General features: G+C 35.9%; 4 protein-coding genes and 3 pseudogenes across 4 annotated transcripts; all 7 read right to left on the bottom strand.

Annotated features, from left to right (window-relative positions):
- Positions 1-19,146: 19,146 nt before the first annotated feature.
- Positions 19,147-20,761, bottom strand: LOC130848595 (olfactory receptor 140-like). The gene is made up of 2 exons (XM_057727040.1): positions 20,689-20,761; positions 19,147-20,066 (listed from the first exon to the last, which is right to left on the bottom strand). Exons 1-2 carry the CDS (start codon positions 20,759-20,761, stop codon positions 19,147-19,149), a joined length of 993 nt encoding a protein of 330 aa, XP_057583023.1.
- A 23,347-nt stretch (positions 20,762-44,108) lies between these two features.
- Positions 44,109-45,020, bottom strand: LOC130848594 (olfactory receptor 4A47-like; annotated as a pseudogene).
- Positions 45,021-53,513: 8,493 nt separating this feature from the next.
- On the bottom strand, positions 53,514-73,337 carry LOC130848593 (olfactory receptor 140-like; annotated as a pseudogene).
- Positions 73,338-79,319: 5,982 nt separating this feature from the next.
- On the bottom strand, positions 79,320-80,237 carry LOC130849882 (olfactory receptor 4A15-like). The gene has a single exon (XM_057729116.1). It carries the CDS (start codon positions 80,235-80,237, stop codon positions 79,320-79,322), a length of 918 nt encoding a protein of 305 aa, XP_057585099.1.
- Positions 80,238-88,243: 8,006 nt separating this feature from the next.
- Positions 88,244-89,164, bottom strand: LOC130850308 (olfactory receptor 140-like). The gene has a single exon (XM_057729748.1). It carries the CDS (start codon positions 89,156-89,158, stop codon positions 88,244-88,246), a length of 915 nt encoding a protein of 304 aa, XP_057585731.1. The 5' UTR covers positions 89,159-89,164.
- Positions 89,165-100,625: 11,461 nt separating this feature from the next.
- On the bottom strand, positions 100,626-101,441 carry LOC130848592 (olfactory receptor 4C3-like). The gene has a single exon (XM_057727038.1). The coding sequence runs from the start codon at positions 101,439-101,441 to the stop codon at positions 100,626-100,628; it is 816 nt and encodes a 271-aa protein (XP_057583021.1).
- A 22,261-nt stretch (positions 101,442-123,702) lies between these two features.
- LOC130850314 (olfactory receptor 4A47-like) lies at positions 123,703-124,610 on the bottom strand (annotated as a pseudogene).
- Between the last annotated feature and the right edge of the window lie 19,569 nt (positions 124,611-144,179).

Raw genomic sequence — 144,179 nt, 5'->3', positions numbered from 1 at the left:
CAAATGGGACCTAATGAAACTTGAAAGCTTTTGCACAGCCAAAGAAACCATATACAAGACAAGAAGACAACCCTCAGAATGCTAGAAAATACTTGCCCATGAAGCAACTGACAAAGGATTAATCTGCAAAATATACAAGCAGCTCATGCAGCGTACTACCAAAAAAGCAAATAACCCAATCCACAAATGGGCAGAAGACCTAAATAGGCATTTCTCCAAAGAAGACATACAGATGGCCAACAAACACATGAAAAGGTGCTCACCATCACTAATCATTAGAGAAATGCAAGTCAAAGCCACAATGGGGTATAACCTCACACCATTCGGAATGGCCCCCATCAAAAAATCTAGAAACAATAAATGTTGGAGAGGGTATGGAGACCAGAGAACTCTCCTGCCCTGTTGGTGGGAATGTAAGTTGGTACAGACACTATGGAAAACATTTTGGAGGTTCCTTAAAAAACTAAAAATGGAACTACCATATGATCCAGTTATCCCACTCCTGGGCATATACCCAGAGACAACCATAATCCAAAATGAAACAAGTAGCATAATGTTCATTGCAGCACTATTTACAATAGCCAGGACATGGAAACAACCTAAATACCCATCAGCAGATGAATGGATAAAGAAGATGTGGCATATATATACAATGGAATATTACTTAGCCATAAAGAGGAATGAAATGGAGCTATATGTAATGAGTTGGATAGACCTAGAGTCTGTCATACAGAGTGAAGTAATTCAGAAAGAGAAAAGCAAATACTGTATTCTAACTCATGTATACGGAATCTAAAAAAAAAAAAAAGTGGTACTGATGAACCCAGTGACAGGGCAAGAATAAGGATGCAGATGCAGAGAATGGACTGGAGGAGACGGGGTTGAAGGGGCAGGGGCGAAGGGGAATCTGGTATGAAGTGAGAGAGTAGCATATATATATATATATATATATATATATATATATATATATACTACCAACTGTAAGGTAGATAGCTAGTGGGAAGTTGCTGTATCACAAACGGAGATCAACTCAATGATGGGTGATGCCTCAGAGGGCCAGAACAGGGAGGGTGGGAGAGAGTTGCAGCAGGGAGGGGATATGGGGATATATGTATAGATACAGCTGATTCAATTTGGTGTACCTCAATAGCTGGTACAAAAGTGTAAAGAAATTATATTCCAATAAAAACTTAAAAATTATAAACATATTTGCTGAAATGTTGTGATTGTTTGGAGCTGATATTATATTATTGTCATCATATATATCATATTCTTTTGAAAATACGAAAACATAACAGAATGGTCAATCAGGAAATGACCTTAGACTTCCCATATGCTTAGTTAATGGAGGGAGTTTTAAATAGCATCACTTTCTCTCTAGTAACAGAAAAAAAATCTAGGAGAAAATAAACCTCCTTTGTATTTAGAAACCTAATTCCAGATGTAATAGCAAAATTCATTCCCACAGCTAAAAAAAATATAGGTCTGTATAGTTGCTCTTTCCTCAAAAAGGATAAATAACTTCAAGAGATAGACATTAGATTCTAAAGTATCTTGACTCCAGTGTGAGTGATTCTTATTCTGCTTCTCTAAAGGAGGAAAAACTTAGCAAGAATTTTGGTAGTATAATCATCCATATCAAATAGTAAACTATTAATCTGAGATTGTGCTCACTTCCAAAAGCTTCCAAAAAGAACATTTGGCAACATGCAAAACCAGATAATTCTAACTCCTAAAGTGTTTATATTTATTTTCCCCACATTTTACCCTTGTTATGAATTTGCAAATATCGAAAAAGCCAAGCTTCTTTTATGCTTATATTCAATAACATCCATTAAGCACCCACTAAGTAACCAGCAGTGTTTTACCAACAGTATGAATAAATAAACATAATTGCTGCTTTTACAGAGCCTACAAGCTTGCAGAAAAAACAGAGAAAATGAAAGTCAAGAAATCATTTTTTTAAAGTCCAGTTTGTGACATTGACAATAAGGTTATAAACAGATGAAGATTTGGAGAATAACTGAGGGGAATGTCTAGAGAAAGTCATCAGAGAAAACATATCTAGGGAGGTGAGAGTTCATCTGAAAGAGGAAAACATAAGATGGAGCCAGCCAAGCAAAATCTCTGGGAAAGAGAATTCCAACAGTGAACAGAGGAAGGGTAACAAAAGCCCTAAACTGGGAAATGCTTGAATCATTCAAAAGACATGCTAAAAAAGGAGATAAAGAGGTAGAGAGAAACAGAGAGTGACAGAGAGTATGACCAGAGCCTTATGAGAAAAGGGATGGAGCACAAAATGTACTGTACACATCTCATGTGCAAAAAAATGTATGGCACCTTGAGTTGGAAGCCACAGGCAGAGAGAGCCTCATGGCATCCTTCAGAGCAACAAGACATCAGGAAGCAGAGGAAGACCACATAGGAGGCTAAATACAATTGTTTCTCCTGTCAGATGATACAATAAAAGGACTGCTCTTACAGCAAAATTCTCTTTGCTAAGGACTCTTAAGCAGAGGATGTCTGTCACTTTGTGGGAAAATAGTAAAGACTATTGCTTTAAACGAAGATGTAAAGTACACATTCTCCAAGACTCCTTTAAATACCCAAAGACCCACTCTTAGAATTATCCCTTTTAATAAACAATGCAGAGCTTCTAGGACACTCTTTGCAAATCTACAATACAGATTAACTCCAACCTCTCCCATTTCCAGACCAAGAACTTCAGGAAAAAAAAAAAAAAACTGAAAAACTAATAGCCCTAATGAAGTAGAAGGGACACATTCTTGCAAATCAGGATAACTGTGTTTTAGTCCAGGATGTCCCTTTTACTCCTAGAATGTGTTGCTATACTGTTCACCATTCTGGGCCTCTCAGTTTCCTTCCTTGCAGAATGAGGCAGTTGTGGTTGATGGGTAGAAAAATAAGGGAACAAAGCAGTCTTCATGGGACTCTGTTCCTTTCAAACACAGCAACTCAGTTGCTATTTGCACTAGATATATACACTTCCAAGTAAGATTTCCTTTGAGCCATTTGTTTTAAACTCTTTATTGGAATATATTTGCTTTACACACTTGTACTCATCTCTGAGGTACACCAAAGTGAATCGGGTGCATCTACACATATATCCCCATATCCCCTCCCTCCCGTGACTCCCCTCCACCCTCCATGTCCTGGCCCTCCAAGGCATCTCCCATGAAGTTGATATCCTTTTGTTATAGAGCAACTTCCCACTAGCTATCTATTGTATAGCTGGTAGTGTAAATATGTCTATGCTACTCTCTCACCTCAACCCAACCTCCCCTTTTCCCCTCACCCCAGCCCCGTGTCCTCAATCCATTCTCTACTTTTCTATCTCCACTCTTGCCTGTCACTGGTTTCATCAGTACCATTTCCTCAGATTCCATATATATGTGTTAGAATACAGTATTTGCTTTTCTCTTTCTGGCTTACTTCACTCTGTGTGACAGACTCTAGGTCTATCGACCTCATGACACATAGTTCAATTTCATTCCTTTTTATGGCAGAGTAATATTCCATTATATATATGTGCCACATCTTCTTTATCCATTCATCTGCTGATGGGTACTTAGGTTGTTTCCATGTCCTGGCTATTGTAAATAGTGCTGCAATGAACATTATGCTACTTGTTTCATTTTGGATTATGGTTGTCTCTGGGTATATGCCCAGGAGTGGGATTACTGGGTCATAAGATAGTTCTATTTGTAGTTTTTTAAGGAACCTCCAAACTGTTTTCCATAGTGGCTGTAACAGTTTACAATACCACCAACAGTGCAGGAGAGTCCCCTTTTCTCCACACCCTCTCCAACATTTATTGTCTCTAGATTGTCTGGTGATGGCCATTCTGAACAGTGTGAGGTGATACCTCATTGTGGCTTTGACTTGCATTTCTCTAATGATTAGTGATGGTGAGCACCTTTTCATGTGTTTGTTGGCCATCTGTATGTCTTCTTTGGAGAAATGTCTATTTAGGTCTTCTGTACATTTTTGGATTGGGTTATTTGCTTTTCTGGTAGTATGCTGCATGAGCTGCTTGTATATTTTGCAGATTAATCCTTTGTCCATTGCTTCCTTGGAAAGTGTTTCCTCCCATTCAGAGGGTTGTCTTCTTGTCTTGTTTATGGATTCTTTCGCTGTGCAAAAGGTTTTAAGTTTCATTAGATCCCATTTGCTTTTTCTTGATTTTATTTCCATTATTCTAGGAGGTGGGTCCAAAAGGATCCTGCTTTGATGCATGTCATAGAGTGTTCTGCCTATGTTTTCCTCCAGGAGTTTTATAGCGTTTGGCCTTACATGTAGGTCTTTAATCCATTTTGAGTTTATTTTTGTGTATGGTGTTAGGAAGTGTTCTAATTTCATTCTTTTAGATGTAGCTGTCCAATTTTCCCAGCACCACTTTTGAAGAGGCTGTCTTTTTCCCATTGTATATTCTTGCCTCCTTTGTCAAAGATAAGGTGCCCATATGTGCTTGGGTTTGTCTCTGAATTCTCTATTCTGTTTCATTGATCTTCCTTTCTATATGTGTGCCAGTACCATACTGTCTTGATCACTGTGACCTTATAGTATAGTTTGAAATCAGGACGCCTAATTCCACCAAGTCCATCTTCCCTTCTCAAGATTGCTTTTGCTATTCGGGGTCTTTTGTGTTTCCATACAAATCATAAGATTTCTTGTTCTAGTTCTGTGAAAATAGCCATTGGTAATTTGATAGGGACTGCATTTAATCTGTAAGTAGCTTTGGGTAAGATGGTCATTTTCACAATATTGATTCTTCCAATCCAAGAACATGGTATGTCCCTCCATCTGTTTGTATCTTTTTTGATTTTTTGCATCCGTGTCTTATAGGTTTCTGCATACAGGCCTTTTGCCTCCTTAGCCACATTTATTCCTATGTATTTTATTCTTTTTGTTGCAATGGGAAACGGAAAAGTTTCCTTAAGTTCTCTTTCTGTTTTTTCATTGTTAGTGTATAGGAATGCAAGAGATTTCTGCACATTAATTTTGTATGCTGCTACTTTACTAAATTCATCGATTAGTGCTAGCAGTTTTCTGGTAGAGTTTTTAGGGTTTTCTATGTATAATATGTCATCTACGACGAGTGACAATTTTACTTCGTCTTTTCCAATTTGGATTCCTTTTATTTAATTTTCTTTCATGATTGCTGTGGCTAACACTTCCAAAACTATTTTGAATAATAATGGTGATAGTGGACACCCCTGTCTTGTTCCTGTTCTTAGAGGGAATGCTTTCAGTTTTTCACCATTCAGAACGATGTTGGCTCTTGGTTTGTAACATATGACTTCTATTATGTTGAGGAAATTTCCTTCTATGCCCATTTTCTGGAGAGTTTTTATCATAAATGGATGTTGAATTTTGTCAAAAGCCTTTTCTGCATGTATTGAGATTATCATATGGTTTTTATCTTTCAATTTGTTGATATGGTGTATTACATTGATTGATATTCATATATTGAAGAATCCTTGCATTCCAGGGATAAACCCCACTTGATCATGGTGTATGATCTTTTGAATGTGCTTTTGGATTCTGTTAGCTAGTATTTTGTTGAGGATTTTTGCATCTCTATTCATCAGGGATATTGGCCTGTAATCTTCTTTTTTTGTGACATCTTTGCCTGGTTTTGGTATCAGGGTGATGGTAGCCTCATAGAATGAGTTTGGGAGTGTTCCCCCTTCTGCTATATTTTGGAAGACTTTGAGAAGGATAGGTGTTAGCTCTTCTCGAAATGTTTGATATAATTCACCTGTGAATCCATCTGGCCCTGGACTTTTGTTTGTTGGGAGATTTTTAATCACAGTTTCAATTTCTGAACTTGTGATTGGTCTGTTCAAATGTTTTATGTCTTCCTAGTTCAGTTTTGGAAGATTGTACTTTTCTAAGAATTTATCCATTTCTTCCAGGTTATCCAATTAAATGGAATACAGTTGCTTGTAGTAGTCTCTCATGATCTTTTGTATTTCTGCGGTGTCCATTGTTACTTCCCCTTTGTCATTTCTAATTCTGTTGATTTGCATCTTCTCCCTTTTTTCCTGATAAGTTTGGCTAATGGTTTATCAATTTTGTTTATCTTCTCAAAGAATCAGCTTTTAGTTTTATTTATTTTTGTTATTGTTCCCTTCCTTTCTTTTTTTATTTATTTCTGCTCTGATCTTTACGATTTTTTTCCTTCTGCTCACTTTGGATTTTTGTTTGTTTGTTTGTTTGTTTGTTCTTCTTTCACTAATTGTTTTAGGTGTAAGGTTAGGTTGTTTATTCAATATTTTTCTTGTTTCTTGAGGTAGGACTGTATTAGTATAAACTTTCCGCTTAGGACTGCTTTTGCTGCATCCCATAGGTGTTGGGTTGTTGTGTTTTCATTGTCATTTTTTTCTAGGTATTTTCTGATTTCCTCTTTGATTTCTTTCATGATTTCTTGATTGTTTAATAGCATATTGTTTAGTACCCATGTGGTTGTATTTTTTATTGATTTTTTTCCTGTAATTTCTACCTAGTCTCATGGCATTGTGGTCAGAGAAAATGCTTGATGATATGATTTAATTTTTTTTAAATTTACCAAGGCTTGATTTGTGACCCAAGATGTGATATATCCTGGAAAATGTTCCGTGTGCACTTGAGAAGAAAGTGTATTCTGTAGTTTTTGGATGGAACGTCCTATAAATATCAATTTAGTTGAGATGGTCTAATATGTTATTTAAAGCTTGTGTGTCCTTATTTATTTTCTGTTTGGATGATCTGTCCATTGAAGTAAGTGGGGTGTTCCAGTCTCCCACTATTATTGTGTTACTGTCAATGTCCCCTTTTAGGTCTATTAGCATTTGCCATATGTATTGAGGTGCTCCTATGTTGGGTGCATAGATATTTACAATTGTTATATCTTCTTCTTGGATTGATCCCTTGATCATTATGCAGTGTCCTTCCTTGTCTCTTGTAATAGTCTTTATTTTAAGGTCTAATTTGTTTGATATGAGTATTGCTACTGCAGCTTTCTTTTGGATTCCATTTGCACGGAATATCTTTTTCCATCCCTTTACTTTCAGTCTATATGTATCCCTTGGTCTGAAGTGGGTTTCTTGTATACAGCATATATAAGGGTCTTGTTTTTGTATCCATTCAGCCAGTCTGTGTCTTTTGGTTGGAGCATTTAATCCATTTACATTTAAGGTGATTATTGACATGCATGTTCCTATTACCATTTTCTTAATTGTGTTGGGTTTGTATTTGTAGGTCTTTTCCTTCTCTTGTGTTTCCAGATTAGAAAATTTCCTTTAGCACTTGTTGTAAGGCTGGTTTGGTGGTGCTGAATTCTCTTAACTTTTGCTTGTCTGGAAAGCTTTTGATTTCTCCCTCAAATCTGAATGAGATTCTTGCTGGGTAGAATATTCTTGGCTGTAGGTTTTTCTCTTTCAGGACTTTCAGTATATCCTGCCATTCCCTTCTGGCCTTCAGAGTTTCTGTAGAAGATCAGCTGTTATCCTTATGGGTTTTCCCTTATATGTTACTTGTTGCTTTTCTCTTGCTGCTTTTAATATTATTCTTTGTGTTTAATTTCTGTTAGTTTGATTAATATATGCCTCTGTGTATTTCTCCTTGGATTCTGTATGGGAGTCTCTGTGCTTCTTGGACTTGATTAATTATTTATTTTCCCATGTTGGGGAAGTTTTCCACTATAACCTCTTCAAATATTTTCTCTGACACTTTCTTTTTTTCTTCTTCTTCTGGGATGCCTATAATTCGAATGTTGGTACACTTAATGTTATCATTGAGGTCTCTGAGACTGTCTTCCATTCTTTTTATTCTTTTTTCTCTTTCCTGCTCTGTGACAGTTATTTCCCCCATTCTATCTTCTAATTCACTTATTCATTCTTCTTCCTCAGTTATTCTGCTGTTTAAACCATCTAGAATATTTTTAATTTTGGTTATTTCATTATTTATTACTGTTTGTTTGCTCTTTAGTTTTTCTGATTCCTTTTTAACTGTTTCTTTTAAATTTTGGATCATCTTTACTATCATAACTCTGAATTCTTTTTCAGGCAATTTTCCTGTTTCCTCTTCATTTATTTGGTCTTGTGTATTTTTACCTTGTTCCTTCATCTGTGGCATTTTTTTTTTTTTTTTGTCATCTCATTTTCCCCCCGCTTTAGATGGGCGGGATTGTGTTCCTGCTGGGTCTTGGTGTTAAGTTGGGAACCTCTGGGAGACCTCATGGTAAAGGATATTTCCTGGGAACTGGGTTTCCCTGTTAGTCCAATGTTTTGGCCTCAGAGCTCCCACTTCATGAACACAGGCCTGATACTGGGTTTGTGTATCAAGATCCCACAAGCCAGTTGCTGCAGGGTTCCTGTGGTCTGCTTGGGCCTCAGGTCCCCTGCTGGCCTCTGGTAACCTTTCTATTTGTGGAGAGACATGATCTCTGTGTCTTCCTATGCCACCACCTTGACTCTGCCCTCCAGAGTGGATACTTTGGGCATGATCTGATGCATGGTCACCAAGAGGAAGAAGATGGAATTGCTGCAGTAGGTCCCAGACCCAGCACTGACGTGCTTCTGCATGTCCTCCATGACAGGGAAGAGCTTGTCTGTCAGCACGCTGACATCATGGAAGACCACCTGGGAAAGCTCTTCCTTTGGAAGAGTCCCTCCCTCCTCCTTTGAGCCATTTTGTAACTTAATTATTTTAAAACAAAAGTTTCTAGAATAGATCATTTTGCCTCTTCTGTCTTAAAGTCTATGGATTCATCACAAATCTCTATTGACTGCTATTTCATATCTCAGCTTCCTAGTTTGAACTTTAAGACCCTCCCCCATGGTAGTCAATCTCATATTTTTCTATGATTCCCTCCCATTGCATTCAAACCCATTTCTTATGCCAGAACACACCTCAATCTGTTTTGTTCAGTGGGAAAAGACAATGGAGTTAAGAATAAGCAACTTTGCTCTCCACTGCAGTCAGTCCACTTACTGACTATATGATCTTCAAATCTTGCAAAAATAAAACAATGCAACAGCAGTTAAAGTCAGTATGTGTCAAGTAGTTATTATAGGAGGATACTGTGCTAAGATCTTCAAGGTTTTATTTTCTAATTCCCACAGAAAATCGATATGTGATAGCATTATCCTGATTAATGCAATGGGTAAGGCTTAGAGAACTCATATAACTTGCTCAAAGCCTTCTGTTACCTATGTGATTAAGTTTATAGCTCAGGCACTGACTACTATCCTCTCAATCCCTCCAAGAATTTTACACCCTGCCTCACAACACTTTTGTGAAAATCAAAGGAAGGAACAGGCATGAGAATGTTTGGACAGCACTATCCAAATATTCACCATAATTATTTTCCATTCCTATAAGCTCTTGACTTCCTGTTTCCTGTGCCTATGTCATCTGTTAAACAAATGCATTACCACTCTTTTTTAAGCCTCACTTCATTCCCCAAATCCTCTTCACCTGTTATGCTGGATATTTATTGCATGTACCTGTATAGGTTACATATCAGCAATAATTCAATTATCTTCTAAACAATTTTTTTATATTTCATATTGGTTTTATCTCCTTCAGGTGATACTTAAGCATAGATAATTTATTATTTTTCCACCAAGTTTCTAATGCAGTGCTGTGTTCACATGAGTCATTTAATTAAATTTAATTACATACATAAAATTGAATTAATCCAAAGAAATCTGCATTGAACCATGGGGCACAGGGAAAGTGGTGAAAGCCCCTGCCTCCAGAAATGACAGAATGCCCTTCTCAGAGCCTGGTTGTTATTTCTTTGATAGCCAGGCTCTAAGAATCCCATTTATCATCTTCCATCTTTTCCATTTTTATTCCAAGACATGCATTAGCCAAAACAAAGAGCTGCACCATAATGTGGACTTCCAGTTCAGTGTTGACTTATTTCCTTCAGATCCTCTTTACGATGTTGTTTATTTCTTTCCAATGTTCCTGGGAAATACTATTCCTCAAAAGACTGTTCACATAAAGAAGTAAAGAATTATATTTCTTCAGTTGCCTAATTACTACCTAGACAGTGCATATTTCTTGTTTAATAGCATGTCTCATAGTGCAAGGGATACAAGGCAGAGCCTTCTCCATGAAGAGGGAGACACAATGAGTGCTCCTGAGAAAATGCATGTACAAAATAACTTTGAGAAGGGAAAATATCAGTGTGATTTATAGACTTCAAAAAAGAAGAAATGAGCTAGTCCTTGACAAGGGAATTTTGGCAATTCTAGATTTACAAAGTTATAATTTAGAAAGTGAACAATAAGAGTAACAGCATGGACAAGGCAAGCAAAATAAAAGGGAGAATATGGTGGACATACTCAAAATTTATGGACTTGGACATCAGAAAAATCTAGGTTTCATTATGAGCCTTCTAGGGACGTAGTTAACTAAATATCACTTGATTTTTTCAGAGTTGCTCTACTAAATATATTAAGTTCCTAGTATTAAGTTTAAAATTTAATATTCAACCTTATGAATATTAAAATGTGATTTAAAATATTAACTTAAATTTTAGTTTCAATGTTTATTAAATATTACAATGTCCTGGCATATTTTGTGTGTCTTCTATATGTTAGTCACATACAACCCTATTAATCCCAGGTATGAGGTGCCCTGAGTAGATGTACCTAGCCAGACTGGAGTTCAATTGGAAATAAGTAGTAAGACCGATAATCTTGAAGAAACCTATGTACACTCTTGATTATTCACACTACCCTTAGTTCTTTCTTCTGAGTGCCTATAACATGTCAGACAACCTCTCTGTGCTTTCTGTGTAGTCCCAGAAAGTAACGTTACCTACAACAAAGTGTTGTGATAATGATTTTGTAAATGTAAAGGGCCTAGATAAGCATCCCTATTTCTTTTCCAAGCATGAAGAGAACACTACTGACTACAAACTATTTAAAACAGTTCCCTGCCTTTGGCTCATGCGCTTACATGTGCATCTGTTAAATGCTCCACAGGCTGGCAGGATATCAGCTTAATGACTCCCGAACAATTGGCAGGATGTAGGTGTTTGAATTGACTTTAAATGAAAAATCTTTCAAAACTATTTTCTAAAATAGTCTGTGGTTCTAACCACAAGTAGAATAGCTTAAATAAAAATATTTGTTTCTTATATAGTATAAAAGTAAAACATGGCCCATGGAAAATAAACATTTTATACAGATAGATAGTTTATATTACTATATCTGTATAAACTATAAAGTTTATAGACAAAGGACCTGTCCCAACCATAAGCACTCAAGTGACCCACTATTAACAGGTCAGTTCACAATCTCCAGATGTGCATTTGCGTGTAGGCGTATGTAAAATCATCTATGTGTTTTACTCTATATAAAGGTAAATTAAATATAATAATATACTTGAAATTCTAATTGCAGTTTATGTGGGCACTATTTATCATTATTTATGGATTTTCCTTCATTTTATGCTACGTACTATTCCATTTTATGTTTACAACACAGTTCCTTTAACCAGTCCATTTTTGCTTGAAATTTATTTTATTTCTTCTATTCTGCCTTACACACAGTGCAAAAATGAACACCATGTACAGACATCTTCATTTATTCTGTTGCAGAAATCTATGTCATCACCAAGACAAAACAGTATGCATATGTTTGCATTTGACATGTTCTGTATCATTGCTTTCAAAGTTCTGAAACATATTATATTCCCATGAATAGTGTATTAAAGAGTAGTTTTCCCAAAGTCTTACCAACACTAAATATTGTCATTATTGAGTATACTAACCAAATACTAAGCTAAAAAATCATTTCATTTTAATTTGTTTTCATTCAATCATTCATTTCTAGAATTTTATTGATGACATAAATCATAAATGCATTTTTGGTCTTCAGATAAAGTTTAATTAAACTGAATGTAATGTCCATATGGATACATAATCTATACACTTATCCAAATTAAACTAATAATCATAATAAATCATTTAGTACATGCTATTTGCCATGTGCCAGACATTTTGCTAATACTTTATACGTGTTCTCATTTAATCCTCACAATTAGCAATGATGAGACACAATTTATGGCTGAGACAAAACAAAATAACTAATTTGCTTAACACTATACAGTTAGTAAGTGATAAAGCCTGGCTTTGAATCCAGGAAGCCAGCTTCACAGTTGATATGTGTTTCTTGTGTCTGAATTTCTCATAGAGTTAAATGATTTATTCAACAAAATACTGAATAACAGGAAGGTGATAACAAAGTGTTGATATTTAGGGAGAGCCTCTGGGTCATCATTTTTTTAAGAGTAACAGTGCCCTGTGTTCCTCAGAAGAACTGTGCCTTGAGCACAGGCATCATCAACTGGCTATATCGCTAATGAAAGCCTTTATTTTTAATTTTTTTACTTTTTTATTTAATTAATTTATTTGCTGCATTTGGTTTTCTTTGCTGCATGCAGGCTTTCTGTAGTTGCAGAGAGTAGGGGTTACTCTTCTATGCAAAGAGCAGGGCCTACTCTTCACTGTGGTGCTCAGGCTTCTCATTGCAGTGGCTTCTCATGTTGCAGAGCACGGGCCATAGGCACGTGGGTTTCAGTAGTTGCAGTGCATGGGCTCAGTAGTTGTGATACATGGGCTTAGTTGTCCTGTGGCATGTAGGATCTTCCTGGACCGGGAATCAAACCCATGTTCCAGCATTGGCAGACAGATTCTTAACTACTGTGCCACCAGGGAAGCCTAAAAGCCTGAAAGACTTCAAAAGGATTATTTTTGATTGTAAGTCTTCACAACTAACTTGCTTTCCTTGAAAGATGAGTGGAGATAGAATTATCTGCAGTAGTACTTTCTCTGGATGGAAATTACTACACCATTGTAGATATAAAAATCAGTGCTTCCTTGGAATGTTTTCAGAGGGAGGGGACTTAATCCCTGAACAACCTCCCTTGGTTTCACCACCCCATCCCTGAGCACACCATCAGCACCAACACCAAAACCAACCCTGTGGGCAGAGCGGCTCACAAAGAAATGTGTGTGATTACATGTATATAAGTGTGTGGGTGTGTGTTATCTAACTTATTGGTTTCATTAAATAATTAGAACCATTAAGTGATCAAAGCAGAAAGGGAAACACCACAAAAAGTCTTTCTGAAAGGTAATAATAACATTATCAATAGAAAATGCTAGAAAAATAATGCTAAAGCAAATTAGTACAATAGAAAAACAGAAAAAAATACATATACTACATATATAAGCACACACACAGAAAATTGCATGAAAGAAGGGAAACATAAAATCTGTCTAAAACTTTCCTATACATACTAGATACTCCTGTTCCTCTTTCATCTAAGATTCACTGCTGAAACATAAACACATTCCTTTATTCATTCATCTCATGATCTGGGTAGCTACCAAAAGGTAGACACTTATGTTCTGAAAATTTGCCAAAAGAGATTAAAGCAAATCAAGCTAAAAATTATTGATAAGTCAAAACTCTTCATCCTGAGGCTACAATTTGTTTAAACAGACAAAACAGGTGAACTACTGACAGATTTTAAATAAAATATGCTTGTCCCTGTATATAAGTGATTGGTTTATTTCAATGATTAAAAAAGAGTAGTTTAATAAGAGCATATGTCACACTTAAATAAGTTGTTAAAATCACTTCAACAACTCAGTCTCATGTTATCTTTGTAACCTCTAAAATCTAGTTAGAAGGCAGAGACTGTGCAAATAAATTTCTGGGATCACATCGGAGCAGTCAAAATTCTTGCCCCATTTAGGATGTACTCATGCAAACTTATCTCTGTAAAAGATCTAGGAATCATGACACACTAGAGTTTCATCTTAGCAAATCCAAGCATGGAAGCAAGTAAATCAGGGCCTGCACTTGAAGCAAATCATCCAATCCCTTAACATGGAGTTTTTTTTTTTTTTTATAAGACTAGTTTTTCTAATGATTTTGAAGAAAAATTTTAAAGAGCTTGTCTAAGTGTCCAAAGATTTATATAGGAAAACCCCCTTGTGGATGGCAGAGGAATTCAAATTTCATCTGCATTGGAAATGTTTCCAAAATGACAGCCAGGTAAGCTGTTTAGAAAATCATGGAACTGTGCCTGTCACTTTGAGTTTGATTTGTAAGCAGTTTCCAGTCCACACCTTAGAAGAAACATCATGACTAAAATGTTCTCTTTTGGGCAATAGACCTGGGCTAAAGAGGGCAGAGTGCCATTTTCAAATAGCACAGGATTTCAAGAAGTGTAAACTTGCATCATTTTAACTGCATCCTTTGAGGCTGTGTCTCTACTGACTGAGGCACTAATCAACATACCAGTGAATTCCCATCCACCCTTGCAATAATTTGCTTTTCCCAGAAGCATAGCTTTAGTGGAGCCAGACCAAGCTGATGCTCCACAAACACAAACACAGATCATGGTATTACCACACAGTTATTTGTTCTCTAACTAAGCTCTCATCTTCAGTAGAAGAATGGCCACACAACAATTCATCTGCCTGATGATATAGATGAGGAGAAGTCAATAGGACTTGTTCTTGGCCACCTAGCTAGTACCAAGACTGAATTCTTCGATCACCTAATCTGGTGCACTGTACATCTTTCAAAGCTGTTTGTGTCATGTCTAGCTGCAGGACAGGTGCCTTTAGCATGGATTTGAAAATGTTCCACAGGTAGAAAAAATAAGAACTAAATTCTTTCTCAATGCATAATAATTAGTATTATCAAGTGGCATGCTTTTAGTTCAGAAATATTTAGGATTATAGCCTTCATTCTTTTCCTAACTTCAATTCTACACAGTATCAATTTACAACACATTTCACAACAGATTACAACTGGTTCATTAATGTAGCTGAATGCATGCTCTGGGAACTCTTCTGAGAAGGAAGAGATTCTCAATTGTACTGAATGTGATCCTCACAGGTGATGGGGCAGCATCTGTGCTTGGATTACCTCTGCTAACACTCTAGTTATTCCATGGTCTTAGGTAATTATTTAGACATAAATTAGGACAGTATTCCTGAATCTTTTTTCACTATTCCCCCCAAAATGTACTTTCTTAGACATTCTGTTTCCTTATTCACCTCGTCCTCGAAAATAGTAATACCACAAATATACCACCTATCCATGTTCTTTGTGTATATCTGTCCATTATAATATAAAAACAGTAAAAACTGTTCAACCTCCAAGGAACTATTTTTACTGTGTTGTGAGAGATATTCCCCCATGTCACATGCACATTTTAAATTACTTACTTATTTTTAAAAAGGAAGGAGCATAATACACTTATTTATACTTGGACCAAACTGAAATTCTAGCTGTGCTTCAAACAGCTGCACAAATCTCTGTCCAATTCTACTCTCCTGCATTACCCTCTTATAAAATGATTTTTATCTTACCCATTACTAACAAAATTATATTTTTAATTTAATTATTTACTTGCATATTATCCACCTACTCCCCACTGGAATGTAAGTTCAACACAAATAAAACCCTTGCTTCTATTATTCAATGTTGTATACCCAGCTCCCACAACTCTCTGGCCCACTGTAAGCACTTACTGAACAGTATTTTTTGGATTAATTAAATAAGTCTAAATTACCTAAACTGAATTGGCCATGGAGTCATATTTTCAGGTAATACATGTTAACACTATAGGATAACAATGGGAAAAGCCCAATGGAAATAGCACCTATTTAGTTCTTCATGGTGCTATCTAATGTCCAAACAGAGTATCAATTTCCTCAGTGATCAAGTTGCCTTTTTTTCTTATAAACATCTCTTTCTCCCAAGTGTTCTTTCCCTTGAAATTCAACCATTTGAATTTCCTTTCTTGAGCCTATTACATATTGCTTTTCCAGATGACCATAAAGGGTCATATATCTGCAAAGAAGAGATCATCAGACAGCTTTTCCTTGACACAAGAGGAATCAAGAGAGTACGAGTTTCCTGGGAAATGAAGGTCAACAGTGAAAGAAAGTGAAGAAAGTACCTCCCGCCCCAGGAAAAAAATAAGGGAGTAATGTCTCAGTGACAGTCTTCACAATGTGGCCAATGATAAGATATGTATTTAGATATTTTCACTTCATGATCAATCCCAATGAGTATTGTTAACTGAGAAGAGTATAGGAAGCAACATCTAAAAGACTTGATATTGTTCTTTAACCTCATTGAATCTCAGTTTCCTCTTGTATGATATAAAATGGAGTGAAAACCTCTCTAATGATACTTGGTGGTCATGAATAGAGGTAAAGTATGTAAGGAACCTAACAAAATGTATGCCTCACAGTTGGTCTCCAACAGTAGTGAACTCAATCCCCTCACTTAATACCTAATATTTTTATGGAGTTAAAAGTCCAGACTAAACCAAAATATCCTTACACAACAGATACAAATATTATTTATGTCAGTTATTTTTAGGAAGAACATATTTACTTCCCCATATTTTTTTTTTTTATGTATTAGAAATAAGCATGTGGCAGTTGGTCCTCAGGAAGGATTCTTGATGATGAGCACAAAGGGACATCAAAACAAATTTTAAACTTACAAACCAGCAAGATATTATCTACTGAGAACACCAGACAGCCTTGCACTTCTTCCTTCAGTTCTCACACCTTCCATGTTTGCTGTTGACAGTTTATAATCTGTACCTCATTAATCTTCTGACCCCTCCCCTGAGCCCCTGGTATAGTCCCTAAGACACAATCATTGGCCTTGTTTCCCTCTTCAAATCTTCTGTGTGGTCTTACAGTAGAAATGACATTTACTCAATACTTTTCTTACCTTTACCACTGGATTATTCTCATCTCCCAACAGTCATCAGACAAAATGAAACACATCATTTAGTGTAGATTCTTTTGAAATGTTTCATTCTCATCATCAATTACAAACTTGATCATTTTAATAAAGTGCTGATTATATCATCTTTAGACATTGTTGGAAAACTTCTGTTTCTTATGAATTTGAGATAGCCATGCACAAATTAGTAAACATGGTCCATCCAGTACGATGCTCTGGCATTATAATGTGTAGTCAAATTATAGAAGAAATAGCTCCAATTGATCATTGGATTTAAGAAAGTGACATTTCTGAGAAGTAACAGACATTGGTGTGTTGTACTCAGAGAGGCTTAGATTTATGAGTTATGTCATAATGTGGAATGATCTGATATTCTTCAGGTGCATAGAGAAGCATTGCAGGTATCCCCCACTTTGCAAAACTTCACCTTAGCTATTTTGTTTTTATGAAGGCCAACATTAATACTTGTTTTTTGTTAATGGGAAAAATCTGAAAGGGATTTTTACATTTACAAAAAGAATCTTTTACTATAATACCAACTTGTAGTGCTACATTTGAAACAAGGCTACAACAATTTAACATCATTTTCTAGAAGGACAAAGTGGATAATTAAGACTGCAGATAATTTTTTATATATAGACCAAAACTTAACATGGACAAATGTGTTTCATTTGAAAGAAAGTAAGAATGAGTTTTAAAGACTTGGACTAGAAGTTTATAGCTGAAACTTTTGACAGGAACCTGTATTCCAGTGTAATCCTGATACGCTAATGGGGGAAGTACATGTGATGTGAGTCAAGTAAATTAGTAAACCTCTCTTTGTGTCAATTCCCATCTCTGTAAATGAGGAAAGTTATAATGGAACCACCAGTTTAGTATGTGGATAATTCAGCTGAATTGAATATATCTGATAGATAATAAAGTGTTCATGTAATTGAAATACTTGTGACAGACCTACAGAGCAATAGTTTTGGAGCCTAACCATATGTCTTCATGTTGAAAGTTGATAAAAGATATTTACTATTCTTGTTTTGAATTGTCCCTCAAGTTGTGGTATGGTAAAAGAAAACATTTCTGTCATATTCAAGAAAAACTCTGAGCCATAAGGATATTTTAGCAAATATGAGCAAATTAAGAGTAATTTCAAAATTTCAGGCCTAATTTATACAGCAAGAAAGGAAGTAGATTGTGAATTATTTGTTCCTCCTTTTGTGAATGTTTCTCTGTTTGCTTTTGGTAAATTCAAAGCTCAAAACTGAAATTCAAAAGTGATTCTTGCACTCCCCATCTGTCCCTTCCCCATGTATCTATCTAAGAATTTTTATCCCTGACTACTTTTCCACAGGCTAAGCAAAAATAAAAGAAGTTCTGAAATCAAAATCCTATGGACCTCTCCAAAGGGAGTCCAACTCGAGGATGGAAGATGCCTTAGAGGACTGGGACGGGGAGGGTGGGGGGGACTCGGGGGGGGGGAGTCAAGGAAGGGAGGGAATACGGGGATATGTGTATAAAAACAGATGATTGAACTTGATGTACCCCCCAAAATAATAAATTAATTAATTAAAAAAAAAACTAAAAAAAAAAAAAAAATCCTAAGGAAAGGGCTTCCTAGGTGGCGCAGTGGTTGAGAATCCACCTGATAATGCAGGGGACAAGGGTTTGATCCCTGCTCCAGGAAGATCCCAAATGCCATGGAGCAACTAAGCCCGTGCACCACAACTACTGAGCCTGCATTTTAGAGCCCGTGAGTCACAACTATTGAGCCCACATGCTGCAACTACTGAAGCCTACACTCCTAGAGCCCATGCTCCACAACAAGAGAAGTCACGGCAATGAGGAGCCCATGCACTACAACAAAGAGTAGCCCCCACTCACCGCAACTAAAAAGAAAGCCAGCACACAGCAAAAAAAAAAAAAAAAAAAAAAAAAAAGACCCAACACAGCCAATAAAATAAATTAATTAATTAATTTAAAAAAGGATCCTATGGAAATGTCAGTTTCATCCAAGTAACATATATGAAGAATCTAGTAAAATATCAGTAAGACTGGAGAAAAACCTGTCCTACAATCATCAAACTTGGGGCTTGCAGTTGTTCTTTCCATTGTCTCTTCTGAATCTTTGAGCATGAACATTGAAGTTTTGGTGAAGTACAAGTTATTAAAATGCCTAATAAATCCCCAGCAATTATTAAATCCTCAATAAATGTTAGATTCTAGGCCTTTTTTTTCTCAATGATTTGCAAATTTTCTTATTTTTTATTCACAATTTACAAGAGGTATAAGTCTCCCTCTATACATAAATCATCCTTTTCTCGACATTGTGCACAGCCTAAGCTACATGCCTCTTTAACAAACTCCTCAAGGCATTTTTCACCTCTGTATTTCTCACTGTGTAAATGATAGGATTTAACATGGGTGTGAGGATTATAAAGAAAACACTCACCCACTTGTCCCCAGGATAAGTGGTCACAGGACGTGTGTAGCTGAATATACAAGGGATAAAATAGAGTACGACTACTGTAAAGTGGGAGCCACATGTAGAGAGGGCTTTGCATCGTCCTTCAGAGCCATGGGATTTCAGAGAGCTCAGAATGACTATGTAGGAGATGAGTAGCATGAAAAAAATGAACAAGCACATGGCCCCACTGTTAGCTGCCACCACCATTCCAAGTCTGTTGGTGTGGCTGCAAGCAATTTCCAACAGTGAGAAGAAATCACACATGAAATGGTCAATGACATTGGGACCACAGAAGGTCAAGTCCACCGTGAAAAGAATCTGCAAAGTGGCATGCAAGATCCCCCCAATCCAGGCCACCATCACCAGGAGCTGGCAGAGCCCCTGTCGCATGATGGTCTTGTAGTGCAGAGGCTTGCAGATGGCCACATAGCGGTCATAGGCCATGACAATGAGGACAATGATCTCTGATCCTCCCAGAAAGTGTACCAAAAAGAGCTGAGTCAGGCAGCCATGCCAGAAGATGGTTATCCTGTGGTACAACAGGTCAATGATCATTTTGGGGGTGGTGACAGATGAGTAAAAGGCATCTATGAAGGCCAAGTAAGTGAGAAAAAAGTACATGGGAGCTGAAAGTGTGGGGCTGAGGGAGATGGTAATGCCAATGAGCAGATTGGCCAGCACAGTAAATAGGAAAATGAACAAAAAAACAACAAAGAGTAGTTTCTGCAAGTGTGGGTTCTGTGTGAGTCCCAAGAGAACAAATTCAGTGACATTGTGAGACATAAGGAGATCTAGTCAGCAAGTAACAACTTCCTGGGACCTGAATTACCTACAAAGGAAGAAAGAATGGTACCTGTTAACCTTGAAAGGACTGTAGTCTGAATGTCTTAGAACAAAATTTGAGCAGTCACTGTAACTGTGGAGCATGTCCTTAGCACTCTTGCCCCAGTGCTTGTTTCAAGTCTTTCTTATTTCTTTCATGTTGGCTTTTTATCTCATCAGACACCTACACCCGGGCACCTGTCAAAAATCTATAGGGCAACATGTGATGGGTATTTTACTGAGAAAACACAATGCTATGTACATGAGGTTTGAATTCTCTTTCTGTTTCCTACTCCATTTGAATTCACTGCATTATCTCAGTGCCCCATGCCTTTGAGCCTTCCTCTTCATCTGCAAGGTTACCAATTGTAATTCTCAGATGTATCTTATCAACTGAGAGGTCCTGCACAAAGGTGAATTTTTCCTTCTTCCATGAGAATTTACATTTGAACTTTTAACTCTTACAGTGTAAAGAAAAACATGGTCAATAATTATCTATCATAGGCAGGAAGTTTAGGGAAATATATAAGTCCTTTCTGGTACCTACCAGAACACAGAAGATATTCAGGTGTTTTCCCTCACTGCACCTACCATAGTGCCTGGCATAATGTCTGCAGGGCCTGAAACCTATTAGCTGATGAGTAACTGCTTGGTGCATTATCATTGTCTATGGGTAAGAATCGTTTTGCTTTCCCAGACTATAAACTTACCAGGAATTCAAGTGCTCTTGTGCTCTGTTTATCATTACTCTCTATGAGAAACATAAATTAACGTTTGAAAGGAAGCTGCACTCCAGATTAATACTTTCTGGCACACATCATTGGATAAGTGTGAAAATAATAATTGCCTCTAGGGAAGACTATGTTACTGGGTCATATTAAAATCAAGATAATTATAGTGTTTTTAAGTGATATATTTTCTTCTTCAAAATTCTGTTCCACATACAATAAACATAGTCATCTTCAATAACTTTACAGCTTCAGTAGGCTTAGATTAAAAAAAAAAAAAAAAACTTCATGCATAGTTATTCCATACAAGAGGATCTAAGGTTAATCAAAGGAAATCCTATTTTCAAACTTCTAAGAGAAAAAAAAATAATATAGAGAACAGAAATAATTAGTTTAATAGATAAGTTACAGAGATAGGTAATGTAAATATATGACATGTAAATATATAAACACTAACAGAAACACATATAAAATCTGTTACTTACTATAAGTATTATTGCAAGTTCACTCATTCAATAAATATTTAACACTTACCTGTATGTGAATGTATGTTTCTTCACACAAAGTCATGAGGAGTGTCCCTGTGAAATGCCCTTAAATGCCTGAAATTTTATTACCAAATAGTAGCAGCTCACCCATCCATGATAGGAATGACCTTCCTGTCCTTTATGTTTCTGCTAGATGCATTCTCATGCCTTTTTCTCCCATCTTTACAAAGGATCCATCTTCCATCATTCCTGATTACAGGACACTGCATTACTAGCAGAGTGAGAAATTTGAGGGACATAAATTTCCCAAAGAAGAGAAGAGAAAACATAAACATAATAAAATGTATTCTGAAAAAATGTGTATTATCCTTTCAAAGATAAATGGATAAAGAGCTTTATTTTTTAATTATCCAAAATGAAAAAAAATATATTTGTGTGTAAACAAAATGCAGCAGCTCTATTGCATTTCCTTATTCTGAGGTGGGATGCCCCAACATATCAGAAAAGAGACTACTGTACATAAAGTAAGAATTAGGCATAATAAAGTGTTTTAGAAGTAGCTATGAAAGAATATAAATTGCTTTCTCATTTTTCTTTAGCTCCATAAAACATTTTCTGGGAAGAAATCCTAATGGAAAACATTATTAATGGAGAAAAATCATTATTTACAAATATGTTGAACACAATTTTCAAGAGCTGTGGAAAATTTAAAAGCTATATGGATTGATTAATATTGTAGAAGTGGACAATTTAAATATGGTGCATCTCTTTGATTAATGGGTAATTTTTAACACGTGTTTTAAAAAATTGTGCAACATCATGAAGAAATTCTTGTATCATTAATTGGGGAAAATTTTGGATGCAAGTTTGAATTGTATAATTATTGTAATTATAACTAGTTTATTATCTAATTACTTTAAATATATATCACTAAGAAAATATATTTTTATTTGTAATTTGGTAGTATTGTAGTTGAGTCTACCTTTCTTGATGTTTTACATGCTAAAGAAGTGGGTTAAATATCAGGTGAGGATGAGGAGTGATTACATGATTACATGATTACAAAGATCCATTTAAACCTGAGAGTCTATGATTATATGATTTCCCAGAAAAAAATCTCACCTATGAACTTGTCTGACAGAGGTCCATAGCCAGACCCCAGATAGCCATTAGTTCACCACAAAAGAAGTTGTAAGATTAAAAAAGTCAACTAGCTCAGTTACAGTGTCTTAGTTTATAAATGATACCTTTCCACAAGACATTTCTATTGAACCTTAAAAGTACAGCTACATGCCCTATTTGTAGGTAAATTCTGTGAAGTTTCCTGGCTGTGGCTAATTAGACCCCAAGTGTATTTCATCATCCTTAGCAGATCTTGCCAACAACTCAATTATTTCACATAACTTAACTGAACTTCAGAGGATAACTTTTATAGCACTCATCTTTAATTTCAAACTCCTCCTTAGGTCTACATGAAGACTAAACACTATGACAAGAGAACAAAATAAGTTGACCATTTATGAATTTAGGTATTTGATGACAAATGAGCTTAATATGGAGCCTGAATATTGACCATTTTATAAATTAATCATTTAGGTGGGTAACTATTTTTTTCATTATAAAATTTTGTATTTCTAATCAATCTACCACTTGTAAAAATCATGATTTTAATTACTGTTTTCAGATGTACATTAAGTGATAATATGAACCCTTTTATAATCCTTTTATTAAATAAATTGGCACTGCAAAACAGGTAAAGTTTACAGTACTTTTCCAAAATAGCTGTATGGTGCATCAATTCTGGAATTAGATTAATGTGAAAATTATGAAAAAAAATCTAACATCAGTTACATTCAGAGATACTAGAATGCATTTATTTGTCATTTAAATTTAATTTCATAGTATCCCTATGGAATAGCAAAAAATAAGCATCAGTATTCATAATTAATAACAAGGAAATATGACAAAGAATAAGAATGCTATTTGCCATGGATAAATAAGAAACCAGGCCACTAAATTACTGTTTTTCAACCTAAGTGTTATGACAAGTTTAGGCTACCACTTAATGTAAGGCCTATTACAATTATTTGTTAAAATAAATAAATATCGATATTTGAAATGATATTGAAAATAAATTTAATTCATTTCAGTTCTGAAACATTCTTCTATAGAACCACATGCACTAACCATGTTCAAATATGCTTCCATTAATGAGAAGAAAAATAAATTGTAGATAACTCTCAATTGGCTCCAGAGAATGTGTCACTGTGAGCAGCATGCGTTTTGAAGGGAAAGAGTTTAAGAAAACTGAAATCACATGACTAAACCAAATTTTATGACACACTCCAATATTATAGTGCAGTAATAATATGTATGATGGCAGATGCAAAAACAGTCTGAATGAGGATCTGAAACTAAAGAAATATAAAGAATATGGATTTTGCTGAAGTGTCACCAGGAAAATGTCTTGAACTTGTCTTTCAACTCTGGAATGAAAGGGAGAGTCAGATCAGAGAATTAGCATGTACTGACAAAGTCACCATTTCCAGCCTCATAAAGATTGAAATCCATTCACAATGGCTCGAGTGGTCATCCAGTCTCTCACTTAAATAGCTACAATTCTGGGCAGAGAAATTGCTTTAGAACCCCCAACACCTGTCTAATCCAGCTCACAAAGCACTGGAGTAGCACCAAAATGGAAATAGAGTAGAGTTAAGTCTAAATCAGTGAGGGTTGTCCATGGAAATAATTTTTCAAAGAGGTGTTCCTGGAGCTATACCAGGAAAATCTGTCTTCGGAATTTAAATTCAAGGGCAGAGTGATTTAAAACTCTGGAGAGACAGCCACACATATTCTTAAACCTGTAGAGTACACCAGAATGAAAGCAGTAGGAATTATGTATGGGTCTTATTAAAGTTGATCAGAAACTAGTTGAGATTTAGTTTCACTTTCGATAGTTTCAGGTAGTAATTTCACACACAAAAAAAACAAGATACCGGCCAAATTATTCTAAAGGGCAACTTCATGCATTTCAATAGGTAGATAAACATGTTTTCAAAGTAACAAGGCACTCAAAAGCAGAGCTCCTATTATATATTAGGCCACTCCAAAGGCACATTCATCCCAGAAGGACATCTCCTAAGTTGTTTACTAGGAATGAAACAGTTTGGGAAGGTGGATTGTAGTATAATAATTCTTCCAATTTTACTTCTAAATGAAGTAGAAGCATGTATTACAATATTTATGGCAATACACTTATTGGCTTGGGCAGAATCCCAGAATTTGGGAACACCTTCCATGTACCTAAGTACTTATAGAAATAGGGAAAACTGTTTAAGGTTATAGAAGATGATGGCATAGTCTGAAATAATACTCATGTCTCCTGATCCTGAAGCTAGTGTTCTTACTCTCCATCATGTTTTTGTAATAATATGCTTGCTAAATATTGTTACATTATAGTGTCCATGGATTTTTTTCATAAAAATATATGGTACCCTAGAAGTGGGAGGTCGGACCTTTCTGTCAGCAGAGGAAGCTATAAACATATCTATGACATACATACATATTGGTATTTTGGTAGCAGAATTCATTTATGGAAATATCCATAATTAACTCACAGCAAAGCCCTGTAAGATAGGTAATTTGTTCAGCTGAGAAATAATGGCTTTGGTCAACTGTAGAGTAATGATTCCAGATTTGATTTTATATATCACTTTTAAATGATCTCCTAAAGCAGTTTTCACTTAACCAAAGTGACAAAAGATTTCAAAAGCAAATAAAGATCACTCAAAGGCAAGAATGTCCACACAATGTGTTATCAGAATAAGCATCCTAGGTAAACTTGTTCTCTTTACAGAGAGGAAGCAAATCTAGTCCTGCACCAATCTACTTTTAATAACAAAATCCCTTTACCAAATTAAATTTAACCTAATTTTTTTTTAAGCTCTTTATTGGAATATAATTGCTTTACACTCTTGTACCAGCTTTTGAGGTACACCAAAGTGAATTAGATGTATTCATACATATATCCCCATATCCCCTCCCTCCCGTGACTCCCTTCCACCCTCCCTGTCGTAGCCCTCTAAAGCATCACCCATCATCGAGTTGATCTCCCATTGTTATACAGTAACTTCCCACTAGCTATCTATTTAACATTTAGTAGTGTATATATGTCTATGCTACCCTCTCACTTCATCCCAGCTTCCCCTATGCTCCCCACCCCAGCCCTGTGCCCTCAAGTCCATTCTCTACATTTGCATCTCTACTCTTGCCCTGTCACTGTGTCCATCAGTACCATTTCTTCAGATACCATATATATGAGTTAGCATATGGTATTTGTTTTTCTCTTTCTGGCTAACTTTGCTTTGTAAGACAGTCCCTAGGTCTATTCACCTCATTACATATAGTTCAATTTCATTCCTTTTTAGGGCTGAGTGATATTCCATTGTGTATAGATGCCACTTCTTCTTTATCCATTCATTTGTTGATGGGCATTAAGGTTGCTTCCATATCCTGGCTATTGTAAACAGCATTGCAATGATCATTATAGTACATGTTTCTTTTTGGATTATGGTTTTCTCTAGGTATAGGCCCAGTAGTGGGATTGCTGGGTCATATGGTAGTTCCATTTTTATTTTTTTAAGGAACCTCCAAACTGTTTTCCATAGAGGCTGTACCAATTTACATTCCCACCAACAGTGCAGGAGAGTTCCCTTTTCTCCACACCCTCTCCAACATTTGTTGTTTCTAGATTTTTGGATGATGGCCATTCTGACCAGTGTGAGATGATACCTCATTGTGGCTTTGACTTGCATTTCTCTCGTGATTAGTGATGTTGAGCACCTTTTCATATATTTGTTGGCCATCTGTATGTCTTCTTTAGAGAAATGTCCATTTAGGTCTTCCACCCATTTGTCGATTAGGGTATTTTCATTTTTGGTATTAAACTGCATGAGCTGCTTGTATATTTTGGAGACTAATTCTTTGTGCGTTGCTTTGTTGACAAGTATATTCTCCCATTCTGAGGGTTGTCTTCTTGTCTCGTTTATGGTTTCTTTGCTGTGCAAAAGCTTTTAAGTTTCATGAGGTCCCATTTGTTTATTTTTGATTTTATTTCCATGATTCTAGGAGGTGGGTCAAAAAGGATTTTGCTTTGATACATGCCATAGAGTGTTCTGCCTATGTTTTCCTCTAGGAATTTTATAGTGCCTGGCCTAACATTTAGGTCTTTAATCCATTTTGAGTTTATTTTTGAGTATGGTATTAGGAAGTGTTCTAATTTCATTATTTTACATGTTGCTATCCAATTTTCTCAGCACAACTTATTGAAGAGGCTGTACTTTTTCCATTGTATATTCTTGCCTTCTTTGTCAAAGATAAGGTGCCCACATGTGCTTGGGTTTACCACTGAGTTCTCTATTCTCTTCCATTGATTTTCCTTTGTATTTTTGTGCCAGTACAATACTGTCTTGATCACTGTGGCTTTGTAGTATAATCTGAAGTCAGGAAAGCTAATTCCACCAACTCCATCTTTCCGTCTCAAAATTGCTTTGGCTATTCAGGGTCTTTTGTGTTTCCATACAAATTGTTAGATTTCTTGTTCTAGTTCTGTGAAAAATGTCATTGGTAATTTGATAGAGATTGCATTGAATCTGTAAGTTACTTTGGGTGATAGTCATTTTCACAATATTCATTCTTCCAATCCAAGAACATGATGTCCCTCCATGTGTTTTTGCCGCCTTTGATTTCTTTCATCAGTGTCTTAAAGTTTTCTGCATACAGATCTCTGCCTCCTCAGGCAGGTTTATTCCTGGGTATTTTATTCTTTTTGTTGCAATGGTAAGTGGGAGAATTTCCTTATTTTTCTCTTTCTGCTCTGTCATTTTTAGTGTATAGGAAAGCAGGAGATTTCTGTGCATTAATTTTATATCCTGCTACTTTACTAAATTCATCTATTGCTAACAGTTTTCTGGTAGAATGTTTAGCATTTTCTATGTATAATATCATGTCATCTACAAAGAATGACAATTTTACTTCCTTTCCAATTTGGATTCCTTTTATTTCATTTTCTTCTCTGATTGCTATGGCTAAAAATTCCAAAACTATGTTGAGTAATAATGGTGAGAGTGGACACCCTTGTCTTGTTTTTTAGAGGGAATGCTTTCAGCTTTTCACCATTTAGAATTATGTTAGCTGTTGAATTGTCATATATGGCTTTTATTATGTTGAGGTAATTTCCTGCTATGCCCACTTTCTGGAGTTTTTATCATAAATGGATGTTGAATTTTGTGAAAATGTTTCTGCCTCTATTGAGATTATCCTATTGTTTTTATCCTTCAATTTGTTAATATGGTGTATCACATTAATTGATATTCATATATTGAAGAATCCTTGCATTCCAGGGACAAACCCCACTTGGTCATGGTGTATGATTTTTTCAATGTGCTGTTGGATTCCATTAGCTAGTATTTTGTTGAGGATTTTTGTGTCTATATTCATCAGTGATATTGGCCTGTAACATTCTTTTTTTTGTGTGACATTGTTGGCTGATTTCCACTGTATCAGAGTGATGGTAGCCTCACAGAATGTGTTTGGTAGTGTTCCTCCTTCTGTGATATTTTGAAAGAGTTTGAGGAGAACAGGTGTTAGCTCTTCTCTAAATGTTTGATAGAATTTGCCTGTGAATTCATGTGGCCCTAGCCTTTTGTTTGTTGAGAGACTTTTAATCACAGTCTTAATTTCCATACTTGTGATTGGTCTGTTCATATTTTTTATTTCTTCCTGGTTCAGTCTTGGAAGATTGTACTTTTCTAAGAATTTATCCATTTCTTCCAGGTTATCCAATTTTTTGGCATTTAATTGCTTGTGGTACTCTCTCATGATCTTTTGTATTTCTGTGATTTCTGATGTTACTTCTTCTTTTCATTCCTAATTCTGTTGATTTGCGTCTTTTCCCTTTTCTTCTTGATGTGTCTGGCTAATGGTTTATCAATATTGTTTATCTTCTCAAAGAACCAGCTTTTAGTTTTATTGATCTTTGCTATTGTTCCCTTCCTTTCTTTTTCATTTATTTTTGATCTGATCTTTCTGATTTCTTTCCTTCTGCTCACTTTGGGGATTTTTCGTTCTTTCTCTATTTGTTTTAGGTATAACATTATGTTGTTTATTCGATAATTTTCTTGTTTCTTAAGGTAGTACTGTATTGCTACAAACTTCCCTCTTAGGAATGCTTTTGCTGCATCCCATAGGTTTTGGGATATTGTATTTCATTATCATTTATTTCTAGGTATTTTCTGATTTCCTCTTTGATTTCTTTAGTGATTTCTTGGTTGTTTAATAGTGTATTGTTTAGCATCCATGTGTTTGTATTTTTACAGTTTTTTTTTTTTCCTGTAATTAATATCTAGTCTCATGGTGTTGTGGTCTGAGAAGATGCTTGATATGATTTCAATTTTTTTTTGAATTTACTGAGGTTTGATTTGTGACCCAAGATGTGATCTATCCTGGAGAATGTTCCAGGTGCACTTGAGAAGAAAGTGTAATCTGTTGTTTTTGAATGGAATGTCTTATAAATATCAATTAAGTCAAGATGGTCTAATGAGTCACTTAAAGCTTGAGTATCCTTATTTATTTTCTGTTTGGATGATCTGTCCATTGATGTAAATGGGGTGTTAAAGTCTCCTATTATTATTTTGTTACTGTCAATTTCCCCTTTTATGATTTTTTAGCATTTGCCTTATATTTTGAGGTGCTCCTATGTTGGGTGCATAGAAATTTACAATTGTTATATGCTCTTCTTGGATTGATCTCTTGGACATTATGTAATGTCCTTCCTTGTCTCTTTTAATAGTCTTTACTTTAAAGTCTAAATTGTCCGACATGACTATTGCTACTCCAGCTTTCTTTTGACTTCCATTTGCATGGAATATCTTTTTCAATCCCCTTACTTTCAGTCTATATGTGTCCCTTGGTCTGAAGTGGGTTTCTTGTAAGCAGCATATGTAAGGGTCTTGCTTTTGCATCTATTCAAGCAGTCTGTGTCTTCTGGTTGGGGCATTCAATCCATTTATGTTTAAGGTGATTATTGATATGTGTCTTCCTATAACCATTTTCTTAATTGTCTTGGGTTTGTTTTTGGAGGTCTTTTCCTTCCCTTGTGTTTCCTGCTTAGAAAAGTTCCTTGAGCTAATGTTGTAAGGCTGGTTTGGTGGTGCTGAATTCTCTTAACTTTTGCTTGTCTGGAAAGCTTTTGATTTCTCCCTCAAATCTGAATGAGATTCTTGCTGGGTAGAGTATTCTTGGCTGTAGGTTTCTCTCTTTCAGGACTTTCCGTGTATCCTGCCATTCCCTCCTGGTCTGCAGAATTTCTGCAGGAAGACAAGCTGTTATCCTTATGGGTTTTCCCTTATGTGTTATTTGTTGCTTTTCTCTTGCTGCTTTTAATATTTTTTCTTTGTGTTTAATTTTCATTAGTTTGATTAATTTGTACTCATATTTTTCCTTGGGTTTATTCTGTATGGGACTCTCTGTGCTTCTTGGACTTGGTTCATTATTTCCTTTCCCATGTTGGGGAAGTTTTCCACTATAACCTCTTCAAATATTTTCTCAGACTCGTTTTTTTTTTTTTTTTTTCTTCTCCTTCTGGGATGCCTATAATTCGACTGTTGGTATGCTTAATGTTGTCAGCAAGGTCTCTGATACTGTCTTCCATTCTTTTTATTCTTTTTTTTTTCTTTTTCCTGCTCTGCGGCAGTTATTGCCCCCATTCTATCTTCCAACTCACTTTTACATTCTGCCTCAGTTATTCTGCTGCTTATAGCATCTAGAGAATTTTTAATTTAGGTTATTTTATCTATTACTCTTTGTTTGCTCTTTTCTTTTTCTGAGTCCCTATTAACTGTTTCTTGTATTTTCTGTATTTTGTTATTGAGATTTTGTGTCATCTTTCCTATCATTACTCTGAATTCTTTTTCAGGCAATTTTCCTATTTCCTCTTCACTACTTTGGTCTTGTATTTTTACCTTGTTCCTTCATCTGTGACATATTTTTTTTGTCTTCTCATTTTTCCCCCACTTTAGATGGGCGGGATTGTGCTCCTGTCACACTGGGTGTTTGGCCTGAGGTTTCAAGCACTGGAGTTTGTAGGCTGTTGCATATAGCTGGGTCTTGATGTTGAGGTGAGAATCTCAGGGAGACCTCACTCTGATGAATATTCCCTGGGAACTTGGTTTCCTTGTTAGTCCAAGGTTTTGGACTCAGAGCTCCCACCTCACTAGCTCAGGCCTGACCCTGGGCTTGTGAATCAAGATCCCACAAGCTGTGTGAAGCAGGATAATGAAAAAAAGATTAAAAAAAAGAAAAAAAAGTAGGAGAACAGCACAACAATAGCAAGATAAAAAATACAATAATAGGAAACTAACAAATGAGTTAGAAAAAAATTTTACAAAATGGAGCAACAATTGGAAGGTAAAACAACTGCAATAGCCTAAGTAAGGATGTGGGAAGAAAAAAACATAAATAAAAAAAAAAAAAGAAAAAAGCCAGAAAAGGCCTTGGCTGTGGGGGTGTGTCTTAGACAAGGGCAGGGGTGGGGAAGTGTGGGGGAGGTTAGGCAATAGGCAGGGCCTACACTTAGAAAAGGCCCAGAGGGTGGTGGGGAATGGGGTTTATGCCCAATGAGGTATAGGGGCCGAGGAATGCCTCTGGTCCTGAGGGCAAAGGATCAGGTCAATTTACCCAGCGGGCTCCCTGGGCCCGAGTTGGTGGGAGAAATGCTAGGCACCTCCCCTAGTCCACCAATCTCAGAGGGTCCCTCCCTCTTGTGTTCTCTTCTTCCTCACCCCATCTCTCCTATTCCCCTAGGACCCTCACAGCTTCAGGGGGCACTGGAAGGCATTAGACCAGACTCTCATACCCACCAGTCTTCCCAGGGACACCTGGGCTAGAATAACACCTGTGGCACTTCCCCAGATCTCCCAGTCTCATAGGGTCCCTGTCTGCCTCTCTTCCTCTCCCCCAGCCCTCACTCTCCTAGGTCCCAAGCAGTTGAAGGGAGCCCTGGAGTGTGAAAGACTAGTTCTGTGAGACTAGCAGGTTTCCCAGAGCTAGTGGGTAGGGGAAATACCTTCTCCACCTCCCTTGTTCCTCCAATCCCAGAAGGCCCCCTCCCCTGCCTGTCTCTCCTCTTCTCCACTGCTTTTCTTCTACACCCCTAGGACAAGTGAGACCTAGAGGGGCCCCTGGAAGACTGAAGACCAGATGTTGGGGTGCAACAGGCCTCCCAGTGCCAAGTGAGTAGGGAGATTTCCTGCAGTGTCTCCCCTGATCCTCTGGTCCTGCAAGGTCCCCCCCACCGCTGTCTGCCTCTCTTCCTCTTCTCCTCTCCTCTCCTCCCTCCTTCCCATGACTGTATGACCCACTCAGCTGGAGAGACAGAGGGACAAGACTCAGGAGCCTAGCAGGCCCACTGGGCCCAAGTGGGCAGGGGAAAGGTCCTCTGCACTTCCCCTGGTCCTCTGCTCCTCAAACATCCCATCACCAGTTTGCCTCTCTTCTTCTTCCCCTGCCAAGCTCCAACGTCCCTGGGATCAATGTGTCTGGGAGGGGACCCTGGAGAGTTGGAGACTGGACCGGGAGCCCAGCAGGCTTCCAGGGCCAGTGTGCAGAGGAAAAGCCTTCCACTCCTCCCCTGATCCTCTGATCCCAGAGGGTCCCTCCCTGCTTCTGCCTCTCTTCTTTTCCCCCTACCGCTTCCCTCCTGTACTTCTAGGACCAACTGCCAGGAGGAGCCTTGGAAGATGGAGGACTCGCCCAGAAGAAATACCCAGCAGCACCTCCTCTATTCTTCTGACCTGGAGTGATCCCTTCCTGCCCCCATTGTCTGCCTCTCTCCCTCCCCCCTTACCCCTCACGCCTCCAGGACCCTCATGCTGGAGGGGGGCCAGGAGAGTGAAGGACCAGGCCCAAGAGCCCAGTCAGCCTCCCTGGCCAAGAGGGCAGGCAAAACACCCTCTTGCCTCCCCATCCCCCAATCTCAAAGCCCCCACCCCCATCTGGCTACCTCTCTACCTTTTTGCCCCTCGTCCCCCCTTCCCACACCCCTAGGACCCAGACTGCCTGGAAAGGGCCTTGGAGGGTGGAGAACCCCACTGGGGAGCCCAGCAGGCCCCCAAGCTGGGGACCTCAGCAGGTCTGCTGGGCAGGAGAAAGCCAGTTGTGGTTTCCCCATCTCCCCAGCCCTCAATGGTCCCTACAGGCAGGAACCTCCCCCCTCATCCAGCCATCACCCAGGGCCTCCAGTCCCATCTGGCTTCCCCTTCCCCACTCCCTGACTTCCCCCAGGCCCTACACAGTTGCTCTGGGCTTCCTGCAGTCTGCTTGGGCCTCAGGTCCCCTGCCAGCCTCCAGCAACTGATCTATTTGTGGGGAGACAGAATCTCTGCCTCTTCCCATGTCACAATCTTGACTCCACACCTCTCTAATCTAATCTTTATCCAACCATACACAGGACTCCTTTTACAGGGCTCACTTTCTAAAAATCTTCCATAAGTTTTTGTATCTGCATTAGTTTGTCCCATATATTTTCTTATCCAGAAATAACCATCTTCAGTATAAAACTACTTTTTCTTTTTTTTTTCTTTTTACAAAAATGCATATAGATAGGTAGATAGAGAGATAGGTAGGTAGATAGATAGATATAATGTTTTTTTAATCCACTCAACCATCAGTGGGTACTTTGGTTGTTTTTATTTCTTGGCTTTGTGAACATCACTGCAATGAACATGGAAGGGCAAATATCTCTTCAGATTCCTAGGGTCATATTCTTGAATATTTACATGAACTTAGGATTACTGAATTGCATGGTAGTTTTATTTTTAATATCTTGAGAAACCTCCATAATGTTCTTCTTACTGGCTGAAAAAATTATGTTCCCACCAGCTGTGTAGTAGGTTTCCATTTCCACTACATCCTCAGCAAAATTTGCTGTCTGATGGCTAATTCATATAGCCATTCTACCAAGAGTGAGGTGCTAATTCATTTGGTGTTTGATTGCATTTCTCTGATGATTAGCAATATTCAGTACCTTCCAATGTTCCATTTTGCAATTTCTATGTCTTTTTTGGAAAAATATTCAGGTCCTTTGCCCATTTAAAAAATTGTTTTTGTATGTGTGTGTGTGTGTTTTTTTTTCCTGTTTAGTTGTAAAAGTTCCATAAATATTTTATTTATTAACTCATTATGAAATATATAATTTGCAAATATTTTCTCCCATTCCATAGGTTGCCTCTTCATTTTGTTGATTATTACCTTTGATGTGTAAAAGCAGTCTGAATTTAGAACTTGAAATCATAGATTTCAAACTGATGGCATGATGGCATGAGAGTTAACTGACCTGATAGCTTTGGTCTCCCCATCTAGGAGCCCTGAACTGCCATTTTACAAGCCTGACAACCTCACTGAACAGACATTGCCTACATATCCCTGTATCTACATGGAGAAGAAACAGACCCAGGAGAGCCTGGTCTTCTATCCATCCCTTCCAAGGCACCATTCATATGAGTGGAACCATCTTGGACCCTCATTAAATGTCCAGTGATTAGCTGATTACCAGAGAGTGACCTCAGTCCATACCACATGGAAGAGAAGAACTGTTCAGTCAAGTCCTGCCTAAATGTATGTACGGTCATATACGGACCTGGATATGACAAGATTTGACCTCTGTGTGGATGACACAGGCCTTTTTGTGATGAAACAAAGACCTGTGTATGGCAAAATACAGTCTTGGGTGTAGACAGGTAGAAGCCTGTGTGTGATCACATGAAATACATATACAAATGCATTAATATTGGTAGTCAAATACTTATCCACATACTGTCATTATACAGACCAATATGTGTTCACTTATAGACACATATGTGCAATTGCATACAGCCCTACATATCATTAAATATATACATACATGTGGTCACAAAGATTCATATGAGGTTGGATAGAAATCTGAGTGTGTGGTAGGATACATACTTGGGTGATGTTGGATATAGGCCTAAGAAAGTTTGCATACAGGCCATCAGGCTTTGAGGATTGTGCTGTAATTCATGCCAGCAAGAGACATTAAGCCATTTCTGATCAGCTCATTGAAACTGTGAATCAAATGTGAATAAAAGAGTCCTTTTTTTAAAGAAGGAAAACATGAGGCAAGATTTATGTACTCTATGGAGATGATTACAAATTTTTATTGAGACATCAATCAATCAATCCTTCACAACATGTTTTATTCAAGATGGGAAAACAAGATATTAAAACATGTAGCTTTCCTCAAAATAAATATGTAGGGTCATGACGTTCTAAATATATTTTTATGGAAAATTTTCAAACTTTGCAAAATGACACTAACGTTAGGAGGACAAAGAGGAGAAGAATGGTCCCCAGAATTGAATTTTCTAGATGATGTAAAACCTGATACAGTAAATAGAAACATTTCAACTTATTACTGAAATAAACAATTATATTGGCCAATGTTTTACCTGCTTGGGCTTGTATATTTCTTCATCACAAGCAAAAATAATTATAGGTGAGTTAAAAAAAAGCAAAATATTTTGAAATGTTATGTTTTAACAACATAAAGTTAAAATTTATAAAATTGTTAAAAGGGTATGTAGAGGAGAAAAAGATGGTGGTGAAGTAGAGAGACGTGGAGTGCATCCCTCTCCACAGATGCATTGGGAATGCACGGAAGGATGCAGTCATTCCCACAGAGAACCAGCTGAACACCAGCAGACGGCCTCGGACACCAGAAAGGGCTGCGAGAAGCCCAACATAGCCGGTAGGGAGGCATCTACGAGGGCTCAAAGAGGGTGAAGCGGCGGAGCTGTGGCAGATGGGAGGGAGTGAGAAACATACGGAGGGTCCGCAGCGCAGCTCAGCGTTCCCGGACTGAGACATCGATCCGCGGCTGAACGGAGGGTCCAGGAGCGGGAGCGTGGGAACCGGAGAGCTGGTTCAGGGTGAGAAACATTGTTGCCGGTAGGGTGACGGACCAAGAGGACAGGAGGGAGGAGGTCCGCGGAGAGGAGTGCCCGTCCCTGAGAGCTGCCCGTCCATGATGGCGGCTGGAGGCTGCAGGCTCCCGGGCGGGGGGGTGGAGCCGCGCGCGTAGCCTCTCCCTCTCTTTTGGTGCCTCTGCAACAGGCAGTGGAGAGAAGCCCTGCGGGCCACCTAAGGCGCTCAGGGATAACAACCACCCTCAGGATCTCGGGCGGGGCTAGATTAAAACTCCTTGCAACCCCAGCAGCAGGGAGGCTGCGGAGAGAAAAAAAAAAAAAAAAAAAACAGCATCAAAAAGAAAAAAACCCAAGAGAGGCCCAACTCTAAGACTTTCTGTTTACGCCTGAGCCACCAGCGCCCTCTGCAACAGGCATCTCCAAGCCTGACTGAAACAACAGTGCGCCACTGCTCACTCACTCCCAGGGGAAGGAGCCACTATTGTACCCTCTCCCTCCCCACACACCGAGGCTTACAGACAAACAATAAAGGAACCTCTGCTGGTCACAGAATAAGGCAAAAAAAAAAAAAAAAAAAAAAAAAACAAGGCAAGGAGAAGGACACTTACAGCTGAGACGCTAAGGAAACAGAAATAGTAGTATCAATACCTATTGAACTGGTCCATTCTGGGATCAGTTCTGGACTTTTTTTCTTTTTTTCTTTCTCTCTCTCTCTCTTTTCTTTTTTTTTTCTTTTTTGATTTATTAAATACGATCTTAGCCCTAAAGGATCTACAAGTTTTATAACATAATTTTTTAAGGATATTTTTTATTCTTTTTTTTTTTTTTTGCCTTTTTATAGACTTCTATATCTAGCTAAGTTTTAGGTAGTACGGAAAAAATATCTCTCATACTTTCCTTTCATCCCTATCTTTTATACATTTCTATTCCTTTCTTTTTATTTGCATATTTCCAACCACATTACGCTCTTCTGTTCCCCTTTCTTCCAGCCATTCTAAGTGTATTTTATCTTAACATACTTATAAGCAAAACTATCGGTCTGCTCAGACTCCTTGCTCTATTCTCCAGATGATGCACTGCCTTGGTATTAATATTAGGCTTTTGTCTTTATCTTAGTTCTTAGTACAGTTGTCTAATTACATTCTGAGAATCTCCATTCTCTCTGTTGGTACTCCAGCTCATTTCTATATTTGATCCTAGCTTACAAAATCTCCCTGGATTGATGTTTGTATGTGTAGGGTGTTATTTGTTGTTTGTTTGCTTTTGCTTTTGTCTCTGATTTGTTCTGTTTCAGTTGTCAATTTCTGCTGGGTTTCTCTTTGAATATCTGATAGCACACTGGGGTTCTGTCAGGTCTTTCTAGAGCCTTATGTCCTAACGGATTCAATAATTGTGTGTCTTATACATGTATGTGTTTTCTAGACTTAATATTCGTCTAATCCAATACTTGGACATTAGTCTGAGGCTTGGACAGTCTTCTATAAACACCTCTATCACCTGGACAAGCAACCCCAAAAGCTTGGACAACCATGAGGAAACAAAGAAACCCCATGCAGGCAAAGGAGCAGGAAAAAAACCCACAAGACCAAATAAATGAGGAGGAAATAGGAAAAATGCCTGAAAAAGAATTTAGAGTAATGATAGTAAAAATGATACAAAATCTCGATAACAAAATAGAGAAAGTACAAGAAACAGTTCATAAGAACTCAGAAAAACAAACAGCAATGGATAACAAAATCACTGAAATTAAAAATACTCTAGATGCTATAACCAGCAGAATGACTGAGGCAGAAGAACGGATAAGTGAGTTGGAAGATAGAATGGGAGAAATAAACGCCACAGAGCAGGAAAAAGAAAAAAAAAATAAAAAGACTAGAAGACAGCCTCAGAGACCTCAGTGATAACCTTAAACGTACCAACATTCGAATTATAGGCATCCCAGAAGAAGAAGAAAACAAGAAAGGGTCTGAGAAAATATTTGAAGAGGTTCTAGTGGAAAACTTCCCCAACATGGGAAAGGAAATAATTAACCAAGTCCAAGAAGCACAGAGAGTCCCATACAGAATAAACCCAAGGAGAAATACACCAAGGCACATAGTAATCAAACTAACGACAATTAAACACAAAGAAAAAATATGAAAAGCAGCAAGAGAAAAGCAACAAACAACATATAAGGGAAAACCAATCAGGATAACAGCTGACCTTTCTACAGAAACTCTGCAGGCCAGAAGGGAATGGCAGGATATACTGAAAGTCCTGAAAGAGAGAAACCTACAGCCAAGAATACTCTACCCAGCAAGAATCTCATTCAGATTTGAGGGAGAAATCAAAAGCTTTCCAGACAAGCAAAGGTTAAGAGAATTCAGCACCACCAAATCAGCCTTACAACAAGTGCTAAAGGAACTTCTCTAAGTAGGAAACACAAGAAAAGGAAAACACCTACGAATACAAACCCAAAACAATTAAGAAAAGGGGAATTGGAACACACATGTCAATAATCATTTGAAATGTAAATGGATTCAATACTCCAACCAAAAGACACAGACTGGCTGAATGCATACAAAAACAAGACCCTTCTATATGCTGCCTACAAGAAACCCACTTCAGACCAAGGGATACATATAGACTGAAAGGAAAGGGATGGAAAAAGATATTCCATGCAAATGGAAGTCAAAAGAAAGCTGGAGTAGCAATACTCATATCAGACAAATTAGCCTTGAAAGTAAAGACTATTAAAAGAGACAAGGAAGGGCACTACATAATGATCAAGGGATCCATCCAAGAAGAACATATCACAATGGTAAATATCTATGCCCCCAATATAGGAGCACCTCAATACATAAGGCAAATGCTAACAGCTATAAAAGGGGACATCGACAGGAACACAATAATAGTGGGAGACTTGAACACCCCACTTACATCAATGGACAGATCATCCAAACAGAAAATAAATAAAGACACACAAGCTTTAAATGACACATTAGACCATCTCGACTTCATTGATATTTATAGGACATTCCATCCAAAAACGACAGACTACACTTTCTTCTCAAGTGCACACGGAACATTTTCCAGGATAGATCACATCTTGGGTCACAAATCAAACCTCAGCAAATTCAAGAAAATTGAAATCATATCAAGCATCTTCTCAGACCACAACACCATGAGACTAGATATCAATTACAGGAAAAAAACTGCAAAAAATACAAACACATGGAGGCTAAACAATTCACTCTTAAACAACCAAGGAATCACTAAAGAAATCAAAGAGGAAATCAAAAAATATCTAGAAACAAATGACAACGAAAACACAACAACCCAAAACCTATGGGAAGCAGCAAAAGCATTTCTAAGAGGGAAGTTTATAGCAATACAGTCCTACCTTAAGAAACAAGAAAATTATCGAATAAACAACCTAACCTTACACCTCAAACAACTAGAGAAAGAAGAACAAAGAAACCCCAAAGTGAGCAGAAGGAAAGAAATCATAAAGATCAGAGCAGAAATAAATGAAAAAGAAAGGAAAGAAACCATAAGAAAAATAAGTGAAACTGAAAGCTGGTTCTTTTAGAAGATTAACAAAATTGATAAACCATTAGCCAGACTCATCAAGAAAACAAGGGAGAAGATGCAAATCAACAGAATTAGAAATGAAAAAGGAGAAGTCACAACGGACACCTCAGAAATACAAAACATCATGAGAGACTACTACAAGCAACTATATGCCAATCAATTGGATAACCTGGAAGAAATGGATACATTCTTAGAAAAATACAATCTTCCAAGACTGAACCAGGAAGAAATAGAAACCATGAACAGACCAATCACAAGTACGGAAATTGAGGCAGTGATTAAAAATCTCCCAACACACAAAAGCCCAGGGCCAGATGGGTTCACAGGCGAATTCTACCAAACATTTCGAGAAGAGTTAACACCTATCCTTCTCAAACTCTTCCAAAATATTGCAGAAGGCGGAGCACTCCCAAACTCATTCTACGAGGCTACCATCACCCTGATACCAAAACCAGGCAAAGATGTCACAAAAAAAGAAAACTACAGACCAATATCACTGATGAATATAGATGCAAAAATCCTCAACAAAACACTAGCTAACAGACTCCAAGAGCACATGAAAAAAATCATACACCACGATCAAGTGGGGTTTATCCCTGGGATGCAAGGATTCTTCAATATACGCAAATCAATCAATGTGATACATCATATCAACAAATTGAAGGATAAAAACCATATGATCATTTCAATAGATGCAGAAAAAGCTTTTGACAAAGTTCAACATCCATTTATGATAAAAGCTCTCCAGAAAATGGGCATAGAAGGAAATTACCTCAACATAATAAAAGCCATATATGAGAAACCAAAAGCCAACATTGTTCTCAATGGAGAGAAACTGGAAGAATTCCCTCTAAGAACAGGAACAAGACAAGGGTGTCCACTCTCACCACTGTTATTCAACATAGTTATGGAAGTGTTAGCCACAGCAATCAGAGAAGAAAAAGAAATTAAAGGAATCCAAATTGGAAAAGAAGAAGTAAAATTGTCACTCTTTGCAGATGACATGATATTATATATAGAAAACCCTAAAGACTCTACCAGAAAACTGCTAGCACTAATGGATGAGTTTAGTAAAGTAGCAGGATACAAAATTAATGCACAGAAATCTCTTGCATTGCTATACACTAACAACGGAAGAGCAGAAAGAGAAATTAAGGAAACTCTCCCATTCACCATTGCAACCAAAAGAATAAAATACCTAGGAATAAACCTGCCTAAGGAGGCAAAAGATCTGTATGCAGAAAACTTTAAGACATTGATGAAAGAAATCAAAGACGACACAAACAGATGGAGGGACATACCATGTTCCTGGATTGGAAGAATCAACATCGTGAAAATGACTGTACTACCCAAAGCAATTTACAGATTCAATGCAATCCCTATCAAGTTTCCAATGGCATTTTTCACAGAACTAGAGCAAGAAATCTTATGATTTGTATGGAAATGCAAAAGACCCCGAATAGCCAAAGCAATCTTGAGAAGGAAAAATGGAGTTGGTGGAATCAGGCTTCCTGACTTCAAACTATACTACAAGGGCATAGTGATCAAGACAGTATGGTACTGGCACAAAAATAGAAAGGAAGATCAATGGAATAGAATAGAGAACTCAGAAGTAAGCCCAAACACATATGGGCACCTTATCTTTGACAAAGGAGGCACGAGTATACAATGGAAAAAAGACAGCCTCTTCAATAAGTGGTGCTGGGAAAATTGGACAGCAACATGTAAAAGAATGAAATTAGAACACTTCCTAACACCACACACAAAAATAAACTCCAAATGGATTAAAGACCTACATGTAAGGCCAGACACTATCAAACTCCTAGAGGAAAACATAGGCAGAACGCTCTTTGACATACATCAAAGCAACATCCTTTTTGACCCACCTCCTAGAATCATGGAAATAAAATCAAGAATAAACGAATGGGACCTCATGAAACTTAAAAGCTTTTGCACAGCAAAAGAAACCGTAAACAAGACTAAAAGGCAACCCTCAGAATGGGAAAAAATAATTGCCTATGAAACAACGGACAAAGGATTAACCTCCAGAATATACAAGCAGCTCATGCAGCTTCATACCAAAAAAGCAAATAACCCAATCCACAAATGGGCAGAAGACCTAAATAGACATTTCTCCAAAGAAGACACACAGATGGCCAACAAACACATGAAAAGATGCTCAACATCACTCATCATCAGAGAAATGCAAGTCGAAGCCACAATGAGGTATCACCTCACACCCATCAGAATGGCCGTCATCACAAAGTCTGGAAACAACAAATGCTGGAGAGGGTGTGGAGAAAAGGGAACTCTCCTGCACTGTTGGTGGGACTGTAAGTTGGTACAGCCACTATGGAAAACAATTTGGAGGTTCCTTAAAAAACTACAAATAGAACTACCATATGATCCAGTAATCCCACTCCTGGGCATATACCCAAAGAAAACCATAATCCCAAAAGAAACTTGTACCATAATGTTTATTGCAGCACTCTTTACAATAGCCAGGACATGGAAGCAACCTAAATACCCATCAACAAATGAATGGATACAGAAGATGTGGCATATATATACAATGGAATATTACACAGCTATAAAAAGAGATGAGATGGAGCTATATGTCATGAGGTGGATAGAACTACAATCTGTCATACAGAGTGAAGTAATTCAGAAAGAGAAGGACAAATATTGTATGCTAACTCACATATACGGAATCTAAAAATGGTACTGATGAACTCAGTGACAAGAACAAGGAAGCAGATACAGAGAATGGACTGGAGAACTCGAGGTATGGGAGGGGGCGGGGGGTGAAGGGGAAACTGAGAAGAAGCGAGAGAGTAGCACAGACATATATATACTACCAACTGTAAAATAGTCAGTGGGAAGTTGTTGTATAACAAAGGGAGTCCAACTCGAGGATGGAAGATGCCTTAGAGGACTGGGGCAGGCAGGGTGGGGGGGACTCGAGGGGGGGGGCGTCAAGGAAGGGAGGGAATATGGGGATATGTGTATAAAAACAGTTGATTGAACCTGGTGTACCCACCAAAAAAAAAAAAAAAAGGGTATGTAGTTTTCCAAGAGTGATGTGATAGTACAAGTCAAAAAGTAAGAAAATATTAAAATAATATCTTTTATAAAACACTCATAACATAAATAACGTAAAGTAAATATTTGTAGCAAATGTCAAAGAGGAGTAAATATTTGTAACAAATGTATATATATATATATATATATATTTATCTTTTTAATGTGAAAGAGTTAATGAAAATTCATTAGTAAAAATCCTCGCTCCTATAGATCAAGAATTCGAGTAACTGACAAAGTCTATAGAGTGAAATTTACATTCTATACATTGCACAAGAAACAGAGAGCACAAAGACAATTAACTTTCCCTGGCTTCAGGTAGCTTACAGATCAATAAACATAGACTATTAACATAGACTTTTATCTCATCACTTGAAATAACTACACAAATTGTAAAATTAAGTTTCCCTTTCTTGGTCCATTTGGGTTGCTATTACAGAATACCATAAAGTGGATGGTTTAAACAATAAACATTTATTTTTCACAGGTTTGGAGTCTCAGAAGTCCAAGATTAAGGTGCTGACATATTCCATGACTGGTAATTTTCCCTCCTTAGTTGATAGACAGCTGTCTTTTTCCTGTCTCCTCACGTGGCTGAAGGATTAAGTGAGCTCTTGGGGTCTCCTTATAAGGATATTAATCCTATTCATGAGGACTCCACCTTTAGGACCTAATCATTTCCCAAAGAGCCCACCTCTAAATACCACTACATTAAAACGGATTTAACTGATGATTTTGGAGAGGGACACAAATTTTAGGTCTATAGCAATATCCAAAAGTTGAGGAATAAATTGCATAAGATATGATAAATTCAAATGCATGGTCTTATTTGGTGAATAGTATTGAGAAGGCTTTGAGATAATATAAGAAACCTCCATGTAACAGGGATAAAAATCAGGATATGAGGTTTGATTTACTAGTGAAAAGCACCAATCACCTGATAGTCTTAGCCCCTTATGAACCCAGACTAAGTAAGGGAGGCAGAATAATGTTTCTTTGACAACATGCTTCCAATCATTTTGAGGCAGGTGATATTTTGTTTGAAACCTGATTTAGAGAATGAGAGGATTTTACAAAAGATGTCTCTGTTAAAGAAAACAATATACTCTGGCCTCTTTATTTCCTAGTAACCCTGTATTTCATTAACAAGGGAAATAGAATAGCATATATTGTTACCATTTTTCTTAAAAATTATATCACCAAAAATATCTAGTATTAAGTTCTGTAGTTCAGGTCCGAGTTTAATGGATTATGGATTATGCTAAAGATACACATGAAAGACAAAGCCTGAGTCTCTAGTAAAGGGGTATGAAACACTATAAGGAAGAGGAGGACATTGAAAAAAGGCAGGAATATTAGCAGGTATTCTAAACTATTCAAAACATTAATGGATCATCTTTATGAAAATGTAACTCCAAAAAAACCTGGTCCACTAGAGGAAATAATATGATAATGCAATTGAAAACATAACTAAGTTTTGGTCATTTTTCTGCATTTACACCATGTTCATTCAGATTATTTTTATAAATTTAGTCTCCTTATGATTAATATTTGGAATTGTGAAACATCATTCTACTTTGACATTGACATGCTAAGCAATATTAACAACACAATATACGTAAAGTATATTGCAAATACAAAAGTATGATACAGAGTTCAATCAAAATGGGCTATCTCTGTGTGGAGAGGAGTGAACAAATTTTTATGGCATATTACTTATTTTTCTGAAATCTGTAGAGTCCTATTAATTAATAAAAATATTATATTATTTGAGAAGGATACAGGAGAATATCTTCCACTAGCTAAAATAAACATGATATTAACTATAGCTTAATTCAAACATAGAAAATAAATGTATTACCTCAATAGAGACATTTGACATCCCAAAACTATATGTATTTTCATAAGAAAATGTGAAAACCTTAAAAATGCATTTCAAACAAAATATATACTTGGAACTAGGAAATTATGAAAATATTAAAAGCGTATTTTATTCATTAGATTTATTCACATAATAAATATTTTCATTATGCCCATGTTATTAATCCTGAGTAGGAATTTAATACACTTAGATTTCATATAGGGCTTTCCTGAAAAGAGCAATTCTTCCTTGAAAATGGGACATACATTTCCCTGCTGCCTCATTTTTTTTTTTTTCTGCTCCAGAGCTTTTTCATGGCAGTTTGCATTTCAACATCTCACACAGTACAGTTTAGAGTGTTCCACATAGGGGTGATGATGGTGTAAAACACAATCAAGGATTTATCAGTGTGTAAAGTAGAAGGAGATCTCACATACAGAAAAATGCAGGGCACAAAGAAGAGGACCACCACAGTGATGTGGGAGCCACAGGTGGATAAGGCTTTGCGCCTCCCTTCCTGGCTAATGTTCTTCAGGGAGTGCACAATCACCCCATAGGAGATGAGTAAGACCATAAAGATGACCACACAGTTTGCCCCATCATTGGCCAACACTGCAATAATGTGGGTGTCAGTGCAGGCAAGTTTTAACAAGGGGTACATGTCACAGATGAAGTGGTCAATGACATTGGGACCACAGAAGGGAAGGTTGTAAACAAAGAGACGATAAAGGACACCATGTAAAACCTACCACCCCAGGCCAAAAGCAGCAACAGAGCACACACTAGCAGATTCATGACTGTCAAATAATGCAAGGGTTTGCAGATGACCACGTAGCGGTCATAGGCCATAACCACCAGGAGTAAAATCTCAGCACCACCAAATAAATGCCATATAAAAAGGTGGGTCATGAATGCTTGGAATGAAATCATTTTCTTCTCACACAGTAAGCCAAAATCATGTTTGGGGTGATTGTAGTAGAATAGACAGCAGCCATTAATGTCAAGTAGCCAAGAAAGAAGTACATGGGGTCATCCAGGGTTGAGCTGAACACCACAGTCAGGACAATGAGTAGGTGCCCACCATCATCACAATGTAGGTGAGCAAGAACATGACAAATAATATTTTCTGATCCTGGATGCTCTGAGTGAGCCCCATGAGGACAAACTCAGTTACATTGTTCCTTTGTTCCATAGGTCCTTGTAGATGTCTTATTTCAGAGTTCAGGTCAAAATTACCTGTAAATATAATTATTATTAGAGACTCCCTGAAATCTTATGATAGTTTGTTTATTCTTTTAATCAGTAGGTGTTATGGTTTATTATGTTCCAGTTATTTCAGAGTCCATAATACATGGCTGATTAAAACATCATTCCTAACCTGAAACATGTTACAGAATAATGGAGAGGCAAGTAACTAAGAGAAATATGTGGGAAAATGACACATAATTAAGTAAATGAGGTGCTACAATTACCTTTCCATCTGGAAGCTAACAGAATTGTACATATAGTTAATATCTTATACAAAATTTAATACTGATTAAAGTTTTGATAAAAAACTAAAGAAAGACATCTTTATTTTACTTTTTTTTTTTTTTTAAGGCGATGACTATCTCCATTCTAGGGGTAGAAGAAGCTTCTTAACCAATTGTTGAAATTCCAAATAGATATATTTAACAATTTCATTTTTTTTAAACTTTATTTATTGGCTGCATTGGGTCTTCACTGCTGCACATGGGCTTTCTCTCATTGTGGAGAGTGGGGGTTACTCTTCATTGTGGTGCACAGGCTCCTCACTGTGGTGGCTTCTTTTGTTGTGGAGCATGGGCTCTAGGGTGTAGGCTTCAGTAGTTGTGGCACACAGGATCAATAGTTGTGGCTCACAGGCTCTAGAGCACAGGATCAATAATTGTGACACACGGGCTTATCTGCTCCATAGCATGTGGAATCTTCCCAGAACAGGGCTCGAACCTGTGTCCCCTGCATTGGCAGGAGTATTCTTAAACATTGCACCACCTAGAAAGTCCCAACAATTTCATTTTTTTTAAGGATTCAGGAAAAGAAACCACAACATCAATTAAGAAAAATAGTTTGGAGAAAAATTACACTTAGAGAATATACACAGAGTTAATATCTAATATAGACGAGTATCTCTAAGAAATGAACAAATAAGATATACATAAAATGTAAAATGAATAAAATATATAAACAAAGGAAGAATACATCTAAATGGTCAACAAATAAATGATAGGATGTTGTAGTGTACCCATGAACAGAAAAGTAGGAATTTTCCCAACAGCCTTACTTACCAGCACTACATGTTGTCATTTTTGAGTATATGTTAACAAAACAATACAGTGAAAAAAATCTCATTTTGTTTTGCATTAATTCAATCATTCATTCATATAATTTTATTGTTGACATAAATGGTAAATTTATTATTGGTCTCCATATAAAGTTAAATTAAATGCAAGGTAATGTCTATATAGAGATATGTAATTTATGTTCATACACAAAACAAACTAAGAATAATAATAAGTAATACAGTACATGCTATGTACCATGTACTGGACATTTTGCTAATACTTTATAGATGTTTTATCATTTAATCCTCACAATTAGATATGATGAGACACATTTTATAGCTGAGATAAAACAAAATACAATTTTCTTAACTCTATATAGTTAGTAAGTGATAAAGCCTGAATTTGAATCCAATAAGCCAACTTTACAGCGGATATGTGTTTCTAATATCTGAATTTCTCATGGAGCTAAATGCTTTATTCAGTAAAATCCTGGATAACAGGAAGGTGATAGCATTTAAGGAGAGTAGTCTCTGATCATTTTTAAGGAGCAACAGTGTCCTGTGTTTCTCAGAAAACCTGTGTCTCGAACACAGGCATCATCATCAGACTATATCTCTAATGAAGGGCTTTAAAAGTGTTATTTCTGGAGATAAATCTTCCCAACTCACTGTGTTTTCCTTGAAAGATGAGTGGAGATAGAATTACATGAGTAGCACTTTCTCTAGATGAAAATTACTATAACATTGTAGATGGAAAAATCAGTGGTTCCTTGAATTGCTTCCAGAAGGAGGGGACTTAATCCCTGAACAACATTCCTTGGTCTCAGCACCCAATCCCTGAGCACACCATCAACATCACCCTCAGCACCAACACCAACACCAGCCCTGTGAGCAGAGCTGCTCGCAAATAAATGAGTGTGATTATATATATATGTGTGTGTGTGGGTGTGTGTAATCCAATTTATTGGTTTCTTTTAATAATTAGAACTATTAACTGATCAAAACAGAAAGAAGTACACTGTATCCAGTCTTTCTCAAAGGTGATTACTAAAAAAATAAAGATAAATGTAATTAGTACAAGAAGAAAGGAGAAAAACACATATAATAGATACAGAAAATGGCGTGAAAGAAGGAAAACGTAAAATCTCTCTAAAACTATCCTATACATACCAGATACTCCTGTTCCTCATTTTTCTAAGACATGTCTCCAAAACATAAACATACTCTTTTATTCACTCATCTTATGATCTGGATAGAGACCAAAAGGCATATAAGTAAGTTTGATAATTTGCCAAAAAGAAATTAAAGTAAATTAAATTAAAAATTATTGATAACGCAATACTCTTCATCCTGAGGCTAAAATTTGTGTTTACAGACAAAACAGGTGAACTACTGACACATTTTAAATATAATATAATTGTCCTTGTATATAAGTGATTCAATTATTTCAATGACTTCAAGATAGTAGTTCAAAACAATAAGACCATGTATAACACTCAAATAAGTTAAGATCACCTCAAAAACTCAGTGTTATGTTCTTTCTGTTACCTCTAAAATGCAGTTACCTGACGGTTCCTGTATCTGAAGGCAGAGATTGTGCAAGTAAATTTTCTAGGATCATGTCAGGGTAACCAAACGTATGGCCCATCCAGCATGTATTGACAGGAACTTTTCTCTACAAAAGAGCTAGGAATGATGACACATTGGAGTTTCAATTTTGCAAATCCAAGAATTAGTCAAGTAAATCAGGACCACACTGGGAGCAAATCATCCACTTAATGGTGAGTTGTTTTGAAATTGAACACTTTCAAAAGATTTTGAAGGAAGATTTAAAACAGGTTGTCTAAGTATTCAAGGATTTATACAGGAAAACACGCTTGTGGATGGCAGAGGATTTCAAATTTCAACTACACAGGAAAGGTTGGCAAAAAGACAGCCACCTAAGCTGTTTACAGAATCATGGAACTGTGCCTGTAACTTAGCTGTTTTTGAGTTTAATTTGTAAGCAATTTCCAGCCCACACCTTAGAAGACACATCATTATTGAGATGTTCTCCTTTGGGTAATAGACCTGGGTGAAAAGAGGACAAAGTGCCATTTTCAAGTAGCACATGATTTCAAAATATGCAGACTTGCATCATTTCAACTGAATCCAATTCTTTGAGACTGTGTCTCTACCAACTAAGGCACTAACAAGCATACCAGTGAATTCCCATCCACCCCTGTAAACATGCACTTTTCCCAGGGGCAGAGATTCACTGCAGCCAGGCCAAGCTGATGTCCACAAACACAAACACCTATCATGGTATTAACCATCCATTTATTTGTTCAACAAGTAAGCTCTCCTCTTGAATAGAATGGCCACAGAATGATTTATGTGTGTTATAATACAGATGAAGAAATGTCAGTATGATTTGTTCTAGGCCACCTAGCTAGTACCATGACAGAATTCTTCTGTCACCTAATCTGGGGCTCTCTACATCCTTTAAGACTATTATTACAATTGTGTCACATCTAGCTGCAAGACAGTTGCCATTATAAAGGATTTGAAAATGTTCCTTAGCTGGAAAAATATAAGAACTAAATTCTTCCTCAATGCATAATAATTAGTATTATCAAGTGGTATGTTTCCAACTGAGAAATATTTAGGGTTATAATCTTTATTTGTTTCCTAACTTCAGCTCTGGAAATATCAATTTACAACACATTTCACAAGAGATTACAACTGGTTCATTAATGTATTTGACTGCATGCTCAGGGAAGTCTCCTGAGAAGAAAGAGCTTCTCAGTTGTACTGAATGTGATCCTCACAGGTGATGGGGCAGAATCTGTGCTTGGATGATCTTTACTAATATTCTAGTCACTCCATGCTTTTACCTAACCATTTACACATGAATTAGGGCAGTATTTCTCAATCTCTTTTCTTTCCCCACTATTGCCTACTAAATGTGTGTTTGTTTTGTTTTGGTTTGGTTTGGTTTGATTTGGTTTGGTTTTAATTTGTTTTTTTTTTATTATATTTTTACATTCTGTTTCCTTTAATTATCCACCCCTGGAAAATAATGATACTACAAATACATGTACACATTTATATGGATTATGTATATCTGTGTTTTATATATAAAAACACTATGATATGTTTATCTCCCAAGAAACAATTTTTACATTATTGGGAGACATATTGCCCCCATTTCAAATGCACGTTTTTAAATAACCTACTTATTTTTAAAAAGGGAGGGGTAAAATGTAGTTATTTAAATTTGTATCAAAATGAAATTCCAGCGCTGCTTCAAGCAACTACACAAATCTCTATAAAATTCTTCTCTCCAGCATCACCCTGTTATAAAATGTCTTTCATCTTACTCATTACTAACAAAATTATATTTTTAGTTTAGTTGTTTACTTGTTCATTAGCCATCTGTTCTCCACTGGAATTTAAGCTCTGAAAAAAAATATAGTCTGTATCTGTATTACTCAACATTGTATACCCAGATCCCATAACTCTCTGGCCCACTGTATAAACTGAACTGTATTTTTGATACATTAAATAAGTCAAAATTTCTTGAATTGACCATCAATTCATTTTTTTCCAGTAATAAGTGTTAACACTATGTGATAACAATGGAAAAATCCCTATGGAAAGAGCACCTATTTAGCTCTTAATGGAGCTACTTCATGTTGAAACAGGGTATCAGTCTCCTCAATGATTGAGTTGCTCTGTTTTCCTCTAAACATCTTTTTCACCCATGTGTCACTTTCTTTGAAATTCAACCATCTGAATTTTGTTTCTTGAGCCCATTACAGCCCACTTTTCATGATGCCCATGAAATGTAATATATCTGCAGGAAAAAAAAGATCGTCATGAATTTTACTTGACACAGAGGAGTCAAGAGAGTGCAAGTAACCTGGGGAATGGGAATTAACACAGTGTAAAGGGCAGTAAATGCCTCCACCAGAAAAATAAGGGAATAATGCCTCATGACAATTTCCACAATATGGCCAATGATCAGATCTGTGTTTTGATATTTTCACATTGTCATAGCAGAGAGTATTGTCAAGTGAGAGGGGTAGAGGAAGCTAAATAAAAGACTTGGTATTGTTGCTTAACTCGACTGAGTCTCATTTTCTTATTGTATAAAATGGAATATAAATCTCTCTAATGATACTTGTTCCTACATTAATGGTTTAAATTATGTAAAGAACCTATCAAAATGTATGCCTCATAGTTGTCCTCAACATTGGTGAGCTCATTCCCCTCATTTAATGCCTAATATTTTCATTGAATTAGAAGTCCAGATTAAACCAAAATATTCCTACAGAACAAATACAAACACTATTTATGTATTTATGTCATTAATTTTTAGGGTAAACATATTTAATTCCCCATAGTGTTTTTGTTTTTGTTTGTTTTTGTTTTTATGTAACAGAACTAATCAGTTGGCAGTTGGTCCTCAGGAGGGATTCTTGATGATGAGTGCAAAGGAACGTTTAAACAAGCTTTAAACTTACTCACAAGCCAGCAAGACTCTATCCACTGAGAACACCAGACAACCTCGCACTTCCTCCTTCAGTTCTTACACCTTGCATGCTTGCAGTTGACAATTTGTACTTTGTGCCTCATTAATCTCACACCTCCACTGAGCTCCTTGTTTAGCCCCTAAGGCACAATCATTGGCCTTAGTTTCCCTCTTCAAATCCTCCCTTTGTTCTTAGAGTAGAAACAACATTTACTCAAGACTTATCCCATCCTTCCCCGTGGATTATTCTCATCTCCCTCTAACAGTCACAAAACATCATTTAATCTAGATTCTGTTGAAATATTTTCTTCTCACCTGCAATTGCAAAACTGATCATTTTAATAAAGTGCTGATTATATCCTCTTCCATACCTAGATTTTGTAGGAAAAAGTTCTGTTTCTCATGAATTTGAGACAGCCATGCACAACTTATTAAACACAGTCATCCCTGGAACCATGTTTTGGCATGATTGTATGGTCAAATTATGGAAGAAATAGCTCCAGGAAATTGCTGAGCTTGAGAAACGACATTTGTGAGAAACAACATAAGTTGGAGAGTTATACTCCCAGAAGCTTTGATTTATAAGATTTATGTAGTAATGCAGGATGCCAGGTAATCTCCACGTGCATAGAGGACCATTGAAGGTATCCCCTAGTTTCCGAAAGTTCACCTTAGCTATATTGTTTTTATGAAGACTGACAACAGTGCTTGTTTTCACTAGCAGAAATAAATCTAATGGGAATTTTTGCTTTTACAAACAAAAAGAAAATCTCTTATACTTGTACTACCCATTTGTAGTGCTGAGATATATTGCTATATGTGATAGAAGGTTACAAAAACATTAACACCATCTTCTTCAAGGACAAAGTGAATCATTAAGACAGCAGATAATTTCCTTATCTATAAACCTAAGATAGACAATTTTCTTATCTACATACAGCAGAAAATTGTGTTTCATTTGAAAGAAAGACTGAGTTTTTTTTTTTTTTAAGCTCTTTTTTGGAATGTAATTGCTTTACACTCTTGTACCAGTTTTTGAGGTACACCAAAGTCAATCAGCTGTAGTTATACACATATCCCCATATCCCCTCCCTCCCATAACTCCTCTCCATCCTCCCCAACCCAGCCCTCTAAGGAATTACCCATCATTGAGTTGATCCCCCTTTGTTATACAGCAACTTCCCACTAGCTATCTATGTTACAGTTGGTAGTGTAAATATGTCTATGCTACTCTCTCACTTCGTCCCAGCTTCCACTTCAACCCCTGCCCCCCCAACCTCATGTCTTCCAGTCCTTCTCTGCATCTGCATCCTTATTCTCATCTTGTAGCTGGGTTCATCAGTATCATTTTTTTTTCAGATTCTGTATATATGAGTTAGCATACAGTATTTGTTTTTCTCATTCTGGCTTACTTCAGTCTGTATGACAGACACTAGGTCTATCCACCTCATTACATATAGCTCCATTTCATTCCTTTCTATAGCTGAGTAATATTCCATTGTATATATATATATATATATATATATATATATATATATATATATGCCACATATTCTTTATCCATTCATTTTTTGATGGGCATTTAGGTTTCTTCCATGTCCTGGCTATTGTAAATAGTGTTGCAATAAACATTACCAAAAGACACAGTAATTCCCACAGAGAACCAGCTGAACACCAGCAAACAACCTCAGACACCAGAAAGGACTACAAAGATCCCAATGTAACCCATAGGACAAGGGAAAAAAAAAGAAAAGAAGGAGAAAGAGAAGTAGAGGAAATGAAAGGGACCCACACCCTAGGGTTGGGGGATCTGAAACAGAGGGGAGATTGCCAAAGACTGAGTTTTAAACAGTTGGGTTGCAAGTTTGTAGTTGAAACTTTTGAAAGGAAGCTGCATTCCAATTTTCTGGACAAAATTGGTGGGGTAACCATGTGTAATGTGAGGTAAGTAAATTAGCAAAACTCACTTGGTTTCAATTTTATTTTGTTAAAAATGGGGATAAATGATAATGGAACCACCAGGTTATTATGTGGATAGATTAACTGAAGTGAATATGCATGATAGATAATAAAGTGTTCATGTAATATAAATATATATAACAGACCTAAATAGCAACAGCTTTGGAACTTAACCATATGATTTTTGGTTGAAATTTGACAAAAGTGTTAAACTTTCTTGCTTCAAATGGCTCCTCAAATCATGATATGGAAAAAGAAAACATTACATTCAAGAAAGACTGTGAGCCATAAGGATATGAAAACAAATACAATTAAATTAAGAGTAATTTGAAAATTTTTGGATTAATTTTTGTGCCACAAATAGAATTAAACATAGATTGTGAATTATTCTTTCCTCCTTTTGTGGTGATTCTCTATTTGATTTTGGTAAATTCATATTGCAGAACAAGAAATTCAGCAAGGATTCTTTTACTTCCCATCTGTCCCTTGCTCATGTATCTATCTAAGAATTTACATCTCTTAATGGCTATACCACAGCCTGAGGGAAAAATACAAAAAGTTCTGACATCAAAATCCTATGGAAAAGCAAATTGCTTCCATGTAACATATATGAAGAAGTTTGTAAAATAGCAGTAAGACTCTGGAGAAAAACATACTCTATAGTCATCAAAGTAGGGGTTTATAAATGTTGTTTCTATGAACATGAACACTGAAACCATGGTAAAGTACGTTATCAAAATAACTACTAAATGCCTAGTCATTATTAAATATTCAACAAATGTTAGTTTCTAGGTCTTTTTTAAATCTCTCGGTGATCCACAAAATTTCTTAATTTTCTTTCACAAATTTCAACAGGCATAATCCTCCTTATGTATATAAATCATCCCTTTCTTGGCACCATGAACACCCTAACTTACTCTCCTGTTCATCAAAGCCCTCATAGCATTTTTCACCTCTGTGTTTCTCACTGTGTAAATGACAGGATTTAACATGGGAGTGAGGATTGCAAAGAACACTGTCACCAACTTGTCTGCAGGATAAGTGGTCACAGGACGTGTGTAGCTGAATATACAAGGGACAAAATAGAGCACCACTACTGTAAAATGGGCGCCACATGTAGAGAGGGCTTTGTGTCATCCTTCAGAGCCATGGGATTTCAGGGAGCTCAGGATGACTATGTAGGAGATGAGTAGCATGAAAAAAATGAGCAAGCACATGGCCCCACTGTTGGCTGCCACCACCATACCAATCTCATAGGTATCACTGCAGGCAAGTTCCAACAGTGAGAAGAAATCACACATGAAATGGTCAATGACATTGGGACCACAGAAGGTCAAGTTGACCATGAAAAGAATCTGCACAGTGGCATGCAGTATTCCCCTGATCCAGGCCACCACCACCAGGAGCTGGCAGAGCCCCCGTCGCATGATGGTCGTGTAGTGCAGAGGCTTGCAAATGGCCACATACGGGTCATAGGCCATGACAATGAGAAGGATGACCTCTGATCCTCCCAGGAAGTGTACCAAAAAGAGCTGAGTCAGGCAGCCATGCCAGGAGATGGTTCTCCTCTGGTACAGCAGGTCAATTGTAATTTTGGGGGTGGTGACAGAGGTGAAGGAGGCATCTATGAAGGCCAAATAAGTGAGAAAGAAGTACATGGGAGCAGAAAGTGTGGGGCTGAGGGAGATGGTAATGACAATGAGCAGATTGGCCAGCACAGTGTATAGGAAAATTAACAGAAATATAACAAAGAGTAGTTTCTGCAAGTGTGAATTCTGTGTTAGTCCCAAGAGAACAAATTCAGTCACATTGTTGGGAGGCCTGAGGAGATCTAGTCAGCAAGTAACAGCTTCCTGGGGCCTGAATTTCCTACAGAGGAATAAAGAATGACACCTGTTCATCATGAAGGGATTGTGGTCTGAATTTCATAGAACAAAAATAGAGCAGTCACTGTAATGGTGGAGTATGTCTTTGGCATTCTTGCCCTAGTATTTTTTCACTTCTTTCTTACTTCTTCCATGGTGGCTTTTTAATCTTTAAAGACATCTAGTACTTGCCACCTGTAAAGTATCTATATGGCAATATTTGATGTGTATTTTACTGAGAAAACTGTGCTATAACATGAGATCTAAATTCCCTTTCTTATTCCTACTGCATTTGACTCTGCTAGGTCATCTAAATGTCACATGCTTCCAAGCCAACGTCTGTGTTTGTCAGGTTACAAATGTAATTCTCAGATGTATTGTAAGCTGAGAGTGCCCTCACAATGGTAACAGTTATTCTCTCTACCATGAGAATTTACATTTGAACCCTTAGCTCTAACTGTGGTAAGGAAAACAAAGTTAATAAATATCTGTCTAAGCAGTCAGTTTAGGAAAATGTAGGTACTCGGTGACACATGCTCTCTGGTACCTACCAGAATACATAAGCCATTCAGGTTTGTTTCCTCATTGCACTTACCACACTGCCTGATGTAATGTCAGCAGTACCTGAAGCCTATTAGGTGATGAGTAAATGCTTGCTGAATTGCCAGTCTCCACAGGTAAGATTAAGACTGCTTCCTCAGACCATAGACTTAGCAGAAATTCAAGTGCTCTCATCCTCCAGCTCTGTTTATCATTACAATTTATGAGAAACATAAATAAACATTTGAAAGCAAGCTTCATTGCAGGTTAATTCTTTCTGGCACACATTATGTGGTAAGTATGAAACTAATAATTACCTTTAGGAAAGAGTATGTTACTAGGTCATACTAAAGTCAATAAAATTATAGTGTCTTTAAGTGATCTTTTTTTATTTTACAAAATTATGCCTCACATACAATTTTACATAGCCATCTTCAATAAATTTACAGCTTCAGCTGACTTGGTTAAAACAAACAAACAAACAAACAACAAACAAACAAAAAACCCTGTTGCATAGTTATTCAGTACAGTAGGATCTGTTAAACAAAGGAAATCCTTATTTTCAGTGTTCTAAAAAAAGAAATAATATAGAGAACAGAAAGAAATAGTTTAATAGATAAGCCACAGAGATAGGTAGTGTACTATACAGATAAACATATAAATACCAACTAACAGAAACACATATAAAACCTATTAATAGAAGTATCTACTACAAGTTCACTCATTTAACATATATTTACTTGACACTTACTATGTATATGAATGTGTGTGTGTGTTCACATAAAGTCATTAAAAGTGTCCCTGTTAAATGCCTTTAATGCCTAAAATTTTATTACCAAAGAGCAGCAGCTCATCTATCCATGATAGCAATGACCTTCCCACTCCTTTATGTTTCTGCTACATGTATTCTCATGCCTTCTTCTCCCATATCCCCATAACATCGATCATCCATCATTGCTGGTTCCTGGATACTGCATTACTAATAGAATGAGAAATATGAGGGACATAAATTTCCCAAAGAAAAGAAAAGACCTAATATAATAAAATGTATTCCACAAAAATATATTTTGCTTTCAAAGATAAGTAGATAAAGATCTTTATTTTTTAATGATCCAATATGAAAGTTTTATACTTAGGTGGAAACACAATGCAGCTGCTCCATTGCATTCCCTTATTCTGAGGTGGGACCGCCCAACAGATCAGAAAAGGGTGTAGTGTACAGGAAGTAAAAATTAGACAAAATTAACAAAAATAATTTAGGAATAACTATGAAGAAATAAAAACCACTGTTTCCCTTTTCTTTAGTTCCGCAAAAATCTTTCTAGGAATAAACCTTATAGGCAAATATATTTAAAGGAGAAAAATCATTATTTACATGTGTGTTCAACATAATTATTAAGAGCTGTGGAAAACTTAGAAACTACATGCATTGTTCAACATTAAAGAAATGGATAGGACTTCCCTGGTGGTGCAGTGGTTAAGAATCCACCTGCCAATGCAGGGTACATGGGTTCAATCCCTGCTCCAGGGACAACCCACATGCCATAGAGCAACTAAGCCCATGCACCGCAACTATTGAGCCTGTGCTTTAGAGCCTGTGAGCCACAACTTTTGAGCCCATCTGCTGCAACTGCTGAAGCCCATGCTCCTAGAGCCCATGTTCTGTGACAAGAGAAGCCACTGCAATGAGGAGCCCATGTACCACAATGAAGAGTAGCCCCCACTCTCTACAACTAGGCAAAGCCCATGTGCAGTAACAAAGACCCAACACAGCCAATAAATAAACAAGTAAATAAATTTATTTAAAAAAGATGAATAATAAAAATATAGTGCATCTCTTTGATTAATGTGTAATTTTAACACAGGTGTTTTAAAAAATTGTGCAACATTATAGGAAAATTCATAGGTTGAATCATTATTTGGGGAAATTTTTGGATTCAAATTTGAAATATGTAATTATCGTCATTTAATTATACGTAATTATGTTATTATTCTAATTTCCTTATAGATATCAATAAAAAACAAAATATTTTTTCTAAATTGGTAGTATTGTAGTTGAGTCTACCTTTCTTGATGTTTTATATGCTAAAGAAGTGCTTTAATCTCAGATTGGTGAGGAGAAGGGGTGATTATATGATTTGCAAGATCCGTTTGAACCTGAGAGTCTCTGATTAGTGATTTGCTGGGAAAAAAAAATCACCTATGAACATATATGACATAGGTCCATGGCCAGAGCCCCAGGCAGCTGTTAGTCCACAAAGAAAGAAGCAAAGTTTTACCATTAAGGATGTCAACTAACTCAGCTACAATAAGTGTCTTTGTTGATTTATAAATGGTACCTTTGCATAAGGCTTTTTTGTTTTTTATTTTTAACAGATAATTGCTTTAATGCCTGCTATTGATGTTAGTTCCTTATTTGATTATGGTAGAGTATATTTTTATCCTGAATCATTAAATGAAAGATCATTTAAAAGTATATCCTTTGCTTTTTTAAGAGACACCATCTTGTTCCAAAAATTAAAAGAAAAATATCCCTTCTAAGTCTTTTCAACAAATGGTGCTGGAACAACTGGATCTCAACATGAATGAATCCAGACACAGACATTACACCCTTCACAAAAACCAGCTCAAAAGTGGTCACAGACTTAAATGCAAAATACAAAGTTATAAAACTCCTGGAAGGGAAAATCTAGATGACCTTGGGTATGGAGATAACCTTTTAGATATAATACCAAAGGCACAATCCATGAAAGAAATAATTTATAAACTGCACCTCATTAAAATTTAAAGTTCTGCTCTGAGAAAGAAACTGTCAAGAGCATGAGAAGACAAGTCACAGAGTGGGTAAAAAAAAGTCTGCAAAGGTATATCTGACAAAGGACTGTTATCCAAAATACACAAAGAACTCTAAAACCCAACAATAAGAAATCAAAAAAAGTTAATTGAAAAATTGGCAAAAGACTGAGCAGACCACTCACCAAAGAAGACACACAGATGGTAAATAAAGATATGAAAATATGCTCAACATCTTATGTCAACAGGAAACTGCAATCTTAAAGAAGATACCACTACACACCTAAGAAAACAGCTCAAATCCATTAACACTGAGAACACCAAATGCTGACAAAGATGTGGAAAAACAGAAACTCTTCAGTCAGTGCTAGTGGGAAAGCAGAACACCACAGCCACTCTGGAAGACAGCCTGGCAGCTCCCCACAAAACTACACACACGTTATGATCCAGCAGTTGCACCCCTTGACATCCACTCAAATGAGTCAAACACTTATGTTCACACATAAGGCCTTTCTCTTGAACCTTAAAGTGCTACCACATATCCTGTTTGTAGGCAAATACTGTGAAGTCTTAGCTGTGGCTAATTGGACCCCAGGAGTATTTCACCATCCTTAGCAAATCTTGCCAACAACCAATTATATCATATAACTTAACTGAACTTCAGAGGATAATTTTTATAGCACTCATCTTTAAGTTTGATCTCCTCCTTAGATCTATATGAAGATAAAACACTATGACAAGAGAAAAAATAAGTTAACTATTTATGAATTTTTGTATTTGATAACAAATGGGCTTAATATGGAGCCTGAATATTGACAATTATATAAATTAATCATTTAGGTGGATAACTACCTGATTTAATTTTTTTTCATCATAATATTTTGTATTTTAATGGATCTATGATTCATGCAAATCATAACTTTTAAATATGGTTTTCAGATGTATATTAAGTGATAATATGAACCCTGTCATAATATTGTCACTTCACATCAGATAAAGTTCACAGTACTTTTTCAAAGTGGGTGCATCTATGGTCAGTTCTGGAATTAGATTATCATAATGATGAAAATAATCCTATCCTCAATTATGTTCAGAGGTGGTGCATGCTTTTATTTTAGTCATTCAAATTTAATGTCAATATCCATATCACATAGAAAAAATAGCATCAAAAGCCACAATTAAGAACAATGGAAATATAAGACAATGGATTATAAAGCCAATTTCCAAGTAAAATAAATAGCAAGGCCACTAAATCCTGGGCCAGGATATATTCCTTACTAATTTACTGTAAATCACTGTTTTACAATCTAAGTCTCATGACACATATACCCTGCCAAATGTGAGGCCTGCAACAATTATCTATTAAAGAAAATAAATTTGATGCTTGAAATTATATTGTAAATCAATGTAATTCAATTCAATTCAGATATATTCCTGTTTAGAACTACATTTACTCACCATGTTCAAATATGCTTGCATTAATAAGAAGAAAAATAACATGTATGTAACTCTGGCTCCAAAGAATGTGGTCACTGTGAGCAGCCTGTGACAAGAAGGAAAAGAGTTTAAGAAAACTGAAACCATGTGAGTAAACCAATCTCAATAGACACTTCAATTGTTATAGTGCAGTAACAACTTTTGCGATGGAAGATGCCAAAGACAGTCTGAATGAGGACTTGAAACCATCTAAAGAACTATAAGGAATATGGATTTTGCTGAAGTGTCATGGTAAAAATCTCTTGAACTCTCCTTTCAACTCCAGAATGAAAGCCAGAGTCAGATCAGAGAATTAGCATGTACTGACAAAGTCATCATTCCCAACCTCACAAAAGATTGAAATTCATTCACAATGGCCCATTGAATTGTCATCTATCCTCTACTTAAATAGTTAACAGTGCTGAGTAGAGAGATTGCTTTAGAAACTCTACACCTGCCTATTCTGGCTCCCCAAGTCCAAGAGTAGCATGGAGTGGAAATAGAGTAGAGTTAGGTCTAAATCTGTGAAGGCTGTTTGTGAAAATTATTTTTCAAATAGGAGTTGCTGGAGCTATACCTGCAAAGACTGCTTCCAGAATACAACAAGGACAGAGTGGTTTAAAACTCTGGAGAGACAGCCACATAGATTCTTCAACTTGAAAGGTAAACCACAATAAAAACAGAAAAAATAATATATGGATCTTATCATAGTTGATCGAGAACTACCTGAGATATGGTTTGATCTTTGAAAGTTTCAGGGACTAATTAAAAAAAAAAAAAAAACAAAAAAAACAGGTACCTGTCAAATTGTTCTTGTGGGCAGCTTCATGCATTTCTAAAGGTAGAGAAAAACGTTCTCAAAGTAACAAAGAACTCAAGGAAGAGCTCATGTTGTATTAGTCCAATGCAAAGGCATTTTCACCCCAGGAGGACATTTCCTAAGAGTTTACCAAGAATGGAAAAGTTTGGGAAGGTGGCTGTGGACTCATAAGTTTTCCAATTTTACTTCTATATGATGTAGAAGCAAATAAAACAATATATATAGCAATAAACATACTGGCTTGTGCAAAATCACAGAACTTGGAAAATTCTTCCAATTTACCTAAGTCAACTACTTATAGAAATAGGGAAAGCTGTATAAGGTTACAGAAGATATGGCATAGTGCTGTATAAAATTCATGTCTTATGATCCTGAAGCTAGATTTCTTACTCTCCATCATGTTTTTGTAACAATAATATATTTGCTAAGTATTGTTACATCAAACAGTCCATTGATTTCTTCAATAAAACATGTGCTAACCTTGAAATTGGAGACTGGGCATTTCTGTCAAAAAAGAAAATGAGAAACACATCTATGGCATATACACACATTTGTATTTTGGTGGTAGACTTAATTTATGAAAAGATCCATAATAAATTCACAAGAAATCCTTACAAGTTAGGGAAGTTGTTTAGCTGAAAAACACTTTCTTTGGTCAATCATGAAGTAATGATTATAGTTTTGCTTTTATATATCCCTTATAAATGATCTAAAGAATTTTTCAAAGAGGATTCTAGATTGAAGAAACTAGGTGTTAAGTCAACTTTCTAATATTGATATTGCTTTAAAGGTATATTTTTCTATGTGCTTTTGTAGAATACCTGTATTTAGTTGCTATAAATAATTGTTGATCTAATAAATTGTCACTTCCTATGGCATGTAATCAAAAATATTTCATATACCAAAATATAATTAAATGCCAGCTGAAGGAATTCTGTATAATATAAAGAACATTAGTTGTGGAGTAAAAGTATTTCAGCCCAAAGTTTACTTAGATTATCTATGATCTAATTATTTCACCTCTTTTTTTTTTTTTTTTTAAGCTACTATTTTTTTTTATTATTTTTTGGGGGGTACACCAAGTTCAATCATCTGTTTTTATACACATATCCCTGTATTCCCTCCCTTCCTTGACTCCCCCCCCTCGAGTCCCCCCCACCCTCCCCGCCCCAGTCCTCTAACTCATCGTCCTTCCTCGAGTTGGACTCCCTTTGTTATACAACAACTTCCCACTGACTATCTATTTTACAGTTGGTAGTATATATATGTCTGTGCTACTCTCTCACTTTGTCTCAGTTTCCCCTTCACCCCACGCCCCCCCCCAATACCTCGAGATCTCCAGTCCATTCTCTGTATCTGCGTCCTTGTTCCTGTCACTGAGTTCATCAGTACCATTTTTAGATTCCGTATATGTGAGTTAGCATACAATATTTGTCCTTCTCTTTCTGGCTTACTTCACTCTGTATGACAGATTGTAGTTCTATCCACCTCATTACATATAGCTCCATCTCATCCCTTTTTATAGCTGAGTAATATTCCATTGCATATATATGCCACATCTTCTGTATCCATTCATTTGTTGATGGGCATTTCGGTTGCTTCCATGTCCTGGCTATTCTAAAAAGTGCTGCAATAAACATTATGGTACAAGTTTCTTTTGGGATTATGCTTTTCTTTGGGTATATGCCCAGGAGTGGGATTACTGGATCATATGGAAGTTCTATTTGTAGTTTTATTAAGGAACCTCCAAATTGTTTTCCATAGTGGCTGTACCAACTTACAGTCACACCAACAGTGCAGGGGAGTTCCCTTTTCTCCACACCCTCTCCAACATTTGTTGTTTCCAGATTTTGTGATGATGGCCATTCTGATGGGTGTGAGGTGATACCTCATTGTGGCTTTGACTTGCATTTCTCTGATGATGAGTGATGTTGAGCATCTTTTCATGTGTTTGTTGGCCATCTGTATGTCTTCTTTGGAGAAATGTCTATTTAGGTCTTCTGCCCATTTGTGGATTGGGTTATTTGCTTTTTTGGTATCAAGCTTCATGAGTTGCTTGTATATTTTGGAGGTTAATCCTTTGTCCATTGTTTCATAGGCAATTATTTTTTCCCATTCTGAGGGTTGCCTTTTAGTCTTGTTTATGGTTTCTTTCACTGTGCAGAAGCTTTTAAGTTTCATGAGGTCCCATTTGTTTATTCTTGATTTTATTTCCATGATTCTAGGAGGTGGGTCCAAAAGGATCTTGCTTTGATGGATGTCATAGAGTGTTCTGCCTATGTTTTTCTCTAGGAGTTTGATAGTGTCTGGCCTTACATGTAGGTCTTTAATCCATTTGGAGTTTATTTTTGTATATGGTGTTAGGAAGTGTTCTAATTTCATTATTTGATTATCATACTTTTTTTCTCTAAAATAAGAACACTCAATTTTAATTTTATAATGTTCTTGTGATTATTTGAGAACACTTCAAAACTTTCTCATAGGTTTCAATATAGTACAAACAATTTTGTAATAACTGACAACTTTTTACCAACAGGAAAAGAAATCCAATATAATTTTAAATATTAGGTGTATCATGTATGTGCCAAGAGAGTGTTGTTAAGGATCTTCTTTCTATTTTATATTCTGCACCATCCTAGATACCAGTAGGCCATACAGCTTTCTGAGTACCAAACCGCTTCTATATATAGGCACCTTATACAATTCTGTAATCAGAAAGAAAAAAAATTTCAATTACTACAAAACAGGTGAGGTTCTGGTAAAATGCTGCCTTTTGTTCTGATATCATTTGAAATGGTTGAAAGAGTATCAAATCTGAACTTTGAAGAAAGCAGATTTGAATATTACTCTGTCTCTGATACTGGGTGGATTATTTATTTTTAATTTTGTTAACTATTTTTTTTATTATTTTTTGAACTTCATTATTCTTCATCTGTGACATTGGAATAATCATAATAATACCTACTTTGCAGAGGTGCTCTTACTGTCAGGTGAGAGGCATGGGAAGGGCTTTATAGTAAAAAATATAAAAATATAAAGATGATAATAGAAATAAAATCTTCATATTGAGTCATTTCTTAACTGAAGTGGCATTTCTGTTCAATAAGATTATAATGACATTATTGACTTCTGCATTATTTACTGTGTAGATAACAGGGTTCCACCTGAGAGTAACAAGAGTATGGAATACTGCAATGGCTTTGTCTTTAGGAAAAGTAGCTGTGGATTGCAGATATATAAAAATATAGGGCGCAAAGAACAAGGTAAGAACCGTGATGTGTGAGTATTTCTGAACCAAACTTTGGTCTGCTTGTCTGCGTTCAGTAGGACCAATCTACCTGACACCAGGTTGTGGTGAAGGAAAATGTAGCATTTATGGCAGGGCACCAAGCAAAGTGTGCAGGACAGCTAGTGCTGAACAAATCAGAACTCCCTGAAGAGTTTCAGAAAAAATTTGTAAAGTTCAGGTGAGGGATGGGTTTCCCATGGTATGTGATTAGCTTGCTCAAGATACTGTGATTGCGATTGTGAAGGGCAGCATATTCGATACAAGGCCTGCAATGATCATATGTATTGGGAACGGACCGAAGGACACAATAATTCCCACAGAGAACCAGCTGAACACCAGCAGACAGCGTCTGACACCAGAAAGGACTGCAAGGAGCCCAACATAACCAGTAGGGAGGCATCTATGATGGCTCAAAGAGAGTGAAGCAGCGGAGCTGTGGCAGAAAGGAGGGAGTGAGAAACATACGGAGGGTCCGCAGAGCAGCTTAGCTTTCCCGGACCGAGATGTCAATCCACAGCTGAACAGAGGGTCCGGGAGCAGTGGCATGGGAACTGGAGAGCTGGTTCAGGGTGAGAAACATTGTTGTCAGTAAGGTGCAGACCGAGAGGACAGGAGGGAAGAGGTCCACAGTGAGGAGTGCCTGCCCCTGAGAGCTGCCCAGCCATAATGGAGGCTGGAGGCTTCAGGCTCACAGGCGGGGGGATGAGCCATGCACATAGCCTCTCTCTCTCTTTCGGTGCCTCTACAACAGGCAGTGGAGAGACGCCCTGTGGGCCACCTAAGGTGCTCAGGGATGACAAGCACCCTCAGGCCCTCAGGCGGGGCTAGATTAAAACCCCTTGGAACGCTGGTAGCAGGCTGCCAAGAAAAACAACAACACCAAAAACAAAAACAAAAACCCAAGAGAGGCTCAACTCTGAGACTTTCTATTTAAGCCTGAGCCATGGGCATCCCTCTGCAACAGGCACCTCCAAGCCCAACTAAAACAACAGTGAGCCACTGCTCACTCACTCCCAGGAGAAGGAGCCACTATTGTACCCTCTCCCTCCCCACACACCAATGCTTACAGAGGAACAATAAAGGAACCTCTGCTGGTCACAGAATAATGCAAAAAAACCCAAGGCAAGGAGAAGGACACTTACAGCTGAGACACTAAGGAAACAGAAATATTAGTATCAATTCCTATTGAACTGGTCCATTCTGGGATCAGTTCTGGATTTTTTTTTCTTTTTCTCTCTCTCTTTTTTTTTTTTTTTCTTTATTAAATATGATCTTAGCCCTAAGGGATCTACAAGTTTTATAACATAATTTTAATGATATTTTTATTTTATTTTATTTTATTATTATTATTATTTTTTTTTTTACCTTTTTATATACTTCTATATCTAGCTAAGTTTTTGGTAGTACGGACAATATACCTCTCATTCTTTCCTTTCATCCCTATCTTTTATACATTTCTATTCCTTTCTTTTTATTTGCATATTTCCAACTACATTACGCTCTTCTGTTCCCCTTCCTTCCAGCCATTTTAAGTTTATTTTATCTTAACACACTTATAAGCAACACTATCGGTCTGCTCAGACTCCTTGCTCTACTCTCCAGATGATGCACTGCCTTGGTATTTAATATTAGGTTTTTGTCTTTATCTTAGTTTTTAGTACAGCTGTTTAATTACATTCTGAGAATCTCCATTCTCTCTGGTGGTACTCTGGCTCTTCTCTATATTTGATCCTAGCTTACAAAATCTCCCTGGATTAATGTTTGTATGTGTAAGGTGTTATTTGCTAGTTTGTTTTTTTTTTTGCTTTTGTCTCTAATTGGTACTGTTTCAGTTGTCAATTTCTGTTGGGTTTTTCTTTGAATATCTGATAGCACACTGGGGTTCTGTCAGGTCTTTCTAGAGCCTTATGTCCTAGTGGATTCAGTAATTGTGTGTCTTATACATGCATGTGTTTCCTAGACTTAATATTTGCTTAATCCAATATCAGGACATTAGTCAGGGTATTGAAAAGTCTTCTATAAACACCTCTATCGCCAAGACAAGCAACACCAGAAGTTTGGACAACCATGAGGAAACAAAGAAACCCCATGCAGGCAAAGGAGCAGGAAAAAAACCCACAAGACCAAATAAATGAGGAGGAAATAGGAAAAATGCCTGGAAAAGAATTCAGAATAATGATAGTAAAAATGATACAAAATCCCGATAACAAAATAGAGAAAGTACAAGAAAAAGTTCATAAGAACTCAGAAAAACAAACAGCAATGGATAACAAAATCACTGAAATTAAAAATACTCTAGATGCTATAACCAGCAGAATGACTGAGGCAGAAGAACGAATAAATGAGTTGGAAGATAGAATGGGGGAAATAAATGCCACAGAGCAGGAAAATAAAAAAGAATAAAAAGACTAGAAGACAGTCTCAGGGACCTCAGTGATAATATTAAGTGTACCAACATTTGAATTATAGGCATCCCAGAAGAAGAAGAAAACAAGAAAGGGTCTGAGAAAATATTTGAAGAGGTTCTAGTGGAAAACTTCCCCAACATGGGAAAGGAAATAATTCACCAAGTCCAAGAAGCACAGAGAATCCCATACAGAATAAACCCAAGGAGAAATACACCAAGGCACATAGTAATCAAACTAACGACAATTAAACACAAAGAAAAAATATGAAAAGCAGCAAGAGAAAAGCAACAAAAAACATATAAGGGAAAACCCATCAGGATAACAGCTGACCTTTCTACAGAAACTCTGCAGGCCAGAAGGGAATGGCAGGATATACTGAAAGTCCTGAAAGAGAGAAACCTACAGCCAAGAATACTCTACCCAGCAAGAATCTCATTCAGATTTGAGGGAGAAATCAAAAGCTTTCCAGACAAGCAAAAGTTAAGAGAATTCAGCACCACCAAACCAGCCTTACAACAAGTGCTAAAGGGACTTCTCTAAATAGGAAACACAAGAAAAGGAAAACACCTACAAATGCAAACCCAAGACAATTAAGAAAAGGGGAATTGGAACACACATGTCAATAATCACTTGAAATGTAAATGGATTAAATGCTCCAACCAAAAGACACAGACTGGCTGAATGCATACAAAAACAAGACCCTTCTATATGCTGCCTACAAGAAACCCACTTCAGACCAAGGGATACATATAGACTGAAAGGAAAGGGATGGAAAAAGATATTCCATGCAAATGGAAGTCAAAAGAAAGCTGCAGTAGCAATACTCAGAGCAGACAAATTAGACTTGAAAGTAAAGACTATTAAAAGAGACAAGGAAGAACACTCCATAATGATCAAGAGATCCATTCAAGAAGAATATATCACAATAGTAAATATCTATGCCCCCAATATAGGAGCACCTCAATACATAAGGCAAATGCTAACAGCTATAAAAGGGGACATCGACAGAAACACAATAATAGTGGGAGACTTGAACACCTGACTTACATCAATGGACAGATCATCCAAACAGAAAATCAATAAAGACACACAAGCTTTAAATGACACATAAGACCATCTCGACTTAACTGCTATTTATTTGACATTCCATCCAAAAATGACAGAATACACTTTCTTCTCAAGTGCACATGGAACATTTTCCAGGATAGATCACATCTTGGGTCACAAATCAAACCTCAGCAAATTCAAGAAAATTTATTTCATATCCAGCATCTTCTCAGACCACAACACCATGAGACTAGATATCAATTATAGGAAAAAAACTACAAAATATACAAACACATGGAGGCTAAACAATTCACTCTTAAACAACCAAGGAATCACTAAAGAAATCAAAGAGGAAATCAAAAAATATCTAGAAACAAATGACAACGAAAACACAACAACCCAAAACCTATGGGACGCAGCAAAAGCAGCTCTAAGAGGGAATTTTATAGCAATACAGTCCTACCTTAAGAAACAAGAAAATTATCGAATAAACAACCTAAGCTTACACCTAAAACAACTAGAGAAAGAAGAACAAAGAAACCCCAAAGTGAGCAGCAGCAAAGAAATCATAAAGATCAGAGCAGAAATAAATGAAAAGGAAAGGAAGGAAACCATAACAAAAATAAATAAAACTAAAAGCTGATTCTTTGAGAAGATTGACAAAATTGATCAACCATTAGCCAGACTCATCAAGAAAAAAAGGCAGAAGATGCAAATCAACAGAATTAGAAATGAAAAAGGAGAAGAAACAATGGACACCTCAGAAATACAAAAGATCATGAGAGACTACTACAAGCAACTGTATGCCAATCAATTGGATAACCTGGAAGAAATGGATACATTCTTAGAAAAATACAATCTTCCAAGACTGAACCAGGAAGAAATAGAAACCATGAACAGACCAATCACAAGGACGGAAATTGAGGCAATGATTAAAAATCTCCCAACACACAAAAGCCCAGGACCAGATGGCTTCACGGGTGAATTCTATCAAACATTTCGAGAAGAGCTAACACCTATCCTTCTCGAATTCTTTCAAAATATTGCAGAAGGCGGAACACTCCCAAACTCATTCTACGAGGCCACCATCACCCTGATACCAAAACCAGGCAAAGATGTCACAAAAAAAGAAAATTACAGACCAATATCACTGATGAATATAGATGCAAACATCCTCAACAAAATACTAGATAACAGACTGCAACAGCACATTAAAAAAAATCATCCACCATGATCAAGTAGGGTTTATCCCTGGGATGCAAGGATTCTTCAATATACGCAAATCAATCAACGTGATACATCATATCAACAAATTGAAGGATAAAAACCATATGATCATCTCAATAGATGCAGAAAAAGCTTTTGACAACGTTCAACATCCATTTATGATAAAAGTTCTCCAGAAAATGGGCATAGAAGGAAATTACCTCAACATAATAAAAGCCATATATGAGAAACCAAAAGCCAACATCATTCTCAATGGGACAAAACTGGAAAAATTCCCTCTAAGAATAGGAACAAGACAAGGGTGTCCACTCTCACCACTATTATTCAACATAGTTTTGGAAGTTTTAGCCACAGTAATCAGAGAAGAAAAAGAAATCAAAGGAATCCAAATTGGAAAAGAAGAAGTAAAATTTTCACTCTTTACAGATGACATGATATTATATATAGAAAACCCTAAAGACTCTACCAGAAAACTGCTAGCACTAATGGATGAGTTTAGTAAAGTAGCAGGATACAAAATTAATGCACAGAAATCTCTTGCATTCCTATACACTAACAACGGAAGAGCAGAAAGAGAAATGAAGGAAACTCTCCCATTCACCATTGCAACCGAAAGTATAAAATACCTAGGAATAAACCTGCCTAAGGAGGCAAAAGATCTGTATGCAGAAAACTTTAGGACGTTGATGAAAGAAATCAAAGACGACACAAACAGATGGAGGGACATACCATGTTCCTGGATTGGAAGAATCAACATCGTGAAAATGACTATACTACCCAGAGCAATTTACAGATTCAATGCAATCCCGATCAAATAACCAATGGCATTTTTCACAGAACTAGAGCAAGAAATCTTACGATTTGTATGGAAACGCAAAAGACCCCGAATAGCCAAAGCCATCTTGAGAAGGAGAAATGGAGTTTTTGGAATCAGGCTTCCTGGCTTCAAACTATACTACAAGGCCATAGTGATCAAGACAGTATGGTACTGACACAAAAATAGAAAGGAAGATCAATGGAATAGAATAGAGAACTCAGAAGTAAGCCCAAATACATATGGGCACCTTATCTTTGACAAAGGTGGCACGAGTATACAATGGAAAAAAGACAGCCTCTTCAATAAGTGGTGCTGGGAAAATTGGACAGCTACATGTAAAAGAATGAAATTAGAACACTTCCTAACACGATACACAAAAATAAACTCCAAATGGATTAAAGACCTACATGTAAGGCCAGACACTATCAAACTCCTAGAGGAAAACATAGGCAGAACATTCTATGACATCCATCAAAGCAAGATCCTTTTGGACCCACCTCCTAGAATCATGGAAATAAAATCAAGAACAAACAAATGGGACCTCATGAAACTTAGAAGCTTCTGCACAGTTAAAGAAACCATAAACAAGACTAAGAGACAACCCTCAGAATGGGAAAAAGTAGTTACCTATAAAACAACGGACAAAGGATTAACCTCCAAAATATACAAGCAGCTCATGCAGCTTCATACCAAAAAAGCAAATAACCCAATCCACAAATGGGCAGAAGACCTAAATAGACATTTCTCCAAAGAAGACATACAGATGGCCAACAAACACATGAAAAGATGCTCAACATCACTCATCATCAGAGAAATGCAAGTCAAAGCCACAATGAGGTGTCACCTCACACCCATCAGAATGGCCATCATCACAAAATCTGGAAACAACAAATGTTGGAGAGGGTGTGGAGAAAAGGGAACTCCCCTGCACTGTTGGTGTGACTGTAAGTTGGTACAGCCACTATGGAAAACAATTTGGAGGTTCCTTAAAAATCTATAAATAGAACTACCATATGATCCAGTAATCCCACTCCTGGACATATACCCAAAGAAAAGCATAATCCCAAAAGAAACTTGTACCATAATGTTTATTGCGGCACTATTTACAATAGCCAGGACATGGAAGCAACCGAAATGCCCATCAACAAATGAATGGATACAGAAGATGTGGCATATATATACAATGGAATATTACTCAGCTATAAAAAGGGATGAGATGGAGCTATATGTAATGAGGTGGATAGAACTACAATCTGTCATACAGAGTGAAGTAAGCCAGAAAGAGAAGGACAAATATTGTTTGCTAACTTACATATTCGGAATCTAAAAATGGTGCTGATGAACTCAGTGACAAGAACAAGGACACAGGTGCAGAGAATGGACTGGAGAACTCGAGGTTTGGGAGGGGGCAGGGGGTGAAGGGGAGGCTGAGACTAGGCGAAAGAGTGGCACAGACTTATATATACTACCACCTGTGAAATGGATGGTCAGTGGGTGGTTGTTGTATGGCAAAGGGAGTGCAGCTCGAGGATGGAAGATGCCTTGGAGGACTGGCGTGGGGAGTGTGGGGGTGACTCGAGGGGGGGCAGTCAAGGAATGGAGGGATTACGGGCATATGTGTATAAAAACAGATGATTGAACTTGGTGTATCCCCCAAAAAATAATAAATAAAAAAAATTCTGTGATTGGTTGAAGGTGAGGTAATAGACTGTTGTCACAGGGGTTAACATCATCAATCTTTAGGCTCCGGTAGTGCTGGGGTCTACATGCTCATTGTCATCAACTTGTTAAATCTTCCATTTGGTGTGGATTTCAGCATCTGTAAAACAACTCAGGAAATATGCATCAGGTACTGTTACATACGTACTTCAGAGAGGAGCTAAAGCAGAGGCTATGGGGGAGGGGTCTGTCCAGGAAAGACATCATTGGGTCTTATGCATTTACAATTCCCCTTTTCTTTTAATACCCTTCAATCTTCAGGAGAACAGGTGTCAAACAAGGAAAGGAATAACATAATTTCATAGAGGTTAATCATAAACTCAGCAGAGGAACTTGGATTTAGGGGAACCGGGTTTTAATCCCCAATCCTGTTTTAACCTTTCCCAAATCTTTCAGGGAATGGGGCAACAACCACTCTGGCTACTTCTTGCTGAAGTGGGACATAGTCCTGCCTCGATATGGGGAATGGTAACCAATTTGGAAATATTCTTGTGGTAAAAGTCTTGGATTCTAGACATGTATGATTATGATTATGATCCCTGAGGAAATCAGGAGAATAAGCCTGCACACCAATCTGGACCTGGTATTTGGGGGAGTCTTGCAGCTAGGTAGCCAGAGTCCTATTTTTATCTAAGCACATTTTAACTTCAAATGTGGTATCAACACATATATATCAGGAGCTATTGGACATTATACATGCCTCCTTTTTTCTGTTACCATCTAATCTAAAAGAATCTCATTGTCTAAAAAATTAACAGTTAAAAGAGGAAACCTTGAGGTCATAAGATTGCATCTGCCATCTACCAGATGACACTGCTTTGAAGATGGCTTGTGGCATCCTGTGTCTAACACTGATCAGATAATTCAAGTTCTTGACAATACAGGAAAGTGCCTGAAATCATGCCCACAATGGCAACCTAGATTTACCTTGGTTGTCAGAACCATAGCTACTCCATTGTGACTTTCAAATGCATTCTTTTCCTCAATGGCCAAAGCAAATATACAATGCATGCCTGAAAGGCCACAAAACAGGCCCCTCTGGCCAGTAACATTTAAGTTAAAACATGTATAAGCCAAAAATTCTTCCCCATACCTCAGTGTGTGCAGATGTTCCATCATTGTCCCTTTTGACTGTAAATCTTTCAATAGAAAGATAAATATCGATCCCTTGAAGCCAGGCTTGTTACTTTTGCCCCAGGTCGAATCTTGTCCCTTGGTGCTAGGCTTAAGTTTTGTCTATATGGGATATTCATCCAAGGTAGATTGTTGAGATAAGCTTCAGAAATTAACATAGAGTATCCTTTTAAATAACTCAATTAACATTTAAAATGATATAGTGTGACAACCAGGAACTATTTGGGACATGAGTCTTAGTAAATGTGGACCTCAATTAACACCCATTGAAACATCTCTTCTTCTCTAAAATTACCCTTATTTTTATCAAATGTAACAAAATCAAGGTTAATTTGTCCACAAATTGTCTGATTAATTGATCATATTGGCTTTTTAATTTGCTTGTGCTGGAACTTTTCATAAGGAGCCTCAGACTATACTTCTAACAGGATTTTCAGGGCCAGGAAATCCATGCCAAGGGCTTGTCACATAGTTTGTCTTACAGATTTAGGTGAATTCCTACCCTTTTGAGTCCCCAAAATATCACCAGTCAGGAGGTGGCCTTCATTGTTTACCTAATAAATCCACTAAGAAACTAAGAGTTTCCAATAACTAGATGGATCAGAAAGAGAGAGAGGATCAGTGTTTCAATTTTACTCACAAGTTTGTAATTCATTAAGTTTTGAGTCTGTCTTTGGACTCCAGACCACAAAATCAACACTTTCTGGCCTTCCAGGTCTTCACTCACTGGCCTGCCCTACAGATTTTGGGCCTGCCAGCCCTTGAAATCATATGAGCCAATTCCTTAAAATCAACTTCTCTCTACAAACTTATATATACTATTGACACTATTTCCCAAAGAACCCTGAGAAACACACCAAATTATATAAAGTTCTAAATACATGCCAATGTGTAACTGAACAGGGGTGGACAGAAAATTTATTAGGATTAAGAAAATCATGGCGGTATGATGCTTAGATTAATTTCAAAACTAATGAGGATAGAGATTTGTTCAGGATGGCAGAGTAGAAGGTCCTGTGCTCACTCCGTCTTGCGATAACACTGGAATCACAATGAACTGCTGAACAATCATCAACAGTAAGACAATGGAACTCACCAAAAAAGATACCCCACATCCAAAGACAGAGGGGAAGCTGCAGTGAGACAGTAGGAAGGACACGATCACAATTAAATTAAATCCTATAACTTCTGGGTTGGCAACTCACAAACTGGAGAACAATCATACCACAGAAGTCCACCCACTGGAGTGAAGGTTCTGAGCCCCACATCTAATGGAAACCCCAACCTGGGATTCTGGCAATGGGAGCAGGAATACCCAGAGAATCAGACTTTGAAGGCCAACAGGATTTGATTGCAGGGCTTCCACAGGACTGGAAGAAACAGAGACTCCACTGTTGGAGGGCACACATAAAGAGCACACCAAGACCCAGGGGAAAGGAGCAGTGACTCCACAGGATACTGAACCAGAACTACCTGCTAGTCTTGGAGGGTCCCCTGCAGAGGCAGGGTCAGCTGTCACTGACTGCAGGGACAAGGACACTGGCAGTAGAAATTCTGGGAAGTACTCAGTGGCATAAGCCCTCCAAGAGTCTGCCATTAGCCCTGCTAAAAAGCCTGTAGGCTACAGTGCTGGGTTGCCTCAGACAAAACAATGAGCAGGGAGGGAGCTTGGCCCTATGTAACAGCAGACAAGTGGATTAAAGTTTCACTGAGCTCTACCCACCAGAGAAACCTCCAGCTCTACCTACCACCAGTCCCTCCAATTAAGAAGCATGCACAAGCCTCTTAGTCTCATCTACCAGAGGGCAGACAACAGTAGCAAGAAGAACTATAAGCCTGCAGCCTATGGAACAAAAACCACAATCACAGAAAGGTAGACAAAATGAAAAGGCAGAGGACTTTGTACCAGATAAAGGAGCAAGATAAAACCCCAGAAAAAACAACTGAATGAAGTGGAGATAGGCAAACTTCCAGAAAAAGAAGTAGAATAATGATAGTGAAGATGATCCAGGACCTTGGAAAAAGAATGGATGCAAAGATCAAAAATATACAAAAAATATTTAACAATGACCTGGAAAAATTAAAGAACGAACAAAGAGAGATAAGGAAAACAATAACTGAAAGGAAAAATACACTAGAAGGAGTCAATAGCAGAATAACTGAGGCAGAAGAATGGATAAGTGATTTGGAGACAGAATGGTGGAATCAATGCCACAGAACAGAATAAAGAAAAAAGAATGAAAAGAAATGAAGACACCCTAAGAGAACTCTGGGACAACATATAATTTACTAAGTTTCTACAAATCATAATTAGCTTAAAGGGAAAGGTCTTTCTTCACCTGGAAAATACTGTTTAAAAGCCAGTAATATTTCAGACAAAACCCAAAAAATAATATAACCATATTTATCAGTATACTCAATCCTATGTAAATCATCATTTATGCTAAGAGATTTCTGAAATCAAAGCTTCCATTAGACTTTGTAAAATATCATACCCAGTTCAGCAGTATGATTATCAAAAATGTGAATTTGTCAAAAATGGTCCTTTCTTTGAATCTTCTTGAAGATGAAGCAATTTTGGCTTAAATGTCTAGGAATGACAAAGGGCTTAAACAGCAAGGTTAAATATCTGATTACAATGTTTTTGAAAAATAAGATTATTTAGCTTGCTGTGACATGCAACATATTAAAATAACAACTAGAATCATGACTGATAATATTATACCAGGACATATGCAAATTTCAGAAACTTTATATAATTTCTGGCATGTCTATACTAATAATATTTAACCATATTGTATAATCTGAAGATCTTATCACTCATTCAGCAATGCTTTCCATGTAATTTAACATATCAAACAATCCTAGTTAGTTTAATATTTCTCTCTGAGGTGGTTCAGGGGCCCTCTGAAGCATCCCAAAGTTGGAAATCAAAAGAACTTTCACTAGAATTTGATAGCAAGTTTGTCAAAAATATCAAAATGTTTCTAAACACTTGGACATATAGGGTCACTGTGAATATTTATTCACTTAACCAAAGTTACAAAAGATTTCAAAGCAAATACAGGTCACTTGAAGAAAAGTAAGTTCACACAATCTGTTCAAAGGCAGCATTCTAAGAAACTTGTTCTCCTATCAGAGAGGAATCAATATAGTCTTGCACCAGCCTACTTTTAATAATAAAGTCCATTTACCAAACTAAATTTACTCTAATCTTTACCCAATTATACACAACTCTCCTTCTTCAAGACTCCCTTTATACAAACCTTTCATAATTTTCTGTAACCATTGTAGTTTTTACCTTATTTTTCCATACAGAAACAACCACCTTCAGGATAAAACTGCTTTTTTTTTTTTTTTGACAAAAATGAATACATATATATGTATATTATATAAATATTTTATATATAATGGGTTCTTTATCCATTCATCCACAAGAGGACATTTTACTTGTTTCCATGTCTCGGATTTGTGATTAATACTGCAGTGAACATGGAAGTACGTGTATCTCTTCAGATTCCTGATTTCAGGTTCATGGGTATATACACAAAAGTAAGACTGTGGAATCACATGGTAGTTTCATTTTTAAATAAAATATGTGAGAAGTCTCCATAATATCCTATGTAGTGGCAGAACAAATTTCTATTCCCACCAACAGTTTAGTAGGACTCATTTCACTACAAGATCACCAAAATTTGTTGTCTGATATATATCTCATATAGCCATCCTAACAGATGTAAGGTGTTATCTCATTTTGGTTTTGATTTACATTTACCTGATGCTTAGTAATATTGAGCACCTTCTCATCTTCCTATTGGCCATTTTTTTGTCTTCTTTGGAAAAACATTCATTCAGGTTCTTTGCCCATTTATAAATTGCTTTTTGTTTTTTCTTGTTTGTTTTTTGTTTTGTTTTGTTTTGCTATTAGTTGTGGATAGAAATTCCTTACATATTTTAATTATTAACTCATTATGATACATAACATTTACAATATTTTCTCCCACTTCTTCCATTCCAATCAACATTTTATCTTTGTTGATTTTTTCCTTTGATGTGAAGAAGCAGTCTGAATTTAGTATTTGAGATCCTCGACTTCAAGCTGAAGTCTTGATGGGATGAGACTTAACAGACCTGATAGCTTTTGCTTCCTCCCTCCAGGACCCCTGAGCTTCCATTTTACAAGTCTGACAACCCCTCTGGATAGATATTGTCTGCATTGTTCTATATCTACATGGAGAAGAAAGTGACACAGAAGAATCTAGTCTTCTATCCATCCCTAGCGAGGTACCATTTATATAACTGAAAATATCTTGGACCCTCCTTAAAAGTCCAACAATCGGCTGAATACCAGAGAGTGAACTCAATCCATGCCACATGGAACAGGAGAATTGTAGAGTCAAGTCCTGCCTAAATTTCTGTATGGTCAGATACAGACCGGTGTATGACAAGGTATAACCCTCCCTGTGGACATATAAAAGCCTGTGTGTAATCCTATCAAATCAAAATGAATGTACATATGCAAATACATCCATATTGGTATTCAGATACTGATCCATGTGTCATCATATACAGACCCAGGTCTGTTCACATATAGATACATATGTGCAATTGGATACAGACATATCACTGAATATATACATACATGTGGTCATAGAGATTTACATGAGGTTGGATACAGATCTGAGTGTGTGGTAGGAAACATACCTTTGTATTGTTGAATCTGGACCTATGGATGTTTGTTTTACAGGCACTCAGACTTCAAGGATTGTGCTGTAATTCATGTCAGCTAAAGAACTAAGCCCTTTCTGACCAGCTTATTGAAACTGAATCAAATGTAACTAAGAGAGTCTTCCTTTTAAAGAAGAAAGCAACAAAGTAAAATTATGTACACTCTATGGAGATGATTACAAATTTTTATTGAGACAACAATCAATCCTTCACAATATGTGTTTTATTCTGGATGGGAAAACAGGATATTAAAATGTGTAGTTTTCCTCAAAATAAATATGTAGCCATGATATCATAAACATCTTGTTACAGGAAATTTTCAAATTTTGCAAAATAACTCTAAAGTTTAAAAGAGGAGGGGAACGATCTGGAAGAGGATGAAAAAATGCCCCCAAATTGACCTTTTTAGATGGTGGAAAACCTAACATAGTAAATGGAAAATTTTCAAATTTTTACTGGGCTTAATAATTATCTACACCAATTTTTTTCCTGTTTCAGTTTAGAAAGATTCCCATCACAATAAAAAATAAAGGTGGGTTGAAAAAATAAAATGTTTTAAAAAGTTATTTTTTAAAAAGTTAAAATTTATAAAATCATTGGAAGGGTACAGAATTTTCCAAGAGCAATGTGACAGAATAAGTCACAAATAAAACAATATTAAAATATCTTTATATAAAACACTCATAATTATAACATAAATGACATAATAAGGTAAATATTTGTAGCCAATTTATATATATATATATATATATATATATATATATTTAATGTGGAAAGAGCTAATCAAAATTTATCAGTAAATATTCTCACTCCATTAGATCAAGAATTCAAGTAACTGATAAAGTCTATAGAGTGAATTCTATGTTCCATACATTGTACAAAGAACAGAGAACACAAAGACAATTAAATAATTTTCCTGACTTCAGGGAGATTACAAACCAATAAACATAGGCTTAATAAATTAACAAAGACTTTTATTTCTTCACTTGAAATAACTACACAATTTTGCAAATGAGCTAAATTTCTGTCTTGGTCCATTTGGGCTGCTATTGCAATATACCATAGACTGGATGGTTTCAACAATAAACATTTATTTTTCACAGATTTGGAGTCTCAGAAGCCCAAGACGGTGCTGCCAGATTCCATATCTGGTAAGATCCAGTCCCTAGTTGATAAACAGCCATTTTTTTGGTTTTTCCTCATATGGCAGGAGGATCAAGTGAGGTCTTGAGGTCACTTTATAAGGTATCAATCCCATTCATGAGGACTCCACCTTCATGACCTAGGCATTTCCCAAAGGGACGACCTCCAAGTACCACTACATTATAAAGGAGTTAACTTATGATTTTGGAGAAGGACACAAATTTTCTTTCTGTAGCAACATCCCAAAGTGAAGGAATAAATTCAATAAGTTCTGATAAATGCTATTGTGTGGTCTTATTTGGTGAATAGTATTCTGTTTGAGAAGACTTTGAGATAATATATCTTCAAATAATAAATATAAAAATCAGGATATAAGGTTTCTTACGCAGTGTGGTTTACTAGTGAAAAGACCCTATCGCCACGTAGCCTTAGCCTGTCACGAATTCAGACTAAGTAAGGGAGGCAGAATAAAGCTTCTTTGACCACATGCTTCCAATCATTTTGATGAAAGTAATATTTTATTTCAAGCTTGATTCAGAGAGAGACAGCATTTTATAAATGTCTCTTTTAAATAAAACAATATATCCTGGCCTCTTTATTTCCCGGTAACCTGTATTTCATTAATGAGGGAAATAAGAATGGCATCTATTGTCAGCATCTTTCTTAAAAATTATATCACCAAAATATTTGGTACTAAGCTCTGTACTTCATGTTTGAAGCTTATGAAATGTGGATTATGCTAAATTTACACCTAAAATGCAGAGCTTGGGTCTCTATAGAAGGCTATGGAATTCTATATGCAAAAAAGGAGATGGACATATTGAAAAATAGCAGAGGTATTACCAGATATTCTAAATTACCTGGGAAGAGTAATGAATCATCTTTATGAAAATGTAACTCCAAACAAACCTGGTCCATCTGAGGCGATAATATGTTTATGCAACTGGGAAAATAAGTCAGCTTTGGTTATTTATCTGCATTTACACCATGTTCATTTATATTATTTTCATAAATTTATCCTCTATATGATTAATATTTACCACTCTGAAACACCATTCTACTTTGATATTAACATGATAAGCAATGTTGATAACGTAATACGAGGATGAGTCAAAAGTTATCCACACTCTCACTGTAGAATTTCAGCCAGAGTACAGATAATTTTTGACTCATGCTAGTATACGTAAAGTATCTTGCAATATAAAAGTATGATATGTACTTCAGTTATTAATATTGGCTATCTTTATGTGGAGAGAAGTGAACAAATTTTTATGGAATGTTACTAATTTTTCTGAAATTTGAAATGAATCCTATTAATTCTAAAAAGATTACGTTATTTGAGAGGGATACATGAGAATATCTTCCACTAACTAAAGTAAATTTATGGTATTAACTACACCTTAACTCAAACAGAGAACATCAATGTATAGCCTTAATAGAGACATTTTGCACACCAAACTATACATATTTTCAAAAGAAAGTATGAAAATCTTAAAAATACATTTCAAATAACATGTACTTTGAACTAGGAAACTATGAAAATATTAAAAGTATATTTTGTTCATTGGATTTATTCATGTAATAAATGTTTTCATTATTCCCAAGTTATTAATTCTGAGGAAAAAATTAATACACTTAAATATCACACAAGGCTTTCCTGAAAAGAGCAATTCTTCACTGAAAATGGGTCATATACTTCCATACTGCCTCATGTTTGTTTTCTGGTCCAGAGCTTTTTCATGGCAGTTTTCATCTCACCATTTCTCAGAGTATAGATTAGAGGGTTCAACATAGGGGTGATAATGGTATAAAACACAGTCAAGGATTTATCAATGGGTAAAGTAGAGGGAGGTCTCACATACATAAAAATGCAGGGCACAAAGAAGAGGACCACCACAGTGATGTGGGAGCCACAGGTGGATAAGGCTTTGTGCCTCCCTTCCTGGCTAATGTTCTTCAGGGAGTGCACAATCACTCCATAGGAGATGAGTAAGACCATAAAGATGCCCACAGAAATTGCCCCATCATTGGCCAACACTGTGAGGGCAATAATGTGGGTGTCAGTGCAGGCAAGTTTTAACAAGGGGTACATGTCACAGATGAAGTGGTCAATGACATTGGGACCACAGAAGGGAAGGTTGTAAACAAAGAGAGGATGTAGGACACCATGTAAAAACCCACCAGCCCAGGCCAAGAGCAGCAGCAGAACACACGCTCGCCGATTCATGACTGTCAAATAATGCAAGGGTTTGTAGATGGCCACATAGCGGTCATAGGCCATGACCACCAGGAGGAATATATCAGCACCACCAAATAAATGCCACATAAAAAGTTGGCCCATGCAAGCTCGGAATGAGATGGCTTTCTTCTCACACAGTAAGTCTATAATCATGTTTGGGGTGATTGTAGTAGAATAGACAGCATCCATTAATGACAAGTAGCGAAGAAAGAAGTACATAGGGGCATCCAGGGTTGGGCTGAACACCACAGTTATGACAATGAGTAGGTTGTCCACCATTGTCACAATGTAGATAAGCAAGAACATGACAAATAATATTTTCTGACCCTGGATGCTCTGAGTGAGCCCCAAGAGGACAAACTCAGTTACATTGTTCCTTTGTTCCATAGGTCCTTGTAGATGTCTTATTTCAGACTTCAGGACAAAATTACCTGTAAATATAATTATTATTAGAGACTTCCTGAAATCTTATGATAGTTTGTTTATTCTTTCAATCAGTAGGCATTATGGTTTATTATATTCAAGTTTTCTTTCAGTGTCCATAATACAAGGCTGATTAAAACATTATTCCTAACCTGAAACATCTTACAGACTAAAGGAGAGGCAAGTAATTAAGAGTAACATGTGGAAAAGGACACATTATTAAGTAAATGAAGTACCACAATTACCTTTCTACCTGGAAGCTAACAGGGTTGTACAGAATTAATACACAAAAATTAATAGTGATTAAAGTTTTGATAATAAACTAAAGAAATATGTCTTTATTTTACTTCTCTTTTATTTAGATGACTTTCTCCATTCTACGGTGGAAGTATCTTCTTAACCAATCATTGAAATTCCAAATAGATATATTTAACAATTTCTTTTTTTTTAATGAGTTAGGAAAAGAAACCACAATATCAATTGACAAAAGTATTTTTGAGACAGATTACACTTAGAAGATACACACAGAGTTCATATCTAAAATAAACAAGTATCTCTAAGCAATTAACAAATAAAATTATTTAAAACATGTAAAATGAAAAAAATATAAATGAACAAATAAAGAAAGAATACATCTAAATAGCCAACAAATAAATAATAGGATGCTTTAGCTTAGCCATGAACAGAAAAGTAGGAATTTTCCCCACAGCCTATACTACATATTGTCATTTTTGAATATATATTAACCAAACAATAAGTTGAAAATATACCATTTTGATTTGCATTCTTTCATTCACTCATTCATAGAATTTTATTGATGACACAAATGAATAATTTATTATTGGTCTTTATATAAAATTAAATCAAATGCAATATAATGTCTATATGGAGGATAAGAAATTTATATTCATATCTTAATAAAACTAAGAATAAGTAATTTAGTACATGCTATGTACCATGTATTGCATATTTTGCTAATACTTCATACATGTTTTCCCATTTAATCCTCATGGTTAGCTATGCTGAGACACATTTTATGGCTGAAATGAAACAAAATATAATTTGGTTAACTCTATAGAGTTAGTAAATGATAAAGCTTCAATTTGAATCCAAGAAACCAAGTTTATAGTATGTGTTTCTAGTGTCTGAATTTCTCATGGAGGTAAAGATTTATTCAATAAAATCCATTTAGGGAGAGGGGCTGGGTCATCACTTTTCAGAAGCAACAGTGCCCTCTGTTCCTTAGAAGATTTGTGCTCCAAGCACAGGAATCATCAACAAACTATGTCTCTAAAGAAGGGTTTTAAAAGCGTTATTTCTGGAGATAAGTTTTCCCAACTCACCGTGCTTTCCTTGAAAGATGAGTAGAGATAGAATTATCCGCACTAGCACTTTCTCTGGATGGAAATTACTATATCATTGTAGATACAAAAAGCATTGCTTCCTTGGAGTGCTTCCAGAGGGAGGGGGCTTAATCCTTGAACAACCTCCCTTGGTTTCACCACCACATCCCTGAGCACATCATCAGCATCACCCTCAACACCAACACCAACACCAACACCAGCCCTGTAGGCAGAGCTTCTCACAAATAAATGGGTGTGATTATATGTCTGTGTGTGTGGGGGGGGGTGTGTGATCCAACTTATTGGTTTCATTAAATAATTGGAACCATTAAGTGATCAGAGCAGAAAGAAATACACTGTATACAGTCTTTCTCAAAGGTGATTACTAGAAAAATAAAGGAAATTAGTACAAGAAGAAAGCAGAAAAACATATATAATACACAGAAAATAGTATCAAGAGGGAAAATATAAAATCTATCTAAAACTATGATATACATACCAGATACTCCTATTCTTCATTACTCTAAGACATGTCTCCAAAACATAAACATCATCTTTTATTTGCTCATCTCATGAACTGGATAGAGGTCAAAAGATAGATATTTAAGTTTTGATAATTTGCCAAAAAAGATTTAATTAAATCAAGCTAAAATTTTTTGATAACTCAAGCCTCTTCATCCTGAGGCTACAGTTTATTTTTATAGAAAAGACAGGTGAACTACTGACAAATTTTAAATAGAATATAATTGTCCTTGTATGTAAGTGATACAATTATTTCAATGATTTCAAAATAGTGGTTCAAATTAATAAGACCATGTTTAATACTCAAATAAGTTGTTAAAATCACTTCAAAAACTCAGTGTCATGTTCTTTCTGTGACCTCTAAAACCCAGTTACCTGATGGTTCCTGTATGTTGAAGGCAGAGATTGTGCAAGTAAGTTTTCTAGGATCATGTCAGGCTAACCAAACATATGGCTCCATCCAGCTTGCACTGATGAAAACTTTTCTCTACCAAAGAGTGAGAAATCATGACATATTACAATTTAAATTTAGTAAATCCAAGAATTAATCACCTAAATCAGGACCACACTGGAAGGCAATCATCCAATCACTTAATGGGGAGTTATTCTGATAGGAACAGTTTCTAAGGATTTGAAGAGAGATTTATAACACATGGTCTAAGTATCCAAGAATTTATAAAAATCATGAAATTGTGCCTGTCACTTAGCTATATTTGAGTTTAATTTGTAAGCAGTTTCCAGTCCACACCTTAGAAGAAACATTATTACTAAGATGTTCTCCTTTGGGTAACAGACCTGGTCTAAATAAGGCAAAGTGCTATGTTCAAGTGACACAGGATTTCAAAATATGTAGACTAGCATCATTTTAACTGCATCCCTTTGAGGCTGTGTCTCTATTGGCTGAGGCACTAATCAGCATACCAGTGAATTCCCATCCACCCCTGAAAACATGTACTTTTCCCAGGGGCAGAGCTTCACTGGAGACTAGCCAAGCTGATGCTCTGCAAACACAAACACAGATCTTGGTATTAACCACTCAGTTATTTGTTCAACAAGTAAGTTCTCTTCTTGAATAGAAGAATGGCCATAGAATGATTTATGTGTGTGATATTACAGATGAAGAAATGTCAATATGACTTGTTCTTGGCCACTTAGCTAGTACCATGAGTGAATTCTTCTATCACCTAATCTGTTGTTCTCTACATCTTTCAAGACTATTATAATTGTGTCACATTGAGCTGCAGGACAGTTCCCATTATAAAGTATTTGAAAAGGGTCCTCAGTCAGAAAATATAAGAACTAAATTCTTTCTCAATGCATAATAATTAGTATTATCAAGTGGCATGCTTCCACTTGAGAAATATTCAGGGTTATAGCCTTCATTCTTTTACTAACTTCAGTTCTAGAAATTATGAACTTACAACACATTTCACAACAGATTACAACTGGCTCACTAATGTAGTTGGCCACAGACTCTGGGAAGTCTGCTGAGAAGGGGGAGTCTCTCTATTTTCCTGAATATGATGGGGCAGCCTCTGTGCATGGATGACCTTTACTAACATTATAGTTATACGATGTTTCTGCCTAACCGTTTACACACGAATTAGGGCAGTTTTCCTCAATTTTTTTCACTGTTGCCCCCTAAAGTTTTTTTTTTTTCTTTTCTTGACATTCTGTTCCCTTAATTTTCTGCCCTGAAAAATAGTAATACCAGAAAAATATTACCCATTTATGTGAGTTATGTATATCCATGTTTTACGTATAAAAACACTAAGAATTGTTTATCCCCCAAGAAACTATTTTTACCTATTGGGAGACATATTGCGCCCATTTCAAATGCAATTTCTTTCTTTTTTTTTTTTCTGCATTGGTTTTTTGTGACTGCTCACAGGCTTTCTTTAGTTGTGGCAAGTGGGGGCTACTCTTCATCAAGGTGCACAGGCTTCCCAGTGCAGTGGCTTCTCTTGTTGTAGAGCATGGGCTCTAGGCAGGAGGGCTTCAGTAGTTGCAATATGCAGGCTCAGTAGTTGTGGCACACAGGCTTAGTTGCTCCATGGCTTGTGGGATCTTCCCCAACCAGGACTTGGACCTGTGTCCCCTGCATTGGCAGGTGGATTCTTAACCACTGCACCAGCAGGGAAGTTCCTAATGCATGTTTTTAAATATCCAACTTATTTTTAAATAGGAAGGGACATAATATGGTTGTTTAAACTTGGACCAAAATGAAATTCTAGCTCTGCCTCAAACAACTACAGAAATCTATATCCAGTTCTTCTCTCCTACATCAGCCTCTTATAAGATGTTTCTCATCCTACCCATTACTAACAAAATTATAGTTTAAGTTTACTTGTTTACTTGCTTATTATCCATCTATTCCCCACTGGAATTTAAGTTCCTAAAAGCTACAGCCTGTATCTGTATTACTCAATGTTGTATACCCAGATCCCATAACTCTCTGGCCCACTGTATAAACTGAACTGTATTTTTTGATAAATTATCCAAATTTCTTAAAATGAGTTAACCATGGATTCATTTCTTTTTTCCAGTAATAAATATTAACACTGTGATAACAATGGGAAAGTCACTATGAAAGGAACACCTATTTAGCTCTTAATGGAGCTACTTCATGATGAAACAGAGTATCAGTCTCCTCAGTGATTGAGTCACTCCGTTTCCTCCAAACATCTTTTTCACTTAAGTGTCACTTTGTTTGAAATTCAACCATTTGAATTTTGTTTCTTGAGCCTATTACAGCCCACTTTTCATGATGCCCATGAAGGGTAATATATCCACAGGAAAAAGATTGTCATGTCTTTTGCTTGACACCAGAGGAATCAAGAAAGTGCAAGTAACCTGGAAATGGGAATCAATACAATGTAAAAGGGCAGAAAATGCCTCCACCAGAAAAATAAGGGAATAATAATCTCAATGACAATCTTCACAATGTGGCCAATGATTGGATCTGTGTTTTGGTATTTCCATATTGGGATAAAAAAGAGTGTTGTCAAGTGAGATGGCTAGAAGAGGCTGAATAAAGGACATAATATTGTTGCTTAAATCTACTGAGTCTCATTTTCTTATTGTATAAAATGAAATATAAAGCTCTCTAATGATACTTGTTCCAACATTCATGATTAAAATATGTAAAGAACCTCTTAAAATGTATGCTTCATATTTGCCTTCAACAATAGTGAGCTCATTCTCCTCACTTATGTCTAATATTTTCACTGAATTAAAAGTCCAAATTAAACCAAAATATCCTTACACAACAGATACAAACACTATGTATTTGTCATTAATTTTTAGGCAAAACATATTTATTTCCCCATTTTTTTAAGTAACATAACTAATCAGGTATCAGTTGTTCCACAGGAGAGACTTTTGATAATGAGTGCAAGGTAGCATCTAAACAAGCTTTAAACTTACTCACAAACCAGACTCTGTCCCCTGAGAAGGCCAGATGACCTTGTACTTCCTCCTTCAATTCTTACACCTTCCATGTTTGCAGTTGACAATTTATTATATATGCCTCATTAATCTCATGCCTCCACTGAGCCCCTGCTACAGCCCCTAAGACACAATCTTTGCTCTTAGTTTCCCTCTTCAAATCCTCCCTTTGGTCTTAGAGATGACATTTACACAAGACTTATCCCATCCTTATCCCTAGATTACTCTCATATCCTCTCTAATAGTCACAAGAGAAAATGAACCATATATCATCTAGTTTAGATTCTGTTGAAATGTTTCATTCTTACCTGCAATTTCAACATTGATAATTCTAAGAGATTAGGTGCTTATTATATCATCTACGATGTCTAGAATTTGTGAGTGTTTTCACGAAAGTCTTACCTTTGGTTTCAAGGTTTGTAGGATTTGCTGGCAAAATAACCACTATACACTAAGTTAAATAAGAATTTAGAGAGGATTTATTCAGTTAACAAAGATCACAGTATACTAATTAAGAGAATAATTAGCTAAGAAAGAGTGGTAGAGACAGACTTTCATATATCACCGAGTTTGGGAAGCACCTACATCCAGATCCAAGCAACACTGGGAAGTCCCTGGAACAGCAATCTGGAGTCCCAGTTGAGAAGGGTCCCAGGCAGTGCATCCACTCCATGGGTGAGACTTCAGATTGGAGTTCTGGGGGCATCTGCTTATAATTCCAGGCTACAAGCTGATATCATCAGTTTGCATGTAAAAACACAGCTCTGGAGTTACTTGAATGATGTTGTTGGTTTCATCATTTGAGTCACAAGATTCTCTGGACCCCGGGGAACTGGCGAGGTTCCCAGGGCTCAAGAAATTCCAAGACCCACTCCCTTTCTTATCTTTCTTACCAAAATGACCTTTGACTTGCTAGCAGCAATTGTTAGGTATCTTAGTAGGCACACAGTCCAGGCAAGGACACAGGTCAGTCAGAGGCCTGTTTCTGTCTCTGAGGCCTGAACAAGACTATGTTATTAACTTTCCCAACAGGGAAAAAGTTCTATTTCTCATGAATTTAAGACAGCCACGCACAACTTATTATACACAGTCATCCCCAGAACCATGTTTTGGCATGATTTTATGGTCAAATTATGGAAGAAATAGCTCCAGTAGATCACTGAGTTTGAGAAATGACATTTGTGAGAAGTAACATAAGTTGGAGAGTTGTACTCACAGAAGCCTTGATCTATAAGATTTATGTAATAATGCAGGACAATGGGTACTCTCCATATGCATAGAGGACCATTGCAGGTATCCTCCAATTTCCAAAAGTTCACCTTAGCCACATTGTTTTTATGAAGATCAACATTAGTACTTGTTTTCACTAACAGAAATAAATCTAATGGAAATATTTGTTTTTACAAAAAAAAAATCTGTTATTATACTACCCATTTGTAGTTCTGATATGTATTGCTATATGTGAGAAAAGGCTACAAACAAACAAACAAACAAACAAACACCATCTTCTCAAAGGATAAAATGAATCATTAAGACAGCAGATAATTTATCTATAAACTTAAGATAGACAATTTTATTATCTACATAAAACAGACAACTGTTTCATTTGAAAGAAAGACTTGTTTTAAAGAGTTGGTTTGCAAGTTTCTAGTTGAAACTTTTGAAAGAATGCTGCATTCCAGTTTTCATGTTGCACTTTATGGGGTAAGCATGTGTGATGTGAGGCAAGTAAATCAGTAAAACTCTTTTGGCTTCAGGTTTATTTTCTTTAAAATGGGCATAATGATAATGGAAGTGCCAGTTTTGTAGTGGATAAATCAACTGAAGTACATATTGCTGATAGATAATAAAAGGTTGATATAATGTAAATATATGTAGCAAACCTAATAACAACAGCTTTGGAACTTAACCATATGCCTTTTTGTTGAAACTTGAAAGTGTTAAACTTTCTTGTTTCAGATGGTTCCTCGAATCTTGATATAGAAAAAGAAAACAGTATATTCAAGTAAAACTATGATCTATAAGCATAGTAAAGCAAATACAATTAAATTAAGAGTAATTTCAAAATTTTGGCTTGATTTTTGTGCCATGAATAAAATTAAACATAGCTTGCAAAGTATTCTTTCATCCTTTTGTGGTGATTCTCTATTTGGTTTTGGTAATTTCATAGTGCAAAACAAGAAATTCAGCAGGGATTCTTTCACTTCCCATCCGTCCCTTGCCCATGGATCTAAGAATTTACATCCCTTGCTGTCTATATCAGAGGTTAAGCAAAAATAAAGACATTCTGAAGTCAAGACACAATGGAAAAGCTAATTTCCTCCAAGCAACCTATATGAAGAATTTAGTAAAATAGCAGTAAGAATGGAGAAAAACATACTCTACAATCATCAAGTAGGTGTTGATAGTTGTTGTTTCCATTGCCCATTCAGAATCTATGAACATGAACATTAAAACCTTGGAAAAGTATTACAAGTTATCAAAATACCTAATAATGCCTAGCCATTATTATTCAACAAATGTTAGTTTCTTGGCCTTTTTTTTTTTTTTTCAATCTCTCAGTGATCTGCAAAATGTCTTACCTTTCTTTCACAATTTACAACAGGTATAATCCTCCCTATGTATATAAATTGTTCCTTTTTTGGCACCATGAACACCCTAACTTACTCTCCTCTTCAACAAAGCTCTCATGGCATTTTTCACCTCTGTGTTTCTCACTGTGTAAATGACAGGATTTAACATGGGAGTGAGGATTGCAAAGAACACAGTCACCAACTTGTCTGCAGGGGAAGTAGTCACAGGACGTGTGTAGCTGAATATACAAGGGACAAAATAGAATACCACTACTGTAAAATGGGCACCACATGTGGAGAGGGCTTTACGTCTACCTTCAGAGCCATGGGATCTCAGGGAGCTCAGGATGACTATGTAGGAGATAATTAGCAAGGAAAAAATGAGCAAGCTCATGCCCCCACTGTTGGCTGCCACCACCATACCAATCTCATAGGTATCGCTGCAGGCAAGTTCCAACAGTGAGAAGAAATCACACATGAAGTGGTCAATGACACTGGGACCACAGAAGGTCAAGTTGACCATGAAAAGAATCTGCACAGTGGCATGCAGTATTCCCCCGATCCAGGCCACCACCACCAGGAGCTGGCAGAGCCCCCGTTGCATGATGGTCGTGTAGTGCAGAGGCTTGCAAATGGCCACATACCGGTCATAGGCCATGACAATGAGAAGGATGACCTCTGATCCTCCCAGGAAGTGTACCAAAAAGAGCTGAGTCAGGCAGCCATGCCAGGAGATGGTTCTCCTCTGGTACAGCAGATCAATGGTAATTTTGGGGGTGGTGACAGATGTGAAGGAGGCATCTATGAAGGCCAAATAAGTGAGAAAGAAGTACATGGGAGCTGAAAGAGTGGGGCTGAGGGAGATGGTAATGACAATGAGCAGATTGGCCAGCACAGTAAATAGGAAGATGAACAGAAAGACAATGAAGAGTATTTTCTGCAAGTGTGGGTTTTGTGTTAGTCCCAAGAGAACGAATTCAGTCACATTGTTGGGAGGCATGAAGAGATCCAATCAATAAAGAACCTTCTTGGAGCCTGAATTACCTAGAGAGGAATAAAGAATGATACCTGATAATCATGAAAGGATTGTGGTCTGAATTTCTTAAAACAAAAGTAGAGCTGTCACTCTAACTGTGGAGCATGTCTTTGGCATTCTGGCTCCAGTATTTGTTTCAACTCTTTCTTACTTCTTCCATGATGGCTTTTTATATCTAAAGACACCAAGTACCCATCACCTGTAGAACATCTATAATGGCAGCATTTGATGTGTATTTTACTAAGAAAGCACAGTGCAATGAACAAGAGATCTGAATTCCCTTTCTGGTTCCTACTCCATTTGACTCTGCTAAGTTATCTCAGTGTTACATGCTTCCAAGCCTTCTTCTGTGTGTGTCAGTTTACAAATTTAATTCTCAGATGTATCTTGTAAGCTGAGCATGCCCTTAGAATGGTAAGAGTTATTCTCTCATCCATGAGAATTACACTTGAACCATCATCTCTAACTGTGGAAAGAAAAACATGGTCAATAAATATCTACCTAAGCAATCATTTTAGGGAAATATATAAGTCCTTGGCGACACATGCTCCCTGGTACCTACCAGAACACATAAGTCATTCAGGTGTATTTCCTTACAACACCTACCACAGTGCCTGTCATAATGTCAGCAGTGCCTGCAGCCTATTATGTGATGAGTATATGCTTGCTGAATTGCCATTCTTCACAAGTAAGAATAAGCTGGCTTCCCCAGACCATAAACATAGTAGAAATTCAAGTTCTCTTGTCTTCCAGCTCTGTTTTTCATTATTCTTTATGAGATATATAAATAAACATTTGAAAGGAATCTTCACTCCACGTTAATTCTTTTTGGCACGCATTATAGTGTAAGTATGAAAGTAATAATTACCTTTAGGAAGGAGTATGTTACTGGGTCATATTAAAGTCAAGAAAATTATAGTATTATTAAATGATTATTTTACTATTAAAAATTTTGTTCCACATACAATTTAAGATAGTCATCTTCAATGAATTTACAGCATCAGTAGACTTGGATTAAAAAGAAAACCTCTTGCACAGCCCTTCAGTACAAGAGCATCTGTTAAACAAAGGAAATCCTTATCTTCAAAGTTAAAAAAAAATTACTATGGAGAACAGAAAAATAATTTAATAAGTTAGAGAGATAGGTAATGTACTATGCATATAAACATATAAACATCAGCTAACAGAAACACATATAAAACCTATTACTTACTACAGGTACCTTTTACAGGTTCATTCATTTAACATATATTTATTTCACACTTACCATGTATATGAATATATATCTGTTCACATAAAGTCATTAAAAGTGTCCTTGTTAAATGCCCTTAATACCTGAAATTTTATTATCAAACAGCAGCAGCTTATCCATACATGATAGGAATGACCTTCCCACTCGTCTATATTTCTGCTATGTACATTCTCATGCCTTATTCTCCCATGTCCCCATAGCATCCATCATCCATCATTCCTGGCTCCTGGATACTGCATTACTAATAGAATGAGAAATATGAGGGACATAAATTTCCCAAAGAAAAGGGAAGACCTAATATAATAAAATGTATTCTGCAAAAATATGTTTTTCCTATAAAGATAAATGGGTAAACAGCTTTATTTTTTAATTATCCAATATGAAAATTTTATACCAGTGTGGAAACAAAGAGCAGCAGCTCCACTGCATTCACTTATACTGAGGTGGGAAGTCCCAACAGATCAGAAAAAGGGTATAGTGTATAGGAAGTAAAAATTAGACATAATAAAAATGATTTAGGAATGACTATGAAGAAATGAAAATCATTGTTCCTTTTTCTTTGGCTCCATGAAGATCTTTCTAGGAATAAACCTGAAAGGAAAATATTTTTAAAGGAGAAAAAAATCATTATTTACATATGTGTTCAACATTATTACTAAGAGCTGTGGAAAGTTTAGAAACTACATGGACTGTTCAACGTCAAAGAAATAGATAATAGAAATATAGTGTATCTCTTTGATTAATGTGCAGTTTTTCACACAGGTGTTGTAAAAATTTGTGCAACATCATAGGAAAATTCTCAGTTGAATCATTATTTGGGGAAATTGTTGGATTCAAATTTAAATGATGTAATTATTCTCATTTAATTATAACTATTTTAGTATTCTAATTGATTTTGTTACATATATCGATAAAAAACAAAATATTTTTTACTTGTAAATTGAGAGTACTGTAGTTGAGTCTACATTTCTTAATGTTTTGCTTGCTGAAGCAGTGCTTTAATCTCAGATCCTTGAGGATGAGGGGTGCTTATATGATTTGCAAGATCCATTTGAACCTGAGAATCTCTGATTATGTGATTTGCTGGAAAAAAGAGAATCTCACCTATGAATATGTCAGACATTGGTCCATGGCCAGAGCCCCAGGCAGCTGTTAGTTCACCAAGAAAGAAGCAAAGATGTAAGAATAAAAATGTCAGCCAACTCAGCTACAAGAAGTGTATTTATTGATTTATAAATGGTATCTTTGCATAGGCCTTTCTCTTGACCCTTAAAAGTGCTGCCATATATCTTGTTTGTAGGCAAATTCTGTGAAGCCTTAGCCGTGGCTAATTGGACCCAGGAGTATTGCACCATCCTTAGCAGATCTTGCCAACAACCAATTATATCATGTAGCTTAACTGAACTTCAGAGGACAATTTTTGTAGCACTCATCTTTATGTTTGATCTCCTCCTCCTGTTTTCATGTAGACCTCCTTCAGGTCTACATGAAAACAAAACACTATGACAAGGGAAAAAACATGTTAACTATTTATGAATTTAGGTATTTGTTAACAAATGAACTTAATACAAAGCCTGAATATTGACCATTGTATAAATAATCATTCAGGTGGGTAATTTTCTGATTTAAAATTTTTTCACTATATTTTTTATTTTTAATGGATCTTCCATGCAAATCACAACTTTTAAATATTATTTTCAGATGTACATTAAGTGATAATATGAACGCTATCATAATAATGTCACTTCACATCAGGTAAAGTTTATAGTACTTTTTCAAAGTGTATGTATCGTGTGTCAGTTTTGGAATTAGATTAACATATTAATGAAAATAATTCTATCCTCAATTATATTCAGAGATGGTACAAAGCTTTTATTTTAGTCATTTAATTATAATCTCATACTATCTATATGAAATAGAAAAAAATAAACACCAATAGCCACAATTAATAACAAGGAAATATAAGACATTGAATTGAAAGTCATTTTTTCCAAGGCAAAATAAGAAGATACTTTCTTCAACAATTTACTATAAATTACTGTTTTACAGACATAAGTGTCATGACGCATTTATGCTGCCAAGTGTTGGGACTATTATAATTATCTATTAAAGGAATAAATACTGATATTTGAAACTATATTGTAAATCAATTCAATTCAATTCAATTCAATTCAGAAATATCCCTGTATAGAACTACACTCACTCACCATATTCAAATATGTTTGCATTAAAAAGAAAAAAAAATAATGTGTACATAACTCTGGATTGGCTCCAGAGAATGTGGTCATTGTAAGCAGCAAGTGTCAAGAAGGAAAAGAGTTTAAGAAAACTGAAACCATACGACTAAACCAGTCTGAATAGACACTTTAATTATTATAGTGTGGTAACAACTTCTGTGATGGCAGATGCCAAAGACAGTCTGAATGACTAATTGAAACCATCTAAAGTACAATAAGGAATATGTATTTTGCTGAAGTGACATGGTAAAAATGTCTTGAATTATTTTTTCAACTCTAGAATGAAAGGCAGAGTCAGATCAGGGAATTAGCATGTACTGACAAAGTCATCATTCCTCACCTCATAAAAGATTGAAATTCATTCACAATGGCCCATTGAATTGTCATCCAGCCATTACTTAGATAGCTACAGTCCTGGATAGAGATAACTTTAGAACCCCTACACCTCCCTAGTCCAGCTCCCCAAGCCCTAGAGAAGCACGAAATGGAAAAAGAGTAGAGTTAGGTCTAAATCAGTGAAGGTTGTTCATGAAAATAATTTCCAAATAGAAGTTCCTGGAGATTTACTAGGAAAAGCTTGTATTTGTTTCCAGAGCACATCTCCAAGGACAGAATGCTTGAACACCTTGGAGAGTTAGCAACACAAATTCTCAAACTTGAAGCGTAAACCACAATAAAAGCAGGGAAAATAATATAAGGATCTTATCATAGTTGATGTGAAAATAGAGGTATGGTTTGATGTTTGAAAGTTTCAGGGACTAGTTTCTCAAAAACCAGGTTTCTGTGGGCAGCTTCATGCATTTCTATAGAGAAACGCACTCTCAAAGTAACAAAGAACTCAAGAAAGAGCTCATATTGTATTAGTCCAAAGCAAAGACATTGTCTTACCAGTAGGACAATTCCTAAGTATTTTACCAAGAATGGAAAAGTTTTGGAAGGTGAGTGTTGTCTAAAAGTCTTCCAAATTTACTTCTAAATGATGCAGAAGCAAATATAAATATATGTATGGCAATAAACATATTGTCTCGTGCAAAATCACAGAACTTGGAAAACCCTTCCAATTTACCTATGTCAACTACTTGCAGAAATAGGGAAATCTGTTTAAGGTTACAAAAGATGATGGCATAGTGCTTTATAAAACTCATGTCTCATGATCCTAAAACTAGATTTCTTACTATCCATCATGTTTTTGTAACAATAATATGTTTGCTAAGTATTGTTGCACCATAGAGTCCATTGATTTCTTCAACAAAACATACAGTACCCTTGAAGTTGGAGGCTGGATCTTTCTGTTAAAAGGGAAAATGATAAATACATCTATGACATATACACACATTTGTATTTTGGTGGTAGACTTAACTTATGAAAAGATCCATAATTAATTCACAAGAAATCCTTATAATTTAGGTAAGTTGCTTAGCTGAGAAACAGTTTCTTTGGTCAACTGTGGAGTAATGATTACAGTTTTGCTTTTATATATCTCTTATACACCATCTAAAGGAGTTTTCAAAGAGGATTCTAGATTCAAGGAACTAAGTGTTAAGTCAATTTTCTAATATTGAAATTGTTTCACAGATGTATTTTACTGTGTGCTTTTGAAGAACACCTGCATTTAGTTGCAACCAAAAATTTTAATCTAATAAATAGTCACTTACTATGGCTCAAAATCAAATGTATTTTTATATTCTAAACTATTATTAAATGCTAGCCCAAGGAATTCTGTATAATGTAATGAACACCAGTGGTGGAGTAAGAGTATTTAGCTTAAAGGTGACTTAAATGTTCTATGATCTAACTATCTAACCTCTCTGATCCTCCATTTTTTTCTGTAAAATAAGAACACTAAATTTTATTTTATAATGTTCTTGTGACCATCTGAAAACAGTTCAAAATTTTCTCATCAATTTCAATACAGTACAAAAGGTTTTCATAATAACTGACAACTTTTACCCAAAAGAAAAAGAAATCCAATATAATTTTAAATATTAGGTGTGTCGTGTATGTGCCAAGAGAGTGCTGGCAAGTATCTTTTTTCTATCTTCTATTTCATACCACCCTATATACTATTAGGCCATACAATTTTCTGGGCACCAAACTGCTTCTACATACAGGGATCTTATACAATTCTGTAATCAGAAAGGAAACTTTTTCTATTACTACAAAACAGGTGAGGTTCTGATAAAATGCTATCTTTTGTTCTGATATCATTTGAAATGGTTGAAAAAGTATCAGATTTGGATTTAGAAGAATGCATATCTGAATACTAGCTCTATCTCTGACATTGGATGGATTATCTAACTTTTCTGAACTTTATTGTTCTTCATCTGTGATATGGGAATAATAATAATAATACCTACCTTGCAGAGGTGCTCTTAGTGACAGGTGAGAGATATGGGAAGGCTTTATAGTAATAAAATATAAAAATATAAATATCATAATAGAAATAAAATATTCACATTGGGTCGTTTCTTATCTGAAGTGGCATTTCTGTTCAAGAACTTTCTAATGACGTTTTTGACTTGTATTTTTTACTGTGTAGATAACAGGGTTTAAAACGAGAGTAACAAGAATATAGAATACTGCTATGGTTTTGTCCATGGAAAAAGTAACTATGGGGTGCAATACAAAAAAATACAGGGCACAAAGAAAAAGACAATAACTGTGATGTGGGAGTGTTACTAACCGAACTTTGGTCTGCTTGTTTGCATACACTAAAGCTTATCTACTGACACCAGGTTGTGGTGAAGGAAAGTGTATCATCTACTCCAGGGTGGCAAGCAAGGAGTCCAGCACAGCTACTGGTGAAAAAGGCATGACTCCCTGAAGTGTTTCAGAAAAACATTTTTAAAGCCTGGGTGAGCAATGGGGTTCCCATGGTATGTGACTGTCTCATTCACAATTCTGTGATTGGTTGATGATGAGGTAATAGACAGGTTTCACTGGGGTTAACATCATCAATTTTTAGGCTCTAGTAGTCCTGGGGTCTACATGCTCATGGTCATCAAGTTGTTAACTCTTCCATTTGGTGGGGGTTTTAGTATTTGTAAAACAACACAGGAAATGTTCATCAGGTACTGTTATCTGGGTACTTCAGAGAGAAACTAAAGCAGAGGCTATAGGGGAGGTGTCTGTCAAGGGAAGTCCCCATAGGGCCTTACTCATTTACAACCCCCTTTTCTTTTTATGCCCTTCAATCTTGAGGAAAACAGGTGTCAAACAAGGAAGGAAATAACATGTTTTAGTAGAGGTTAATCATAAACTCAGCAGAGAAACTTGTTTTTAGGGGAACTCAGTTTCAATCCCCCATCCTGTTTTAACCTTCCCCAAATATTTCAGGGGATGAGTCGAGAACCACTCTGGCTACTTCCTACTGAATGGGGGAAAGTCTTTTCTTGATTTGGGGAATTGACACCAATTTGGAAATATTCTTGGATTGGATGTTAGTTTTGTATGATTACGATCATGATTCCTTATTCTATCCTTTTGGCACAGACAGACCCAATTAGAAGCAACTGGAGAAGTGACAACTGGAACTTTAATAGATGAAATAGATCTTGTTCACCAAGGAAATCAGGAGACTAAGCATGCAAACCAATCTGGAACTGGTATTTAAGGGGAGACTTGTTGCCAGGTAGCTAGTTGTCTACTTTTATCTAAAAAGGTTTTAACTACAGATGTGGTATTAACATATACATAGCATATGTGTGTGTGTGTGTGTATGGAGCTATTGGTCACTATACACGACTCCTTTTTTCTGCTAACATCTCATCTAAAGCAATCTCATTGTCTAAAGATTTAACAGTTAAAAGAGAAAATCTTGAGGCCATAAAATTGCAACTGCCATCTTCCAGAAGACACTGCTTTGAGGAAGCCTGGCAGCAACCTTTGTCTGACACTGATCAGAAAATTCAAGTTCTTGACAAAATAGGAACGTGTCAGAAATCATGCCCACAATGGCAACCTAGTTTTACCTTGGATGTCAGAAGAATAGCTACCCCATTTTGATTTTCAAATGCATTCTCTTCCTCAATGGCCAAAGCAGATGCACAATGCATGTCTGAAAGGCCACAAAACAGACTACTCTCATGAGTAACATTTAAGTTAAAACATGTATAAGACAGAATAACTTCCCCATACTTCAATGTGTGCAGATGTTCCATAATTTCCCATTTTGATTGTAAATCTTTCAACAGAAATCAAAATATCTATCCTTTGATGTTGGAGTTGTTGTTCCTGCCCCAGATCGAATCTTGTCCCTTCATAATAGGCTTAAGTTTTGTTTATATATGATATTCATCTAAAGGTAGATTGTTGAGATAAGCTTCAAAAACAAAGTGTCCTTTTTAATAATTCAATTAAACTTTAAAATTATACTGCATGACAGCCAGGAACTACTTGGGACATGAGCCTTAGACAGTAAATGCAGAACTCTTTTAATATCCATTGAAACATCTCTTTCTCTCCAAAATTACCCTTATTTTTCTCAAATATAACCCAATCAAGATTAATTTGCCCACAAAGTTAACTCTGATTAATTGGTCATATTGGCTTTTTAAAATTGGTTGTGCTGGAATTTTTCATACTGAGCCTCAGACTGTACTCTTAAAAGGAATCTCTGGGCAAGGAAATCCATGCCAAGGGCTTGTCACGAAGTTTGCCTTACAGATTTGGGTGAATTTCTCCCCTTTTGAGGTCCCAAAATATCATCAGTCAGGAGGTGGCCTTCCTCATTTATCTGACAAATCTATTAAGAACCTAAGAGTTGCCAATAACTGGATGGATTATAAAATGTTTTTCATCTTACACATTATTAACAAAATTATATTTTTCATTTAGCTGTTTACTTGTTTATTATCCATCTATTCCCCCTGGAAGTTAAATTCCACATAAATATAACCATTGTTTCTATTATTCAATGTTGTATACTCAACTCCCCTAACTCTCTTGCCCACCATATGCACTGAAATGTATTTTTTGAATAAATTAAATAAGTTTAAATTACCTAAACTGAATTGACCATGTAACCATTTTTCTCAGCAATAAGTATTAATGTTATGGAATGACAATATGAAAAGCCCTATGGAAATAGCACCTATTTAACTCTTCAAGGTGCTACCTCACGCCCAACCATTGTATCACTTTCCTCAATGATTTGGTTGCTCCATTTTCCTCTAAATATCTCTTTCATCTGTGCAACTTCCTTTGAAATTCAATTGTTTGAATTTCATTCCTTGAGAAATAAATTAAATTCCTATTACATCTCACTTTTCATGATGTCCACAAAGGGAAACATATCTCCAGAAAAGAGATAATCAAATGACTTTTCATTCACACATGAGTAATCAAGAAAGTGCAAGTATTGACAACTTAAGAAATGGAGGTCAACAGAGCGCTAAAAGGAAGAAAGCCCCCCCCCCACCCAAATAAGAGAAGAATGCCACAATGACAACTTTCACAGTGTGGCCAATGCTCAAATCTGTGTTTTGCTGTCTTCACATCATGACAACAAGGAGTATTGTGAGGTGGATAGAGTAGAGGAAGCAGAGTCTAAAAGACCTGATATTGTTGCTTAACTCCATTGAGTTTCATATTCCTCTTGTATAAAATGGATTATAAACCTCTATAATGACACGTTACTACATGACTAGATTTAAAGTATGTAAGGAGCCTCTCAAAATGTATGCCTCATAGCTGCCTTCAACAAGAGTGAGCTCATTCCTCTCACTTAATGGCTAAAATTTTCATAGAATTAAAGCTCCAAATTAAACAGAAAGATCCTTACACAAAAGAGCCTAACATTATTTATGTCATTAGTTTTTAGGAGAAACATATTTACTTCCCCGTATAATTTTTTAAGTAACAGAAGTAATCAGGTGGCAGTGTATCCTTGATTCTTGATGACAAGGGCAAAGGAGGATCTAAACAATCTTTAAACTTACAAACAAGCAAGACTCTATACACTGAGAATGCCAGATGGTCTTGCACTTCCTCCTCCTATTCTGACATCTTCCAAGTTTGCGGTTGACAATTTATAATTTCTGCCTCATTAACCTTCTCACCTCTCCACTGAGACCCTGGTATAGCCCATAAGACACAATCATTGGCATTAGTTTTTCTTTTCAAATCCTGTTTGTTCTTAGGGTAGAAAGAACATTTACACAATACTTTTCCTATCCTTACCCCGACATTACTCTCATCTCATCTCTAACAGTCACAAGAAAAAATGAACCACATATTATTTAGCCTACATTCTGTTGAAATGTTTCATTCTCACTTTAACAGATTAAGTACTAATTACATAATCTTTCAGACCTAGACTTTCTGGGAAAAGGTTCTATTTCCTATGAATTTGAGAAAGTCATGCACAGTGTAGTAAACACTATAATCCAAGTTCATGCTTGGGCATTACTGTATGTTAAAATAATTGAAGAAATAGCTGTGGTTGATTATTGATTTGAGAAAGTTACATTTTTGAGAAGTAACAAGGGTTGGTGTGTCATAGTCAGAGGAGCTCTGATTTATAAGAGTTTTATTGTAGTGTAGGTTGAGCAGGTATTCTCCACCTATATAGAGGAGCACTGCTGGTATCTCCCACTTTCTGAAAGTTCACTTAAGCCACATTGTTTTTATGAAGAACTACATTAGTACTTGTTTTAACTAATGGGAAAGAAATCTGAAAGAGATTTTTACTTAAAAAAAAAAAAACACTTTTTACCATACTACAAATTGTAGTGCTACATTTGAGACAAGGCTACAAGAAATTTAACACCATTTTCTTGAAAGACAAAGTGAATCATCAAGACTGCAGATAATTTTCTTATCCATAGACCTAACCTTACCACAGACAACTGTGTTTCATTTGAAAGAAAATAAGACAGTTTTAAAGAACTGGGTTGGAAGTTTGTAGCTGAAACTTTTGAAAGGAACCTGCATTCCAGTGTGATAGTTCCTGTCACACTTTATTGGGGGAAGTACCTCTGATGTGAGGCAAGTAAATTAGTAAACCTCTCTTGGTTTCAACTTGCTTCTGTGTAAAATGGGGATAATGATAATGGAGCCAGCAGATTAGTACATGGATAAATCAATCGAGGTGAATATGCCTAAGATAATAAAAGGTTCATGTAATGTAAATATATGTAGCCAACCAATATAACAGCTTTGGAATCTAACCATATGATTTTGTGTTGAAATTTGATAAAAGATGTCTAACCTTCTTGTTTCAAATGGCTCATCAAATCTTGAAGTCAAAAAGAGAGAAAACATTTCTTTTAAATTTAAGAAAATCTGTGAGCCATAAGGATACTTAAGCAATTAAGAGAAAATTAAGATTAATTTCAAAATTTCTGAACTAAAGTTTGTACCACAAAAAGAACTACAGATACATCAAGAATTATTCTTTCTTCCTTTTGTGGGTATCTCTCTTTTTGCTTCCAATAACTTCTTAGTGGAAAAAAAAATCAGTGATTCCTTCACTTACCTGTTGCTTCTCCATATATTTATCTAAGAATTTCTACCCTGGCTACTTTACCACATTCTAAGCAAAAAAAAAAAAAAAAAAAGCAAAAAAAAAGAAGTTCTGAAATCAGTATCCTATGGAAAAATCATTTTCATCTAAGTAACATATATGAGAATTTAATAAAATAGGAGTAAGACTCTGGAGAAAAAAAACTTGTTCTACAATCATCAAACTAGGGGTTTATAGTTGTGCTTTCCATTATCTACTTTGAATCTATGAACATAAGCATTGAAGCCTTGGGGAAATATATTAAAGTTATCAAAATGCCTAATAAATGCCTAGTCACTATTAATATTCAACAAATGTTACTTTCTAGGCCTTTTTTTCTGTCTGTGATCTGCAAAATTTTTAAATTTTCTTTCACAATTTACAAGTATAATCCTCCCTATGTATATAAATTATTACTTTCTAGGCATCATGAACAGCCTAAGTTACAATCCTCTTCAACAAACTCCTGATAGCAATTTTCACCTCTGTGTTTCTCACTGTGTAAATGATAGGATTTAACATGGGAGTGAGGACTGTAAAGAAAATAGCCACCAACATGTCCTCAGGGTAAGTGGTCACAGGATGTGTGTAGTTGAATATACAAGGACCAAAAAAGAGTACCACTACTGTAAAGTGGGAGCCACATGTAGAGAGGGCTTTGCATCGTCCTTCAGAGCCATGGGATTTCAGGGAGCTTAGGATGACTGTGTAGGAGTTGAGAATCATGAAAAAAATAAGCAAGCACGTGGCCCCACTGTTAGTTGCCACCATCATTCCAAGCTTGTAGGTGCTGTTGCAGGCAAGTTCCAACATTGAAAAGAAATCACACATGAAGTGGTCAATGACATTGGGACCACAGAAGGTCAAGTTCACCGTGAAAAGAATAAGAATCTGCATAGTGGAATGTAGGATTCCCCGTATCCAGGCCACCACCACCAGGTGCTGGCAGAGCCCCTGTCTCATGATGGTTGTATAGTGTAGAGGCTTGCAGATGGCCACATAGTGGTCATAGGCCATGACAATGAGGACAATGATCTCTGATGCTCCCAGGAATTGTAACAAAAAGAGCTGAGCCAGGCAGCACCCCCAGGAGATGGTTCTCCTCTGGTACAGCAGGTCAATGATCATTTTGGGGGTTGTGCCAGGTGAGTAAAAGGCATCCATGAAGGACAAGTAGATGAGAAAAAAGTACATGGGAGCAGGCAGTGTGGGGCTGAGGGAGACAGTAATGACAATGAGCAGATTGGCCAACATGGTAAATAGGAAAATGAATGGAAAGACAGGGAAGAGTATTTTCTGCAAGTGTGGATTCTGTGAGTCCCAGGAGAACAAATTCATTCACATTCTTGGGAGGCCTGAGCACATCCATTTAGGAACTTACATCTTCCTTGGGCCTAGATTACCTAAAAGGGAATAAACAATAACACCTGTTAATTATGAAAGGATTGTGGTCTGAATTTCTGAGAAAAAGTAGTGCAATCTCTGTAACTGTGGAGCATTGAGTGAAGAGTTATTCTTTCTTCCATAAGTATTTACATTTGAACCCTCAGTTCTAACTGTGGAAAGAAAAACATGGTCAACAAATATCTATCTAGGCAGGCAGTTAAGGAAAATATGTAAGTCCTTGCTGATACAGGTTCCTTGGTACCTACCAGAACACATAAGCTATTCAAGTGTCCTCTCATGGCACTTACCATAGTACCTGGCATAATGTCAGCAGTGCCTGAAACCCATTAAGTAATGAGTACATGCTTGCTGAACTGCCACATTGCACAGGTAAGAATACACCTGCCTCCTCAGGCCATAAACTTAGCAGAAATGCAAGTGCTCTTGTCCTCCAGCTATGTTTATCGTTGATTTTTATGAGAAACATAAACATTTGAAAGGAAGCTGCACTCCAGGTTAATTCTTTCTGGCACACATTATGGGATAAGCTTGAAAATAATATTTGCTTCTAGGAAAGAATATTTTACTGGGTCATGTTAAAGATAATTATAGTGTTTTTTAAGTAATATTATTTTATTCTTCAAATTTCTGTTCCATATACAATTTAACATAGTCATCTTCAATAAATTTACAGCATCAGTTGACTTGAATTAAAAAAAAAACTTTCACAGATGTTCAGTACAATAGGATCTATTAAGTAAAGGAAATCCTTATTTTGAAAGTTCTAAAGGAAAAAAATAATATGGAGAACAAAAAGAAATAGTTTGTCAGATAAGTTAAATAGGTAATGTACTTTACATATAAACATATATATATATATATATATATATATATATATATATACTGACTAATACAAACACATATAAAATCTATGACTTAATTAAACATACCTATTACAAGTTCACTCATTCAATAAATATTTTTGGACACTGACTTTATGTATTAATGTATGTGTGTTCACATAAAGGTGTAAAATGTGTCCTTGTGAAATGTCCTTAATGCCTGAAATTTTATTACCAAAGAGCAGCAGCTCATCCATCCATGATAGGAATGACCTTCCCACTCCCTTATGTTTCTGCTACATGCATTCTGATGCCTTCTTCTCCCACAACGCTATAGCATCCATCATCCATTATTTCTGGTTCCTGGATACTGCATTACTAATACAATGAGAAACTTGGGGGGCATACATTTTCCAAAGAAAAGACATAAATATAATAAAATGTATTTTGGGGACATTCCTGGTGGCGCAGTGGTTAATCCACCTGCCGATGCAGGGGTCATGGGTTCAGGCCCTGGCCTGGGAAGATGTCATATATCACCATATCACAGAGAAACTAAGCCCGTGCAGCACAACTACTGAAGCCTGAATGCCTAGAGCCTATGCTCCACGAGAGAAGCCACTGTGATGAAAAGCCCTTGCACAGCAATGAAGAGTAGCCCCCACTCACCACAACAGGAGAAAGCCAGTGTGCAGCAATGAAGACCAAATGCAGCCAAAAATAAATAATTTTTAAAAAATGTTTTCTGCAAAAATATTTATTTTCCTTTCAAAGATACGTGGATAAAGATCTTTAGTTTTAATTATCCAATATGAAAATTTTATACTTTTGTGGAAACAAAGTGCAACAGCCCCACTGCATTCCCTTATTCTGAGGTGGGAAGTCCCAGCAGATGAAAAAAGGGCATAGTGTTCATAAAATAAGAATTAGACATAATAAACAAAAGTGACTTAGGAATTATTATGAAGAAATAAAAATCACTATTCCTTTTTCTTTCTAGGAACAAACTGCCATTAAAAATATATTTAAAGGAGAAAAATCATTATTTACATGTGTACAACATTATTATTAAGAGCTATGGAAAATTTAGAAACTACATGCACTGTTCAACATTGAAGAAATGGCTAATAAAAATATAGTGCAACTCTTTGATTAGTATGTGGTTTTTAACACAGGTGTTTTAAAAATTGTGCAACATCATAGGAAAATTCTTATGTTGTATTATCAACTGGGGAAAACATTGGATTCAAATTTGATTTATATAATTATTCTCATTTAATTATAACTGCTGATTTTATTATTCTAACTAATTTATTATATATATCAATAAAAAATGAAATATTTTTACTTCTAAATTGATAGTATTGTAGTTCAGTCTACGTTTCCTGATGTTTTGCATGCTGAAGAAGTGCTTTAATCACAGATTAGTGAGGATGAGGGGTGATTATATAATTTGCAAGATCCATTTGAACCTGAGAGTCTTTGACTATGTGAATTGCTGAAAAAAACATCTCACCTATAGATGTGTCTGATATAGGTCCATGACCAGAGTCCCAGGCAGCTGTTAGTTCACCAAGAAAGGAGTAAAATTGTAAGATTAAAAACGTCAGCCAACTCAGCTACAAAAAGTGTCTTTGTTAATTTCTAAATGTTACCTTTGGGTAAGGCCTTTCTCTTGAACACTAAAAGTGCTACCACATATCCTGTTTGTAGGCAAATTATGTGACGCCTTAGCTGTGGCTAATTGAACCCAGGAGCACTGCATCATCCTTAGCAGATCTTGCCAACAACCAATTATAGCACATCACTTAACTGAACTTCAGAGGACACTTTTTACAGCACTCATCTTTAAGTTTGATCTCCTCCTTAGATCTACATGAAGACATAACACTATGACAAGAGAAAAAAAATAAGTTAACTACTTATAAATTTAGGTATTTGATAACAAATAAGCTTAATATGGAGCCTGAATATCAACCATTGTATAAATTCATCATTTAGGTGGGTAACTATCTGATCTAAATTGTTTCATTATACTATTTTGTATTTTTAATGGATCTAATAGTCAGGCAAATCATAACTTTTAAATATTATTTTCAGACATTCATTAAGTGATAATATGAACCCTATCATAATATTGGCACTTCACACCAGGTAAATTTCACAGCACTCACTCAAAGTGGCTATATCTTGTGTCAATTCTGGAATTACATTAACATAATAATGATGAAAATAATTCTATCTCCAATTATATTCAGAGATGATGCAATGCTTTTACTTAGTCATTTAATTATAAACTCATAATATCCATATGAAATAAAAATGTAAACAACAATAGCCACAATCAATAACAAGGAAATATAAGACATTGAAATGTAAAGCCATTTTTCAAGGCAAAATAAGAAGCCAGGCCACTAAATCCTGGGCCAGGATACTTTCTTTACTAATTTACTATAAATTACTGTTTTACAACCTTAGTGTCAGGACACTTTTATGCTGCCAAATGTGAGGTCTATTACAATTACCTATTAAAGAAATACTGATATTTGAAATTATATTGTAAATCATTTTATTTCAATTCAATTCAGAAATATTCCTTTATAGAACTACACTCACTCATTGTGTTCAAATATGCTTACATTAATAGAAAGAAAAATGTATTGTACATAACTCTGGATTGGCTCCAGAGACTGTGGACCCTGTGAGCAGCAAGTGTCATGAAAGAAATGAGTTTAAGAAAACTGCAACCACATGACTAAACCAGTTTGAATAGACACTTTAATATTAGAGTGTGGTAATAACATTTGTGATGGCAGATGCCAAATATAGTCTGATTTGAAACCATATAAGAATTATGAGGAGTATGGATTTTGCTGAAGTGTCATGGTAAAAATATCTTGAACTCTTTTTCAACTCTAGAATGAAAGCCAGAGTCAGATCAGAGAATTAGCATGTACCGACAAAGTCATCGCTCCCTACCTCATAAAAGATTGAAATCCATTCCAAATGACCAATTGAGTGGTCATCCAACCTCTAGCTAAAAAACTACAGTGCTGGGTAGAGAGTTTGCCTTAGAACCCCTACACCTTTCTAGTCCAGCTCCCCAAGCCCTAGAGTAGAATGAGTTAGGTCTAAATCAGTGAAAGTTGTTCGTGAAAATAATTTTTAAATAGGAGTTCCTGGAGCTTTACCAGGAAAGTCTGTTTCAGGAAAACAAATCTAAGAACAGAGGGATTAAAACCCTGCATAGATAGCCATACAGATTCTCAAACTTGAAGGGTAAACCAGAATGAAAGCAGGATAAATTATATATGGATCTTATCATAGATGTTTGGAAACTAGTTGGGGTATGGTTTGATCTTTGAAAGTTTCAGGGACTGATTCACAAAACCCAGGTACCTACCAAATTATTCTTCTGGGCAGTTTCATGTATTCCAATAGGTACAGAAACATGTTCTCAAAATATCAAAGGATTCAAAACAGAGCTCATATTGTATTAGTCCAATGCAAAGGCATTATCATTGCAGTAGGATATATTGTATTTTTTTTAAATCAGAAATGGAAAAGATTTTGGTTATGGTCTTATAAGTCTTCCAATTTTACTTCTAAATGATGTAGAAGCAAATATAACAATATTTATGGCAATAAACATATTGGATTGTCCAAATCACAGAACTTGAAAAATGCTTCCAATTTCTCTAAGTCAACTACTTCTAGAAATAGGGAACACTCTTCAAGGTTATAGAAGAAGATTATGGAATAGTGCTATATAAAACTCATGTCTTGTGATCCTGAAGCTAGATTTATTACTCTCTCTCATATCTTCCTAATAATAATACGTTTGCTTAATATTATTGTACCATAGAGTCCATTGATTTCTTCAATAGAATATATGGTACCCTTGAAATTGGAGGCTGGATCTTCATGTCAAAAGACAAAATGATAAACAAGTCTATGACATATACACACATTTGTATTTCAGTATCAGATATCATTTTTGAAAACATCCATAATTAATTCACTACAAAACCTTGTGAGTTAGGTAAGTAGCTTAACTGAGAATAACTCTATGCTTAACTGTGGAGTAATGAGTCCTATTTTGCTTTTATATATCCCTTATAAACATTCTAAAAAATATTCAAAGAGGATTCTAGATTCAAGGAACTAAGTGGTAAGTCAACTTTCTAGTGATATATTTCACTGTGTGCTTTTGAAGAACACCTGCATTTAGTTGCTACTAATAATTGTTAGTCTAATAAATTGTCACTTCCTATGGCATAAAATCAAAATATTTTTACATTCTAAAACATAATTAAATGCAAGCCCAAGGAATTCTGTATAATGTAAAAAACACTGGTTGTGGAGTAAGAGTATTTGGGCTAAAACTTACTTAGATGTTCTGTGATCTAATTATTTAGCTTCTCTGATCCTCCAACTTTCTGTAAAATAAGAACACTAAGTTTTAATTTTATAATGTTCACATGACCATTTAAGAACACTTCAGAATGGTTCTCATCAGTTTAAATACAGTAAAATAATTCTTATAATAAGTTACAAATTTTACCCAACAGAAAAATAAATCTAATATAATTTTAAATATGAGATATATCATGTATGTGCCAAGAGAGTACTGGCAAGTATCTTATTTCTATTTTATATTCTGTACCATCACAGCTGCCAATAGGCAATACAGTTTTCTAAGTATCAAACTACTTCTATACAGAGTCACCATACAAAATTCTGTAATCAGAAAGGAAAAATTTTCAATTACTAAAAAATAGGTGAGGTTCTGATAAAATGCTATCTTTTTTTGTTCTGATGTTTGAAATGGTTGAAAGAGTATCAAATTTGGATTTAGAAGAATACATATCTGAATACTAGCTCTGTCTCTGACACTAGGTGGATTATTTAACTTTTTTGAACTTCATTGTTCTTCATATGTGTTATGGGAATCATCATAATAATATCTAGTTTGCAGAGGTGCTGTTAGTGTCAGGTGAGAGGTATGGGAAGGGCTTTATAGTAATAAAATATGAAAATATAAATATCATAATAGAAATAGAATATTCATATTGGGTCATTTCTTATCTCAAATGGCATTTCTGTTCAATAACCTTCTAATAACATTTTGACTTCTACATTCTTTACTGTGTAGGTAACAGGGTTTAACACAGGAGTAGTAAGAGTATAGAATACTGCTATGGCTTTATCCATGGGAAAAGTAGTTATGGGTTGCAGATACATGAAAATACAGGGCAGAAAGAACAAGGCAACAACTATTTTGTGGGAATGTTACTGAAACAAACTTTGGTCTACTTGCCTGTATGCAGGGAAGCCAATCTACCTGACACCAGGTTGTGATGAAAAAAATGTAGCATTTAGTGCAGGGCACCAAGAACGGAGTTCAGGACAGTTAGTGCTGAAGAAAACAGAACTACCTGATGAGTTTCAGGAAAGCATTTTTAAAATCCAAGTGAGGGAGGGTGTCGCAGGGTATGTGTTTAGCTTATTCACAACTCTCTGATTGGTTTTTGGTGAGGTAATAGACTGGTGTCACAGAGGTTAACATCATTGATCTTTTGGCTCCAGTAGTCCTGGGTTCTTACATGTTCATGGTCATCAAGTTATTAATTCTTCCATTTGGTGGGGTTTTAGCATCTGTAAACAATTCTTGAAGTATGAATCAAGTACTGTTTTCCAGGTACTTCAGAGAGGAGCTAAAGCAGAGGCTATGGAGGAGGGGTGTGTTCAGGGAAGGCCTTGTAGGGACTTACTCATCTACAATCCCCCGCTTTTTTTTCATTTTATTTATTTACTTATTATTGGGGGTACACCAAGTTCAATCAAGGGTTTTTATACACATATCCCCGTATTCCTTCCCTCCCACCCTCCCCATCCCAGTCCTCTAAGGCATCTTCCATCCTGGAGATGAACTGCCTTTGTTATACAGAAACTTCCCACTGGCTATCTATTTTACAGTTGGTAGCATATATATGTCTATGCTACTCTCTCACTTTGTCTCAGCTTCCCTTTCACCCACCGCCCCCCCCCCAATCCTCAAGTTCTCCCGTCCATTATCTGCATCTGGGTCCTTATTCTTGTCTTGTCACTGAGTTCATCAGTACCATTTTTAGATTCCGTATACATGAGTTAGCATACAATATTTGTCTTTCTCTTTCTGGCTCACCCCACGCTGTATGACAGACTCTAGGTCTATCCACCTCATTACATATAGCTCCATCTTATCCCTTTTTATAGCTGAGTAATATTCCATTGTATATATATGCCACATCTTCTGTATCCATTCATTTGTTGATGGGCATTTAGGTTGCTTCCATGTCCTGGCTATTGTAAATAGTGCTGCAATAAACATTATGGTACATGTTTCTTTTGGGATTATGGTTTTCTTTGGGTATATGGCCAGTAGTGGGATTACTGGATCATATGGTAGCTCTATTTGTAGTTTTTGAAGGAACCTCAAACTGTTTTCTATAGTGGCAGTGCCAACTTACATTCCCACCAACAGTGCAGGAGAGTTCCCTTTTCTCCACACCCTCTCCAAAATTGGTTGTTTCCAGATTTTGTGATGATGGCCATTCTGATGGGTGTGAGGTGATACTTCATTGTGGCTTTGACTTGCATTTCTCTGATGGTGAGTGATGTTGAGTATCTTTTCATGTGTTTGTTGGCCATCTGTAAGTCTTCTTTGGAGAAATGTCTATTTAGGTCTTCTGCTCATTTGTGGATTGGGTTATTTCCTTTTTTGTTATTAAGCTGCATGTGTTGCTTATATATTTTGGAGGTTAAAACTTTGTCCGTTGTTTCGTAGGCAACTATTCTTTCCCATTCTGAGGGTTCCTTTCTAGTCCTGTTTATGGTTTCTTTCACTGTGCAAAAGCTTTTAAGATTCATGAGGTCCCATTTGTTTATTCCTAATTTTATTTCCATAATTCTTGGAGGTGGGTCCAAAAGGATCTTGCTTTAGATGTATGTCATAGATTGTTCTGCCTATGTTTTCCTCTAGGAGTTTTATAGTGTCTGGCCTTACATGTAGGTCTTTAATCCATTTGGAGTTTATTTTTGTGTATGGTGTTAGGAAGTGTTCTAATTTCATTCTTTCACATGTTGCTGTCCATTTTTCCCAACACCACTTATTGAAGAGGCAGTTTTTTTCCATTGTATATTCATGCCTCCTTTGTCAAAGATAAGGTGCCCATATGTGTTTGGGCTTACTTCTGAGTTCTCTATTCTATTCCACTGATCTTCCTTCCATTTTTTGTGCCAGTACCATACTGTCTTGATCACTATGCCCTTGTAGTATAGTTTGAAGTCAGGAAGCATGATTCCACCAACTCCATTTTTCCTTCTCAAGATTGCTTGGGCTATTCGGGGTCTTTTGTGTTTCCATACAAATTGTAAGATTTCTTGCTTTAGTTCTGTGAAAAATGCCATTGGTAAATTGATCGGAATTGCATTGAATCTGTAAATTGCTTTGGGTAGTACAGTCATTTTCACTATGTTGATTCTTCCAATCTAGGAATATGGTATGTTCCTCCAACTGTTTGTGTCATCTCTGATTGCTTTCATCAGCATCTTAAAGTTTTCTGCATACAGATCTTTTGCCTCCTTAGGCAGGTTTATTCCTAGGTATTTTATTCTTTTTGTTGCAATGGTGAATGGGAGAGTTTCCTTAATTTCTCTTTCTGCTCTTCCGTTGTTAGTGTATAGGTATGCAAGAGATTTCTGTGCATTCATTTTGTATCCTGCTACTTTACTGAACTCATCAATTAGTGCTAGCAATTTTCTGGTAGAGTCTTTAGGGTTTTCTATATATAATATCATGTCATCTGCAAAGAGTGACAATTTTACTTCTTTTCCAATGTGTATTCATTTTATTTCTTTTTCTTCTCTGATTGCTGTGGCTAAAACTTCCAAAATTATGTTGAATAATAATGGTGAGAGTGGACACCCTTGTCTTGTTCCTGTTCTTAGAGGGAATTCTTTCAATTTTTCCCCATTTAGAATGATGTTGGCTTTTGATTTCTCATATATGTCTTTTATTATGTTGAGGTAATTTCCTACTATGCCCATTTTCTGGAGAGCTTTCATCATAAATGTTGTTGAATTTTGTCAAAGACTTTTTCAGTATCTATTGAGATGATCATATGGTTTTTATCCTTCAATTTGTTATGATGTATCACGTTGATTGATTTGCATATATTGAAGAATCCTTGCATCCCAGGAATAAATCCCACTTGATCATGGTGGATGATTTTTTTAGTGTGCTGTTGCAGTCTCTTAGCTAGTATTTTGTTGAGGATATTTGCATCTATATTCATCAGTGATATTGGTCTGCAATTTTCTTCCTTTGTGATATCTTTGCCTGGTTTTGGTATCAGGGTGATGGTGGCCTCATAGAATGACTTTGGGTGTGTTCCTCCTTCTGCTATATTTTGGAAGAATTTGAGAAGGATAGGTGCTAGCTTTTCTCTAAATGTTTGATAGAATTCACCAGTGAATCCATCTGGCCCTGGGCTTTTGTTTGTTGGGCAATTTTTAATCACTGCCTCAATTCCATTGCTTGTGATGGGTCTGTTCATAGTTTCTATTTCTTCCTGGTTCAGTCTTGGAAGATAGTATTTTTCTAAGAATTTATCCATTTCTTCCAGGTTATCCAGTTGATTGGCATATAGTTGCTTGTAGTAGTCTCTCATGATCTTTTGTATTTCTGAGGTGTCCATTGTTACTTCTCCTTTTTCATTTCTAATTCTGTTGATTTGCATCTTCTCCCTTTTTTCTTGATGTGTCTAGCTAATGGTTTATCAATTTTGTTAATCTTCTCAAAGAACCAACTTTTAGTTTTATTAATTTTTGCTATTGCTTCCTTCCTTTCTTTTTCATTTATTTCTGCTCTGATCTTTATGATTTCTTTACTCCTGCTCACTTTGATGTTTCTTTGTTCTTTTCCTAATTGTTTTAGGTGTAAGGTTAAGTTGTTTATTCGATAACTTTCTTGTTTCTTGAGGTAGGACTGTATTGCTATAAATTTCCCTCTTAGAACTGCTTTCTCTGCATCCCATAGGTTTTGGTTTGTTGTGTTTTCATTGTCATTTGTTTCTAGATATATTTTGAGTCCCTTTTAATTTCATTAATGATTTCTTGGTTGTTTAATAATGAATTGTTTAGCCTCCATGTGTTTGTATTTTTTGCAGTTTTTTTTTTTTTTTTTTTCCTGTAATTGATATATGGTCCCATGGTGTTGTGGTCTGAGGAGATGCTTGATATGATTTCAATTTTTTTGAATTCGGTGAGGTTTGATTTGTGACCCAAGATGTGATCTAGTCTGGAAAATGTTCCATGTGCACTTGAGAAGAAAGTGTATTCTCTCATTTTTGGATGGAATGTCCTATAAATATCAATTAAGTTGAGATGGTCTAATGTGTCATTTAAAGCTTGTGTGTCTTTATTTATTTTCTGTTTGGATGATCTGTCCATTGATGTAAGTGGGGTGTTCAAGTCTCCCACTATTATTGTGTTATTGCCAATTTCCCCTTTTGTGGCTGCTAGCATTTGACTTATGTATTGAGGTGCTCCTATGTTGGGGGCATAGATATTTTCCATTGTGATCTGTTCTTCTTGGATGGATCTCTTGATCATTATGTAGTGTCCTTCCTTGTATCTTGTAATATTCTTAACCTTGAAGTCTAATTTGTCTGATATGAGCACTGCTACTCCAGCTTTCTTTTGACTTCCATTTGCATGGAATCTCTTTTTCCATCCCTTTACTTTCAGTCTATATGTATCCCTTGGTCTGAAGTGGGTTTCTCATGGACAGAATATAGACGGGTCTTGTTTTTGTATCCATTCAGCCAGTCTGTGTCTTTTGGTTTGTGCATTTAATCCATTTACATTTAAGGTGATAATTGACATGTGTGTTACTATTACCATTTTCTTTATTGTTTTGGGTTTGTACTTGTAGGTGTTTTCCTTTTCTTGTGTGTCCTACTTAGAGAAGTTCCTTTAGCACTTGTTGTAAGGCTGGTTTGGTGGTGCTGAATTCTCTTAACTTTGGCTTGTCTGGAAAGCTTTTGATTTCCCCCTCAAATCTGAATGAGAATCTTGCTGGATAGAGTATTCTTGGCTGTAGGTTTCTCTCTTTCAGAACTTTCAGTATATCCTGCCATTCCCTTCTGGCCTGCAGTGTTTCTGTAGAAAGGTCAGCTGTTATCCTTATGGCCTTTTCCTTATATGTTATTTGTTGCTTTTCTCTTGCTGCTTTTCATATTTTTTTATTTGCGTTTAATTGTCATTAGTTTGATTAATATATGCCTTGGTGTATTTCTGCTTGGGTTTACTCTGTATGTGATTCTCTGTGCTTCTTGGACTTGGTTAATTATTTCCTTTCCCATGTTGGGAAGTTTTCCACTATAACCTCTTCAAGTATTTTCTCAGACCCTTTCTTGTTTTCTTCTTCTTCTGGGATGCCTATGATTCAAATGTTGGTATGCTTAATGTTATCACTGATGTCTCTGAGACTGTCTTCTCTTCTTTTAATATTTTTTTTTCTTTTTCCTGCTCTGTGGCATTTATTTCCCCCATTCTATCTTCCAACTCACTTATTCATTCTTCTGTCTCAGTCATTCTGCTGGTTATAGCATCTAGAGTATTTTTAATTTCAGTTATTTTGTTATCCATTGCTGTTTGTTTTTTTTGAGTTCTTATGAACTGTTTCTTGTACTTTCTCTCTTTTGTTATTGAGATTTTGTATTATTTTTACTATCATTTCTCTCAATTCTTTTTCAGGCATTTTTCCTTTTTCCTCCTCATTTATTTGGTGCTATGGGTTTTTTTCCTGCTCCTTTGCCTGCATCATGTTTCTTTGTTTCCCCATGGTTGTCCAAACTTTTGGGATTGCTTGTCCTGGCAATAGAGGTGTTTATAGAAGACTTTCCAAGTCTCAGACTAATGTCCAAGTGTTGAGTTAAACTGATACTAAATCTAGGAAACACATACATGTATAAGACACAAACTTACTGAATCCATTAGGACATAAGTCTCTGGAAAGGCCTGACAGAAGAACCCCAGTGTGCTATCAGATATTCAAAGGGAAACCCTACAGAAATTGACAACTGAAACACAACAAATATGAGACAAAAGCAAAAAAAAAAAACAAACAAACAAATAACAACTTACACATACAAACACTAATCCAGGGAGAATTTTTAAGCTAGGATCAAGTACAGAAAAGAGCTAGAGTGCCACCAGGCAGAATGGAGATTCTCAGAATGAAATTAGACAATTGTACTAAGAACTAAGATAAAGACAAAAACCTAACATTAAATACCAAGGCAGTGCATCATCAGGAGAATAGAGCAAGGAGTCTGAGCAGATCGATAATGTTGCTTATAATCATGTTAAGATAAAATAAACTATAAATGAATGGAAGACAGGGGAACATATAGCGTAGTGTGATTGGAAATATGCAAATAAAAAGAAAGGAATAGAAATGTATAAAAGATAGGGATGAAAGGAAGGTATGAGAGATATATTGTCCATACTACCAAAAACTTAGCTAGAAATAGAGGTATATAAAAAGGCAAAAAAAAAAAAAAAGAATAAAAAATAGAATTAAAAAATATGTTATAAAACCTGCAGATCCCTTAGGACTAAGATCATAATTAATAAAGGAAAAAAATCCAGAACTGATCCCAGAATGGACTAGTTCAATAGAATTGATACTAATATTTCTGTTTCCTTAGAGTCTCAGCTGTAATTGTCCTTCTACTCGCCTTGGGTTTTTTGTATTATTCTGTGGCCAGCAGAGCTTCCTTTATTGTTCATCTGTATGCTTTGGTGTGTGGGGAAGGAGAGGGTACAATAGTGGCTCCTTCCCCTTGGATTGAGAGAGCAGTGGCACACTGTTGTTTCAGTTGGGCTTGGAGGTGCCTGTTGCAGAGAGACGCTGGTGGCTCAGGTGTAAACAGGAAGTCTCAGAGTTGGGCCTCTCTCGGGGTTTTTTATTGTCTTTTTTTTTTTCTTGGCAGCTTCCCTGCTGCTGGTGTTCCAAGGGGTTTTAATCTAGCCCTGCCTGAAGTCCTGAGGGTACATTTTATCCCTGAGCACCTTAGGTGGCCCACAGGGTGTCTCTCCAATGTCCACTGCAGGCCTCAAAAGAGAGAGAGAGGCTATGCCCATGGCTCCTCCCCCCTGCCTGTCAGCCTGCAGCATCTGGCCTCCATCATGGCCAGGCAGCTCTCAGGGGTGGCACTCCTTGTTGCAGACCTCTTCCCTCCTGTCGTCTCAATCTGTCACCTTTCTGGCAACACTGTTTCTCACCATGAACCAGCTCTCCAGTTCCCACTCTCCTGCTCCTGGACCCTCTGTTCAGTTGTGAATTGACGTCTTGTTAGGGGAGCGGTGAGCTGCGTTGTGGGCCCTCCATGTGTTTCTCACTCCCACCTGTCTGCCACAGCTCTGCAGTTTCACCCTTTTTGAGCTGTTGTAGATGCCTCCCTACTATGTTGGGATCCTTGTGGTCCTTTCCGGTGCCTGAGGCCGTCTGCTTTTGTTCAGTTGGTTCTCTGTGGGAATTATTGCTTCTTTTGGTGTGTTCCCAATGCATCTTTGGAGAGGGATGCATTCCACGTCCCTCTACTTTGCCACCATCTTTTTCTCTTCCCCCCTTTTCTTTTTACACCCCTCAATATTCAGGAGAACAGGTGTTGAACAGAAAAGGGAATAGCATAATTTGATAGAGGTTAATCATAAACTCAGCAGAGAAACCAAGTTTTGGGATGGCTCACTTTCAATCCCTAATCCTTTTATAACTTTCCCCACATCTTTCAGGGAATGGGGCCACAATTGCTCTGGCTACTTCCTGCTGAACTGGGGCATAGTCCTGCCTCAATTTGGGGAATGGACACTAATTTGGAAATATTCTTGAGTTGAAAGTCTTGGATCCTAGCCTTGTATAATTAAGATCATCGTCCCTTAGTCCATCATGTTGGTACAAACAGACCCAATTAGAAGCAGTTGAAGAAGTTACAATTGGAAATTTAATAGACAATATAGATTCCATTCCCAGAGGGAATCAGGAGAATAAGCCTGAAAATCAGTCTGGACCTAGCACTTTGGGAGAGACTTGTAGCCAGGTAGCCAGGGGCCTACTTTTATCTAAGTAGATATTAACATCTGATGTGGTATTAACATATATATATATATATATATATATATATATGTATGTATATATATATATATATATAGCATATATATATAATTGGAGCTGTTGGCCACTATACATGACTCCTTTGTTTTGCTACCATATAATGTAAAGCAATTCCATTGTCTAACCAATTTAAAAGTTAAAAGAGAAAACCTGCAGAATTCCCTAGTGGTACAGTGGTTAAGAATCCACCTACCAATGCAGGGGACACAGGTTATAGCCCTGGTCTGGGAAGATCCCACATATCACACAGAAACTAACCCTGTATGCCACAAATGCTAAGCCTGCACTCTAGAGCCTGTGAGCCACAACAACTGAGCCCACATGCCTAGAGCCCATGATTTGTGACAAGAGAGACCACCACAATGAGAAACAGTGCATCACAATGAAGAGTAGCCTCCACTCCCCACAACTGCAGGAAATGCACATGCAGCAATGAAAACCCAATGCAGCCAAACATAAATAAATAAATAAATAAATAAATAAATAAATAAATAAATAATAAAAGATGAAGAAATCTTGAGACCATAATGTTCTGACCATTTGCCAGAAGACACTACTTTGAGGATGGCTGGTAGCATCCTGAGTCTGACACTGATCAGAAAATTCAAGTTCTTCACAATACAGGAACATGACAGAACTCATGTCCACAATGGCAACCTAGTTTTGCCTTGTATTTCAGAGCTATAGTTGCTCAAGTTTGACTTTCAAATGTATTCCCTTCCCCAATGATCAAAGCAGATGTACAATGCATGTGTGAAAGTTTATAAAACAGGCCACTCTGGACAATAACATTTAAGTTAAACCATGTATAAGCCAGAATAATTTCCCCATACTTCAATGTGTGCAGATCTTCCATCATTTCCCCTTTTGACTGTAATTTTTTAAATAGAAATCAAAATATCTATCCCTTGAGCCAGGGTTGTCACTCCTGATCCAGGTCTGATCCTGACCCTTGGTGCTAAGCTTAATTTATGTTTACATATACCTGATATTCATCCAAGGGCAGATTGTTGAGATAAGATTCAGAAACACATAGAGTGTCCTTTTTAAAAATTCAATTAATCTTTAAAATTATGCAGCATGACAACAAGGAACAATTTGGAATGTGAGTCTTACACAGTAAACACAGAGCTCAATTCACAGAATCAGAATTTTATGTATAATGAAACATCTCTTTTTCTTTAAAATTATTCTTATTTTATCAAATATAAGCAAATCAAGATTAATTTGTCCACAAATTAAGCCTGATTAATTGATCATATAGGCTCTTTTAAGTTGGATGTGCCGCAACTTTCCGAAAGCAGTCTCAGACTGTACTTTCTTTTTCTTTTTTTTTTTTTTGCTACTCTCTTAATGTGAAAAATATATATATATTGTAAAGTTGCATCCACCTCTCTCCTGAGTAACAGACCTGTAGTTCCAACTCTCTTTGGGACATCTCCATATGAGGGTGGTACAGTCACTTTCAACTCATTAGGCACCAAAGCAAACGTCACCTTTTTCTAACCAACTTTTGTGACTATAATTATGCATTGATTGGATTTCCTGATCCTGTCTTCCATAACTGCAATTTGCTATCTAATCTCTTAAAAGTATTTAGCTAACTACTTTATTTGGCTTACTTTTGATGACTCATACTGTATTTTGGTAATATCAATTTTCTCCTGTCCTAATTTCATCTTTTTTTTTTCCCTTTACTTTCCTGAGTATCTGTATCTCTGCTTTGTGCTCTTTCTTCATTTAAATGAAGTATCATTAAACTAAAATGTTTGTCAAACAAACAAATGAAAAAACTCAAGTAAAAGAGACCAGATTTGTGGTTACCAGAAGCAGTGGGTGGAGAGAAGGGACATTGGAGAAAATTGGTAAAATAAAAAGTCAAGCACTTTTTTTTTCTTTTTCTTTTATTTTTTAACTATAAGGGATGATGGATATTCACTAAACTTATTATTATAGTCATTTCATGATGTATGTAAGTCAAATCAATAGGTTGCATACTTTAAACTTATACAGTGCTTTATGTTAGTTATATCTCAATAAAACTAGAAGAAAAAAATTAAAAAATAAATGTTCCAGAAAAGATGTTTACCACATCTTTCACTGGATTCAATTTGTTGGTGTTTATTCTTTAGTTGCTTGTTTTCTCCATTCATTTCCATCCTTTCCACCTCCCCCCTTCATTGCTTTTTGATTATTAACCTTTGAAGGAGGTCATTTTCTTCCTGAAGTATCTATTTGTAGATAATATATATTGGAGAGGGATGGGTGGAAGACTGTACTTTTAAGATGACTTTCAGTGCCAAGAAATCCATGCTAAGGGCTTGTCACAGAGTTTGTCTTACAGATTTAGGTGAATTGCTCCCTTTTTGAGGCTCCAAAATATCACCAGTCAGGAGGTGGCCTTCTTTGTTTACCTGATAAAGCTACTAAGAAACGAAGAGTTTCCAATAACTAGGTGGATCAGGTAGAGAGAGAGGATAAATGCTACAATTTTACTTACAAATTTATAATTTACTAAGTTTCTATAAATCATAATTAGCTTAAAGGAAAAGGTCTTTCTACATCCGGCAAACATAGATTAAAAGCCAGTAACATTTCAGAAAAAAAGAAACAAGAAGACTGTAACCATATTTATCAGTATAGTCAATCCTATGTAATTCATCTTTTTTGCTAAGACATTTATGAAATCAAACTTTCCATTAGACTTTTTAAATACCTTATCCAGTTCAGCAGTATGATTTAAAAGTTATCAGAAATCTGTACTTGTCAAAAAGGTTGGTTCTATGAATCTTCTGGAAGTTGAAGCAGTTTTGCAAAACATCAGCTTAAATGTCTAGGAATGACAAAAGGCTCAACACAGCAAGGATAAATATCTGATTACAATGTCTTTGAAAAAGAAGCTTAATCAAGCTCTTGTTACATACCACATATTAAGAAAACAATTAGAATCATGACTGATAACATTATATCAGGACTTGTCTAAATTTCAGAAACTTTATATAATTTCTAGAATGTCTATACTAATAACATTTCATGATACTATATAATCTGAGGATCTTATCACTCATTTAACAATGCTTTCCATGTAATTTAACATATCAAAAAATCCTAGTTAGTTTAATATTTCTCTCTGAGATGGCTCAGGGGCCCCCTGAAGCATCCCAAATTTAGGAAGTCAAAAGAACTTTCACTATAATTTGATAGGAAGTTTGTCAAACATATCAAAAAATTTCAAAACTTCAAAAATTCACTTCACTGTGAATATTTATTCACTTGTCTAAAGTGACAAAATTTTTAATGCAAATACAAATCACTTAAAGGCAAGGAAGTTCACACAATGTTATCAAAAGCAGTGTTCTAAGTAAACTTGTTTTCCTAACAGAAAAGACACAATCTAGTCTTGCACCAGGCTACTTTTAATAACAAACTCCATTTACCTAATTAAATTTAATCTAATATCGACCCAACCATACCCAAAACTCCTTTTTCAAGACTCCTTTTCTACAAACCTTTCATAACTTTCTGTATCCATTGTAATTTTTACCTTATTTTTCCATCCAGAAATAACCACCTTCAGAATAAAACTACCTCTATATATAATTATAAAGATATGTGTATGTGTGTGTGTATACACACACACACACACACACACACACACATCATGTTTTCTTTATTGATTCATCCAGCAGAGGACGTTCAATTGTTTCCATATCTTGTCTTTGTGATTAATGCTTCAATGAACATGGGAGAACATATATCTCTTCAGATTCCTGATTTCATATTCTTGGACATATACACAAAATTAGGATTGTTGAATCACATGGTAATTTTATTTTTAATTGTTTGAGAGGCTTCCATAATATTCTCTGTAGTGGATGAACAAATTTATATTCCCACCAACAGTATAGTAGGACTCATTTTCACTACACCCTCCCCAAAATTTGTTGTCTGATATTTATATCATATAGGCAACCTAACAGATGTGAGGTAATATCTCATTGTGGTTTTGATTTGCATTTCCCTGATGATTAGTGATATTGAACACCTTCTCATGTTTCTATTGGCCATTTCTTTGTCTTCTTGGGAAAAATATCTATTCAGGTTCTTTGCACATTTGTAAATTGGGTTTGTTTGTGTGTTTTTTGTTATTGTTGTTGTTGTTTGTTATTTAGTTGTAGAGGTTCCTTATATAATTTAAGTATTAACTCTTTACGGTATATTATCTTTACAGATATTTTCTCCCATCCCATATGTTACTTTTCTCTGTTTTGATTGTTTCCTTTAATGTGAAGAAGGAGTCTGAATTTAGTATTTGAGATCCTGGACTTCAAGATGATGTCATGATGGGATGAGACTTAACAGACCTGATAGCTTTTGCCTCCTCTCTCTGAGACCCCTGAGCTTCCATTTTACAAGTCTGATGACCTCACTGGACAGATATTATCTATAGTGTTCTGTATCTGAATGGAGAGGAAAGTAACTCAGAAAAGCCTGGTCTTCTATCTATCCCTACCAAGGCACCACTCATATAACTAAAATTTATCTTGCACCCTCCTTAAAAGTCCAGGAATCAACTGAATACCAGAAAGTGACTGCAATCCATGCCACATGGAGCAGAAGAATTTTTCTGTCAGGCCCTGTGCAAATTTCTGTATGGTCAGATACAGACCAGTGTCTGACAAGACATAAATAATGCTGTCTTTGGACAGATACAGGCCTGTATGTAATCATATCAAATAAATATGAATGTACATATGCAAATGCATTCATATTGGTATCCACATACTGATCCATGTGTCATCATATACAGACACAGATATGTTCACATATAGATGCATGTATGCAACTGGATACAGACATATCACTAAATACATACATAATGCTGTCACAGAGATTTACATGAGGTTGATTACAGATCTGAGTGTGTGGTGGGATACATACCTGTGTATTGTTGAATTCATGCCTATGGATGCTTGCTATACAGGCACTCAGACTTCAAGGATTATGCTGTAATTCATGCCAGCAAAAGAACTAAGACCTTTCTGACCGGCTTATTGAAACTGAATCAAATGTAAATAACAAAGTCATATTTTTAAAGAAGAAAACCATAAAGCAATATTATGTAAACTCTATGGAGATGATTACAAATTTTTTTGATCCATCAATCAATCCTTCACAACTATGTTTTATTCTGGATGGGAAAACAAGATTTTACAACTTGTAGTTTTCCTCAAAATAAATATGTAATGTCATGATATTCTAAATATCTTGTCATAAGAAATTTTCAAACTTTGCAAAATGACTCTAAAATTTAGAAGAGGAGGGGAAGGTGGTGAGAGAGGAGGAAAAAAATGCCCTTAAATTGAACCTTCTAGGTGGTGGAGAACCTAACACAGTAAATGGAAAATTTTCAAATTATTAGTGAATTTAAAAATTATGTAGGCTGATTTTTTTTTCCTGTTTGGGCTTAGATATTTTCCAATCAAAATAAAAAGAAAATTAATGGTGAGTTGAAAAAACAATGTGTTTTTAAAAGTTATTTTAAAATTTATAAAATCATTGAAAGTGTTTAGAAATTTCCAAGGGTGATGTGATAGAACAAATCACAAAGTAAAACAATATTAAAATAACATATTTATATAAAACATTAATTATTATAAAATAAATGACATAATAAAGTAAATATTCATAGCAAATTTATATATATTTAATATAGAAAGACCTAATCAAAATTTATCAGTAAAATTTCTCACTCCAATAGATTGATTGAAGTAATTGACAAATTAAATACAGTGAATTCAATGTTCCATGCATTGTGCAAAGAACAGAGAGCACAAAGATAATTCAGTAACTTTTCCTGACTTCAGGGAGATTACAAACCAATAAACATAGACTTTAATAAATTTACAAAGACTTTTATTTTATCATTTGAAATTACACTATTTTGAAAACTAATAAATTTCTGCCTTGGTCCATTTGGGTTACTATTACAGTATACCATAGACTGGATGGCTTAAGCAATTAACATTTATTTTTCACAGGTTTGAAGTCTTGAAGTCCAAGAATAAGATGCTGGCAGATTCCATGTTTGGTAAGATTCACTCCCTCATTGATAGAGAGCCATCTTTTTGCTGTGTCCTCATATGGCAGGAGGGTCAATTGAGTTTTTTCAGGTCTTTTTATAAGAATGTTAATCACATTCATGAGGACACCATCTACATGATCTAGTTATTTCTGAAAGGGCCCACCTCCAAATACCACCACCTTATAAAGGAGTTAACTTATGATTTCTGACAAGGACACAAACTTCCAGTTTATAGCAACATCCAAAGGTGCAGCAATAAATTACATAAGTTCTGATAAACTCAAAGGCTTCATATTATTTGGTGAATAATACTGCATTTGATAAAACTTGGAGATAATATAAGAAATATCTGTGTAATAGAGATAAAAATCAGGATATGAGTTTTTTCATACAGTGTGATTTACTACTGAAAACACCCCCTGCCCCATAACCTTAGCATCTCTTGAATCCAGAATAAGTAATGGAATCAGAATAACGTTTCTTTGACCACATGCTTCCAATCATTTTGAGGAAGGTAATATTTTATTTCATGCCTAAATCCGAGAGAGTTTTATGAATGATGTCTCTGTTAAATAAAACAATATATTCTAGCTTCTTTATTTCCTAGTGACCTGTATTTCAATAATAAGGGAGATAAGAATAACACATATTGTCAGCATCTTTCTTAAAAATTGTATCATCAACATATCTGATATTAAGCTCCATATTTCATGTTTGAAATCTATGGAATATGGATTATGCTAAATTTATACATGAAAGGCAGAGCCTTGGTCTCTATAAAAGGCTATGAAAAACTATAAGCATAAAAAGTGATGGGAATATTGAAAAATAGCAGGGGTATTACCAGATATTCTAAACTATCTGTGAAGATTAATGCATCTTCTTTATGAAAATGTAACTCCAAACAAACCTGGTCCACTTGAGTAGATAATAAGTTTACGCAACTGGGAAAATAAGTAAGTTTTGGGTATTTTTCTGCATTTATACCATATTCATTCAGATCATTTTTATAAATTTATCTTTCATAAGATTAATATTTACAACTCTGAAACATCATTGTACTTAACATGCTAAGCAATATTAACAACATAATATATGTAAAGTACTAGTATCTTGAAGATGCAAAACAGATACAAATTTCAAATATTAATATTGGCTGTCTTTGTTTCAAGAGGAGTGACAAAAGTTTTATGTCACATTACTAATATTATTTTTCTGAAATCTATAATGAGTTCTAGTAACTCTGGAAAAGATTACATTATTTGAGAGAGAAAATCTTACACCAACTGAAATAAATTTACATTATTAACTATAACTTAACTCATCATATAGAATATAAATCTTTAGTCTCCATAGACACGTTACACCACCAAACTATACATATTTTCATAATAAATTATGAATATCATAAAAATATATTTCAAACAAAATATATACTTTGAATTAGGAAATTAAGAAAATCTTAAAAGTTTATTTTGGGCATTAGAAATATTCACATAGGGATGTCCCTAGTGGTCCAATGGTAAGGAATCTGTCCTGCAGTGTGGGGGATGTGGGTTCAATCCCTGGTCTGGGAACGAAGATCCTACATGCTGCAGGGCAGCTGGGCCTGTGCACCACAACTAGAGAAGAGAAAACCTGCATGTCACAGCTAGAGAAAGTCTGTGGGCCACAATGAAAGATCCCATCTACAGCAACTAAGACCTGCCACAAACAAAAATAAATAAATAAATATTAAAAAAAAAAATACTTGCTAAAAAAATTGGTCCACATCAAAAAAATCTTACAGTAAAAAAACAAAACATACAAAACAAGCCAAAACAAAAAGAGGAATTCACATAATAAATGTTTTAATCATGCCCAAGGTATGAATCCTTAGGTGAAATTTAATACAGTTAAACACTCATACCAGGCTTTCCTGGAAAAAAAGCAATTTTTCATTGAAAATAGGTCATATATTTCCCTGCTGCCTCATTTTCATTTTCTGGTCCAGAACTTATTCATGGCAATTTTCATCTCAGTATTTCTCAGAGTATAGATTAAAGGGTTCAACATAGGGGTGATAATGGTATAAAACACAGTCAAGAATTTATCAGTGGGTAAAGCAGAAGGAGGTCTCACATATATAAAAATACAGGGCACAAAGAAGAGGATGACCACGGTAATGTGGGAGCCACAGGTGCATAAGGCTTTGCACTTCCCTTCCTAACATTCTTCAGGGAGTGCAGAATGACCCCATAGGAGATGGGTAATAGAGTAAAGATGACCACAGAGATTGTCCCATCATTGGCTAAGACTGTGAGGGCAGTAATATGGTTGTCAGTGCAGGCAAGTTTTAACAAGGGGTACATGTCACAGATGAAGTGGTCAATGACATTGGGGCCACAGAAGGGAAGGTTGTAAACAAAGAGAGGATGAAGGACACCATGTAAAAACCCACCAACTCACATCAACAAAAGTTGCAGGAAATTAATTTTCTGTTTCATGATTGTCAAATAATGCAAGGGTTTGCAGATGGCCATGTAGCAGCCATAGGCCATGACCACCAGGAGGAATATATCAGCACCACCAAATAAGTGTGCTATAAAAATCTGGGCCATGCAAGCTTGGAATGAAATGGTTTTCTTCTCACACAGTAAGTCTATAATCATGCTTGGAGTGACTGTAATAGAATAAACAGCATCCAGGAATGTTAAGTAGCCAAGAAAGAAGTACATGGGGGCATCCAGGGTTGGGCGGAACACCACAGTCAGGACAATGAGTAGGTTGCCCACCATCATCTCAATGTAAGTGAGCAAGAACACGACAAATACTATTTTCTGACCCTGGATGCTCTGAGTGGGCCCCAAGAGGACAAACTCAGTTACATTGTTCCTTTGTTCCATAGGTCCTTCTCTATCTCTTATTTCAGAGTGCACGACAAAGTTACCTTTAAATATATCATCACTAGAGACTTCCTGAAGTCTTAAGATCATTTTTTGTTTTTCAGTCAGCCAGTGAGCATTATGGTTTATTTTGATCCGGTGCTTTCCTATATTATAATATAAGCTGATTAAAGCTTTGTCCTGTTCCTCAAAAATCTAACAAACAGCAAGGAATGAAGAGACATATAATGCAAAAGGACACATTATTAAGTAAATGAGTTGCTGTAAATCTCTTTCAAAATAGGAGCTAATGAAATTGTATGTGTACTCAATATCTTATATAAAAAAAATTGACTAAAGTTTTTTTTTTGTTTTTTTTTAATTTTATTTACTTATTTATTATTTTTTGGGGGTACACCAAGTTCAATACATCTGTTTTTATACACATATCCCCGTATTCCCTAACTTCCTTGACTTCCCCCCCCCTCGAGTCCCCCCCAAACTCCCAGCTCCAGTCCTCTAAGGCATCTTCCATTCTCGAGTTGGACTCCCTTTGTTATACAACAACTTCCCACTGACTATCTATTTTACACTTGGTAGTATATATATGTCTGAGCTACTCTCTCTTTTCATCTCAGCTTCCTCTTCACACCTCAAGTCCTCCCAAACCTCGAGTTCTCCAGTCCATTCTCTGCATCTACATCCTTGCTCTTGCCACTGAGTTCATCAGTACCATTTTTTAGATTCCGTATACGTGAGTTAGCATACAATATTTGTCTTTCTCTTTCTGACTTACTTCACTCTGTATGACAGATTGTAGTTCTATCCATCTCATTACATATAGCTCCATCTCATACCTTTTTATACCTGAGTAATATTCCATTGTATATATATGCCACATCTTCTGTATCCATTCATTTGTTGATGGGCATTTAGGTTGCTTCCATGTCCTGGCTATTGTAAATAGTGCTGAATAAACATTATGGTATAAGTTTCTTTTGGGATTATGCTTTACTTTGGGTATATGTCCAGTAGTGGGATTACTGGATCACACGGTAGTTCTATTTGTAGTTTTTAAAGGAACCTCCAAATTGTTTTCCATAGTGGCTGTACCAACTTACATTCCCACCAACAGTGCAGGAGAGTTCCCTTTTCTCCACACCCTCTCCAACATTTGTTGTTTCCAGATTTTGTGATGATGGCCAATCTGACTGTTGTGAGGTGATACCTCATTGTGGCTTTGACTTGCATTTCTCTGATAATGAGTGATGTTGAGCATCTTTTCATGTGTTTGTTGGCCATCTGTATGTCTTCTTTGGGGAAAGGCCTATTTAGGTCTTCTGCCCATTTGTGGATTTGGTTATTTGCTTTTTTGGTATTAAGCCGCATGAGCTGCTTGTATATTTTGGAGGCTAATCCTTTGTCCGTTGTTTCATAGGCAATTATTTTTTCCCATTCTGAGGGTTGCCTTTTAGTCTTGTTTATGGTTTCTTTCTCTGTGCAGAAGCTTTTAAGTTTCATGAGGTCCCATTTGATTATTCTTGATTTTATTTCCATGATTCTAGGAGGTGGGTCAAAAATTATCTTGCTTGGATGGATGTCATAGAGTGTTCTGCCTTTGTTTTCCTTGAGGAGTTTTATAGTGTCTGGCCTTACATGTAGGTCTTTAATCCACTTGGAGTTTATTTTTGTGTATGGTGTTAGGAAGTGTTCTAATTTCATTCTTTTACATGCTGCTGTCCAATTTTCCCAGTTGTCTTTTTTCCATTGTATACTCGTGCCACCTTTGTCAAAGATAAGGTGCCCATATGTGTTTGGGCTTACTTCTGAGTTCTCTATTCTATTCCATTGATCGTCCTTTCTATTTTTGTGCCAGTACCATACTGTCTTGATCACTATGGCCTTGTAGTATAGTTTGAAGTCAGGAAACCTGATTCCACCAACTCCATTTTTCCTTCTCAAGATTGCTTGGGCTATTCGGGGTCTTTTGCGTTTCCATACAAATCGTAAGATTTTTTGCTCTAGTTCTATGAAAAATGCCATTGGTAATTTGATAGGGATTACATTGAATCTGTAAATTGCTTTGGGTAGTATATTCATTTTCACGATGTTGATTCTTCCAATCCAGGAATATGGTATGTTCCTCCATCTGTTTGTATCGTCTTTGATTTCTTTCATCAATGTCTTATCGTTTTCTGCATACAGATTTTTGCCTCCTTAGGCAGGTTTATTCCTAGGTATTTTATTCTTTTGATTGCAATGGTAAATGGGAGAGTTTCCTTCATTTCTCTTTCTGCTCTTCCGTTGTTAGTGTATACGTATGCAAGAGATTTCTGTGCATTCATTTTATATCCTGCTACTTTACTAAACACATCAATTAGTGCTAGCAGTTTTCTGGTAGAGTCTTTAGGGTTTTCTATATATAATATCATGTCATCTGCAAAGAGTGACAATTTTACTTCTTCTTTTCCAATTTGGATTCCTTTGATTTATTTTTCTTCTCTGATTGCTGTGGCTAAAACTTCCAAAATTATGTTGAATAATAGTGGTGAGAGTGGGCACCCTTGTCTTGTTCCTATTCTTAGAGGGAATTCTTCCAGTTTTTCCCCATTGAGAACAATGTTGGCTTTTGGTTTTTCATATATGGCTTTTATTATGTTGAGGTAATTTCCTTCTATGCCCATTTTCTGGAGAGCTTTTATCATAAATGGATGCTGAACTTTGTCAAAAGCTTTTTCAGTATCTATTGAGATGATCATATGATTTTTATCCTTCAAGTTGTTGATATGATGTATCACGTTGATTGATTTGCATATAGTGAAGAATCCTTGCATCCCAGGGATAAACCCCACTTGACCATGGTGGATGATTTTTTTAATGAGCTGTTGGAGTCTGTTAGCTAGTATTTTGTTAAGGATTTTTGCATCTATATTCATCAGTGATATTGGTCTGTAATTTTCTTTTTTTGTGACATCTTTGCCTGGTTTTGGTATCAGGGTGATTGTAGCCTCATAGAATGAGTTTGGGTGCATTCCTCCTTCTGCTATATTTTGGAAGAGTTTGAGAAGGATAGGTGTTAGCTTTTCTCTAAATGTTTGATAGAATTTGCCCGTGAATCCATCTGGCCCTGGGCTTTTATGTGTTGGGAGATTTTTAATCACTGCCTCAATTTCCGTCCTTGTGATTGGTCTGTTCATGGTTTCTATTTCTTCCTGATTCAGTCTTGGAAGATTGTATTTTTCTAAGAATGTATCCATTTCTTCCAGGTTATCCAATTTCTTGGCATATAGTTGCTTGTAGTAGTCTCTCATGATGTTTTGTATTTCTGAGGTGTCCGTTGTGACTTCTCCTTTTTCATTTCTAATTCTGTTGATTTGCATCTTCTCCCTTTTTTTGCTGATGTGTCTGGCTAATGGTTTATCAATTTTGTTAATCTTCTCAAAGATCCAGCTTTTAGTTTTATTTATTTTTACTATGGTTTCCTTCCTTTCTTTTTCATTTATTTCTGCTCTGATCTTTATGATTTCTTTGCTTCTGCTCACTTTGGGGTTTCTTTGTTCTTCTTTCTCTAGCTGTTTTAGATGCAAGGTTAGGTTGTTTATTCGATAATTTTCTTGTTTCTTAAGGTAGGACTGTATTGCTATAAACTTCCCTCTTAGAACTGCTTTTGCTGTGTCCCAGAGGTTTTGGGTTTTTGTTTTTTCGTTGTCATTTTTTTCTAGATATTTTTTGATTTCCTCTTTGATTTCTTTAGTGGTTGCTTGGATGTTTAGGAGTAAATTGTTTAGCCTCCATGTGGTTGTATTTTTTGCAGTTTTTTTCCTTAATTTATATCTAGTCTCATGAAATTGTGGTCTGAGTAGATGCTTGATATGATTTCAATTTTCTTGAATTTGCTGAGGTTTGATTTGTGACCCAAGATGTGATCTATCCTGCCAAATGTTCCGTGTGCACCTGAGAAGAAAGTGTATTCTGTCGTTTTTGGATGGATTGTCCTATAAATATCAATTAAGTCTAGAAGGTCTTATGTGTCATTTAAAGCTTGTGTGTCTTTATTGATTTTCTGTTTGGATGATCTGTCCTTTGATGTAAGTGGGGTGCTCAAGTCTCCCGCTATTATTGTGTTACTGTCAATGTCCCCTTTTATACCTGTTAGCATTTGCCTTATGTATTGAGGTGCTCCTATATTGGGGGCATAGATATTTACCATTGTGATCTGTTCTTCTTGAATGGATCCCTTGATTATTAGGTAGTGTCCTTCCTTGTCTCTTTTAATAGTCTTTACTTTCAGGTCTAATTTGTCTGATGAGTATTGCTACTCCAGCTTTCTTTTGACTTCCATTTGCATGGAATATCTTTTTTCATCCCTTGACTTTCAGTCTGTATGTATCCCTTGGTCTGAAGTGGCTTTCTTGTAGGCAGCATGTAGAAGGGTCTTATTTTTGTATGCATTCAGCCAGTCTGTGTCTTTTGGTTGGAGCATTGAATCCATTTACATTTCAAGTGATTATTGACATGTGTGTTCTAATTCCCATTTTCTTAATTGTTTTGGGATTGTATTTGTAGGTGTTTTCCTTTTCTTGTGTTTCCTCCTTAGAGAAGTTCCTTTAGCACTTGTTGTAAGGCTGGTTTGGTGGTGCTGAATTCTCTTAACTTTTGCTTGTCTGGAAAGCATTTGATTTCTCCGTCAAATCTGAATGAGAATCTTGCTGGGTAGAGTATTCTTGGCTGTAAGTTTCTCTCTTTCAGGACTTTCAGTATATCCTGCCATTCCCTTCTGGCCTGCAGTGTTTCTGTAGAAAGGTCAGCTGTTATCCTGATGGGTTTTCCCTTATATGTTATTAGTTGCTTTTCTCTTGCTGCTTTTAATATTGTTTCTTTGTGTTTAATTGTCATTAGTTTGATTATTATGTGCCTTGGTGTATTTCTCCTTGGGTTTATTTGTATGGGACTCTCTGTGCTTCTTGTACTTGGTTAATTATTTCCTTTCCCATGTTGGGGAAGTTTCCACTATAACCACTTCAAGTTTTTTCTCAGGCCCTTTCTTGTTTTCTTCTTCTTCCGGGATGCCTATGATTCAAATGTTGGTATGCTTAATGTTATCACTGATGTCTCTGAGACTGTCTTCTCTTCTTTTAATATTTTTTTCTTTTTCCTGCTCTGTGGCGTTTATTTCTCCCATTCTATCTTCCAACTCACTTATTCGTTCTTCTGCCTCAGTCATTCTGCTGATTATAGAATCTAGAGTGCTTTTAATTTCAGTTATTTTGTTATCCATTGCTGTTTGTTTTTCTGAGTTCTTATGAACTGTTTCTTGTACTTTCTCAATTTTGTTATTGAGATTTTGTATCATTTTTACTATCATTACTCTGAATTCTTTTTCAGGCATTTTTCCTATTTCCTCCTCATTTGTTTGGTTGTGTGGGTTTTTTTCCTACTCCTTTGCCTGCATCATGTTTCTTTGTTTCCCCATGGTTGTCCAAACTTTTGGGGTTGCTTGTCCTGGTGATATAGGTGTTTATAGAATACTTTCCAAGCCTCAGACTAATGTCCAAATGTTGGATTAAACAAATATTAAGTCTAGGAAACACATACATGTATAAGACACACCATTACTGAATCCATTAAGACATAAGGCTCTAGAAAGACCTGACAGAACCCCAGTGTGGTATCAGATATTCAAAAAGAAACCCAACAGAAATTGACAACTGAAAGAGAACAAATCTGAGCCAAAAGCAAAAGCAAACAAACAAACAAATAACACCTTACACATACAAACATTAATTCAGGGAGATTTTGTAAACTAGGATCAAATATAGAAAAGAGCTAGAGTACCACCAGAGAGAATGGAGATTCTCAGAATGTAATTAGACATTTGTACTAAGAACTAAGATAAAGACAAAAACTTAATATTAAATACCAAGGTGGTGCGTCATCTGGAGAATAGAGCAAGGAGTCTGAGCAGACCGATAATGTTGCTTATAGGTATGTTAAGATAAAATAAACTTAAAAAGGCTGGAAGAAAGGGGAACAGAAGAGCGTACTGTGGTTGGAAATATGCAAATAAAAAGAAAGGAATAGAAATGTATAAAAGATAGGGATGAAAGGAAAGTATGAGAGATATATTGTCCATACTACCAAAAACTTAGCTAGATATAGAAGTATATAAAAAGGCAAAAAGAAAAAAAAAAGAATAAAAAATATCATTAAAAAATTATGTTATAAAACTTGTAGATCCCTTAGGGCTAAGATCATATTTAATAAAGGAAAAAAAAAAAGAGAGAGAGAGAAAAAGAAAAAAAAAATCCAGAACTGATCCCAGAATGTACCAGTTCAATAGGAATTGATACTAATATTTCTGTTTCCTTAGAGTCTCAGCTGTAAGTGTCCTTCTCCTCGCCTTTTTTTTTTTTGCATTATTCTGTGACCAGCAGAGGTTTCTTTATTGTTCGTCTGTAAGCATTGGTGTGTGGGGAGGGAGAGTGTACAATAGTGGCTCCTTCTCCTGGGAGTGAGTGATCAGTGGCGCACTGTTTCAGCCAGGCTTGGAGGTGTCTGTTGCAGAGGGACGCCCATGGCTCAGCGGTAAACAGAAAGTCTTAGAGTTGGGCCTCTCTTGGGTTTTTGTTGTTGTTGTTGTTGTTGTTGTTGTTGTTGTTTTTCTCAGCGCCTCCCTGCTGCCTGTATTCCAAGGGGTTTTAATCTAGGCCTGCCCAAGTGCCTGAGGGTGCTTGTTATCCCTGAGCACCTTAGGTGGCCAATGGGGTGTGTCTCCACTCCCTATTGCAGACTGACTAAAGTTTTAATAAAAAAATTAAAGCAAGATTTTCTTTATTTTTCTTTCAACTTATTAGGGAGATGTCTATCTACATTCTAGGGTTGGAAGAATCTTCTTAACCAACCACTTAAATTTCAAATTGATATATTTGACAATCTCAAATTTCTTGAAGGATTTAGGAGAAGATTGTTAATGTCAATTGACAAAGTAATTTAGAAAAAAATTACATTTTAGGAGATATACAGAGTTAATATCGGAAATAGACAAATATCTTTAATCAATTTACTGTTAAAAATACAAATAACAATATAACATAAATAAAAATATAAACCAACATGTAAAGGAAGAATACATCCAAATGCCCAACAAACATACAATCAGATGCTGAAGCTCACCTGTGAAAAGAAAAGTAGCAATTGAAGTAATGGCTTGCTTACTACAGTATTACCCTGGGATCTTTGAAGTCACTGAATCAAGGTCTACAAATGCTACCTCATATTTCAATTTTTAACAGTTTAACAATGTTTAGAGAACATAGTACTCAAAACTATCATTAGATTTACAAATATCTTCCCATGAATATATCCCCAAAGAATTACACTTGAAATTAATTTCTAAGAAGTCTTCATGTTCGAGAAAGAATATTTATTCCAGAGCATTATGAAAACATCTAAACATGAAATATGAAAACATCTAAAATGTTTATTATAAAATACAGTCAATCTTCACATATTTTAGCAATCACACAAGATTTCTAACATGGCTGCTTATGAAAATCACAAATGAAAACTCTTAAAACACTGAATTCTCACACCATTGGTGTGCTCTTGCAACACAGAAATCCTAGTGTAGGATTTTGTGTATAGATACATTTCCTGGGTTACCTTTATAAGAAGACAACCATTCAATCTATGTTCTGGGCTCTGGTGTCTTTTCCTTTTCCCTTTATAAGTGATACCAGCTCTGTAAACACAAACAGCCAAATACAAGCAACATCACTCTACTTTGAACTGTTTCTATGTTACCAACACTTTCCATGATTGCAGAATATATTATTCATCTCAGTCATTCAGAAAAACATTATCTTTCACATCATTTGCATGTTCAAAATGAATATGCATCTTATTACCTAAAGAACTCTGAGTCTTGATTGTGAACAGAGACCCAAAATGTAGAGAACCACAGAGGACACAGAGGACAATGACTTGGAGTAACAATCCTGAGAGCACATGACCAGCTACGTGGCTGCAGGCAGTTCTGAAAGCAGAACTAGTCTCAAGTAAAACCATTGAGATGAAGCAATCATATAGCCCATGGCTCCAGGCTCCAGCTCCGAGTTAAAGATAAACTATCTCCCCTAGTATACATAAAAAACAAGGTGTTCTGCTTTTTCTCTAATTGAGGCATATACCTCATCATGTCCTGTATCGTGATTTATAATCTAGAATGCTAGAATGCTTTTCCTCAATAAATATGCCATGGGAATCAGAGCTCAGGAATCTTGACTGGCTTGGTCTTGAGTCCCCTGACCCCATGCTTTCTTACTCTTGTGAGAATTTTCTTAATTCTGCCATGCCACTGACATTCAGGTTTGTTCATGTGGATGAGATCTCCACACCAAAATATTCATTGTTTGAAGGACTTGTCCTAAACACCAACAAATGTTAAATCAACATTTTGATTGGGGAGAAAACTTGAAATTTTGTATGAATTGTTTACATAGAAATTTTACTGTATGTGCTTTACATCAATCAGAGTGAAATGGTGAAATAACCTTTTGATTCTCAGTTTTAACATCCTCTCTTCATTGTTGAACATTGGATTTCCTGATGGATGGAGAATATTTTCATATACATACTTAATTATGATTTGAGTTCACTAGTTAAATGCCTGAAAGTCTGTCATGTGAGGTAAGGGAAATGTCCATAAAAACCTTATCTACATTTGAACTACAGACATATTATTGTCATTCAATTGGTGCATCTCTGAGGATGATTTTTGTCTAATTAAATTCATTGGGATTTAATCACAATTTTGATGGTACACATTTTACCTCCAGAGATGCCACCAGGATAATCACCATGTAGAATATAACTTAGAGAGCCCTGTCCTCTGGGGGAAAAGCATTAAAAAAAAAAAAAAAAAAAAAAAAAAAAAAAAACTTCAGTTCATTTCACCAAGATGGAAATGTCCACTCTGGACAGAAATAAAATGTTAAAGACTTTCTTGTTTAAATAATGAACTACAAAATAGGCAAATATGTTTAAGGTTAAGTTTTGTCTTTGAAGATGGTCTGACTTGATTTCCAGAATATGATGGACACTAATATCAGAATAAGTCATTTCAAACCTGTTTCAAATGCAGATAAATTTTGTCATATAGTTTGTCACATAGTTTCAGATAGCCAAGTTGATAGAATCTGTGTTTTGCGGAAGTAGGGAAAGAGAAAACATTTGTGGGCCTATTATTCCATTGGTCTCAAAATTCTCATGAGCCATTCACTGAAGTAGACTATATACTAGGACATTAAATAATTTCAATACATTTCAAAGGACTTAATCATACTTTATATATAAAATATTTACATAAGATACATTATCTATTATATAATATTATATAATATATCACATACTATTACATATGATGCATTATATATACTGCAGTATATAGACATAAAATGCAATTAAACATGAAATGCCTAATTAAAAATAACATTTTCCAATTATTTACAGATGAAAAACCAGGATCCTCTTCTTCAGCATTCTCTTTCTCTCCTTCTTTCTCCCCAGATCTCTATGTCTATAATCTGCAATATTCTACTCTCAGAATTCTTGCTGCCTTGGTTTCATGAGATCCTTAAGTACATCTCCTTAACTCAGACACTCTATCAAGATCTTCATAGGTACCCCTTTCTATGTTACAGCATGGAAATTCTTTAAAACAAAGAAACTGGAAAAATCCTAGACAAAAGTCAACTTGTTTGTTTACCACCTCTCAGTGATCATTGTTATTATTTTCTGACATCTAGTGTCTTGAAATTATGTCATATTTTTCTGCTTTGCTTGCTTGTTTTTCAAAGACTATACAGGAATATTTATAGCAGCATTATTCATGATTTCAAATGGCAGGAAACATCCAAAATATCTCTTAATTGAGAAAGGGGAAAACAAACTGTGATGCATTCATGAAACAGAATTTACTTAATAATAAAATCAGTGAACTATTAAACATAGTAGTATGATTAATCTCAAAAGCATGATACTAACAGCAATAATCCAATTTAAATGACTGTATAGTAGACATGATCTTACAATAGAAAATCCAAAAGAAAAATTTGCACCAAAACTACTAGAACTAATAAAAATATCCAACAAGGTTGCAGTATAAAAAATTAATATACAAAAATTAGTTGTATTTACATATACATGTGAAAAATGAACTATCCAAAAAAGAATTTAAGAAATTTATTCTACTTAAAATGGTATTAAAAATACTTAGGAATAAATTTAACCAGAAAATGAAATATTTGTTACCTAAAAGTTATGTGGCATTAATGAACAAAATTCAGGACACAAATAAATGGAAAGATGTCCCATGTTTATGACATGGAAGAAAAATATTGTTAAACTGTTCACACTACCCAAATCAATCTACAGATTCAGTTTAATCCCTGTTAAAATCTCAATGTCTTTTTTTCAAAGAAATAGAAATATAATCATGCAGTTCATGTGAAATCACATAAGAACCCAAATACCCAAAGCAATTTTGAGAAAGAAGATCAAATATGGGGACATCACAGTTCCTCATTTCAAAACACATTACAAAACTACAGTAATCAAAGTAATGTAGTATGAATATGAAAACAGACCCATAGACCTATGAACAAAATAGAAAGCTTAGGAATGAACCTACACTTACACAGTCAACTTATCTTTAAAAAGGGGGCAAAGAATACACTCTGGTAAAAGGAAAGTCTCTTCATTGTGTTGGGAAAACTAGATATCGATATGCAAAAGAATGAAATTGGACCTGTGCTGTGGTTTAAATACTTGTGTTCCCCCAAAATTCATAAATTGAACTCCTACTGTTCAAAATGATAGTTTTAGGGTTTCCCTGGTGGTTCAGTGGTTAAAAATCTGCCTGATAATGCAGGGGACATGGGTTCCAGCCCTGGTCCAGGAAGATCCCACATGCCTCAGAGCAGCAAAGCCATTGTTCCACAACTACTGAGCCTGCACGCCAGAGCCAGAGAGCCACAACTACTGAGCCCATGCACCACAGCTACTGAAGCCCATGTGCCAATACCCCATGCTCCACAAGAGAGCCACCAAAGTGAGAAGCCCACACACAGCAGCAAAGAGTAGCCCTTGCTCTCTGCAACTACAGAAAGCCTGAGCACAGCAACAAAGACCCAACGCAGCCAATAAATAAATGAATTAATAAATAAATTTATAAAAACAAATGATAATTTTAGGAAGTGGAGCATTTGCCGGGTAATTAGATTATGAGGGCTCTGCCTAATTAGTGAAATCAATATCCTTATACAAGAGGAATGTCAGTGAGGATATACACAATTTGGAATGCTTGTACACTGAAGGTGAGGATATAAATTGATGCAACCACTATGGAAAACAGCATGGATGTTCCTAAAATAATTAAAAGTAGGACTACCTTATGCTACAGCAATCCCACTTCTGGGTATACACACAAAGGAAATGAATCAATATATTGAAGTGATATCTTCACTCCTATGTTAATTAAAGTGTTATTCACAATGGCCAAGATATGAAAACATCCTATGTCTGTCAACAAATGAATAGACAACGAAATATGACATATATAAACAGTGAATGATTATTAAGCCATAAAAGCAGGAAATTATGTCTTTGAGGATACAAATGATCCTGGAGGATATTAAGTGAAATAAGCCAGATACAAAAAACCCATACTGTATTATCTCACTCACATGTGAAATCTAAAAATGTGAAACTCATGGAAGCAGACAGTAGAGTGTGGATTGCCAGGGGTTGTATGGTGGGATAAACAGGGAGATGGTGTTCAAAGGGTACAAACTTCCAGTTATAAGGCTTATAAATTCTGGAGACCTAATATGCAGGGTAGATATAGTTAATAATATAGTACTGTGTACATGAAGTTTGCTAAGAGAGTAGATTTTAGGGTAATTACCAACAAAAAAAAATCAACAATTTTGTAAGTGTATGGATTTGTTAATTAGCTTGATTTTAATAATAATTTCACAATGTGTATAAACACACACACACACACACACACACACACACACACACAAGGGTGAGTCAAAAATTATCTGCTCTCCATTTATATTACAACTTCTGTTGACCTCACTGTCTTATCAGCGCTTTCTTTTCAAGGCTACTGTCTCCCCAGTCACTACTGTGCAGATGTGAATGTGTTACATCAGTTCATTTGTAACTGTTGTGTGAGCAAAAGTGAATGCCCCACATGTGATTTGCATGAAATAATAGCAGCATGCAGTGATTTGTGTTTTGTGGTCTGAGGGTGTACACATCTGCACATTTCTGCCCACACTGTTGACATTGTGCAAAAACTTCATTTTGAGGTATTAAAGCATCCTCCCTATAGTCCTGATTTGCTTCATTGCACTTTCACCTGTTTAGTCCCCTGAAAATAGCCCTGTGAGGGCAAAGAGTCACTTCTGGTGAAGAAGTGAAGACAGAGATTCATTCATGGCTTGCAGCTCAGGCTAAAACATTTTTTAATAGGGAATCTGAAAACTTTTTGACTGATGGGTAAAGTGTATTGAGAAGTAAGGAGATTATGTCAAAAAATGATTTACTTGTCTTTTCCAAAAGTTAATTTAAGTAATTCTACAGCCAGAGTGTGGATAATTTTTGACTCACCCTCATGTGTTTGTGTGTGTGTGTGTGTGTGTGTGCATGTCTGTGTGTGTATACTCATCACATTGTACAGCTTAAACAGGCACCATTTTAACTTGTCAATTATACCTCAGTAAAGCTGGTTAAAAGAAAAAAGACTACATAAATTTCTGGAAAAGAGCAAAACTGTAAGAATAGGTATAGATCAGTGTTTGTCAGGACCTGGAAGTAATGGAAGGAGGTGATACAAAGGCACATAGAGAAATATTTTTGATGATGAAACATTCTTCATTTTGACTGTGTTGGTGGTTATATAACTCTATGTACTTTATCAGTATTTGCAGTATTTAGACTAATAAAGATGAATGATGTACTGTGAAGTTTATATATTATATAAAAATGGAAAACAAAAAGATTCCCTACATTGAAACAACAGACACTTAGTAAATGTAATAGAAGATAGAATAGGATATACAGTAGCAGCATAAAAAAAAGTAAAAAGGACTAAAGTTACAAGAATTATATGAGATTTATAAGAATATAAAAGAAGATCTGTTAAGTGGAAAGACCTACCCATTTAGTGGATAAGAACTCTCAGTCCTCTAAAGGTATAAACTCTTTCTAAAGCAAATCTTATGGAAAACACTAACTAAACTTAGTTTTTACTAGACTAGCTTGATTGAAACTTAATTTTAAAACACAAATGTGCAAGAATAGACATAGTTCTCATAAGAAATAGTAATACCTAATAGTAAGAAGCCTAGGCTTATCAGGTATCAAAGTGTATTTTAAATCAAATGCAATTACATAATGTATTAAATGGTTCATGAATAAGGAGATCAATGGAAGATCATAGAGGCCTGATTTGGATCCAACCACATAACAGAATACAGAATACAAAGTTGGGATAACAAGCCCTCGGGAATATAATTATGCATGTATAAAAATGGCCATTTAGAAAAATAATTAAAATGTAATACCTACTTAAATCCTTATAACAAAGTAAAATATAGATGGTTCAAAAATGTAAACATCAAATATACAACAACAAAAAATTAAATGTTGAAAGAAGGTGAAGATTTTTTGTTGGGATTGAATTATGGAAATACTTTCTAGGCAAGAAGTAAAAGCCAAAGAAAATATTGGTAGATTTGAGTAAGCGAATGTTAAATATTCTACATGACCAAAAATTCCTGCACAGTATAAAAGATTAAAAACAAATAAGTTGTGAAAATAATTCCACACGCACAGTCAACAGGATAGTATACTTAGTATACAGTTAAATCAGTATGGAAAAAGATCAGCAATCAAATATTCATTAATAGGCAATTCATGGAAAAGGAATACAAATCATTTAAACATAGAAATAGATAATCAAATTAAATTATATTTATTGAATTTCAATTAAAGAATACAAATGAAACAATTCCCTTAATCAGATTGTGGAATATTATAAATGTATATGAAGCCCTGGGGGTTTAGAATGTGGTCAAACATATATTTTCCAGAATGAGGGGAGTGGTGAGTTTGGTACAATCTCATGGATGTCATTTAGGCAATAACTATGAACATTAGCCTTTAAAATACATATATTGGGATTTCTCTGGTTGAGAATCTGCCTGCCAATGCAGGGGACACAGTGTTCGATCCCTGGGCTGGGCAGATCTCACATGCCACGGAGTGACTGAGCCCATGTGCCACAACTACTAGTCTGCAATCTAGAGCCTGCAAGCAACAACTACTGAGCCCATGTGCTGCAACTACTGAAGCCTGTGGGCCTATAGCCCTGCTCCACAAGAAGAGAAGCCACTGCAATGAGCAACTTGCACACCACAATGAAGAGTAGCCCCCGCTCACCACAACTAGAGAAAATCCATGCACAGCAATGAAGAGCCAATGTAGCCAAAAAATAAATAATAAATAAATAAATAAATAAATAAATAAATAAATAAGAAATACTCTTTAAAAAATTCATATATCAGTTGACTAATTGTTCCACTTCTTGGACTCATACTTTAAACATTTCAAAAATAATTTATTGCATCATTATTTATCACAGAAAAAGATGGAAAAACCCGAAGAGGACCAGATTCCACAATGTTAGTGTATATTCATAATGTTAAGCAGTATGAGAAAACTGAAAATGAGTTAGATCTATATAGACTGGTACATAAAGATCTTCAGGAGACTGAGCAGAAAAATGTAAAATTTACACACAAAGACATAGACCCAACACATATATGAAAATATTCTTGTTTTGGCAAAGATTATTACTTAACATTCTCAGGAACAGAGTATAGAGACTGCATCTTGAAGGACTGGGAGACAGCGCATGGGATGGGGAGGGGGGTTATTCTGCACAATTCCATTTTACAAATATTCTACACTTAACATTGATTATTATACATCATACTTCAAATTTTTATTTAAAAAATAAAATATTAAACAAAGTTTCATATGTGAGGCAAATGAAATTGAATACAGAGGATAGCCTATATAGCATTAAATATTTTATCAAATATCGTAAAATGAATGAAGTTAAAAGACAAAAAATTAATCTAAAATAAAATGGTATTTGAAAGTAATAAAAGTAAATGCAGAAATTAGTTGAAATTAGCATACCATTATAGAAATTTAATTGACTACTCCATTACATATTATTTTTCTCCCTAATGTAAATGTATTCCAACTTTCTAGGTGCAGTAGTGAACCAGATATTATACAGTTTACATTCTTGCAGGGAAACTGAACATATGATTTATTCTTCAATTATAAATATCATATATTATTTAGAAAAAGGGACAGTTTGCATCAGATTTACAAAAATATTTAAATTTTGGAAATTGGCCAAATTATCAATCATTATCTTCATGATGGATAATGTACTTATACAATAGTTGATGTGCCTTTTTTTCTCCAGAGTTTGTTTGCAGCATTCATAATCTCTGACTTTCTCAGAGTATAGATTAATGGATTAAGCATGGGGGTTATGATTTTTAAAAACATGTGCAGTGATTTGTCAATGGGGAAGGCCTTAGCAGAGCTTGCATACATGAAAATACAGGGAACAAAGAAGCAGACAGCCACAGTGATGTAGGAACCACAGGTTTAGAGAACCTCCTCCCTTCCTGACCTGGGTTCTTCAGAGAGTGCAAGATGACTCCATAGGAGATGAATAAGAGCAGAAACACATAGTACAGATCATTCCTCCACTGGCCACACAAAGATGCCAATGACAGAAGTGCCAGCACAGATGAGTTTCAATAAGGGGTCCATGTTAGAGATAAAGTGATCAATGACATTGGGGCCACATAATGGGAACCCATAAATAGTGCTAAGTTGAATTACTGAGTTCAGAAAACCTCCAACATAAGACACCATCAGCAGTACAACACACCCTTTGTCTCGTGATAACCAAATAATGCAAGGGCTTACAGATGGCCACATAGTGGTCATAGGCGATCACCAACAGAAGGAAGACTTCTGATCACCAAGACCTCCTCTTTAAAAAACTGAGTCATACAAGATTCAGAAGATATGGTATTTTCCCCAAAGGACAAATCTAAAATGAATCTGGGGGAAATAGGAGAGAAATAAGTGGCATCCATAAATGATAAGCTAGCAAGAAAAAAGTACATCGGTGAGTTCATGGCCTTACTGACAGTTAGAGTCACAATAATGAGCAGGTTCCCCACCATGGTCAAAATGCAGAAGAGGAAGAATATAGCAAAAAGTACTTTCTGCTCCTTTGGATTCTGCGTGAGGCCCAGGGGGAAAAAATAAGTTACATTGTTCCTTGATTCCATCTAGTCTGTGCAGGAGTTGAGCTTACATGTTTTAAGAAGTTTACCAACAAAATAAGTGGGAAAAATTTTAAATATATTATAAATTTCATCTTTTATTTGTGCATTCATTCAAAATAATGTGTATGGAGTATCTATGTCCAATGTGTCATGGACTTTTTTTTACCAATATGAATAAGGCATAGAACCCTACTCTCAGTGATACAATATATAATAAGGAATCAGACAATTCCAGGCCCATGTGATAAGTCCCATTATAAGAATATTCACAAAATGCTAATTGTCACAGTGTGAAAGTATACCAATCAGACTGAAATCAGGGAAGCCTTTCTAAAGAAACCGATGCTTTAGCTAAGTTTTAAAGGACAAGTTAAATAACAAGAAAGATGTGAAGGTATTACATGAAAAGGTAATGATTTTATAAATAGTGTATTTATAAAGTCATAAAAGTTTAAACTTGAGACCTACATAAGCTAATTTACACAGTCATTGTGAGTAGATCAAATTATTAATAGAGGGTCACTGCCTTGAATTGTCTCAGAACTCCTTTCTGAGGGACATTAGTTGGGTATTCCTCCTTTTCTTGATCAATAAATAATGAATCAGTCAAATCTTGTGTCTTCAGTTGTATCTTTATCCTAATTTGCAAAGTTGTATAAGCAACATCTCCAGTTTTTGACATCTCTAGTTGGCTATCAATTTAGTACTTAGAAAACTCAATTTAAAACTTTCCACAATAAAAAAAGTAATTTTTTCCTCTTTTACTGTTGATGGGAATGTAAATTAGTTCAGCCACTATGGAAAACAGAATGGAGGTTCCTTAAAAAACTAAAAATAGTGTTACCATATGGTCCAGCATTCTCATTCCTGGGCATATATCTGGAAAAGATGAAACCTCTTAATTTGAATAGATACATGCACCCTAATGTTCATAGCAGCCCTATTTACAATAGCTAAGACATGGAAACAACCTTTGTATCCTGAGTCCATCAACAGATGAATGAATAAAGATGTGGTATACACATTATATATTTATATACATATAAAATAATATATAAATTTAAATATTACTCCACCGTAAAAAAGAATGAAACATTATCATATTCAGCAACAAACATGGACCTAGAGATTCTCATACTAAGTGAAGTAAGCCAGAGAGAGACAAATATTACCTGATATCACTCATATATGGAACATTCAAAATAATACATATGAACCTATCTACAAAACATAAACAAACTGGACTTCCTTGGTGGTTCAGTGTTTGAGATGCAAAGGGCATGGGTTCCATCCTTGGTTGGGAAACTAGGATCCCACATGCCACATGACATGGCCAAAAAAAAAAAAAAAAAAAAAAAACAGACTCATAGACATATAAAGCAAACTTATGGTTGCTAAAGAAGAAAGGGGTAGCTAAATTAGGTGTACAGAATTAACAGATACACACCACTATATATAAAATAGATAAAGGGCAAGAACTTACTGTATAGTACTGGGAAATACATTCAGTATCTTATACTAACCTAAAATAGAAAATAATTTGAAAAAATAAATATATATACATATGTACAAGGGTGTCAAAAATTATCTGTCCTGTGGCTGTAGAATTTACAGAAGTTTTAATGTAACAGGAATGCTGATAATTTTTGACTAACCCTCATATAACTAAATCACTTTGCTGTATATCTGACATGAAATTAATCAACTATAATTCAAAAAAAAATCTGTACCCCATCTCATTAAATGGTACCATCTTCATTATAATTGCTCAGACACAAAAATCACACAATCTTTTTCACTCTCTTATTGCTCTCAGATTACTTATTGATAACTTTAACAAATTCTGTTTTCTCTACTCTCAAAATATATCACAAATTTGATCATTCCCTACACACACACCCCCAATTTCCTTCTTGGCCCACTGCTATCACCTCCTGACAAATCTCTCAACTTTTATTCTTCCCTTCAACAATTTATTCTCTTGAAGCAGCACAGATTATACACTTTAAATATTGTTCTGGTTATGTCTCTTAACAATTCAAAACTGCCACAGTGGATTCCAATCACATAACTCACAATTTAATGTAACTCAGTTAACATTTACAGTAGCAAGAATGGTAATCCCCATTTTTAATGTAAAATAACTAAGGGCAAGAACATCTCATTAATTTGTCCAAGAGCACACATTTTTAAATAACAAATGTAGAACTGGAATCTAAGCTCAATTTATTTCAAAACAATTTAATATTTTATATAATAAAGCCACACATAATTGTGTTTCCTGTTTCTCATCTTTTTCTGTTAGTCATACCATGGAAGATTTGTGGAGGCTTATTCACAATCTGAAGGAAGATTTTTCAAATTACAAAGACCTGGAATTTTTCTTCATCCAGTATGAAAATGGAGGGTAAAGGCTGCATTATTGCTTGAGGAAGTATTTTATTTTTCAGCTGTCTGTACATTTTCTTAATGGAATTTTCTGATTTTTCAGAAAATAATATCTTTATTTGCACTAGAGACTATCTTAAAGAAATTCCATGGTGACTGCAAAAAAGCAAAAGCTTGCCATGTTAAGATAATCTATCAAAAAGAGCAGCAAATCTTATGTTTGCATAAGAAGATAACAACCAGCCATTTCTCAGGGAAATATATCTCAAGTAACTTCTTTTCATACTAATTTCAAGATGTTATAATGTCATTCAATTGTTTAGTCTGTCCTTCTTATTCTGTCATGTTGGTGTGACCACACCACTTGACTTAAGATTTTGAAAGACATTCTTGAGCTTTTTTTCTTTTTTTTTTTGATGCAATTCTTTAAGACTAACAAAGATCCTCCTATAAAATTTATATTAGTTCTTAAAAGGATATAATTTTTTCCCTCTAGAGGTAAAGATAACTGGACATTGTTTCCCTTCTAACTTCATTAGAATTGGGATGTGTCCAAGAATAATTCATGTTTAATTAAGTTCAGTGGACTTTTCCACTAAAATTTAAAAGTATATGTATATGTAAAGATACTACTAAACCACATCACAGAATTTGGATCAGAAAGACATCCATGGAGAAAAAATATCTTTAGAAAGGTTTTGAGATTATTGCCATTCAAGAACTGAATATCTGCCCAATCATTCTG

The sequence above is a fragment of the Hippopotamus amphibius genome, chromosome 3 (genome assembly GCF_030028045.1).
Source record: "Hippopotamus amphibius kiboko isolate mHipAmp2 chromosome 3, mHipAmp2.hap2, whole genome shotgun sequence".
Classification (NCBI taxonomy): Eukaryota; Metazoa; Chordata; class Mammalia; order Artiodactyla; family Hippopotamidae; genus Hippopotamus; species Hippopotamus amphibius.
The sequence above is the reverse complement of the archived record's forward strand: the minus strand, read 5'-3'. Positions and strand labels throughout refer to the sequence as shown.

Bases quoted from the DNA above. Each gene is read 5' to 3' on its own strand.
- LOC130848595 (XM_057727040.1), bottom strand. From the start codon at position 20,761: ATGATAATGCACCAAGCAGTTACTCATCAGCTAATAGGTTTCAGGCCC. The intron at 20,067-20,688 runs GTAGGTGCAGTG...CTTGCTGACTAG, and splicing joins ACATTATGCCAGGCACTATG to ATCTCCTTATGTCTCACAAT.
- LOC130849882 (XM_057729116.1), bottom strand. From the start codon at position 80,237: ATGGAACAAAGGAACAATGTAACTGAGTTTGTCCTCTTGGGGCTCACT.
- LOC130850308 (XM_057729748.1), bottom strand. From the start codon at position 89,158: ATGCCTCCCAACAATGTGACTGAATTCGTTCTCTTGGGACTAACACAA.
- LOC130848592 (XM_057727038.1), bottom strand. From the start codon at position 101,441: ATGTTGGCCAATCTGCTCATTGTCATTACTGTCTCCCTCAGCCCCACA.